This window comes from Leucoraja erinacea, unplaced genomic scaffold (assembly GCF_028641065.1).
Source record: "Leucoraja erinacea ecotype New England unplaced genomic scaffold, Leri_hhj_1 Leri_61S, whole genome shotgun sequence".
NCBI classification, from domain to species: domain Eukaryota; kingdom Metazoa; phylum Chordata; class Chondrichthyes; order Rajiformes; family Rajidae; genus Leucoraja; species Leucoraja erinaceus.
In genome coordinates, this window is record NW_026576531.1 from 396,912 (window position 1) to 501,911 (window position 105,000).

At 47.8% G+C, this 105,000-nt stretch overlaps 2 protein-coding genes across 2 annotated transcripts in view; both read left to right on the plus strand.

Annotated features, from left to right (window-relative positions):
- LOC129694317 (endonuclease 8-like 3) overlaps nucleotides 1–7,535 on the plus strand; it is a 36,640-nt gene extending 29,105 nt beyond the window's left edge. The window contains exon 7 of the mRNA XM_055631020.1: nucleotides 7,532–7,535. Coding sequence (XP_055486995.1) covers nucleotides 7,532–7,535 — 4 coding nt within the window. The remainder of the gene's footprint in view (nucleotides 1–7,531) is intronic.
- A 25,745-nt stretch (nucleotides 7,536–33,280) lies between these two features.
- Nucleotides 33,281–84,607, plus strand: vegfc (vascular endothelial growth factor c). The gene is made up of 6 exons (XM_055631021.1): nucleotides 33,281–33,527; nucleotides 45,846–46,036; nucleotides 55,979–56,130; nucleotides 76,240–76,352; nucleotides 80,856–81,189; nucleotides 84,108–84,607. The coding sequence occupies exons 1-6, from the start codon at nucleotides 33,281–33,283 to the stop codon at nucleotides 84,226–84,228; spliced, it is 1,158 nt and encodes a 385-aa protein (XP_055486996.1). The 3' UTR covers nucleotides 84,229–84,607.
- Nucleotides 84,608–105,000: the final 20,393 nt, after the last annotated feature.

The following is a 105,000-nucleotide window of genomic DNA, read 5'->3' on the forward strand; positions in this document are numbered from 1 at the left end:
TATCTGGTCCAGGTGGGACTAGTGTAGAGGTATCTGGTCCAGGAGCGACTAGTGTAGAGGATGTATCTGGTCCAGGTGGGACTAGAGTAGATGAGGTATCTGGTCCAGGTGGGACTAGTGTAGAGGTACATGGTCCAGGTGGGACTAGAGTAGAGATATCTGGTCCAGGTGGGACTAGAGTAGAGGTACCTGGTCCAGGTGGGACTAGTGTAGAGATATCTGGTCCAGGTGGGACTAGTGTAGAGATATCTGGTCCAGGTGGGACTAGTGTAGAGATATCTGGTCCAGGTGGGACTAGTGTAGAGATATCTGGTCCAGGTGGGACTAGTGTAGAGATATCTGGTCCAGGTGGGACTAGTGTAGAGATATCTGGTCCAGGTGGGACTAGTGTAGAGATATCTGGTCCAGGTGGGACTAGTGTAGAGATATCTGGTCCAGGTGCGACTAGTGTAGAGGAGGTATCCAGTCCATGTGGGACTAGTGTAGAGGAGATATCTGGACCACACGGGCAAGTAGGACCGAAGGGCCTGTCTCTGTACTGTACCAGTTCTAATGCTGGAGACTGCAGTCTGTGTGAACGACACAGATTGTCAGGTCAGGGAGTTTCCCTGCCACAATGCAGCCACTTACGCAGAAGCCAGGAAAGGAAACGCTTGCTTGCATTAGTTACGGTGTATGCTCTTGCCCCCCCCTTCCCAAGAGGGGGGGTGATGTTTCCTCAGCCATCAGTAACACCTCATGAACAGGTCCCAGCGGGCGGGCGGGCGGCTACAATGGCATGTCCAGGCCGTGCATGACTAACGTGGTGAATGTTTTAGTGTGGAGGGACGGGGCAATGAGAAGCACATGTGGCCTCGAAAGCTGCAAGCTGTGAAAACTCACATCCCTAATGATGGAAGGTCAGTGACTGGCCCTGTGGCCACACTCACACACACAGGCCACAGTGACAGCTAGCCACGCTGACCACGTGCCGCTGGAAGATCAAAGTCCAACCCCTGCAAACACTGCAGCTCAATAGAAGCACGACACACACACACACACTGGGAACTGCAGACTGTTGATGGCTTTCATTCCCATGGCCCAGGAGAACGACCCCTCACGCAACACACTTGTGTTAACTCGTGACAAAATAAACACACAGAGAAAATTACATTCATGTGTAGGAAGCAACTGCAGATGCTGGTCTACACTGAAGATAGACACAGAGTGCTGGATGAATGAGCGGGTCAGGCAGCATCTGTGGAGAACATGGATAGGTGACCTTATGGTGAACATTGAGAGGGGATCTTATAGAAACTTACAAAATTCTTAAGGGGTTGGACAGGCTAGATGCAGGAAGATTGTTCCCGATGTTGGGGAAGTCCAGGACAAGGGGTCACAGCTTAAGGATAAGGGGGAAATCCTTTAAAACCGAGATGAGAAGAATCTTTTTCACACAGAGAGTGGTGAATCTCTGGAACTCTCTGCCACAGAGGGTAGTTGAGGCCAGTTCATTGGCTATATTTAAGAGGGAGTTAGATGTGGCCCTTGTGGCTAAGGGGATCAGGGGGTATGGAGAGAAGGCAGGTACAGGATACTGAGTTGGATGACCAGCCATGATCATATTGAATGGCGGTGCAGGCTCGAAGGGCCGAATGGCCTACTCCTGCACCTAATTTCTATGTTTCTATTTCTATGTTTCTATGTGACGTATTGGGTCTGGACCCTTCTTCAGGCTGATAGTGGAGGGAGGGGGGAAAGAAAACTGGGAGAGAGGATGTACAGCCAAAGCCTGGGGGGTAATAGGCGAACACAGGTGAGGGGAGGGGGGGAGGGTTAGGCAGGTGGTTGTAACAAATGAGGAAGGATTAGTTAGCGACCTTGTTGTGCAGAGCCCCTTGGGCAACAGTGACCATAATATGGTGGAATTCCACTTTGGTGGCAAGAACAGGAAGACAGAATATGTTTTGAATGGTGTCAGATTAGGAAAAGGGGAGGTGCAACGAGACCTGGGTGTGCTTGTACATCAGTTACTGAAAGTAAGCATCCCCCTCCTTTGAGTAGTTGAACTGGTCACTGTAATAAACACTGACATCATCAGCTGGTCCAAGGCAGTAGAAACATAGAAACATAGACAATAGGTTCAGGTGGAGGCCATTCGGCCCTTCGAGCCAGCACCACCACTCATTGTGATCATGGCTGATCGTCCCCAATCAATAACCCATGCCAGCCTTCTCCCCATATCTCTTGACTCCACTAGCCCCATCTAACTCGCTCTTAAATCCATCCAGTGATTTGGCCTCCACCGCCCTCTGTGGCAGGGAATTCCATAAATTCACAGCTCTCTCAGTGAAAAAGTTTTTTCTCACCTCAGTCTTAAATGGCCTCTACTTCATTCTAAGACTGTGGCCCCTGGTTCTGGACTCGCCCAACATTGGGAACATTTTTCCTGCATCTAGCTTGTCGAGTCCATTTATAATTTTATAAGTTTCTATGAGATCCCCCTCATCCTTCTAAACTCCAGTAGCTGTGGAGAGAAACAGCTCACGTTTTAGGTCAAAGAAGCATAGACGCTGATCATTCCACAGTGCTTATACTGCCTCTAGCGTTTAGAATTTTAGACTTTAGAGATACAGCTCAGAAACAGATCCTTCAATCCACTGAGTCCGTGCCAAGCAGCGATCGCTCCGTACACTCGCATTATCCTATACACTCGGGCCAATTTACAATTTTACTGCATCCTACAAACCTGTACGTCTTTGGAGTGTGGGAGGAAACCGGTGCACCTGCAGAAAACCCACGTAGGTCACGGGGAGAAGGTACAAACTCCGTACAGAGAGCACCCGTGGTCAGGATTGAACCCGGGTCTCTGGCGCTGTGAGGCAGCAACTCTACCGCTGTGCCACCGTGACGCCATGAATGTCGGGACTTCCAGAAACAATTGAAACACTTCATTCCTAAAGAACGGCACTCGTGAAAATAGAACAATCACCTACAAACACAACGAGAATATCTATTGTCACTGGACGCCACTGATGCAGCATGAAACCATTGTCCCCATTATACACAGGATGTTTGCCATCACTCTTGTATACCTTTGTGGAGAAAAGTGTGGGTTAAATTTAGTGCTATCCATGGGAACTGGTTCGTTCACGGCCCGTCATATAAATCATCATCCTCTCAGCGGCGTGTAATCGGCAGGAAGTTGTAGACGCTGCCCGCTAATACTGGAAGAGGATTGAACACGGTGGGAACGTTGCAAACATCTGCCCCGATGAACAATTCCCACTCGTAAACCACGGAAGCCTCAGATCCCAGCACAAGATGGATGGTCCCGAGAATGGTCCTGGCTGTTCCACACGGCACTGTCGGTCACTCTCCACTCGATTGCCAACGTGGGACCCTCACTCCCTCACATGCCTCCAGACATTTCACAAATAATCTCATAAGCGATAGGAGCAGAAAAGGTGAAGGGGAAAAGATTTAATAGGAACATGAGGGGTAGCATTTTCACACAAACGGTGGTGGGTGTATGGAACAAGCTGCCAGAGGAGGTAGTTGAGGAAGGGTCTATCGTAATGTTTAAGAAACATTTAGACAGTTACATGGATAGGACAGGTTTAAAGGGATATGGACCAAACGCAGGCAGGTGGGACTAGTGTGGAATGGATATGTTGGTCGGCATGGACAGGTTGGGCTGAAGGGCCTGTTTCCACGCTGTATGACTGATACAGAGTTATACATTCTGTGAAGAATATCAATAGGCGACATTTGGGGCTGGGACCCTTCTTTGGAAATGTCTGAAGAAGGGTCCTGACCTGATACATCATCTATCCATGTTATTCAAGCACTTTGTGTCTTTATTTAATCAGTGGACAATAGACAATAGGTGCAGGAGTAGACCATTCGGCCCTTCAAGCCAGCACTGCCATTCACTGTGATCATGTCTGATCATCCCCAATCAGTACCCCGTTCCTGCCTTCTCCCCATATCCCCTGACTCCGCTATCTTTAAGAGCCTTATCTAACTCTTGCTTGAAAGCATCCAGAGAACCGGCCTCCACCGCGCTCTGAGGCAGAGAATTCCACAGACTCACAACTCTCTGTGTGAAAAAGTGTTTCCTCGTCTCTGTTGTAAATGGCTTACTCCTTATTCTTAAACTGTGGCCCCTGGTTCTGGACTCCCACAACATCGGGAACATGTTTCCTGCCTCTAGCGTGTCCAAACCCTTAACAATCTTATATGTTTCAATATGATTGCCTCTCATCCTTCTAAACTCCAGCGTGTACAAGCCTAGCCGCTCCACTCTCTCAGCATACGACAGTCCCGCCCTCCCGGGGATTAACCTTGTGAATATTGATTGGTTATGTTATTAGCTACAAGGAAACGTTGGACAAATGTTGGATTGGTTATTCTGGAATATTGGAGATTGTGGGAGACCTGTTTGAAGTGTATAAGACGCATCAATAAGGTAGACAGTCTGAACCTTTCTCCCTGGGTGGAGGTCAAATACCTGGAGGACATAGTTTAAGGTGAGAGGGGCAAAGTTGAAAGGAGATGTGTGGGACATTTTTTACAATGAAGCTGGTGGGTGCCTGGAACACGCTGCCAGGGGTGGTGGTGGAGGCAGATATGATAGTGGTGTTTAAGAGGCTTTTAGATAGGCATGTGGATATGTAGGGAATGGAGGGATATGGATCACATGCAGGCAGAGATCAGTTTAACTTGGCAACTTGTTCAGCACAGACAATGGTTCAATGGTTATTGTCAGTAGACAAAAGTGCTGGAGAAATTCAGCGGGTGCAGCAGCATCTCTGGGCCGAAATCGGCCCGAAACGTTGCCTATTTCCTTCGCTCCATAGATGCTGCTGCACCTGCTGAGTTTCTCCAGCACTTTTGTCTACCTTCTATTTTCCAGCATCTGCAGTTCCTTCGTAAACAATGGCTATTGTCACATGTACCAAGGTACAGAGAAACCTTTTGTTTTAAACGCAGCCCTGTAAAACCATACTCTCCATGATACAACCAGACCTGAGCACAAGAGTGCAAGGATTGGTGCAGCAGTAGAGACCTGGCTTCTATCCTGACTACAGGTGTTGTCTGTACAGTGTTAGTACGTTCTGCCCGTGACCTGCGTTGGTTTTCTCCAAGATCATCAGTTTTCTCCCACACTCAAAAGAGTGACCTGCGCTGGTTTGTAGGTTAATTGGCTTGGAATAAATGTTTTAGGGTCATTTTTAGGGTAAATTTAGTGTAAAAAATAGTAGATTTCGCTCAGGTAATAAACAAAGAATCGCCACAATCGCGGCATCTTGTAGCGAAGATGTGGCATATGGAGTTTAATCCGAGCTAGTATCATGTGTTGTGGGGTTTTTAATTATACAAATACTTGTTTTTAAAAATATTTTTATTAGAAGTAGACATATTATAAAGTATAGTTACATATTATAGTAAAAAGACTTTTCATATGCATCAATCATACATTGTTAAAATTTTCAATTATCAATTACTTCTGCTTCTAGTATTTTTATTTTTTATAGAAAGAGAGAGAAAGAGAGGGTAGAAAGTTACAAATTAAAAAAAAACAGAAACGGAAGAGGTGGAATGGGTTGCCTATAATACGTCAATGGAGATAGGTTCGTAGATTATAAAATATAGCTTTTCACCTAATCCTGAGTTCAAGTTTCAGTTGGGTCCTCATGCTGTGCCAATCTATCCCTTCAGATGGTTAATGAATGGAGCCCAGATTTTATCGAAAAGATCTTGTTTGTCCATTAAGACGAGTCTAATTCTTTCTAAGTATAGGGTCTCCGACATTTCCGTAATCCACATTTTAATTGTGGGGGTTGTAGGGCCTTTCCAAAATTTTAATATTAATTTTTATACAATTTTTATACAATTATACAAATACTTTTATTCAAAAAATAAAAATAAACGCACAGAGTATTAACACAAAGACTGCCTGTGTTGACAGTTTACAAACAAACGATCATCGGATTAATATAACTTTATCAACATACACTCGCCTTCCCGCGGCGACCAGCGTTCACGGACGGCCACCAGAGTCCCCGTGGACACCGCGTGCGTGTGCCCTCTCCAGGGACACGCGGCACGGACATAACCCCGGTAAAAGGGTCCGGCAGCCCACCCCGGTGCAGCCGGCGCCTACCCGCCGCCTGGACCCGCGTATGGCCATCTTGGCCAGGCCCAGGAGCAGACGGAAAGGGAGCCCGACCTCCCCTCCCGATCCCCCCCCCCCCCCGTTGAGTTTTGAGGGGTTGAATGGAAGGGGAGAGTGTACAGTATTCATTGTAACCGTATGAAGCAGAGAGAGTGTAGATGGGGTGCACTGTGCACTGTGACTTGTGCAGACAGACAGGTTGATGTGTAGCTCCGTGGTATCACCACTCCTAGTCTGTGATCACACCCCCAGATTCAGGGACAGTTTCTTCCCAGCTCTGCTCAGGCAACTGAATCATCCTATCAACAACTAGGGAGCGGTCCTGACCTGCCATCTACTCATTGGAGACCCTTAGACTATCTTCAATGAGACCTTACTGGAGTTTATCTTGCATTAAAAGATTTAGTAGGAATCCGAGGGGTAACTTTTTCACACAAAGTGTGGTGGGTGTATGGAACTAGCTGCCGGAGGAGATAGTTGAGGATGGGACTATCCCATCGTTTAAGAAACAGTTAAGACAGGTACATGGATAGGACAGGTTTGGAGGGATATGGACCAAGCGCAGGCAGGTGGGACTAGTGTAGCTGGAACATGTTGGCTGGTGTGCGCAGGATGGGCTGAAGGGCCTGCTTCCATGTTGCATGACTCTATGATTCGAAAAGAAAATTCCCATTATGGGCCGAAGGGCCTGTTTCCACACTGTATCACTCTATGACTCCAAACATTATTCCCATTATCCTGTATCTGTACACTGCGGACGGCTCGATTGTAATCACGTATTGTCTTTCCACTGACTGGTTAGCACGCAACAAAAGCTTTACACTGTACCTCGGCACACGTGACAATAAACTAGACTGAACTAAACTCAACTCGCCTCTCACCAACTCGAGAGCGGTCCTGACCTACCATCTACCTCATTGGAGACTATCTTTGATCGGACTTTACTGGATTTATCTTGCACTCAATGTTATTCACATTATTCCTTTTATCCTGTATCTGTAGAATGTTGACAGCATGATTATTATCTGTGGGATTCATTGCCACAGATGGCTGTGGAGGCCAAGTCAATGGGTATTTTTAAGGCTGAGGTTGACAGATTCTTGATTAGTGCGGGTGTCAGGGGTTATGGGGAGAAGGCAGGAGAATGGGGTTGAGAGGGAGAGATAGATCAGCCATGATTGAATGGCGGAGTGGACTTGATGGGCCAGATGGCCTAATTCTGCGCCTATCACATTGGAACTTATGAATAGTCTTTCCCCTGACTAGATAGCATGCAACAAATAAGCTTTTCACCGCACTAGGGTACACGTGACAATAAACTGAACCTAACTGAGTGCCTAATGCAATCATTTGCATGTGTTATTAACGCAGGTGAAGGTGCCACAGCTGACCTGACCCCAGCAAGGCTGGAGTTGCAGACGGCATGAGAGTGCTTTCAGTGAGTGCTCGATATCCCCATCTGGAAATAATGCAGCAATAGTCAAAACAATTGTACAGTTCTATTCTTAGCCCTGCTTACACATCTTGTATTGCACGTTGTAGACAGAAGCTGCAGCCACCAGGAACATATCAGTCTGCTGAAATGTCAAACTGTACATTGATGTAAGTCGTGCAAGCATTCTCCACCCAATAATTGTGTCCAGATGCAGGCTCATTATCCCGATGCCAAGCCACACGCATTATTATCATTAGGTGGTAGATTTGGACAATGCGTTTCCCAGGTAAACAGCTGTGATAAATAAATATATAGTAGATACAAGTACAATAGGTGGAGCAAAGGGGAAGATACAGAGTGCAGAATATAGTTCTCAGCATTGTAGCGCATCAGTTCCACAGACAAAGTCCAATGTCCGCAATGGGGTAGAGGTGAATCGGACAGTACCCTAACTTATGGAAGGGCCGTTCAGAAGCCTGATAACAGAGGGGAAGAAGCTGTTCCTGAGTCTGGTGGTGCGCGCTTTCAAGCTTCTGTACCTTCTGCCGGATGGGAGCGGGGAGAAGAAGGAATGGCCGGGGTGGGATGTGGGGAGTAATTCAGCAGCTAAATGTTCTCCACAGATGGTCATTGGAGACACTTGGTCTATCTTTAATCGGATTTTGTCTTCCACTAAACGTTATTCCCTTTATCCTGTATCTGTACACAGTGGACGGCTCAATTGTAATCATGTGTTGTCTTTCCGCTGACTGGTTAGCAGGCAACAAAAGCTTTTCACTGTACCTCAGTACACGTGACAATAAACTGAACTGAACTAAAGATGCTGCCTGATCCGCTGAGTTACTCAAGCACTTTATGCTTTTTTCGACTCATAGAGTCATGCAACGCGGAAGCAGGCCCTTCTGCCCATCCTGCGCACACCGACCAACATGTCCCAGCTGCACTAATCCCACCTGTCTGCATTTGGCCCATATACTTCTAAACTTTTCCTATCCATCGACAATAAACAATAGGTGCAGGAGTAGGCCATTCAGCCCTTCGAGACAGCACCACCATTCAATGTGATCATGGCTGATCATCCACACTCAGTACCCCGTTCCTGCCTTCTCCCCATATCCCCTGACTCCACTAACTTTAAGAGCACTATCTAACTCTCTTGAAAGTATCCAGAGAACCAGCAGAGAATTCCACAGACATCCAAATGTTTCTTGAACATTGCGACAGAACCTTCCTCCACGACCTCCTCCGGCAGCTCGTCCCACACACCCACCCCCTTCAACAGCACGCTTTTCACTGGATCTCGGCACACGTGACATGGTGAACTAAACTATGCTGAAGATGCTGCCTGTCCTGCTGAGTTCCTCCAGTACTTTGAGCCTCTCTTGTACAACCCAGCAACTGCAGTTCCCTGCATCTCCTCTAGCGTCTTGCATTTGAGTTCATTGTATGTTGTTGAAGGAGGAACTAGATTGCCGCCTGGATATTTGGCCCATTCTGGCCGATGCTCATTGTGACGGGAACTGCTGACAAACTGGGTCAATGAACTTCCAGACAAAGTCTCTACAATTTGCCAAAACTAGCAGAATAAAATTACCGGTTAAAATAGGGAATGAATGCACCGAGCAACAAAAGGCCGAGACATATCATTGTGGGTATTCAACCTCTCTCCAGCGTTTACAAATAGAAGTTGGCATTCACAACCTTGTCCCAGTAAATATACATTTGATCAGCGCAAATTAATAGACAATAGGTGCAGGAGTAGGCCATTCGGCCCTTTGAGCCAGCACCGCCATTCAATGTGATCATGGCTGATCATCCCCAATCAGTACCCCGTTCCTGCCTTCTCTCCATATCCCCTGACTCCGCTATCTTTAAGAGCCCTATCTGGCTCTCTCTTGAAAGTATCCAGAGAGTAATCCTTTCTGCACCTGAAGAGGTACGCCTGGCATCTGCATCTCCTTCATCGGCCCTCGCACCCTGGACCAGGGTGAGGGAGAGCGCCTCATCTCCACGCTGGCAGGCCAACAATGGTGTTCACATCGACCAGCCAAGCTCCACAAACTGCTGACGTTCCTGGGATGAGACTTTAGCAGCTGACCAGCAATGGGAAACTTGGGCAAAATGATGGCTCAGCACAAATTACACAAGGAAAGAGATCAAAGAGTGACCATTGATCGGTAGACAATAGACAATAGGTGCAGGAGTAGGCCATTCGGCCCTTCGAGCCAGCACCGCCATTCAATGTGATCATGGCTGATCATCCCCAATCAGTACCCCATTCCTGCCTTCTCCCCATATCCCCTGACTCAGCTTTCTTTAAGAGCCCTATCTAGCTCTCTCTTGAAAGCATCCAGATAACCAGCCTCCACCGCCCTCTGAGTCAGCGAATTCCACAGACTCACCACTCTCTGTGAGAAAAAGTGTTTCCTCATCACCGTTCTAAATGGCTTACCCTTTATTCTTAAACTGTGGCCCCTGGTTCTGGCCTCCCCCAACATCGGGAACATGTTTACTTCCTCTAGCGTGTCCAAACCCTTAACAATCTTATATGTTTCAATAAGATTCCCTCTCATCCTTCTAAACTCCAGTGTACAAACCCAGCCGCTCCATTCTCTCAGCATATGACACCATCCCGGGAATTAACCTTGTAAACCTACGCTGCACTCCCTCAATAGCAAGAATGTCCTTCCTAAAATTAGGGGACCAAAACTGCACACAATACTTCTGCTGCGGTCCCACTAGTCCCCTGTACAACTGCAGAAGGACCTCAGGTACACAAAATTGCTGGAGAAACTCAGCGGGTGCAGCAGCATCTATGGAGCGAAGGGAATAGACAACGTTTCGGGCCGAAACCCTTCTTCAGATGGACCTCTTTGCTCTTATACTCAACTCCTCTTGTTAAATGTGAGTAGAGTAAAGATACTGGATTCAGCAGATTAGTCAGCCTGAGTGTTGAGAATCAGAATCGCAGCACGAAACAGGCCCTTCGGCCCAACTTGTCCATGCTGACCAAGATGCCCCCATCTAAACTAGTCCCACCTGCCCAGGTTTGACCCATATTCCTCAACCTGTCCTATCCAACAAAAGATTTTCACTGTACCTCAGTACACGTGATAATAAATTAAACTAACCTATCCATGTACCTGTCTAAATGTCTTCCACCTATAGCTTCCTCTGGCAGCTCCTTCCAGATATAAACTACCATCTGATGGAAGGAGTTGTCTGTGAGGTCCCTCTTAAATCTCTATGCTCGCACTTGGAAACTGATGCCCTCTAGTTGTAGAATCCTCTACCCTGGGGAAGAGACGGTGAGCGTTCACTTTATCCATGCCAATTTATGCGCAGAGTTTGTGAGCCATGGTTCGTCGGCCTGTCTGGGCTTACAGTAATTTCCAAGCTGAGATTCCGTGGAAATTGATGAAGACATACGCAATGGTGAAAAAATGCTGGTGTTTATTCAGTATTCGCCATGATTACATCACGTTGCAAATGCTTTCCAGATATTTAAGTATTTTCAGGAGTGGCTACAGTGGATGTTTTTGGCTGTCAGGCCAGAGGTTCTCTCTCAGAAGCTCATAACTTGTGAAGTTTCTGGCAGAATTTCACGGTAGTTTTGTGCAGACAATTCCACAATTCCCACCTGCCGCAATAAGGAAATGGCCGTAAATACCCCAGGCAGGCTGGTGCGCTGTATTCACACGAACTCACAATTTGATACAGTCTCCTTAGCATTGATGTCATAGAGTGATACAGCACGGAAACAGGCCCTTCAGCCCAACCTGCCCTCCCCAACGTGGAGCGGCCTCCAACAGGAACGACCTGGGGCTCCAGTTGCGGAGCTGCGGTCCTACTCACCGTCGCGGGGCTGGCCGAGTCCAGAGCGGGTGGAGCGGTGGTGGAGCGCTGCTGCCACCCGACCCCCAGAGATTCGGAGGCTGCAACTGCAGGTCTGGCGGACGGCAACACCGGGAGCCCGCGGGTCCCTGGAGGGAGACCGCTTTTCGGGGCTTCCGCAACAGCGACTTCTCCCGCCCGAGTTGCGGGGTTGAAGAGCTCCTGGAGCGGGGCCTTACAGCACCGCCCGGCGCGGCTTGGAATGGCTGCGGGACTTTGCAAGCACCCGCCGGGGGCTCCAACATCAAGACCCGGTGTGCGACCTTGCATCACCCGGTGTGGCTTTAATGGCCGCGGGACAATCGCCATCGCCAGCCGGGGGCTTTGACATTTGACTCTGACATCGGGGGGAGTGCAGTGGAGAGATAATTTTTTTTGCCTTCCATCACAGCGATGCGATGGATGTTTGTGTAAATTGTGTTGTGTCTCGGGTCAATTTCGTTTTGTAATGTATGGCTGCAGAAACGACATTTCGTTTGGACCTCAACGGGGTCCAAGTGACAAATAAATTGTATTGTGTATTGTGTATGCCCCATCTACACTAGTCCCACTTGCCTGCGTTTAGCTTCTAAACCTTCTAAACCTATTAAATCTTTCTCCTCTCACCTTAAACCTATGTCCTCTGGTTTTTGATTCCCCTACTCGGGGAGAAATAATATGTATTCATCCCATCCTAAGACTTTAGAGATATAGTGTGGAAATAGTCCACGCCGACCAGCGATCACCCCGTGCACTAGCACTTTCCTTTACATTAGACAATATTCGGAAGCCAATTAATCTACAAACCTGCACGTCTCTGGAGTGTGGGAGGAAACCGGAGCACCCGGAGAAAACCCACGTGGTCACAGGGGGAACATACAAACTCCGTACAGACAGCTCCCGTAGTTCAGGATTGAACCTGGTTCTCTACCGCTGCACCACCGTGCTGCCCGAATTCTAGTTGCCTCGTGATTTTGTACATCTCTTTAAGATCACGCATCATCCTCCTGTGCTCCAAGGAATAAAGTCCCTTCCTACTCAACCTCTCCCTATAACTCAGGCCCTCGAGTCCTGGCAACATCCTCCTAAATCTTCATTCCAACCTTTCCAGCTGAATCACATTCTTCCCATGACAGGGCAACCAAAAGTGAACACAATATCCCAAGTGCGGCCTCACCAACATCTTCTATAACTGCAACATAGAAACATAGAAACTAGGTGCAGGAGTAGGCCATTCGGCCCTTCGAGCCTGCACCGCCATTCAATATGATCATGGCTGATCATCCAACTCAGTATCCCATACCTGCCTTCTCTCCATACCCTCTGATCCCCTTAGCCACAAGATTCAGATTCAGATTCAATTTTAATTGTCATTGTCGGTGTACAGTACAGAGACAACGAAATGCACAAGGGCCACATCTAACTCCCTCTTAAATATAGCCAATGAACTGGCCTCAACTACCCTCTGTGGCAGAGAGTTCCAGAGATTCACCACTCTCTGTGCGAAAAAAGTTCCTCTCATCTCAGTTTTAAAGGATTTCCCATTTATCCTCAAGCTGTGACCCCTTGTCCTGGACTTCCCCAACATCGGGAGCAATCTTCCTGCATCTAGCCTGTCCAACCCCCTAAGAATTTTGTAAGTTTCGATAAGATCCCCTCTCAATCTCCTAAATTCTAGAGAACATGACCTCCCAACCTCTATACTCAGGGCAGGGTGACCAAAAATGAACACAATATTCCATGTGCGGCCTCACCAACGTCTTGTACAGCTGTAGAATGCCTTGTCATGGTGCACAATGGCATAGCTGCTAAAGTAGATGCCTCAAAGCTGCAGGGTCCCCAGTTCAATCTGGGCTCTGGTGCTGTCTGTGCGGATTCTGCACGAACCCTTTACTCCGGATTCCTCCTCCATCCCAAACAAAAACAGGCGTGGGAATAACGTGGCTTCAGCCATGGCAGGGAGTGACAGAGGAACTGGCACAGGTTTTGAGGAGATTAACTTGGGATTAGTGTGGGATTTGTGTCAATTGGTGTTTGTGGTCTATCTTTCCCTCTCAACCATATTCTGGAATTCATTGCCACTGACAGCTGTGGAGGCCAAGTCAATGGGTGCTTTTAAAGCAGAGATTGACAGGTTCTTGATTAGTGCGGGTGTCAGGGGTTATGGGGAGAAGGCAGGAGAATGGGGTTAGGAGGGAGAGATAGATCAGCCAGGATTGAATGGCGGAGAAGACTTGATGGGCGGAATGGCCTAATTCTACTCGTGTGGTTTATGATCTTAGAGTTGTAAATGGGCGTAGTTTAAATGGGGCATCTTTACCAGCATGGGCAAGGGTCTATCTCTCTGTTGAATGACTCTAGGACTTTCAATAATACCTCTCTCTGTTAAAACCAGCTTTGCCTCTATCGGTTGTGCAGCATGTGCACAGAGCGGGCAATGTTACCGCAGGATTTTACCAGCGTTCTGTTGGTGCAGGGTGCTGAGAATGGAGCGTTTGTTCAGCTTTCTGGAACGTCTGGGTGGTTGGTGGTCCTGAAATGGCACTTTCTCCTCAGCCTCAATGAATGATACATCTTGCAGCGATTATTAACGGGCCAGGATTCATGACGCTTGCCTTCAGACCTTTGTTTAGCAGATAGAGAAAGTGCTGTGGCCAGAAGTATCATTATTATGTGGTTGGAATGGGTTTTGGTTTCACTCGATGGGTTATAAAGTGGGGAGCTGCATTCGCCTCAACACTCAATGTGCTTTTTCAAGTCGTTTCATGGAGTCAAACACTGTGCCTGCTTGTACATCATCATCTCTTCAGGGATGTAATGCTGAGGCTCTATAAGGTGCTGGTCAGGCTGCATTTGGAGTATTGTGAGCCATTTTAGGCACCATATCTGAGGAAGGATGTGCTGGCTCTGGAGAGGGTCCAGGGGAGGTTTACAAGAATGATCCCAGGAATGAGTGGGTTAACCTATGATGAGCGTTTGTCGGCACTGGGCCTGTACTCGCTGGAGTTTAGAAGAATGAGGGGGGGACCTCATTGAAACTTACAGAATAGTGAAAGGCTTGGATAGAGTGGATGTGGAGAGGATGTTTCCACTAGTGGGAGAGTCTAGGACTGGAGGTCACAGCCTCAGAATTAAAAGATGTTCCTTTAGGAAGGAGATGAGGGGGAATTTCTTTAGACAGGGGGTGGTGAATCTGTGGAATTCAGTGCCACAGACGGCACCGTAATAATGGATATTTATAAGGCAGAGACTATATTTACACTTAATTTAGATAGACCTTGGAAACAGGCCCTTCGACCCACCAAGTCCACACCGACCAGCGATCCCTGCACTCTAATATTATCCTACACACACGTTAGATCGCGTTTGCCGCATGCAGGCGCATGCTGGTGGGACCAGCCCTTTAGGTTGCACTTGCTGCATGGAGTCGCATGCTCGTGGGACATGCCCTTTACTCCAGCACTCTGTGAAACGTCACCTATCCATGTTCTCCACAGATGCTGCCTGACCCACTGAGTTACTCCAGCACTCTGTGAAACGTCACCCATCCATGTTCTCCACAGATGCTGCCTGACCCACTGAGTTACTCCAGCACTCTGAAACGTCACCTATCCATGTTCTCCACAGATGCTGCCTGACCTGTTGAGTCACTCCAGCTCTTTGTACCTTTCCTTAAGAGCATGGTTGTTGTTCTGGCATTTTTCAATCAGACTATTGCTATTCCTCCTACACTCTGATTCATCATTCTCAGTAATTCGTCCAACAACAGTGGGGTTGTCGGTAAACTTGATGATGGAGTTGGCATTTTGTCCAACTACACGGTCATGAGTATAGAGTGAGTACAGCAGGGGGCTGAACACACAGCCTTGAGGTGCCTCTGTGCTGATGATTATCGAGGAGGAAGTGCTGCTGCCAATTCGTACCGATCGAGGACGGCCGATTGTGAAATTCACTTTGCAAAAACAAATATTTATTTCTATTTTTAAACAAATGTTTATAATACGCCAAGATTCAAAGAAAATCAGTTGCCAAGTTTGACTGCAATCTCCTCTGACCCCAGTTACCACATTCCATCCTTAACTGTTGTGGACGCAGACACGACTTCACTCTCACAGACAGCCACCCTCCCCTGCAAGCCAATACTCAACATCATCTTGTAGAAAAAAGGACTGCAGATGCCGGTTAATGCACAAAAGGACACAGAGTGCAGGAGTAGCTCGGCAGTTTACACAGCAGTTTTGTGTTGAGGTGAAAACGTCACCAATCCATGTTCTCCACAAATGCTGCCTGACCCGCTGAGTTACTCCAGCACTCTGTGAAACGTCACCTATCCATGTTCTCCACAGATGCTGCCTGACCCGCTGAGTTACTCCCAGCACTCTGTGAAACGTCACCTATCCATGTTCTCCACAGATGCTGCCTGACCTGCTGAGTTACTCCTGCACTCTGTGAAACGTCACCTATCCATGTTCTCCACAGATGCTGCCTGACCCGCTGAGTTACTCCAGCACTCTGTGAAACGTCACCTATCCATGATCTCCAGATTTTACCATTATATATTTATCTGTATTATTGTACTTACGGACCTGTAAATCTACAGTAAGTAAGAATGTAGATACAAAATGCTGGAGCCAGTGGATGTAGTGTACCTGGACTTTCAGAAAGCATTTGATAAGGTCCCACATATTGAGATTAGTGGACAAAATTAGGGCACATGGTATTGGGGTAGAGTGCTGACATGGATAGAAAATTGGTTGGCAGACAGGAAACAAAGAGTAGGGATTAACGGGTCCCTTTCAGAATGGCAGGCAGTGACTAGTGGGGTACCGCAAGGCTCGGTGCTGGGACCGCAGCTACTTACAATGTACATCAATGATTTAGATGAAGGGATTCAAAGTAACGTTAGCAAATTTGCAGATGACACAAATCTGGGGATGCAGGGTGATTTCGACAGGGTGGGGGAGTGGGCAGATGCATGGCAGATGAAGTTTAATGTGGATAATGTGAGGTCATCCACTTTGGTGACAAAAACAGGAAGGCAGATTATTATCTGAATGGTGTCAAGTTGGGAAAAGGGGAAGTACAATAAGATCTGGGGGTCCTTGTTCATCAGTCACTGAAAATAAGCATGCATGTACAGCAGGCATTGAAGAAAGCGAATGGCCTTCATAACAAGAGGAGCTGAGTATAGGAGCAAACCGGTCCTACTGCAGTTGTACAGGGCCCTAGTGAGACCACACCTGGAGCATTGTGTACAGTTATGGTCTCCATATTTGAGGAAGGACATTCTTGCTATTGAAGCAGTGCAGCGTAGGTTTACCAGGTTAATTCCCGGGATGGCGGGACTGTCATATGTCGGTAGAATGGAGCAGCTAGGTTTGTACGCTCTGGAGTTTAGAAGGATGGGAGGGGATCTTATTGAAACGTATAAGATTAGTAACGGATAGCTGACGTTTCACAGAGGGGTCAGCGGGTCAGGCAGCATCTCTTTTTTGCACCAGTAGTTTTTTTTAATAAGGTCGTAAGGAATAGTAGAATGAGGCCATTCGGCCTATCAAGTCTAGTCCACCATTCAATCATGCCTGATTTATCTCTTCTTCCCATCCCCATTCTCCTGCCTTCTCTCCATAATCCCTGACACTGACCAAGAACCTGCCAATCTCTGCTTTAAAAATATCCACTGCCTTGGCCTCCACCACTGTCTGCAGCAATGAATCCCACAGATTCACCACCCTCTGACAAATGAAATTCCTCCTCATCTCCTTCCTAAAGGTGCATCCTTTAATTCTGAGGCTGTGCCCTCTAGTCCTAGACTCTCCCACTAGTGGAAACATCCTCTCCTCATTCCTATCCAAACCTTTCATTATTTGTCAGTTATTTGTCAACTGTCATTTTACAATTGTAAATACTGGACAATTTTCAACAGTAAGTTTATGAGACAATTAATGTGGAATTAGGCAACATCATAAACTGGAGGTTAATAGTGCGGGACTGTTTTTGTGAAGCTTAATGTAATTTGTGTGGAAATGCAATTCACAGTGCATTCAGAAAGCATTCAGACCCCTTCACTCTTTCCACATTTTGTTTGGACACGCTAGAGGCAGGAAAAATGTTCCCGATGTTGGGGGAGTCCAGAACTAGGGGCCACAGTTTAAGAATAAGGGGTAAGCCATTTAGAACGGAGAAGAGGAAACACTTTTTCACACAGAGAGTGGTGAGTCTGTGGAATTTTGTTATGTTACAGCCTTATTTTTAAATTGAGTAAATTCATTCAATCTATACACAATACCGCATAATAAAAAAGTGAAAACAAGTGTTTGGAAATGTTTGCAAAGTAATTAAAAAGAAAGAACCAATATCACATTTACATAAGTTTTCAGACCCTTCACTCAGTACGTTGTTTTGGTATCTTTGGCAGTGATTACAGCCTCAACTCTTCTTGGGTATGACGCTACAAGCTTGGCACACCTGTATTTGGGTAATTTATCCCATTCTTCTCTGCAGATCCTCTCAAGCTCTGTCAGGTTGGATGGGGAGCGTCGATGCACAGCTATTTTCAGGTCCCTCCAGAGATATTCGATTGGGTTCAAATCCAGGCTCTGGCTGGGCCACTTACGGACATTCACAGACTTGTCACAAAGCCACTCCTGCGTTGTCTAGGCTGTGTGTTTAGGGTCGTTGTCCTGTTGGAAGGTGAACCTCCGCCCCAGTCTGAGGTCCAGAACGCTCTGGAGCAGGTTTTCATCAAGGATCTCTCTGTACTTTGCTCCGTTCATCTATCCCTCGATCCTGACTAGTCCCCCAGTTCCTGCCGCTGAAAAACATCCCCACAGCATGATGCTGCCACCACCATGCTTCACCGTAGGTATGGTATAGGCCAGGTGATGAGTGGTGCCTGGTTTCCTCCAGACGTGACGCTTGGCATTTAAGCCAAAGAGTTCAATCTTGGTTTCATCAGACCAGAGAATCTTGTTTAGGTGCCTTTTGGCAAACACCAAGTGGGCTGTCATGTGCCTTTTCCTGAGGAGTGGCTTCCGTCTGGTCACTCTACCATAAAGGCCTGATTGGTGAAGTGCTGCATATAGAGTTGTCCTTCTGGAAGGATCTCCCATCTCCACAGAGGAACTCTGAAGCTCTGTCGGAGTGACCATCGGATTCATGGTTACCTCCCTGACCAAGGCCCTTCTCCCCCGATTGCTCAGTTTGGCCGGGTGGCCAGCTCTGAAGAGTCCTGGTGATTTCAAAGTTCTTCCATTTAAGAATGACGGAGGCCACTGTGCTCTTCGGGACCTGCAATGCTGCAGGAATTGTTTTCTACCCTTCCCCAGATCAGTGTCTCGACATAATCCTGTCTCGGAGGTCTACGGACAATTCCTTCATCTTCATGGCTTGGTTTTTGCTCTGACATGCACTGTCAACTGTGGGACCTTATATAGATATGTAAATGTGATATTTCAGTTATTTCTTTTTAATTACTTTGCAAACATTTCTAAACACCTATTTTCACTTTTTTATTCTGGCGTATTGTGTATAGATTGATGATTAAAAAAATGAATTTACTCCATTTTAAAATAAGGCTGTAACGCAATAAATGTGGAAAAAGTGAAGGGGTGTGAATACTTTGCGAATGGACAGTGTATGATCGTTCACTGCTTTGCCACGCCATTGGACAGATTTCACATCAGTAGGATTCATTTGACAGCGTGTATTTGACAAAACATACGGCATCAACACAGTACGTCTTAATAGAGTCATACAGCACGGTAGCAGGCCTTTCGGCCCATCTCGATCATGCCGACCAACATGCCCCATCTACACTTGTCCACCTGCCTGTGTTTGGCCAATTTCCCTCTAAACTTATCCTATCCATGCACAGGCCCGTACGAAGCTTTCCAAAAATGGGGGATGGCATAACAGGATTACAAAAAAATTAATGTGAAATAGTATGCGTGCAAAGCATGAAGTCCCTCGATGCCAGGATCCAGGGCCCACTTAAAGGCTCTGGAAGCTCTGAGGTTTTAGATGCTCTCTGATGAATTCTGAGCCTTATTTTAGAACATTTTTGCACCAAATTTATGACCAATATTTCAGAAATTAACAGGAATCTGAGAGGTAGCTTTTTCTCACAAAGGGTGCTGGGTGTATGGAACGAGCTGCCAGAGGAGGTAGTTATGGCTGACACTATCCTACTGTTTAAGAGACATTTGGACACGTGCATGGATAGGACAGATTTAGATGGATATGGGCCAAACGCGTGTGAGTGGGGCTAGTTTACATGTCGGTCGGTGTGGGCTAGTTGGGCCGAAGGGCCTGTTTCCACACTGCATCATTCTATGACTAAAAAGTGAAGAAGAAAAATGCATGTAGATAAGTAGAGCAGATTTGAAAGAGGAGTGAAATGTAAAGGCAGAGAGAGGTTTATGGGTGGAAAGGAACATAGGAAAGGAGGGGGGAGAGTGGGCTTGGGCAGATGGGTGAAGGGAAAATAGACACAAAGTGCTGGAGTAACTCAGTGGGCCAGGCAGCATCTGCGGAGAATATGAATAGGCGACGTTTCACAAAGTGCTGGAGTAACTCAGTGGGCCAGGCAGCATCTGTGGAGAACATGGATAGGTGACGTTTCACAGAGTGCTGGAGTAACTCAGTGAGTCAGGCAGCATCTGTGGAGAACATGGATAGGTGACATGTCACAGAGTGCTGGAGTAACTCAGTGAGTCAGGCAGCATCTCTGGAGATTATATTTCGGGTCAAGACCGTTCTTCAGTAATATTCATGATGTGCCATGCATAGACATTCCTGAATGTTACCCAAACCATCGTGAGCTACTTTGTTACGGTGCTTGCCCTCTCCTATAATGTCTCTGCTGCCTTGGGTGATGCAGGACAGGACACGAGCTTTGGGACACGGTGTGAAGCTGTTGCAGTCTGTCCCAGCCTGGTAAAAACCAGGATGGAGTGGATGTGGAGAGGATGTTTCCACTAATGGGAGAGTCTAGGACCAGTGGCCACAGCCTCGGAATTAAAATACATTCCTTTAGGAAGGAGATGAGCAGGAATTTCTTAAGTCAGAGGGTGGTGAACTGTGGAATTCATTGCCACAGACAGCTGTGGAGGTCAAGTCAATGGACATTTTTCAGGAGGAGATTGATAGATTCTTGATTGATACGGGTGTCAGAGGTAATGGGGAGAAGGCAGGAGAATGGGTTTGAGAGGGAAAGATAGATAGAGCCATAGAGTGATACAGTGTGGAAACAGGCCCTTCGGCCCTGCATGTCCCATCTGCACTAGTCCCACCTGCCCATGTTTGATCCATATCCCTCCGAACCTGTCCTATCCATGTACCTGTCTAACTGTTTCTTAAATGTTGCGATAGTCCCTGCCTCAACTACCTCCTCTGGCAGCTTGTTCCATACACCTACCACCCTTTGTGTGAAAAACATTCCCCACAGATTCCTATTAAATCTTTTGCCCTTCACCTTCAACCTATGTCCTCTGCTCCTCGATTCACTTATCTGGGCAAAAGACTCAACCATATCTATTCAAATCATGATTTTATACACCTCTATTAGATCATCCCTCATCCTCCTGTGCTCCATGAAATAGAGTCCCAGCCTACTCAACCTCTCCCTATAGCTCTGGCCCTCTAGTCCTGGCAACATCCTCGTAAATCTTCACTGTACCCTTTCCAGTTTGATGACATATTTCCTATAACATGGTGCCCAGAACTGAATACAATACTCTGAATGCGGCCTCACCAACTTCTTATGCAACTGCAACATGACCTCCCAACCTCTATACTCAGCCTGACCCGCTGAGTTACTCCAGCACTCTGTGAAACGTCACAGAACAGGGCAAGATTAGCAAGTTTGCTGATGATACAGAAGTGAATGGTTTTGCAGATAGTGAAGATGGTTGTGAAAGATTGCAGCAGGATCTGGATCAATTAGCCAGGTGGGCAGAGGAATGGTTGATGGTTGCATGGTTCCTTGAAGGTCGTGTCGCAGGTATATCAGGTGGTCTAAAAAGTATTTTGGCACTTTGGCCTTCATCAGTCATAGTATTGAGTATAGAAGTTGTGAGGTCATGTTGCAGTTGTATAAGACGTTGGTGAGACTGCATTTAGAAAATTGTGCTCAGTTCTGGGCACCATGTTATAGGAAAGATGTCAAATTGAAAAGAGTACAGAGATCCCCACCCTGGATCAGTCAAATCAGGGATGTGTCATCCGCAAACTTGAGAAGCTTGACAGGGATGTCTGTGGATGTGCAGTCATTGGTGTGGCGAGAGTAGAGGAGAGGGGAGAGTACGCATCTTGCGGTGCTCCTATGCTGAGCGTTTGCGGGTCCGAGATATACTTTCCCGTCTCACATGCTGCTTCCTGTCTGTCAGGAAGCTGATGATCCACCGACAGAGGGGATCAGGCACAGTCAACTCAGAAAGTTTGGAGCGTAGTAACTCTGGCATAATGGTGTTGAATGCAGAGCTAAAATCAACAAACAAAATCCTCGCATTGGTCCCCTGGCGGTCTAGGTGTTGGAGGATGAAGTGCCGGCCCAGATTGACTGCATCATCCACAGATCTATTGGCCCAATATGCAAAATGCAGAGGGTCCAGCAGAGGGATTGTGATATTTTTCAGCTTGGCCAGCACAAGCCTTTCAACGGTCTCCATGACTACAGAGGTCAGTGCGACAAGCCTGTAGTCATTAAGACCAGTAATCCTTACCTTTTTGGGTACAGGGACAATAGTGGAGACTTTGAAGCAGGCAGGGACAGTGCATCTTTGCAGGGACTGGTTAAAAATGAGTAATTGGGTGTGAGGTGTTGGTGGGGGTGGGAAAGGGTCCACTCTTTTCATCCTGGACTCTTGCCTTAAGTAGGTGTGAGGTGGTGAATGGGAAGGAGAGGGTGCAGGGTCCATTCTTTGCAGACTGGGGTCTGGCTGTGTTTGTTGGGGAGGGGGTACCAGGGTTACGTTTCTGATTTTCAAACCTGCAGTAAAACTCATTCAGGTTGTTCATCAGCTGACGATTGTCCAAAGAGCGGGGGGCTTTCCTCTTATAGCTGGTGATTTCTTGCATGCCCTTCCAAACTGAAGAAGAGTCTCCTCAACTTCTCAGAGTACCTTTCCTTGGCAGCTCTGATTCCCCTTCTCAGCTCTTTATCAATTACGCTATCTTTTAACTCTTTTACGATTAGGCTATCGGCTTGACGCATATTTGCCCCCAACCCCCCTGATCTCGAAATTGAAATGTTACATCTGTATATAATGATCCCATTAAAATGTGTATTTATGTCACAAACTATGGAATTCATATTTTTCAGTATTTTTATCATGGAAAAGAAAGCAGTTCCAATTGTTTGATATTATTTGATATTGTTTCATATTATTCATATGGAGGAGAAAATATAATAGCTCTAAAACCTACCTTAATTTTGTAATCTCACTAAAGATAATCCCCCTTTCACTCTTCCCTCCCCCATCTCTCTCTCTCCCCTCCCTTCCCCTCTCTCTCTCCCCCTCCCACATCCCCCCTCTTTCTGGCAGGGGGGATGAAGATGAAGGTGGTGTGGCCCAGTGGGGCCAGTGGGGTGGTGTGGGCCCAGTGGGGGTGGTGGTGTGGGCCCAGCGGGGGTGGTGTGGGCCCAGTGGTGGTCAGCAGGGGTGGTGTGGGCCCAGCAGTGGTGGTGTGGGCCCAGCGGGGGTGGTGTGGGCCCAGCGGGGGTGGTGTGGGCCCAGTGGGGGTGGTGTGGGCCAGCGGGGGTGGTGTGGGCCCAGTGGGGGTGGCCTGGGCCCAGTGGGGGGGCGTGGGCGGAGTAGGGGTCAGCGGGGGTGGTGTGGGCCCAGTGGGGGTGGGGCCCAGCGGGGGTGGGCCCAGCGGGGGTGGTGTGGGCCCAGCGGGGGGTGGTGTGGGCCCAGTGGGGGTCAGGGGGGTGGTGTGGGCCCAGTGGGGGTAGTGTGTGGGCCCAGCGGGGGGTGGGTGTGGGCCCAGCAGTGGTGGCCTGGGCCAGCGGGGGTGCCGTGGGCCCAGCGGGGTCCAACGGGGATGGAGTGGACCCAGCGGCGGTGGCGTGGTTCAACAGGGGTAGCGTGGGCCAGCAGGGGTCAGCGGGAGTGGCATGGGCCCAGTGTGGCTTGGGCCCCGGCGGCGGGGCGGGGCGAGGCGAGGAGTCTGGTGTTAGGGTTACAGTCGCTGGGTTCAGATTCAGCCACTCCCGCCCGGCGACGGGAGGACGGTCTCCAGATTTGTTTTCCGATTTATTTATTTTTTTATTTCCCTCGGGATTTTTTATTACTCTGGGGGGAAAAAGGGGGGTGCAGTCGCACCCAACGCACCCCCCCCCCCCCCCCCTTCAGACGGCCATGCATGCACCTGTCCAAACATCTTCAATGTTGTTATAGTCCCTGCCTCAAGTACTTCCCGTGGCAGCTCGTTCCATACACCCAGCACCCTCCGTGTGGAAAGATTGCTCCTCGATTTTCCATTCAAGTCAAGTGAGTTTATTGTCGTGTGTCCCTGTATAGGACAATGAAATTCTTGCTTTGCTTCAGCACACAGACCATTGTAGGCATTTACTACAAAACAGATAAATGTGTCCATATACCGTAATATAAATATATACACACATGGATAAATAAACTGATAAAGTGCAAATAACAGATAATGGGTTATTAATAATCAGAGTTTTGTCCGAGCCAGGTTTTGGCTGTGGGGAAGTAGCTATTCCTGAACCTGGTTGTTGCAGTCTTCAGGCTCCTGTACATTCTACCTGAAGGTAGCAGGGAGATGAGTGTGTGGCCAGGATGGTGTGGGTCTTTGATGATACTGCCAGCCTTTTTGAGGCAGCGACTGCGATAGATCCCCTCGATGGAAGGAAGGTCAGAGCCGATGATGGACTGGGTGGGCAGTGTTTACTACTTTTTGTAGTCTTTTCCTCTCCAGGGCACTCAAGTTGCCGAACCAAGCCACAATGCAACTGGTCAGCATGCTCTCTGCTGTGCACCTGTAGAAGTTAGAGAGAGTCCTCCTTGACAAACTGACTCTCCGTAATCTTCTCAGGAAGTAGAGGCGCTGATGTGCTTTCTTGATAATTGCATTAGTGTGCTCCCATTCCCTTTCCCATCCCTTCCCAATCATCTCTTGGCATTTGAAGATGCTTCACAAAGCATGTCGAAGACTTGCTGCTGCTGTTACAATATATTTTATGCTATATGTTTGGATATTATTTAACATTTTGGAATAAAAGAGGGATAAAGAGGTCATTGGGGCAGCACAGTGGCGTAAACAACGGGTGCTGTCTGTATGGAGTTTGCACGTACTCCCAGTGACCACGTGGGTTATCTCCGGGTTCTCCAGTTTCCTCCCACACTCCAAAGACGTACAAGTTTGTAGGTTAATTGACTTCTGTAAAATTGTAAATTGTCCCTAGTGTGTAGGATAGTGCTGGTGTTCCCGTGCAGGTCTATAGCACCTGCCCACTTATTCTTAAACAATAGCCCCTGGTTCAGGACTCCCCCAACATCGGGAACATGTTTCCTGCCTCTAGCGCGTCCAAACCCTTAATAATCTTATATGTTTCAATAAGATACCCGCTCATCCCTCTAAACTCCAGATTACACAAGCCCAGCCGCTCCATTCTATCAACACATCCGGAAATTAACCTTGTGAACCTACGCTGCACTCCCTCAATAGCAAGAATGTCCTTCCTCAAATTTGGAGACTTAACCTGCACACAATACTCCAGGTGTGGTCTCACGAGGGACCCGTACAACTGCAGAAGGACCTCTTTGCTCCTATGCTCAACTCTTCTTGTTATAAATGCCAACATGCCATTCGCTTTCTTCACTACTTGCTGGACCCGCATGCTTACTTTCATAGACTGATGATCAAGGACCCCCAGATCCCGTTGTACAACGTTGGATGTTGTGGGCTGAATGGCCTGTTCCTGTTCTATGGTTCCATATTGCATGAATGTACAATGGGATTAGTTCAGCCGGCCTTATGAGCTACCAGTGACAGGGAAGAAACTCCACAGCTCAGTGTTTCTTTGTGGCTCCTTGTGTTCGAGTCTTTAAGTAAGAATGTACAGATAAAACCTCGCCCCCAATTAGTGGTTGTGGGATTGCAGAGGGTAAGGTATGAAAGCATGTTCCCTCGTGCATTAGAATGCTGGGCATTGATCCGAACTCTCTGAATCACTGCGTGTGGGATGACTTCAAATGTACGTTTAAGAGGCTGGTGGTGAAATAAATATTATTCCATTCGGTTGTGAAATATTTTCTTAGATTTCTGGATGATTAAGGATAAACACAGGGATTAATTGAAAAAATAACTGGACTGAAGATATGATTTGTGTGTCAAGTGATTGACTGTGAGTGTGTCTCCCCCATGCCCAACAGCTGGCCATTGTAAACATTGACCGGGGTGGGCAAGTGGAAACGCTGGCCTGATAAAGTAGCGATCAACGTGCAACATGCTGGTTTAAACCAAATGTAGACACAGAGTGCTGGAGTAACTCAGCGGGTCAGGCAGCATCTGTGGAGAACATGGATAGGTGACGTTTCACAGGGTGCTGGAGTAACTCAGCGGGTCAGGCAACATCTGTGGAGAACATGGATAGGTGATGTTTCACTGAGTGCTGGAGTAACTCAAGAGAACATGGATAGGTGACGTTTCACAGAGTGCTGGAGTAACTCAGCGGGTCAGGCAGCATCTGTGGAGGTAACGTTTCACAGAGTGCTGGAGTAACTCAGCGGTCAGGCAGCATCTGTGGAGAACATGGATAGGTGACGTTTCACAGAGTGCTGGAGTAACTCAGCGGGTCAGGCAGCATCTGTGCAGAACATGGATAGGTGACGTTTCACAGAGTGCTGGAGTGACGTTTCACAGAGTGCTCAGGCAGCATCTGTGGGGAACATGGATAGGTGACGTTTCACAGAGTGCTGGAGTAACTCAGCGAGTCAGGCAGCATCTGTGGAGAACATGGATAGGTGACGTTTCACAGAGTGCTGGAGTAACTCAGCGGGTCAGGCAGCATCTGTGGAGAGAATGAATGGTCTCCATTCTTCCTCTCCTTGAGTTACTCCAGCTTCTTGCGCCTAAAGTAGGAAACAATCTCTGTTCATTAAAACAAATGACCGGCTGTGACATGTTTAGATTCAGCACTTATGGCCATGTCAGCACAACTCTGGGAACAAATTGCCTCATTACTTCATTATGAGCAAAGATAAATATTCATGTTTGACTTTTTTTCACAGGAGAGACCATGTTGAATGAAAGAGGACCTTGTTAGGTTTAGTGCGTGGGAAAGAACTGCAGATGCTGGCTAACACCGAAGAAAGACACAAAAAGCTGGAGTAACTCAGTGGGTCAGGCAGCGTCCTGACCAAAAACCTCACCCATTCCTTCTCTCCAGAGGTGCTGCCTGTCCTGCTGAGTTACTCAAGCTTTTTGTGTCTATTATTAGGTTTAAACTTCACTTTAGAAATAGAGACTTTAAAGAGATCCAGGGCAGAAACAGGCCCTTCAGCCCACTAAGACAGCCCACTCCGACCAGCGATCACCCCGTACACCAGCACTATCCGACACAGCAGGGACAACTTACACGTTTACCAAAGCCAACTAATCTACAAACCCGCAAGTGTTTGGAGTGTGGAAGGTAACCAGAGCACCCGGTGAAAACCCACGCGTACAATATTGTACAAACTCGGTACAGACAGCACCCGTAGTCGGGATCTGGCGCTGTGAGGCCGCAACTCTACCGCTGCACCACCGTGCCGCCCTGAAGAGTTTACAGGCATAGAGTGATACAGCACGGAAACAGGCCCTTCGGCCCATCTTGTTTATGCCGATCAAGATGCCCAGTCTACATTAGTTCCACATGCCTGCACGGCCGATATCCTCCTAAAGTTTTCCTATCTATGTACCTGTCCAAATGTCTCTTCAATGTTGTTCTTGTATCTGCTCGACCACCTCCTCTGGTCATTTATTCCATACACCCACCACCCACTGTGTGAATAAGTTGCCCCTCAGATCCCTAATACATCTTTCCCCTCTCAGCTTAAACCTAGTTCTGGTTCTTGATTCCCCGACTCTGGATAAAAGACTGTGTACATTCACTCTGTCTATCCCCCTCATTGTCGTATACATCTCTATAAGATCACCCCTCATCCACCTGTGCTCCACGGAATCAAGTCCTCGGTTCGAGTTTATTATTGTCACATGTACAGACATACAGTGAAAACCTTTGTTTTGTGTGCCATGTAAACATATTAGATAATATTACACATTAATACAATCAAGTCAAACTCAACAACAGGTAGAGGAAAGGGGAAGATACAGAGTGCAGAATATAGTTCTCAACATTGTAGCGCATCAGTTCCAGAGACAAGGTCCACTGTCCGCAATGGGGTAGAGGTGAATCGGACAGTACCCTAGCTTATGGAAGGGCCGTTCAGAAACCTGATTATAGAGGGGAAGAAGCTGTTTTTCATGCATCTTAACGTATCATCCTTAATCTATGTGACGGTGGGGTTATTGAGGGCTAGGCTGGGAAATATTCCATTGTACAGTTTATCCTGAATAGACAGACAGTTGAGGAATACACAACTCCGTCGATCCTCTCTGAAGGCAGTAATAATGAACTAACATTGGGAAACATTTGTTGTAGAGTCATTGACCTTTGCAGCGTGAAAACAGGCCCTTCAGCCCAACTTGTCAATGCTGACCAAGTTGGCATTCTGGGCTAGTCCCATTTGCCTGCATTTGGCCCACATCCCTCTGAAGCAGGGGAGGGCAACCTTGTTCTGCATAGGGGCCGGGACGCATGTCTGTGAGCGGACGGCTGGCCACATCTATCACGTGTACACGTGGATCCCGCCCCCATCCTGCCTCGGATAGCAGGCATCAAATCTCGTGTTGACAGAAGGTAGACAAAAATGCTGGAGAAACTCAGCGGGTGAGGCAGCCTCGTGCAGTCCTTGCATGTCTCACCCGCTGAGTTTCCCCAGCATTTTTGTCTACCTTTGATTTTTCCAGCATCTGCAGTTCTTTCTTAAACGTGTTCACAGAAGGTGCGCGGCCGTGCACAGGTTGCGGTACAGCCAGCGCTCGGCGGGCCGAATGATTACGGAATACGGGCCGCATTCGGCCCAGGGGCCGTAGGTTGCCGACCCCTGTTCTCACCAGGTATCTGTCCAAACCTTTTTTTAAAAGTTGTAATAGCACCCGCTTCCACAGCTTCCTCTGGCAGCTCGGTCCAGATACGGACGATGCTCAAAGTGAACAAGTTGTCCCTGAGGTCCCTCGTAAATCTCTCCCCTCTCACCTTTATCCTGTGCCCTCTAGTTTTGGAATCCTCTATGCTGGGACAAAGACAGCGAGCGTTCACTTTATCCGTGCCCCTCATGATCGTGTACACCTCAATAAGGTCAACCACTGGCCTCCTACGCTCCAAAGAACAAAGTCGCAGCCTAGCCAACCTCAAAACTCAAGCTCACAAAATATCAAAGTTACACACAAAATGCTGGAGTAACTCAGCAGGTCAGGTAGCATCAACTGTTGCCTGTGCCGCTGAGTTACTCCGGCATTTTGTGACTATCTCCAGTGTAAACCAGCATCTGCAGTTCCTTCCTACACATCTCATGAATCATCAGTCTGAAGAAGGGTCTTGACCTGAAACGTCAACCATTCCTTCTCTCCGGAGATGTTGCCTGCCCACGCTGAGTTTTTGTGTCTATCCCATGAACCATTTCCTTCCTTCCACCCCACCACCTAGGAGTGAGATTTATTTCAGGGTGAAGTTATTCATTGTTGTGGGCAAGTTGCCAGAATAGCAGGGATGAAGTTAAAGGAAGCGATGATATGGGAGTATGGCTGGGAGTTTTACGAGAACAAAGTGATTTGGGAGTTTCTGGTGGGGGGACCTTGTAGGTAACTGCTCAGATCAGTACAGAGATTGTTACTGGTCCGTCAGGAAAATCATTACAGGTGCGATTATAATCATGTATTGTCTTTCTGCTGACTGGAGAGCACGCCACAAAGCTTTCCACTGTACCTCGATACACGTGACACATAAACTAAACTGTGTAACTGTGAGAGAATCGAGAGGATCAGAGAATCAAAGCATCCCTTTGATCACAGACGTGTGCCCTGCAGTTACAACAGTTTGTTGTTTCAAGTTGGCTTAGGTCCCCTGGCACTCATTTTCATTTTACACTCGATTCCCTCTGCAACAACATCAGGCCACTTTCAGGGAATTTGTTACGCTGATAACTCAAAGGAATTTTGTTCTTTAGTTTAGTTTAGAGACACAGCGTGGAAACAGGGCTTTTGGCCCACCGAGTCCGCGCCGACTAGTGATCCCCGCACATTAACACTACCCTACACACACTAAGGACAATTTGTACCGTCAATTAACCTACAAACCTGCACGTCTTTGGAGTGTGGGAGCAAACCAGAGATCTCGGAGAAAAGACACGCAGGTCACGGGGAGAACAGGCAAACTTCGTACAGACAGCATGTAGTGATATATTGTGAAAGACAGGCATTGTAAATTGCTGCCCATTGCAGGTGCGGTAATGGTGTTTACCTGGTACAGGTGTTTACCTGTCCAGCTTTGCGTGAATATTCGACCTGATCACAGGCCTTTCCCTTCGTCTCCTCCACTGACTTCTTTGTCAACTTTGACCTCTTTTAAATGTTCCTCTCTTGCCTTTCCCATTTCCAACAAAACCTCATCAAAGTCATAAACATTCAAAAGACACCTGGACAGGTACATGGATAGGACAGGTTTGGAGGGATAATAATAATAATAATAATAATAATAATAATAATAATAATAATAATAATAATAATAATAATAATAATAATAATAATATATTTTATTGTCATTGCACATTAGACACACAGGGATTTGGTATGCAGCTTCCATCCGATGTCAAAAAAATAAATATATAAGCTGTGTGTCGTGACCATCTGAGGGAGACAGTCCAGGGAGGGTGGGGGGCACTCAGCAGGGCCGGTTCAGAGCCGCTATAGCTCTGGGAATGAAGCTGTCTGGAGGTTCGGGCGTAGAAGGCCTTGTAACGTCTGCCGGAGGGAAGTAGTTCGAACAGTCCATTACAAGGGTGTGAGGAGTCTTTATGGATGCTGACGGCCTTCCTGAGGCACCGTGTGCGGTAGATGCCCTCCAAGGCTGGTAGCTGTGTCCCAATGATCCTCTGTGCTCTGTGCACGATGCGCTGAAGAGCTCTCCTCTCCGCCTCCGTGCAGCTGAGATACCACACAGAGATGCCATACGTTAATATGCTCTCTGTGGTGCAGCGGTAGAATGTTGTCAGCAGCTGTTGGGGCAGACCAGTCTCTTTTAATGTCCTCAGGAAGAACAGTCGTTGCTGTGCCTTCTTGACCAGCGCAGCGGTGTTGGTGGACTATGTGAGGTCCTCTGAAATGTGAGTGCCCAGAAACTTAAAGCTGGACACTCTCTCCACACTTTCCCCGTAAATGGAGATTGGGGCGTATTCTCCATTATGTGACCTCCTGAAGTCAATAATCAGCTCCTTGGTCTTGGAGGTGTTTAGTGACAAGTTGTAACGTGTGCACCAGTCCGCCAGGTTCTGCACCTCCGCTCTGTATTTTGTTTCATCACCGTTGGTGATCAGCCCAATCACTGTTGTGTCGTCTGCAAACTTGACAATGGTGTTGGTGTCGAATGCAGCAACACAGTCGTGAGTGAAGAGGGAGTAGAGCATGGGGCTTAGTACATAGCCCTGTGGTGTGCCGGTGCTCAGGGTGATAGTGGAGGACAGGTGCGGGCCCAGTCTCACTGCCTGCGGTCGCTCCGTCAGAAAATCTATGGGCCAAACTCAGACAGGTGGGACTAGTGTAGCTGGGACATGTCGGTCAGTGTGGGCAAGTTGGGCCGAAGGGCCTGTTTCCATTCTGTATCATTCTATGAGTCCACATTGGACCCCAGCTGTGGGAAGAGGTAGGGTTATGGATGCTACACTACAGGAGAGATGTGATGATGTACGAGGGATTATTACATGTGAAGTTCAAGGAGGTGCAATTAGAGCCATTTAGAACGGTGACGAGGAAACACTTTTTCTCACAGAGTGGTGAGTCTGTGGAGTTCTCTGCCTCAGAGGGCGGTGGAGGCAGGTTCTCTGGATACTTTCAAGAGCTAGATAGGGCTCTTAAAGTTAGTGGAGTCAGGGGTTATGGGGAGAAGGCAGGAACGGGGTACTGATTGGGGATGATCAGCCATGGCGGTGCTGGCTCGAAGGGCCGAATGGCCTACTCCTGCACCTATTGTCTATTGTCTATTGTCTATTGCCCAGATTGGAGAATTATGAGGAGAAACATTGCAGGTCAGGATTGTTTTTCTTTCTAATAAGCAAGTTGGATGGAAGATGTGACCCCTGGGTATAGAAGTGAGGCCCAGACATGGTGAACGGCAAGAACACATTCCCCTCATTAGAGAAGGCACTGATCTGAATATTTAGCCAGAGGGGGGTAAATCTGTAGTATTCATTACCACAGATCCTCCAGGTTCCTATCTATGTCCCTGCCTAAATGTGGAGGCCAAGTCATTGGTATTTTTAAAGTGGGATTGTCAGATTCTTGATCATTATGGGTGCCAGGGGCTATGGGGAGAAGGCCGGAGAATGGGATTGAGTGAAAAAGGGAGAAAACTCCATGTCCTCCTGCACTCCAAGGATTAAGGTCCTAATTCCTCCACCCATGACCCTCTGCCTCCTTGGTTTTGGATCCAATTAGCGAACTCACCTCACATCTCATTGAGTCATAGTGCCACACAGCATGGAAACAGGCCCTTCGGCCCACCTTGCCCATGCTGATCAACATGCCCCATCTACACTAGTCCCACTTGACCCATATCCCTCTAAACCTGTCCGAACGTCACCTATCCATGTTCTCCACAGATGCTGCCTGACCCGCTGAGTTACTCCAGCACTCTTGTGAAACGTCACCTATCCATGTTCTCCACGGATGCTGCCTGACCCGCTGAGTTACTCCAGCACTCTGTGAAACATCACCTATCCATGTTCTCCACAGATGCTGCCTGACCCGCTGAGTTACTCCAGCACTCTGTGAAACGTCACCTATCCATGTTCTCCACAGATGCTGCCTGACCCGCCGAGTTACTCCAGCACCTTAAGTATAGTTTAGTGATATACCTTTAACCCAAGGAGTCCCTGCCAACCAACAATCTCCCGTACACTAGCAGCATCCTACAATTTAGAGAAGCCAATCTGCACATCTTTGGAGTGTTGAAGGACAATGGAGCACTCAGGGAAAACCCACATGGATATCTTTGATCGGGCTTTACTGACTTTATCTTGCACTAAATGTTATTCCTTTATCCCGTATCTGTACACTGGACCTCGATTGTAATCATGTATTGTCTTTCCGCTGACTGGTTAGCACACAACAAAAGCTTTTCACAGTACCTCAGCACGGGCCCACTGAGTCGACACTGACTAGCGATCCCCGCACACTAACGCTATCCTACACACTTTGGCCAATTTATGATTTTTACCGAAGTCAATTAACCAACAAACCCGCCTGTCTTTGGAGTGTGGGAGGAAACCAGAGCACCCGGAGAAAACCCACGTGGTCACGGGGAGACGGTACAAACTCCGTACAGACAGCACCCGTAGTCAGGATGGGGCCTGGGTCTGTGGTGCTGTGAGGCAGCAGCTCTACCCGCTGCGTCACCACAGTGGTTTCCCGCCGTGTGCGGCTCTAGGTGGGTGTATGTGGGCAGTTGCCCGCCTAACCACAGCTCTCTCATGTTGCCCCACCCCCCCCCCCCCCCCCCTGTCCTCCAGGGCCGTAGGAACAGAGAGCTGGAGCAGCAGCTACGTTCAGTGTCCAGCGTTGACGAGCTGATGGCCATCTTTTACCCGGAGCAGTGGAAGATGCTACGATGCCAGTCGCAGGGTGGACATCCCCAGTACCGGGGTGCTGGGCTCAGCACCGCCTCAGAGGAGCCCGTCGCCTACGCCGCCTCCTTCTACAACCCCGAGATCCTGAAAAGTAAGTCCCGCTCTCTAACTAACCCGTCTGCGACGGCCTGCTGGGCCTCACCATGAAATACAGGTCCACCACCGATTACCCCGCACCCTTGCTTCCAGAACCTGATTGGGGATTGATCGTTGTGTCGGAACAACAGGGGTCAGGGCCTCTGAGGGTGTCCAACAGTACCGGAACGTTCCGTCTAGGCCGCCGAGGGCCCGAAACACGGGCCCGCGTAGTTGTCCGTGGGAGCCGGCTACGGGAACGGATTTGCCGGCCACAAACGGGCCGGAATTCCAGAGTCCCGGCCGTAGGGGGGGAGGGGGGGGGGGGGGAAAATCCCACCCGCGCCGACTGGCCGCGGAAACTCCCGGTGAGGTCGGGGTCAGCCGCCCAGTGAGGTCGGGGTCAGCCGCGGAACTCCCAGTGAGGTCGAGATCGACCACCTCTCCCGGCCTGGCGGACACGTTGTCGGGGGGGGGGGGGGGGGGAGGGGATTTCAAGCATCATTTTGTCCGGGTCAAAGGAGGAGCCTGATCACCAGTTGCCGGAAACTCAGTGGTGGACCTGTACTTGAAATTGTAAAGTGTCTCTCTGTAATTTAGTCAGCCCCATCTACGGAATGTTCCAGTCACTGATAAACTATCTTCAGCTGAACAAGCAAACTTGCCAGCCTCTACCCCCCCCCCCCCCCCCCCCCCCGACCCGCTAACACCTACATTCCTTCCTCCAGCTTCACATTTCACTCCCACCCTCTCCTCGTCTCACACCTTGTGTCGTCACCTCTGGCCTTTGTCCAAACATCGTCCAATCTAATCCCTCCTGACCTTTAAGAGTAAGGAATAAACCATTTAGAACGGAGACGAGGAAACACTTTTTCACGCAGAGAGTTGTGAGTCTGTGGAATTCTCTGCCTCAGAGGGTGGTGGAGGCAGGTTCTCTGGATGCTTCCAAGAGAGAGCTAGATAGGGCTCTTAAAGATAGCGGAGTCAGGGGATATGGGGAGAAGGCAGGAACGGAGTACTGATTGTGGATGATCAGCCATTGTTACACATTGAATGGCGGTGCTGGCTCAAAGGGCCGAATGGCCTACTCCTGCACCCATTGTCTATTGACCTCATACACCTGTCAATCTCCAGGCTTTGGTTCGCACCCCCTCTCACTTCTCCTCCAGCTTTATTCCCCATCTAAAGTCAGTCTGACTGAAGAAGGGTTCAGAACTGGACGTCACCTATTCACGTTCTCCACAGATGCTGCCTGACCCGCTGAGTTACTCCAGCACTCTATGAAACGTCACCTATCCATGTTCTCCACAGATGCTGCAGGACCCGCTGAGTTACTCCAGCACTCTGTGTCTTTTTTTGTGAATCAGCATCTGTGGTTTCGTGTCATAGAGTGGTGCAGCGTAGAGAAGTCCTTGGGTGTAAAGTTTTCACGTGATTAAGGAAATAGAAACATAGGATGCATGACCATCAAGTTATGATTTTTAGTTTGATAGTTTCCATGTTGTATAACTCAATGACATCATTGCCCATTGTACAAATCCAGCCCAATGTACCTGCATGTGCTCACTACACTGATTCCGTTTAACCTATGGACATTTTCTGCTTATTTTAGACCAATTCCTCCTCACATCTCCCCTTCTATATCTCTCGTATTAAATGACCATCTGCTCCTGTATCAATGCTCCTGTGTTGCAGCCCGACTGAAATGTTTATAGTGTGGTGGCCATCACCTGTGCATATGCCCTATAGCCCAACTTGCCCACACCGACCAACATGCCCCATCTACACGTCCCACCTGCCTGCATTCGGCCCGTTTCCCTCTAAACCTGTCCTCTCCATGTACCTGTCTCAATGTTTGATAGTCCTTGCCTCTAGCAGCTCATTCCATTCACCCACCACCCTGTTTGTGAAAATGTTACTCCCCAGGCTCCATATTAAATCTTACCCCTCTCACCTTACATCTGGTCTTTGATTCCTCTACTCTGGGCAAGAGACTGTGTGTGTCTACCCGATCTATTCCTCTCAAGATTTTGTGCACCTCGAAAAGATCAGCCCGCATGCTCCTGCATTCCACAACCAAGTCTGTTCAACCTCAGCCTGTGGCTAAATCTTTGTAATCCCGGCATCGTTCTGGTAAACCCCCTCTACACCCTCTCCAAAGCCTCCCCATCCTTCCTGTAATAGGTAGCAATGTTACGAGATTTAAAAAATCAAGTCTGCAACCATGCATAACAATAAGCAATTCACTTTCATATCTCAAGTATTAAAAAAGTTATGACCATTTTCATACTCGGAAATTAGCATCTTGTTCCCTATTGCTTTTCAATGGACATTACAAAAAAGCTGACTGGATAGTCAAACGCCCATTTCTTAAGGACTTTTTTAAATAGCCTAAGTGTCCAAAGATTATTCCAATAATGATTTGGCATTAATTTATAGCCAAATGGAATTGTGTTCAATTGTTGGCCCATTTAAATCGCGTGAGGTTGTGGAACGCGCTGGTTTAGACTCCAAATTAGTCCTAGGAGAAAAATGCGGGATATTCCGTTCTCATATATAGGGTTTATCTATGATTTAATGTCAAAATAAGACATCTTATTGTTTGCTTTATAAAACCCTGCAGAGGTTTGCTCAGGAAATTTTAAAACTATTAGAACTAATTATCGAGGCTAAATAAAATACCTTTTGCGATCTTGCAATTTTTCTTAAAACTAGGCTGAACATCTGCGATTAGTACAGCCTAGTAAAAATCGCGTTTTAAACCCGCCCCCTCCAAACAGCGCCAAAATCGCGGACCTGGCTGTGGGCAGTTCCCAATGACGATTTTTTTGTAATTGAAAAAAACTGGCAATTCCGTTCAGAAAAGACAGGAATTTCCCTTCAATACCCAGACCCAATTGGTGTGGATTAGAATTTGGTACAGACTCCAAACTCCTAGGGAACTGGTTCCGTTCTCAATTAATCTATGAATTCAGATCTTATGTGGCAGCTCAGGAAATTAAATCCAAGCAGCTAAATAAACATGCAACTTAAAAATAAAACAAAGTTTCTATAACTAATGGTCCCTGTGGAGTTCCTGAATTTTAATTGAAAAAAAGGCATCCGGAAGAGAAGGAATTTCCCTTCACAGACCCAAGGCTGTGAATTCTCCAAGTTTAGGTGACTGACTACAACCCACCCCTTCCTTCCCCCCTCTCTCCCCCGTGACCCGCCCATATTGTCATGGGAACACGAGGGGCAACTTCATCCACACCGAGGGTGGTGGGCACATGGAGAGCACAGATTTACAGGGATATGGGCCAAATGCGGATGGATGGGACTAGTGTAGATGGGACATGTTGATTACCCCTCATCCTGGCCAAATTGGGGTGTGGCAACTGACTCTGTGCATCTACCCGATCTATTCCTCTCATGATTTTATACACCTCCATACGATCATTCCTCATCCTCCTGCGCTCCAAAGAATAGAGTCCCAGCCTGCTCAACCTCTCCCTGTAGCTCACACCCTCTAGTCCTGGCAACATCATCGTAAATCTTCTCTGAACCCTTTCAAACTTGACAATATCTTTCCTATAACATGATGCCCAGAACTGAACACAATATTCTAAATGCAACCTCACCAACGTCTTATACAACTGCAACATGACCTCCCAACTCCTAGACTCAACACTCTGACTGATGAGGCCCAATGTGCCAAAAGCCTTTTTGACCACCTTATCTACCTGCGACTCCACCTTCAAGTAACTAATTTCTAGATCCCACTGCTATACAACACTACCCAGAGGCCGACCATTCACTATGTAGGTCCTGTCCTTGTTTGGCTTCCCAAAATGCAACACCTCACACTTCTCTGTATTAAATTCCATCAACCATTCCTCCGCCCACCTGGCCAATCGATCCAGATCCTGCTGCAATGTTTAGCATTTGTCTCATTAACCTCTGTGCCTGACCTCTGTAACCCTGCGGATCATACTGTGATGCACTCCACATCCCTTGAGTTAACGTTCAGTGAACAGAAATAGAAACTAAGGGAAGCCATTTCAGACATTTAGAAAGCAGACTGACGGCTTGCATCACAGCTTGGTAACAGCTCTGCCCAAGATCACAAGATACTGCAGAGAGTTGTGGATGTAGCCCAGTCCATCACACAGACCACACTCCCCACCATTGTAGATGTAGCCCAGTCCATCACACAGACCACACTCCCCACCATTGTAGATGTAGCCCAGTCCATCACACAGACCACACTCCCCACCATTGTAGATGTAACCCAGTCCATCACACACACCACACTCCCCACCATTGTAGATGTAGCCCAGTCCATTACACAGACCACACTCCCCACCATTGACTCCATCTACACTTCCCGCTGCCTTGGGAAAGCAGCCGACATCATCAAAGACTTGTCCCTGTCCCACCCCAGTCATTCCCACTTCTCCCCGCTCCCATCCAGCCGAAAGCACAGAAGCTTGAAAGCGCGCACCACCAGACTAAGGAACAGCTTCTTCCCCTCTGTTATTAGGCTTCTGAACGGTCCTTCCATAAGTTAGGGTACTGTCCGATTAGGGTTGCCAACTGTCCCGTATTAGCCGGGACATCCTGTATACACCATCCTGCATTAGTGATAATTTTTCAAAACTTTAGATTCTGGAGTAGTTCCTGAGGACTGGAGGGTAGCTAATATAACCCCACTTTTTAAAAAGGGAGGGAGAGAGAAAACTGGGAATTACAGACCAGTTAGTCTAACATCGGTGGTGGGGAAAATTCTGGAGTCAGTTATTAAAGATGGGATAGCAGCACATTTGGAAAGTGGTGAATTCATTGGACAAAGTCAGCATGGATTTATGAAAGGTAAATCATGTCTGACGAATCTTATAGAATTTTGCGAGGATGTAACTAGTAGAGTGGATAAGGGAGAACCAGTGGATGTGTTATATCTGGACTTTCAGAAGGCTTTCGACAAGGTCCCACATAAGAGATCAGTATACAAACTTAAAGCACATGGCATTGGGGGTTCAGTATTGATGTGGATAGAGAACTGGCTGGCAGACAGGAAGCAAAGAGTAGGAGCAAACGGGTCCTTTTCAGAATGGCAGGCAGTGACTAGTGGGGTACCGCTAGGCTCAGTGCTGGGACCCCAGCTATTTAGAATATATATTAATGCTCTGGATGAGGGAATTGAATGCAATATCTCCAAGTTTGTGGATAACATGAAGCTGGGGGGCAGCGTTAGCTGTGAGGAGGATGCTAGGAGGCTGCAAGGTGATTTGGATAGTTTGGGTGGACAAATGCATGGCAGATGCAGTATAATGTGGATAAATGTGAGGTTGTCCACTTTGGTGGCAAAAACAGGAAAGTAGACTATTATCTGAATGGTGGCCGATTAGGAAAAGGGGAGATGCAACGAGACCTGGGTGTCATGGTACACCTGTCATTGAAAGTAGGAATGCAGGTGCAGCAGGCAGTGAAGAAAGCAAATGGTATGTTAGCATTCATAGCAAAAGGATTTGAGTATAAGAGCAGGGAGGTTCTACTGCAGTTTTACAGGGTCTTGGTGAGACCACACCTGGAGTATTGTGTACAGTTTTGGTCTCCCAATCTGAGGAAAGACATTCTTGCCATAGAGGGAGTACAGAGAAGGTTCACCAGACTGATTCCTGGGATGGCAGGACTTTCATATGAAGAAAGACTGGATAGACTTGGCTTGTACACGCTAGAATTCAGAATATTGAGGGGGGATCTTATAGAAACTTACAAAATTCTTAAGGGGTTGGACAGGCTAGATGCAGGAAGATTATTCCCGATGTTGGGGAAGTCCAGAACTGGGGGCCACAGTTTAAGGATAAGAGGGAAGTCTTTTAGGACCGAGATGAGAAGATCATTTTTTACACAGAGAGTGGTGAGTCTGTGGAATTCTCTGCCACAGAAGGTGGTTGAGGCCAGTTCATTGGCTATATTGAAGAGGGATTAGATGTGGCCCTTGAGGCTAAAGGGATCAGGGGGTATGGAGAGAAGGCAGGGATGGGATACTGAGTTGGATGATCAGCCATGATCATATTGAACGGCGGTGCAGGCTCGAAGGGCCGAATGGCCTACTCCTGCACCTATTTTCTATGTTTCTATGTATATTGGGCTAAATTGGTTTGTCCCGTACGAGACCGCCCTTGTCCCGTATTTGACCGCTGCTACTCGGGTCGAGGGGACTGTCGGGTCGGAGCGCCGCGTCCGGCCCCGCCTCACCCGTCCCGACGTAGTGCAGCCCATGGAGTGCAGCAGCAGCAGCAGCGCCTCCCCGTGACCCCGTCGGTCGGTGGGCAGACCGGCCAGCTGTCCGACCTATGGACCTTCGCTTACCGCCGACACCACCACTGTCCCTCCTTCTCATGGCCGATCATCGGTTCATGAGTTGGACGGGGTGCTGGACTTTGCGCATGACGTTGCGCGGCCCGGACCAAAACTCCTCAGCTGGCCCGCCGGCTGGGCTTTGTGTACAGTCCAGCACCCGGGCCAACTCATCATTCACTGAGTCAGTCAACGAATTGCCGTCAGGAATTTGTCCCGCATTTTGCCCTTTTGTACCTTATTTGGGAGTGAGAATGTTGGCAGCTCTAGATCCGATTCACCTCTACCCCATTGCGGACATTGGACTTGATACTGGAACTGATGCTGAGAACTATACAATGCTGAGAACTATATTCTGCACTCTGTATCTTCCCCTTTGCTCTACCTGTTGCACTGGAGTTTGAAGTGATTGTATTTATGTATGATATTATCTGATCTGATTGGATAGGAGGCCAAACAAAGCTATTTACTGAACATAGACACAGAGTGCTGGAGTAACTCAGCGGGTCAGGCAGCATCTGTGGAGAACATGGATAGATGACGTTTCACAGAGTGCTGGAGTAACTCAGCGGGTCAGGCAGCATCTGTGGAGACAAAGGTGACTTTCACAGAGTGCTGGAGTAACTCAGCGGGTCAGGCTGTGGAAACATGGATAGGTGACGTTTCACAGAGTGCTGGAGTAACTCAGCGGGTCAGGCAGCATCTGTGGAGAACATGGATAGGTGACGTTTCACAGAATGCTGGAGTAACTCAGTGGGTCAGGCAGCATCTGTGGAGAACATGGATAGGTGACGTTTCACAGAGTGCTGGAGTAACTCAGTGGGTCAGGCAGCATCTGTGGGGAACATGGATAGGTGACGTTTCACAGAGTGCTGGAGTAACTCAGCGGGTCAGGCAGCATCTGTGGGGAACATGGATAGGTGACGTTTTGGGTCTAGATGACTGATGGAGGGTTTGTACCCGAAACGTCACCCATTCCTTCTCTCCAGAGATGCTACCTGTTACTCTGGCATTTAGTGACCACCCTCTAAGTGAAGGCAGGAGAGGTAGTAAACTTCAGTCCTGGTACAATGGTGGTTCCGGAGCAGAGTTAGTCAGTTTATTTTAGCTCTCCATCACTACACCGTGCCTGGTTTTGCAGAATTGATGTTGGCAATGCTTCACTGAATCTGACTGCGTTTCACCTTCTACACCAACAACCACGTTGCCAGGACAAACATGACGTTGGACTGTAGACAGGGCTTTGACGACCATGGTTCACAAGGGCAGAAGTGCAAGGGGGAAGTTTATTTTCAGTGAGTTCTCCACTCTGACTCATACACTGGGCCCTCTGGGGATTGGATAATGACTTTTCCATTTGGAGTCCGGGAGAATATTTTTGGCCGGGATGTACGTACCCAGTCATGTTCTGGCATCAATCCTCCCCAAACCAGCCAGAACAGCCCACTTACTGAATGCTGAATCAGTCCATCTCACAACACCTTGAATCTTTGACAATCTACTGACCTGTTTCTCATTATAGTGGTTCTGTTTTCAAAAGTTCATACGTTTGTGGAGTAGGCTTAGGCCATTCGGCCCATCAAGTCTCCTCTGCCATTCAATCATGGCTGATCTATCTCTCCCTCTCCATCTCCGTGTGAAAGTTAGTTCCCATGATGATCCAATGAGAGAGAGCTGAATGGATAGCAAATTGGCTCCATGGAAGAAAGCAGTGGGTGATGGTGGAAGGTTGCTTCTTGGACTGGAGGCCTGTGACTAGTGGTATGCCTCAGGGTTTGGTGCTGGGCCCGTTACTGTTTCTCATCTACATCAATGATTTGGATGAGAACATACAGGGCAAGATTAGCAAGTTTGCAGATGATACAAAAGTGAGTGGTTTTGCAGATAGTGAAGATGGTTGTGAACGATTGCAGCAGGATCTGGATCGATTGGCCAGGTGGGCGGAGGAATGGTTGATGGAATTTAATACGGAGAAGTGTGAGGTGCTGCATTTTAGGAAGTTGAACATGGGCAAGATCTCTATTCTAGTCTACATTGAGTAGGCTGGGACTATTCCATGGAGCGCAGGAGGATGAGGGGGTGATCTTGTAGCGCTGTATAATATCATGAGAGGAATAGATCGGGTAGAGGCACAGAGTCTCTTGCCCAGAGTAGGGGAATCAAGGACCAGAGGACATAGGTTTAAGGTGCAAGAGAAAACATTTAATAGGAATCTGAGGGGTAGCTTTTTCACACAAAGGGTGGTGGGTGTGTGGAACAAGCTGCCAGAGGAATTGAGGCTGGGACTATCGCAAGGTTTATGAAACAGTCAGACAGGCACATGGATAGGACAGGTTTGGAGGGAATGTACATAAGCTTGAAAGCGCACACCACCAGACTCAGGAACAGCTTCTTCCTCTCTGTTATCAGGCTTCTGAACGGCCCTTCCATAAGCTAGGGTACTGTCCGATTCACCTCTACCCCATTGCGGACATTGGACTTTGTCTGTGGAACTGATGCGTTACAATGCTGAGATTCTGCACTCTATATTCTGCACTCTGTATCTTCCCCTTTGCTCCACCTATTGGACTGGAGTTTGAAGTGATTGTAATTAGGTATGGTGTTATCTGATCTGATTCTTATAGCATTTAAAACAAAGCTTTTTATTGTAACTTGGTACATGTAACAATAACACAGAACCTAAACCTCTCCCCATGGCCCCGCCAAGATAGATCTCACCGCAGAGACACAAAAAAGGTTGGACAACTCAGCCGCTCAGGAAGCAACTGGAGAAAAGGAATAGGTGACGTTTTAGGTCGAAACCCTTCTAGCAGTCTGAAGAAGGGTCTCGACCCGAAACATCACCCATTCCTTCTCTCCAGAGGTGCTGCCTGCCCCGCTGAGTTACTCCAGCATGTTGTGTCTATCTTTGGTTTAAGTCAGCATCTGCAGTTCCTTCCTACTCACTAAAACTAAATGAATCTAACTCTGAAAGCAGTTGTTCAATTCAACATAAAAACTGAACACAGGTCAACTTTAGTGACCTCTGCTACATTAATTTGAGGATTAAGATTCTTTTGAATTGGAAAGTAAAGAATACTTTGAAAGATGGAGACAATAGACAATACACAATAGACAATAGGTGCAGGAGTAGGCCATTCAGCCCTTCAAGCCAGCACCGCCATTCAATGTGATCATGGCTGATCATCCCCAATCAGTACCCTGTTCCTGCCTTCTCCCCATATCCCCTGACTCTGCTATTTTTAAGAGCCCTATCTAGCTCTCTCTTGAAAGCACCCAGAGAACCTGCCTCCACTGCCCTCTGAGGCAGCGAATTCCACAGACTCCAGAGACCCTCTCTGGTGTCTATTTAAATGCACGAGACAAGATGCATCTTCTGTTTGAACCAGCATCTGCTGTTCCTTCCTGCACTACATGGTAACACCATCCGAGACTCCCGCTCACTGCCAGAGTCTCCTGTCCATCCACCTAGCGATTGACTTCCCTGCCACCGTCACCGTCACCCTTCCCCGCAGTGCCTCAGCCCACGCCGTGAGTGTGGAACAATGAGCGGTGTTGGGATAGAGTGGACGGCTGGGCTGTTGGGGTTCATCAGTGAACCACCTCCTCCAGCCTCATGGCTTGTTGTGGTGTGGTCATGATTCACTGATGCCAGGCACTGCCTGTGTCTACACCATCCCACCCCTGATGCCAGGCACTGCCTGTGTGTACACCATCCCACACCTGATGCTATGCACTGCCTGTGTACACCATCCCACCCCTGATGCCAGGCACTGCCTGTGTGTACACCATCCCACACCTGATGCCAAGCACTGCCTGTATACACCATCCCACCCCTGATGCCAGGCACTGCCTGTGTGTACACCATCCCACCCCTGATGCCAGGCACTGCCTGTGTGTACACCATCCCACCCCTGATGCCAGGCACTGCCTGTGTACACCATACACCATCCCACCCCATCCCACACCTGATGCCAGGCACTGCCTGTGTGTACACCATCCCACACCTGATGCCAAGCACTGCCTGTGTGTACACCATCCCACACCTGATGCCAAGCACTGCCTGTGTGTACACCATCCCACCCCTGATGCCAAGCACTGCCTGTGTGTACACCATCCCACCCCTGATGCCAGGCACTGCCTGTGTACACCATCCCACCCCTGATGCCAGGCACTGCCTGTGTGTACACCATACAAAATGTTGGGGGAGTCCAGAACCAGGGGCCACAGTTTAAGAATAAGGAGTAAGCCATTTAGAACGGAGACGAGGAAGCACTTCCTCACACAGAGAGTTGTGAGCCTGTGGAATTCTGCCTGTATACACCATCCCACACACTTTACCAAAGCCAATGAACCTACAAAATGTTGGGGGAGTCCAGAACCAGGGGCCACAGTTTAAGAATAAGGAGTAAGCCATTTAGAACGGAGACGAGGAAGCACTTCCTCACACAGAGAGTTGTGAGCCTGTGGAATTGTCTGTTGCCTCAGAGGGAGGTGGAGGCTTTGTTCTCTGGTACTTTCAAGAGGCCTCTAGTAGGACTCTTAAAGATAGCGGAGTCAGCGTGTAGGGGGAGCTAGGCAGGAACGGGGGATGCCTGATCGGGATGATCACCAGTGATCACAAAGTGGCTGGTGCTGGCTCGAAGGGCTGAATGGCCTACTCCTGCACCTATAGTCTATTGTCTATGGTCAAAAAAATTTTGTCTGTACTTGTAGGTTAATTGGCCTCTGTAAACTTGTAAATTGTTCCCAGCGTGTAGGCTGGTGCTAGAATATGGCGATGCCTGGTCGGTGCAGACTCAGTGGGCCAAAGTGCCTGTTTCCACGATGTATCTCTAGACATAACTACACCATAGGGCATGGCTTTAAGCTGAGGGGCAAAGTTTACAGGTAATGTGTGGGGAAAGTTTTTTACACAGAGGGTGGTGGAGGTCTGGAACACACTGCCGGGGTGGGGTAGAAGCGGGCATGATAGTGGCCTTGTTTGGATAGGCACATGGATATACAAGAAATGGTGGGATATGGATTACATGCAGGCAGATAAGAGATGATCTTGGCATCATGTTCGGCACAGACATTGTGGGATGAAGGGTCTGATCCTGTACTCTACTATTCTATGTATAGGAGGCATCTACAGATTAGTCATAGAGTCGTAAAGTAAGCATGCAGGTACAGCAGGCAGTGAAGAAAGCCAATGGCATGTTGGCCTTCATAACAAGAGGAGTTGAGTATAGGAGCAAAGAGGTCCTTCTGCAGTTGTACAGGGCCCTAGTGAGACCACACCTGGAGTATTGTGTGCAGTTTTGGTCTCCAAATTTGAGGAAGGACATTCTTGCTATTGAGGGAGTGCAGCGTAGGTTCACCAGGTTAATTCCTGGGATGGCGGGACTGTCATATGTTGATAGAATGAAGCGGCTGGGCTTGTACACTCTGGAATTTAGAAGGGGAACCTTATTGAAACATATGATTATTAAGGTTTTGGATATACTAGAGGCAGGAAACACTGAAACTGACCATTCCACCCAACTTGTCCATGCTGACCAAGATGACCCAACGAAGCTAATCCCACTCGCTCACAGTAGGCCCATATCCCTCTAAATCTGTCCCATCCATGTACCTGTCCAAGTGCCTTTCAAGCATTGTTCTGGTACCTGCCACAACGACCTCCTCTGGAACCCACCATCCTATATGTGAAAAAGCTGCCCTTTCAGGTCCCTATTCAATCTCTCCCCCCTCCCCTCCCACCTTAAACCTACCTATGTCCTGTGGTTATTTTCCGCTACTCTGGGTAACAGACCGTGTGCATTTAGTGTAACTATTCCCTCCATGCTTGTATTCCCGCGTGCGTGTCTGCCTCGTGATTGTACATGATCTTTAGTTGCTGTGGTGATGTATGTGTTTCGTTAAGGAGCTTCTTGTGTTGGATTGTTGTTGCCTTTAACTCTAGTAGGTGTTGATTATTGTTCTGTGATATTTGAATCTGCCCAATCAGGTATTGATTATGAGTGGAGAAAGACTCAGTGCATGCCCAGGGAGGTGTCCTTGGACGTAGGGAGAGAGTTTGGGTCAGCAACAAGCATCATCTTTAAACCATCCTGCGTGTCTGTCTACAGATGTGGCGGCTGCTGCAACAGCGAAGGCATCTCATGTATGAACACCAGCACCACGTATGTCAGCAAGACCGTGAGTACCGCCCCGCGCCCATGCACACGCACATGCACACACACACATGCATGCACACACACGCACACACACACGCATGCACACACACGCACACACACACATGCATGCACACACGCACACACACACACACGTACACACACACACGCACACACACACACACACACACACACCCGGACGCACACACACACACACGCACACACACACACACTCACACACTCACACACACACACATACATGCACGCACACACACACACACACACACACACGCACACACACACACACACACACACACACACACACACACACACATGCACACACACACACACACACACACGCACACACACACACACGCACATACATGCACACACACACACACACACACACACACACACACACACACACACACACACACACACACACACACACACACACACACACACACACACACACACACACACACACACACATGGGGCTTCTCAACGTCACCTCCCCGTGCCGCTCGATATCACACAGGGTGGGAGTGGGGGCTGTGAGGGTGTGGAGGTGGGTTACCGGAACGCTGCCTGGATCACAGACTGGCAGCTGCAGAGAGAGAGACTGGAAAAACCGGGAATGCTTTCTCTGGAATGTCGAAGGTTGAACCTTTTTCCCAGGGTGTCAAATACTGGAGACACAACTTTAAGTTGAGAGGTGAAATGTTTAAAAGAGATGAGTCATTTTACACAGAGGGTTGTGGGTGCCAGGGGTGGGGGTGGAGGCAGATACGATAGTGGTGTTTAAGAGGCTTTTGGATATGCACATGGATATGTAGGGAATGGAGGGATACGGATCATGTGCAGGCAGATAGGTGACGGTAGACACAAAATGCTGGAGTAACTCTTCAGACCTACAAACCTGCACGTCTGTGGGGCAGGGGAGGAAACCAAAGCACCTGGAGAAAACAACTCACAGAAAGTAAGTCACAGAATGCACCCGTCCAAAGAAAGGTCACAACCCGAAACGTCACCCATTCCTTCTCTCTAGAGATGCTGCCTGTTCTATGTTCCTTGTTTTATGTTCCATGTTACATGTTCCATGTTCCGTGTTCTATGTTCCGTGTTCTATGTTCCGTGTTCTACGATCTATGTTCCATGTTCTGTGTTCTATGTTCTGTGTTTCATGTTCTGTGTTCCGTGTTCTGTGTTCCATGTTACGTTCTGTGTTCTGTGTTCCGTGTTCTATGTTCCATGTTCTATGTTCCTTGTTCTATGTTCTTTGTTATTCAAGCCTGTTCTTCCACATGGTCACCAGGACTTAGATCATATTTCCCTAGATAGACACTGGAGTAACTAGATAGAGTGCTGGAGTAACTCAGCGGGTCAGGCAGCATCTGTGGAGAACATGGATAGGTGACGTTTCACAGAGTGCTGGAGTAACTCAGCGGGTCAGGCAGCATCTGTGGAGAGCATGGATAGGTGACGTTGGATAGGTGACATTTCACAGAGTGCTGGAGTAACTCAGCGGGTCAGGCAGCAGCTGTGGAGAACATGGATAGGTGACGTTTCACAGAGTGCTGGAGTAACTCAGCGGGTCAGGCAGCATCTATGGAGCGAAGGAAGAGGTGACGTTTCGGGTTGAGACCCTTCTTCAAACAGGCCATTGGTGTTGAGGTGACAACGTTATACAGACAATGAAGCTCACCAGGATGACAGTTGGATGATGGGCGGGTGGGGGGGGGAGGGATGGAGGGGGATGGTCAATGTTGATACTGCTGGGGTGTGGACAGGTCGGGCTGACTGACACAGTGACAGTTTTCACTGCACGTTCTCTGCATTCACACGGGAAGCAGAGTGCACAGGAAATGGTTGACATTCACACTCGTTGTTGCAATCAGTCGGTAATTAACCAATCTGACGCTCAGTGACGTTACCAGAACTGGGCTGTGAAATGAGCAGAACAGAACCTGAGCCCAAACACTCCAACTCCCCCTCCCGTTCCCACACTGACCTTTCTGTCCTGGGCCTCCTCCACTATCAGAATGAGGCCCAGCGCAAATTGGAGGAACAGCACCTCATAGTTTAGTTTAGTTTAGAGATATAATGCGGAAACAGGCCCTTTGGCCGATCGAATCCGCACTGACCAGTGATCCCTGCACACTAAGATTAGGGACAATTTACAATTATACAAAACCAATTATCCTATAAATCTGTACGTCTTTGGAGTGTGGGAGGAAACTGGAGCACCCAGAGAAAACCCACGCAGTCACGGGGAGAACGTGCACACTCCGTACAGACAGCACCCGTAGTCAGGATGGAACCCGGGTCACTGGTGCTGTGAGGCAGAAGCTCTACCCGCTGCACTAGTTTCACTGTCGTCCTGTTGAGTTGCACAGCCTGTATAACGTTATCATCTAGCCCACAGCCAACAATACACCATTGTGGGCTCCACCTTTCCATGATCAGAGAGTTGTGAGTGTGGAATTCTCTGCCTCAGAATTCTCGGATGGTGGAGGCTGGTTCTCTGGATACTTTCAAGAGAGAGCTAGATAGGGCTCTTAGAGATAGGTGATATGGGTAGAAGGCAGGAACGGAGTACTGATTGGGGATGATCTGCCATGATCACATTGAATGGCGGTGCTGGCTCGAGGGGCCGAATGGCCTACTCCTGCACCTGTTGTCTATTGTCTATCATTGTTACATTTAACATATTTCTCATTCATTTATTCAATATCTCTCTACACCATCGTCTCCAGAACAAGGGGTCACACTTTAAGGATAAGTGGGAAATCTTTTAGGACCGAGATGAGAAATTTATTTTTTACACAGAGAGTGGTGAATCTGTGGAATTCTCTGCCACAGGTAGTTGAGAGAAGGCAGGTACGGGATACTGAGTTGGATGATCAGCCATGATCATATTGAATGACGGTGCAGGCTCGAAGGGCCGAATGGCCTACTCCTGCACCTATTTTCTATGTTTCTATCTCTCGTTTCCCTTTCCGCTGACTCTCAGTCTGAAGAAGGGTCTCGACCCGAAACGTCACCTATCCATGTTCTCCTGACATGCTGCCTGACCTGCTGAGTTACTCCAGCACTCTGTGAAACGTCACCTATCCATGTTCTCCTGACATACTGCCTGACCCGCTGAGTTACTCCAGCACTCTGTGAAACGTCAACTATCCATTTTCTCCACAGATGCTGCCTGTCCCGCTGAGTTACTCCAGCACTCTGTGAAACGTCACCTATCCATGTTCTCCACAGATGCTGCCTGACCCGCTGAGTTCCTCCAGCATTTATGTCTACTTCAATTTTTCCAGCATCTGCAGTTCTTCCTTAAACATGGCCTGTTATCTTTATCATTGTTACTTTTTTGCATATCTTTCATTCATTTGTTCTATATCTCCCAACATCACCATCTATATCTCCCGTTTCCCACACATGGTGGGGATTACTGAGACGTGGCTGCAGGAGGATCAGGCCTGGGAACTTACATCTTAGGTCTTCTTGAAATCCTAGGGCCAGGGTTATACATCCTATACAAAGGACAGGCAGGTGGGCAGAGGAGGGGGGGGGGGGTAGCTCAGCTGGTGAGGGATGGAATTCAGTCTCTTGCGAGGGAAGACATAGGGACTGACGAGGTCGTGTCACTGGATTGAGTTGAGGAATTGCAAAGACAAGAAGTCACTAATTGGTGTTATTTACAGACCCCCAAATAGTAGCCCAGATGTAGGGTGTAAGTTGCAGTAGGAGTTAAAACTGGCATGTAACACAGGTAATGCCACTGTGGTGATGGGGGATTTCAATATGCAGGTAGACTGGGAAAATCAGGTTGGTTCAGGACCCCAAGAAAGAGAGTTTGTAGAATGCCTCCGAGATGGATTCTTAGAGCAGCTTGTAATGGAGCCGGCCAGAGAAAAGGCAATTCTGGATTTAGTGTTGTCCAATGAACCAGATTTGATAAGAGAACTCAAGGTAAAGGAACCGCTTGGAGGTAGTGATCATAATATGATTAGTTTTAATCTGCAATTTGAGAAGGAGAAGGTTAAATCGGAAGTGGCAGTGATGCAGTTGAACAAAGGGGACTATGAAGGCATGAGAGGGGAGCTGGCCAAGGTAGACTGGAAAGGGATACTAGCAGGAATGACAGTGGAACAGCAATGGCAGGAATTTCTGGGCATAAACCGGAAGACGCAGGATCATTTCATTCCAAAAAGGAAGAAAGATTCCAAGGGGAGTAGGAGGCAACCGTGGCTGACAAGAGAAGTTAGGGATAGAATAAAACTAAAAGAAAAGATGTATAACACAGCAAAGAGTAGCCGGAAGCCAGAGGATTAGGAACTTTCATAGGACAACAGAAGGAAACAAAACGGGCAATACGGGCTGAAAAGATGAAGTACGAGGGGAAGTTGGCCAGGAATATAAAGAAGGATAGTAAAAGCTTCTTTAGATAAGTTAAGGGAAAAAGAGTAGCATAGTGAAATGTGGGTCCCTTGAAGGCAGCTGCGGGTGAAATTATTATGGGGAACAAGGAAATAGCAGAGGAGTTGAACAGGATCTGTCTTCAATAAGGAAGACACAAAAAATCTCCCAGATGTACTGGAGGATGTACTGGAGGACAGAGGATCTAAGGGGGTAGAGGAACTGAAAGAAAATTTCATTAGGCGAGAAATAGTATTGGGTAGGCTAATGGGACTGAAGGATGATAAATCCCCTGGACCTGATGGTCTGAATCCCAGGGTCCTCAGGGAGGTGGCTCTAGAAATAGTGGACACATTGGTGATCATTTTCCAATGTTCAATAGATTCAGGATCAGTTCCTGGGGATTGGAGGATAGCTAATGTTATCCCACTTTTCAAGAAAGGAGCGAGAGAGAAAATGGGGAATTACAGACCAGTTAGCCTGACTTTGGTGGTGGGAAAGATGCTGGAGTCAATTATTAAAGTGGTAATAATGGGGCATTTCGATAGCAGTTAAAGGGTTAGTCCAAGTCAGCATGGATAAATGTGAGGTTATCCACTATGGTGGCAAAAACAGGAAAGCAGACCATTATCTAAATGGTGGCCGATTAGGAAAAGGGGAGATGCAACGAGACCTGGGTGTCATGGTACACCAGTCATTGAAAGTAGGCATGCAGGTGCAGCAGGTAGTGAAGAAAGCGAATGGTGTGTTAGCATTCATAGCAAAAGGATTTGAGTATAGGAGCAGGGAGGTTCTACTGCAGTTGTACAGGGTCTTGGTGAGACCGCACCTGGAGTATTGCGTACAGTTTTGGTCTCCAAATCTGAGGAAGGACATTATTTCCATAGAGGGAGTGCAGAGAAGGTTCACCAGACTGATTCCTGGGATGTCAGGACTTTCATATGAAGAAAGACTGGATAGACTCGGCTTGTACTCGCTAGAATTTAGGAGATTGAGAGGGGATCTTATAGAAACTTACAAAATTCTTAAGGGGTTGGACAGGCTAGATGCAGGAAGATTGTTGCCGATGTTGGCGAAGTCCAGGACAAGGGGTCACAGCTTAAGGATAGAGGGGAAATCCTTTAGGACCGAGATGAGAAAAACATTTTTCGCACAGAGAGTGGTGAATCTCTGGAACTCTCTGCCACAGAAGGTAGTTGAGGCCAGTTCATTGGCTATATTTAAGAGGGAGTTAGATGTGGCCCTTGTGGCTAAAGGGATCAAGGGGTATGGAGAGAAGGCAGGTACGGGATACTGAGTTGGATGATCAGCCATGATCATAATGAATGGCGGTGCAGGCTCGAAGGGCCGAATGGCCTACTCCTGCACCTATTTTCTATGTTTCTATGTTTCTATGATTAAGAAAGGAAAATCATGCTTGACTAATCTTCTGGAATTTTTTGAAGATGTGACAAGTAAAATGGATGAAGGGGAGCCTGTGGATGTAGTGTATCTAGACTTTCAGAAAGCCTTTGATAAGGTCCTGCACGGGAGACTGGTGACTAAAATTAGAGCACATGGTATTGGGGGTAGGGTATTGACATGGACAGAAAATTGGTTGGCAGACAGGAAGCAAAGACTAGGAGTGAACGGGTCCTTTTCAGAATGGCAGCCAGCAGCCGATACGCCTACTGCACTTGTGATTGAGGCAGTGCAGCGTAGGTTCACGAGATTGATCCCTGGGATGGCGGGACTGTCATATGAAGAAAGATTGATAAGACTAGGCTTGTATTCACTGGAGTTTAGAAGGATGAGGGGAGATCTTATAGAAACATATAAAATTATAAAAGGACTGGACAAGCTAGATGCAGGAAAAATGTTCCCAATGTTGGGCGAGTCCAGAACCAGGGGCCACAGTCTTAGAATAAAGGGGAGGCCATTTAAGACTGAGGTGAGAAAAAACGTTTTCATCCAAAGAGTTGTGGATTTGTGGAATTCCCTGCCACAGAGGGCAGTGGGGGCCAAATCACTGGATGGATTTAAGAGAGAGTTAGATAGAGCTCTAGGGGCTGGTGGAATCAAGGGATACGGGGAGAAGGCAGGCACGGGTTATTGATTGGGGACAATCGGCCATGATCACAATGAATGGCGGTGCTGGCTCGAAGGGCCGAATGGCGTACTCCTGAACCTATTTTCTATGTTTCCCCTGATTCTCAGTCTGAAGAAGGGTCTCGATCCGAAAAGTCACCTACTCCTCTCCATTTATGCTGTCTGAACCGCTGAGTTACTCCAGCCTTTTGTGTCTATCTTCAACACGTACACACTGTCTGGAAGGAAGGTAGTGTCTCCAATGGGGTCTGTTTAATAACACGGGCATGTCCCTGTTGTTAACATATTCTGACTGAGGGAACAGCACCTCATATGTCACTTGGGCAGCTTACACCCCAGTGGTATGAATAAAGATTTCTCCAACCCTCCCCCATCATACTTCATCGGCCATTCTCCAACCCTCCCCCGTCATAGTTCACCAGCCAGTGACTGTCCCACTGATTACATCTTATCTCTGTCTGCCTAGTTGTCACCTTCCTCGAGCTAACTATGATCCATTCCGCATTTTCCTTGGCCTTTTCCCCTTTTGATCTGTCTTTTTCACACCTTACCCTTCCATACCTCTGTGTCTCCCTCTCCCATGATTCGCAGTCTGAAGAAGGGTCTTGACCCAAAATGCCATCCATTCCTTTTCACCACAGATGCTACCTGACCCACTGAGTTACTCCAGCACTCTATGAAACATCACCTATCCATGTTCTCCATAGATGCTACCTGACCCACTGATCCGCTGAGTTCCTCCAGGACTTTGTGTTTATTTGTTCAAGGTTGCAGCATCTGCAGTTCCTTGCATCTCAGGTTCTTGATGTTGCTGCCTTCAATATATATTTTGAAGTTTGTGGAGGAAGGAACTGCAGGTGCTGGTTTACACTGAAGATAGACACAAATGCTGGAATAACTTAGCGGGACAGGCAGCATCTCTGGAGAGAAGGAATAGGTGACGTTTCGGGTCGAGACCCTTCTTCAGATTCAAAACGTCACCTATCCATGTTCTCCACAGATGCTGCCTGACCCGCTGAGTTACTCCAGCACTCTGTGTCATCTATCCATGTTCGCCACAGATGCTGCCTGACCCAGCTCTCATTGGCAGAGATTATCACCAGCTCTCATTGGCAGAGAGAGTCCTCTGCAAGGTCCTCTGCATCCCCTCCGTCTGAAGAAGGGTCTCGACCCCTAACGTCACCCATGTCTTCTCACCACAGATGCTGCCTGACCCGCTGAGTTAAGGGCCTGTCCCACTTGGGCGTAATTTGCGCGTCATTAAGGCAACATAATTTACGTGTCACGATGCACGATGCGCGCGTGGTGACGTACGCAGTGACGCCCGGTCTCGCGCGGCGCCCCAGGATTTTAGGATTCACAACATCTTCACGCGCCATCTGCGTGACATGCAAATGAGGCCCAAGTGGGGCAGGCCCTTTAATCCCGCACTCTGTGTCTATCTTTGGTACAAACCAACATTTGCAGTTCTTTGTTTTTACATAGAACCGTACAGCACAGGAACAGGCCCTTCGTACAAAGTTGTGGGGTTGATGGGCAGATGGGACCCTTCTTCAGACACGGCTGAAATGTCCAGTAGTTTTTATAATGAGTGAGTGCTGAGATAAGGGGACAGAACGGCGGACATAAATAGCATCGTGGTACAGAACAGAACACTTCAAGTGACAAGCTGACGTGGCTCCAATGTTGACCTCAGGGCAGTAGACAGTTTTATCTGGAGCAGATTGTGTTATCTTCTTCTTGGAGACTCTCCATTCAGTAAAACCACCAGGGAACATGAGCTTTGAAATGCAAAGTTGGCTGTGCAGTGCTTTGTTTCACACTGTCACACCAAACCTTGTTAGAGTGTGAGGATGTTTAAGTAGGAACTGCAGATGCTGGAAAAATCAAAGGTAGATACAAATGCTGGAGAAACTCAGTGGGTGAGGCAGCATCTATGGAGCGAAGGAATTGGAGACGTTTCGGGTCGAGACTCTTCGTCTGAAGTAGGGTCTGAAGAAGGGTCTCGACCCAACACGTCAACTATTCCTTCGCTCCACAGATGCTGCCTCACCCGCTGAGTTTCTTCAGCATTTTTATTTACCTTAGAGTTGGAGGATGGGAGGTTTTCATTTATATGTAGACACAATGAAGATGTTTCATTCAGTTTTTAAGATACGGCATGGAAACAGGCCCTTCGGCCCAGCAAGTCCGCACCAACCAGTCGATTTTCACACACTAACACTATCCTACACACACACACACACCGGGGACAATTTCCAAATTTAAAGGAGCCAATTAGCCTACAAACCTGTACAACTTCGGAGTGTGGGAAGAACCCGGAGGGAACCCACGCCACCCTACGCCCTTGTATGTTATCCTCCTCTCTACAACACCCTCTCTCGCTGCCCCCCTCTGATCCTTTGTACCTTTTCATATCCCTAGTTTTCCTCTCCCCTCACTGAAGAAGAGTCTTGACCCATAACATCACCCATTCCTTCTCTCCAGAGATGCTGCCTGTCTTACTGAGTTACTCCAGCATTTTGTGTCAATCTTGGGTGTAAACCAGCGCCTGTAGTCCCTTCCTGCACAGTGGTTGTGATAGTGTGGATCATTAGTAATCGGTGGCGGGTGTGCACCAGGGTGATTGAGGGGGAGATGCTGCATGTGGAGTCCCCTTTACCCACCCTAGTGTCTCCTCTTCACCTCCCCCATCACCCATATCCACCTAGCACTTGGCAGGCTGTGTCCTACCCCCACCTCTCTCCCAGCTTGCTCTCCCCTGCTACAATCAGCCTGAAGAAGGCCCCGATCCAAAACGTCCATTCCCCCCACGGATGCTGCCTGACCCGCCGGGTTCCTCCAGCACTTTGTGTTCCGTGCAAGATTCCAGCACCTGCAGTTCCCGGTGTTTATGTTAATTCTGATCATTTACTGAGTTTGCTCTGGAGTATAGAAGGATGAGAGGGAATCTTATTGAAAGATATAAGATTATTAAGGGTTTGGACACGCTAGAGGCAGGAAACATGTTCCCGACGTTGGGGGAGTCCAGAACCAGGGGCCACAGTTTAAGAATAATTGGTCGGCCATTTAGAACAGAGACGAGGAAACACTTTTTCTCACAGAGAGTTGTGAGTCTGTGGAATTCTCTGCCTCAGAGACTGGTGGAGGCAGGTTTTCTGGATACTTTCAAGTGAGAGCTAGATAGAGCTCTCAAAGATAACAAAGTCAGGGGATATGGGGAGAAGGCAGGAACGGGGTACTGATTGTGGATGATCAGCCATGATCACATTGAATGGCGGTGCTGGCTCGAAGGGCCGAATGGCCTACTCCTGCACCTATTGTCTATTTTCTATTGAGTTGAGCAGTGGAACATGTGGAGGTTGGGAGGGTGAATGGATTTGACCATCGGCTGGCGTTATTCTCTTGTACGTTATTCTCTGCTGTCTCTAACGTGTGATTATTCTGCTTTGTCCACCAGTTGTTTGAGATCTCCATCCCCATCTCGCAAGTTCCGAAGCCGGTGACCATCAGTGTGGCCAACCACACGGGCTGCCGCTGTATGTCCAAGATGGATTTCTACAGACAAGCTCACTCCATTATCCGACGCTCCATATCCACATCCCCTTCAGAGTAAGTACCGTCATAGATCTCCAACACGCCACTGACACGCTAACGGCCTGTCGTGTGTCGGCTCACAGCGTGTCCTTGTTGTAACGTCACGGGTCCCGTGTTTCCAATCTGCCTCTTCTTCTTCTTCTTTCGTGTGGCGTGCACAGCCTATAGTTGTTGGACAACTTGTTCTATTTGATCTTCCGTTTGTGCACGTGTAGTTGATTGCATTAGTCGAAACAGGGCGGACCACGTGGTGGTTGCAATCTTCCACCCTCCAATCTGCTGCCGCTCTTGATCAAGAGTCAAGCATCAAGGGTGTTTAATTTCTATAAAGTGCTGGAGTAACTCAGCTTGTCAGGCTACAAATAAACGCACCACGTGTGTGGGAAGCAGCTGCAGATGCCGGTTTGAACTGAAGACAGACACAAAATGCTGGAGTCACTCAGTGGGCCAGCCAGCATCCCTGGAGAGAAGGAATAGGTGACGTTTCGGGTCGAGATCCTTCTTCAGACACAAGGTTCTGGCCCCACAGCCCGTGACTAGTGAGGCTGTCAAAGGTTATGGGGTTGAGAGGGAAAGATAGATCAGCCTTGATTGAATAGTGTAGACTTGCATAGTCTTTAGACTTTAGAGATACGGCACAGAAACAGGCCCCTTTACCCACTGAGGCTGCAGTGACCAGCGACCCCCGCACACTAACACTATCCAGGGGCCACAGTTTAAGAATAAGGAGTAAGCCATTTAGAACGGAGACGAGGAAACACTTTTTCTCACAGAGAGTGGTGAGTCTGTGGAATTCTCTGCCTCAGAGGGCAGTGGAGGCAGGTTCTCTGGATGCTTTCATGAAAGAACATGATGGGGCTCTTAAAGATAGTGGAATCAGAGGATATGGGGAGAAGGCAGGAACGGGGTACTGATTGTGGATGATCAGCCATGATCACGTTGAATGGCGGTGCTGGCTCGAAGGGCCGAATGGCCTCCTCCTGCACCTATTGTCTATTGTCTATTGTCCTGTACACACTAACACTATCCGACACACACTAACATTATCCTACACACACTAACACTATCCAACACACACTAGCAACAATTTACAATTTTTTTTCCAAAGCCAATTAACCTGCAAACCTGTACGTCTTTGGAGTGTGGGAGGAAACCGGAGCACCCGGAGAAAACCTGCATAGTCACAGGGAGAACGTACAGACTCCATAAAGACAGCACCCGTAGTCAGGATTGAACCTGAGACTGTGGCGTTGTGAGGCAGCAGCTCTACCCGCTGCGCCAACGCGACGCCCATCTGGCAATTCTGATTTTTTTTTAAGGTCTTCTGGTCTAACCCATCGTCAGCAAGGATGATGTACTATGTATGATGTTTCTGTGCTGCTGGTGAGGCCACACTTGTGTTCAGTTTTAATCACCCAGCTTTGGTAGGAAGAAGGTCACTTACGGTGGATAAGGTGCAGAGAACGTTTACGTTGCCAGGGTGCCTGAGCTACAGGGAGTGGTTGAGCAGGCTGGGTCACTATTCCTTGCAGCGCAGGAGGATGAGGACCGATCATATAGAGGTGTATAAAATCATGAGAGGAATAGATCGAGTAGATGCAATAGACAATAGACAATAGGTGCAGGAGTCGGCCATTTGGCCCTTCGAGCCAGCACCACCATTCAATGTGTTCATGGCTGATCATCCCTAATCAGTACCCCGTTCCTGCCTTCTCCCCACATCCCCTGACCCCGCTATCTTTAAGAGCCCTATCTAGCTCTCTCTTGAAAGCATCCAGTGTTTCCTCATCTCTGTTCTAAATGGCTTACTCCTTATTTTTAAACTGTGGCCCCGGTTCTGGACTCCCCCAACATCGGGAAAGACCATTATGGTCTTTATACTATGAGTATTACTAATTATTAATTCATTGTATCATTGATTTTTATATATTTATTAGCATGACATTGCAGTCAGGTGTGTGTGAGGCTGCATTGTGGGAATCTCTTTGTTCTGTTGCTGGTACACGCAACGTTTAAACACTCTCGACTCTCGTGAAGGTTTTGAAGAAAATGCTGATTGGTGAAGAGACATCGGTGACTGTCAATGTGATCTTTGGTAGAAGCAAGCTACTGCAGTTCCTCTTTACACACAAGTGCTGGAGTAACGCAGCGGGTCAGGCAGCATCTCCGGAGAGAAGGAATGGGTGGCGTTTCGGGTCGAGGCCCTTCTTCAGACTGAGAGTCAGGGGAAAGGGAAGCGAGAGATATAGACGATGATGTGGAGAGATACAGAACAAATGAATGAAAGAAAAAAGTAACAATGAGAATTAAAGTGTCCAGCAACCAGGAGATCAGGTTGGTCCAGGCTGGCTGAGCAAAGGTGTTCAGTGAAACGATCGCCCAGTCTGCGTTTGTTCTCGCTGATGTATAAGAGTCCACATCTTGAACAACGGATACAGTAGACGAGGTTGGAGGAGGTGCAAGTGAACCTCTGCCTAACCTGAATGGTCTGTCGGGGTCCCTGGACAGTCGAGGGAGGGGATATAGGGACAGGTGTTGCATCTTCTGCGGTTGCAGGGGAAGGTACCTGGGGAGGGGAATGGTTTGGGTGGGAAGGGATGAGTTCACCAGGAAGTTGTGGAGGGAACGGTCTCTGCGGAAAGCGCAAAGGGGTGGAGATGGGAAGATGTGGCTAGTGGTGGGCTCCCGTTGGAGGTGTCAAAAATGTCGATGGATTATGTGTTGTATGCGACGGCTGATGGGATGGAAGGTGAGGACAAGGGGTCTCTGTCTCTGTTGCTAATAGGGGGAGGGGGGGGGGCAAGGGTGGAGCAGCGGGGTACTGAGGAGACACGAGTGAGGGCCTCATCTATGATGGGAGAGGTGAACCATTCCCTAAAGAATGAGGACATCTCAGATGTTCTAGTATGGAACACCTCATCTTGGGCGCAGAGGCGGCGTAGACGGAGGAATGGGGAATCACCCTGTATCCACCTATCACTTGCCAGACTCTGTTCTGCCGCCAACTCCTCCAGTTATCTCTCCTCTACCGCAATCTGTCTGAAGAAGGGTCCCGATATAAATCATCACCTATGGTTCTCGACATTGATTTGTTTGACCTGGATCGAAACCTCCAAAACTGTGTGTGATGTATCTGTGTATCATGCCGGCCTGACAGAGAGCAACTCTCTGTGGAATATCGTGCAATCTCCTGCCTGCCCGAACATTCATTGTTTAGTGTAGAGATACAGCATGGAAACAGGCCCTTCGGCCCACCAAGTCCATGCCGACAGCTATCACCTGTTCACACTAGTTCTATCCCACTTTCACATCCACTCTCTACACAATAGGGATGATTTACAGAGGGACAATTAAACAGCAAAGCAGCACGTCCTTGGGGTGTCTTTATCATATACAGATGTTGCAAGTAGCGGAAGGAAAGTGTGAGTTGGTTTCATTTGTGGTTATGACACGTCTGTATTCATTCAATCCGGCACATTGATTGGAAGTTTATCCACTCAGACGTCACCATCATCATAACTTGCGTGCCACTGGGAGCACGGTCCCTTACACTTTCATTGACATTCATGAGCATTACATTATCATCTATTCTTCCTGTACATGAGTCAGAGTCCATGACCTCTGAAGCTCGTAGATAGACACAAAATTCTGCAGTAACTCAGCAGAATTGGCAGCATCTCTGGAGAGAAGGAATAGATCACGTTTCAAGTCGACACCCTTCTTCAGACTGAGAGTCAGGGGAGAGTGGAGAGCTTACAACCCAGTGGTATGAATATTGACTTCTGCAACTTTCCCACTCTCTCCTCCATCTTAGTTCTCGGACTAGTTTGACCGTCCTCCTGATTAAATTTTACCTTGTATGCGTTGTTGGCTCGTTCCCCCAGCTAACAATGATTTATTCTACATTTCCCTTCACCTCATCTCCTTGATGTCTCGTTTTCACACCTTACACTTCCATCTTTATGGCTCCCGCTCCTTGACTCTCAGTCTGAAGAAGGATCTCGACCTACAGCATCACCCATTCCTTCTCTCCAGAAATGTTGCCTGACCCGCTGAGTTACTCCAGCACTCTGTGAAACGTCACCTATCCATGTTCTCCACAGATGCTGCCTGACCCGCTGAGTTACTCCAGCACTCTGTGTCTGAGAGGGGAACTAATGGTATGAAAAGGTACACAACATATCAGAACCAGCACCGAAGACCTAGGAATGTTGGAGCCCACAATAGTCCATTGTTGGTTGTAGAGGAGGTGATAACATAGACCTGGTGTGAAGGGGTGATCGATGGTTGGTGTGGATGGGTGGATGTGCCTATTTCCATGCTGTATCTCTAAACTAAATTCAACAGGCAGAATAGCAACAACAACCTTCTCTCTGCCCCAACCTCACCCACCCACTGACTCTCTCTGATTGCCAGTGGGGAAGGATGTGGTGGGGGTGTGTAAGCATGTAGTGTCGTGTGGAGATGGTTGGTGAGTGGTGCAGTTGTGGTCAGTTGTGCAACGCCTGGCATTATCCCTGTCCTTGCTGCGATGTGTCATCCCCAGATGGACTCACTGACATTGACCACAGGCATCTGCTTCTGCCCGAGGTACTCCAGCCAGGCCTCTGTGGATGTTGTCACATTCACCACTCTTCCCTCAAGATCTCCCTCACACATTGCACAACTCTCCAAACTCACGCCATTCTACACTGTAAGTAAACAACACCCCAAACCTACAGACCTATCCATGTTCTCCACAGATGCTGCCTGACCCGCTGAGTTACTCCAGCACTCTGTGAAACGTCACCTATCCATGTTCTCCACAGATGCTGCCTGACCCGCTGAGTTACTCCAGCACTCTGTGAAACGTCACCTATCCATGTTCTCCACAGATGCTGCCTGACCCGCTGAGTTACTCCAGCACTCTGTGAAACGTCACCTATCCATGTTCTCCACAGATGCTGCCTGACCCGCTGAGTTACTCCAGCACTCTGTCAAACGTCACCTATCCGTGTTCTCCACAGATGCTGCCTGACCCGCTGAGTTACTCCAGCACTCTGTGAAACGTCACCTATCCATGTTCTCCACAGATGCTGCCTGACCCGCTGAGTTACTCCAGCACTCTGTGACACATCACCTATCCATGTTCTCCACAGATGCTGCCTGACCCGCTGAGTTACTCCAGCACTCTGTGAAACATCACCTATCCATGTTCTCCACAGATGCTGCCTGACCCTCTGAGTTACTCCAGCACTCTGCGAAACGTCACCTATCCATGTTCTCCACAGATGCTGCCTGAATGCTGAGTTACTCCAGCATTCTGTGTATTTTTTGTAAACCAGCACCTGCAGTTCCATGTATCAACACACCTACTCACTTAATTGGTTCAGCACAAAGCCAAGATCATCAGTGGCCAGCACTAGTTAAGGCTGTGTTTAGTCATAGAGTCATCCATGGAGGCATAATTCATTTCACTGCACTTTATTGTGCATGTGATGAATAGAAACATAGAAACATAGAAATTAGGTGCAGGAGTAGGCCATTCGGCCCTTCGAGCCTGCACCGCCATTCAATATGATCATCCAACTCAGTATCCCGTACCTGCCTTCTCTCCATACCCCCTGATCCCCTTAGCCACAAGGGCCACATCTAACTCCCTCTTAAATATAGACAATGAACTGGCCTCGACTACCCTCTGTGGCAGAGTTCCAGAGATTCACCACTCTCTGGGTGAAAAATGTTCTTCTCATCTCGGTTTTAAAGGATTTCCCCCTTATCCTTAAGCTGTGACCCCTTGTCCTGGACTTCCCCAACATCGGGAACAATCTTCCTGCATCTAGCCTGTCCAACCCCTTAAGAAAGTTTCTATAAGATCCCCTCTCAATCTCCTAAATTCTAGAGAGTATAAACCAAGTCTATCCAATCTTTCTTCATAAGACAGTCCTGACATCCCAGGAATCAGTCTGGTGAACCTTCTCTGCACTACCTCTATGGCAATAATGTCCTTCCTTAGATTTGGAGACCAAAACTGTACGCAATACTCCAGGTGTGGTCTCACCAAGACCCTGTACAACTGCAGTAGAACCTCCCTGCTCCTATACTCAAATCCTTTTGCTATGAAAGCTAACATACCATTTGCTTTCTTCACTGCCTGCTGCACCTGCATGCCTACTTTCAATGACTGGTGTACCATGACACCCAGGTCTCGCTGCATCTCCCCTTTTCCTAGTCGGCCACCATTTAGATAATAGTCTGCTTTCCTGTTTTTGCCACCAAAATGGATAACCTCACATTTATCCACATTATACTGCATCTGCCAAACATTTGCCCACTCACCCAGCCTATCCAAGTCACCTTGCAGTCTCCTAGCATCCTCCTCACAGCTAACACTGCCCCCCAGCTTTGTGTCATCCGCAAACTTGAAGATATTGCCTTCAATTCCCTCATCCAGATCATTAATATATATTGTAAATAGCTGAGGTCCCAGCACTGAGCCTTGCGGTACCCCACTAGTCACTGCCTGCCATTGTGAAAAGGACCCGTTTACTCCTACTCTTTGCTTCCTGTTTGTCAGCCAGTTCTCTATCAATACTGAACCCCCAGAGCCGTGTGCTTTAAGTTTGTATACTAATCTCTTATGTGGGACCTTGTCGAAAGCCTTCTGGAAGTCCAGATACACCACATCCACTGGTTCTCCCCTATCCACGCTACTAGTTACATCCTCGAAAAATTCTATAAGATTCGTCAGACATGATTTACCTTTTGTAAATCCATGCTGACTTTGTCCAATGATTTCACCACTTTCCAAATGTGCTGCTATCCCATCTTTAATAACTGACTCTAGCAGTTTCCCCACCGCCGATGTTAGACTAACTGGTCTGTAATTCCCCGTTTTCTCTCTCCCTCCCTTCTTAAAAAGTGGGGTTATGTTTGCTACCTGCCAATCCTCAGGAACTACTCCAGAATCTAAAGAGTTTTGAAAGATTATTACTAATGCATCCACTATTTCTGGAGCTACTTCCTTAAGTACTCTGGGATGCAGCCTATCTGGCCCTGGGGATTTATCGGCCTTTAATCCATTCAATTTACCCAACAACACTTCCCGGCTAACCGGCAAATTATTTATGTCTTCCTTAGTGAAGACGGAACCAAAGTAGTTATTCAATTGGTCCGCCATATCCTTGTTCCCCATGATCAACTCACCTGTTTCTGACTGCAAGGGACCTACATTTGTTTTAACTAATCTCTTTCTTTTCACATATCTATAAAAACTTTTGCAGTCAGTTTTTATGTTCCCTGCCAGTTTTCTTTCATAATCTATTTTTCCTTTCCTAATTAAGCCCTTTGTCCTCCTCTGCTGGTCTCTGAATTTTTCCCAGTCCTCCGGTATGCTGCTTTTTCTGGCTAATGTGTACGCATCATCCTTCGCTTTGATACTATCCCTGATTTCCCTTGTTATCCATGGATGTACTACCTCCCCTGATTTATTCTTTTGCCAAACTGGGATGAACAATTTTTGTAGTTCATCCATGCAGTCTTTAAATGTCTTCCATTGCATATCCACCGTCAACCCTTTTAGAATTAATTGCCAGTCAATCTTGGCCAATTCACGTCTCATACCCTCAAAGTTACCTTTCTTTAAGTTCAGAACGATTGTTTCTGAATTAACAATGTCACTCTCCATCCTAATGAAGAACTCAACCATATTATGGTCACTCTTGCCCAAGGGGGCACGTACAACAAGATTGCTAACTAAACCCTTCCTCATTACTCAATACCCAGTCTAAAATAGCCTGCTCTCTCGTTGGTTCCTCTACATGTTGATTTAGATAACTATCCCGCATACATTCCAAGAAATCCTCTTCCTCAGCACCCCTGCCAATTTGATTCACCCATTCTATATGTAGATTGAAGTCACCCATTATAACTGTTTTGCCTTTGTCGCACGCATTTCTAATTTCCTGTTTGATACCATCTCCAACTTCACTACTACTGTTAGGTGGCCTGTACACAACACCCACCAGCGTTTTCTGCCCCTTAGTGTTTCGCAGCTCTACCCATACTGATTCCACATCCTCCAAACTAATGTCCTTCCTTTCCATTGCATTCATCTCCTCTCTAATCAGCAACGCTACCCCACCTCCTTTTCCTTTCTCTCTATCCCTCCTGAATATTAAATATCCCTGGATATTCAGCTCCCAGCCTTGGTCACCCTGGAGCCATGTCTCCGTGATCCCAACTATATCATAGTCATTAATAGCTATCTGCACTTTCAACTCATCCACCTTATTGCGAATGCTCTTTGCATTGAGACACAAAGCCTTCAGGCTTGTTTTTACAACACTTTTACCCCTTATACAATTATGTTGAAAAGTGGCCCTTTTTGATTTTTACCCTGGTTTTGTCTGCCTGCCACTTTTACTTTTCACCTTGCTACCTATTGCTTCTATCCTCATTTTACACCCCTCTGTCTCTACGCTCACACATTTAAGAAACCCTTTCCTTTAACTCCATCCTCCACTATCCCATTCGACACCCCACCCCCCTTATTCAATTTAAAACCACCCGTGTAGCAGTGGCAAATGTGCCTGCCAGAATGCTGGTCCCACACCTGTTAAGATGCAATCCGCCCCTTTTGTGCAGTTCCCCCTTACACCAAAACAGATCCCAGTGATCTAAGAATCTAAATCTCTGCTCCGTGTACCAGTTCCTCAGCCACACGTTCAGGTCCCGTATCTCCCTGTTCCTGCTCTCGCCAGCATGGGGAACTGGAAGCAAACCGGAGATAACAACCCTGTAGGTCCTGCTTTTCAGTATTTTTCCGAGCTCTCTAAAGTCACGCTGCAGAATATTCATCCCCTTCTTTCCGACATCGTTTGTGCCGACATGCACTACCACGTCCGGATGTTCACCTTCGCCCTTGAGGATTTTCTGCACTCTGTCCGTGACATCCTGGATCCTGGCTCCGGGAAGGCAGCACACCATCCTCGCATCCCGTCTGTTGCCGCAGAAACCCCTGTCCGTACCTCTCACAATGGAGTCTCCCACAACAATGGCATTGCCTGCCTTAGGCCTTTTTGGTTTTGGCTCAACAGCCCTATTCGCATCGCAAGCCAATCCGCCGCTCAGTGTAAACACGTCTTCTGTCCCAACAGCTTCTAAGCGGGTGAACCTGTTTACAAGAGGTACACCACCCGGGGACGTTGGCATTCCATGCTTCACTCCCTTTCTCACTGTCTCCCACCTTCTCTCTTCCAGTACCTTAGGTGTAACAATCGTACTGTAGGACTTGTCGAGGAACGACTCCGTTTCTCGTACGAACCGGAGGTCATCCACTTGCTTCTCCAGTTCCCCAACACGGCCCTTCAGGAGCTCTACCTGGATGCACTTCTCGCATTTGTAGCAGCCAGAGGCACCAGCGGTGTCCTTGACCTCCCACATACTGCAAGCATCGCACTGAATCAGCTTGCCTGACATCTCCTTCTTCGTCTCTACCTCTCAAGCGTATTGCGTGGTCTCCTCTCCTCAGCCTCCTCGCCGAAGACTCTCGAGCCAAAGACTCACACTTTACTCACAGACACTTTTCTCACAGGGCACTTCCCTCACAAGGCCGCTCACTCACTGCCGCTCGCTAAGAGCCGTCTTGCTTAAATTGACTGATAAATTGCCTGATTTACCAATTTACAAACCAAATTCCTCAGTTTTCAACTGTTTTCCCGGCACCGACTCACTTCTCTCCTCCCACTTGGGCTAGAGCCAATCAGTCGTATCTCTTGCTAATCTCCTGCTGCTGTTGCTTCCAAATCTACAGCAGTTCTGAGTAAAGACTGCCTGTCCTAGGCCTTTACTTGAACTGTTTTCACCCCTCTGACTCACTTCTCTCCTCCCACTTGGGCTAGAGCCAATCAGTCGTATCTCTTGCTAATCTCCTGCTGCTGTTGCTCCCAAATCTACAGCAGTTCTGATTGAATAAATCTGATTGATTGATTGATTGATTGATTGATTGATTGATTGATTGATTACCTGATTGATCAATCGACTGATTGATTGATTGATCTATCGATCGATCGATCGATCGATTGATTGATTGATTGATTGATTGGGTGATTGATTGATTTATTGATTGATTGATTGATTGATTGATTGATTGATTGATTGATCGATTGGTCGATCGATTGATTGATTGATTGATTAATTGATTGATTGATTTATCTATTGATTGGTGATTGGGTGATTGAATGATTGGTCGATTGATTGATTGATTGATTGATTGATTGATTGATTGATTGATTGATTGATTGATTGTGATTGATTGATTGATTGATTGGTCAATCGATTGATTGATTGATTGGCTGATTGGCTGATTGATTGATCGATTGATTGATTGATTGGTTGATTGATTTATTGATTGTTTGATTGATTGATTGATTGATTGATCCAGCATGGGAACAGGCCATTCGGCCCAACTAATCAATGTCGATCAAGATCTAAGCTCGGCCCTTGCCTGCCTTTGCCCCATGTCCCACTAAAATGTTCAGATCTAAATACGTGCACAAGTGTCTTTTAAACGTTGTGACAGTGCGTGGCCGGTTGCTGTATAAACCCACGACCGTTTGTGTGAAGACGTTGCCGCCCAGATTGCTGGTATAGGTTTAGATTTGTTACTGTCACAGGCACAGTGTAATGTCTTATTTTGTACACTATTCAATCAGATCAGATATACTGTACATAGATACAATGAACTCAAGTACAATAGATGCTTCTTTCCCCTCTCACCTTAAACCACTTAGACAATAGACAATAGACAGGAGTAAACCATTCGGCCCTTCGAGCCAGCACCGCCATTCAATGTGATCATAGCTGATCATCCCCAATCAGTACCCCGATTGGTTCTTGGTTCCCCAGTGATTCTATTCAGATTCAGGGACAGTTTGTTCCCGGCTGTTATCAGGCAACTGAAACTCTGAGCAACTCGAGTGGTCCTGACCTCCCATCTATCATTGGAGACCTTTGAGCTATCTTTAATCGGGCTTTATCTTGCACGGAATATTGTCCACTGTAGCTGAGCACTGTGGACAGCTTGATTGTGATCATGTATATCCCTTTCTTTGACTGGACAGCATGCAAACAAAAGGGGCTGTCCCACTTGGGAGACCTAATTGGCGAGTTTAGGGGAGTTTGAAAAAATGTCATGTTGAAGACTAGCTTCGACTAGCTACGCCTATCTTCGGGAAAATTGGACACCGAATAGTGGAGAGTGAAGCCGACCTCCCTTCGATCTCCATCGACTATGATGAAGACTATCTATGACTATCTTCGACTACCCTTGATTACCTACGACTAACATGCCGACCTACTACGACGTACTATGACTAAACCTAGGTGCTCCAGTTGCCTCCAACATCCTAAAGACGTGCTGGTTTCTAGGTGAATCGGCCCACTGTAAATTGCCCTTAGTGTGTAGGGCGTGGATATGTGTCAATGGTTGATCAATGGTCAGCGTGGACTCGGTGGGGTCAAGGAAAGGGCATTCACGTCGATCGCGGCCCCTGTTTCCACCAATCTTTCCACTACCATGGACAAGAAGCACAAGTAGCGACAAGACAACACCGTTGTGCAGATGCTGAGATGTGTGTTCAGCTCTGGCTGAACAACTTCTAATCTTGTGTGTGGACTCAGTAAGAAGTAGAGTAGACTCGGTGGGATGAAGGGCCTGTCTCCATGCTGTACCTTTAAACTAAACAAAGGTGAACTAAACCATACTCCGTTTCTCGTGTGGAGTTCTCAATAGACAATAGGTGCAGGAGTAGGCCATTCGGCCCTTCGAGACAGCACCGCCATTCAATGTGAGCATAGCTGATGATCCACAATCAGTAACCCGTTCCTGCCTTCTCCCCATATCCTTCTCTGTAACTTAATCTGCAGCTTCCTCCCTGTTCCAGTAAAGTTGTGATTTGAGGTATGCAATCCTTATAAAACATTCCACCTTGTAGGTATGTTACAAAACCTACCTGAATCGTGGCTGAGCATCTGCCCCACCCCTTGTGTGTGATTTTGGCGCTGTTTAGAGGGGGCGGGTTTAAAACGCTATTTTTACTAGGCTGTTGCAATCGAAAATGTTCAGCCTAGTAAATCATTAACGGAAAATCGCTGAAAGACCCCGTCGCAAAAGGTATTATTAGTTTTTATGGCCTTGTAAAATAGTTAGAGTAATTTAAAAATCACTCTCTAAACTCGCAACCTCTCGCAGCCCCAGGGTTTTATAAAGCAAACAATTAAAGGTATGTACCTTATTTTTACATTAAATGGGGCATGTATATAACCCTGTTATTAAAGTTTTCTATAGCGAGTAGCTCATTTTGGGCTCTTTATATCCCGCAGTATTTTTCTGGGCATTTGAGGGCATAAATCTAGCGCAATGTGAACGTTCTAAACCAGCGCGTTCCACATGAACCCACTAGAAAGCCGATTTAAATTGACTTTAATAGTAAGATTAAACGAGTACTTACCAGTACGAAGTTTGATCTGTATTTTATGAGGAGTTACGGTGAGGGATTAAGTGAAGACCCCAGCTCCAGTGCGCATGCGGCATACTTCGAAGCAGCGGTGTGAAATCACAGAATAGACACAATATTTGAAGTAAGATAGTAAAGATCACGAGACATCAGTTTATTAGCTTGATCTGTATAACGAGGGTGGGAGCGGCGGGCACTTAATCCCTCACCGTAACTCCTCATAAAATACAGATCAAACTTCGTACTGGTAAGTACTCGTTTAATCTTACTATTTTACTTCGGAGTCACGTGAGTGATTCCGTGAAGACTTCAAAGGTCTGTGATTTCAAACCGTGTAACAGTTTTTATTTCACTCACTGCCGAAGTTTATGAGGGAGGAAGTGTTATCGTAATCAACCAGTTGATCTGCTTTCAAAAGAAACAGAAAGGTATTTGTTAACAATAACAACATAACAGAGCTCCTCTGAGCTTAAATTAATATTGCAGTTTGTAATATTCTCCTGCAATTAAATCAGGTTTATCAACGGTTTATAATAAAAAATGTTCTGAACGCGGTTCCCTTGACCATTCTGCTGTATTGAAAATGTGGTCAACCGGGATGTCCATTCGTTCAGCCGCTGATACCAATGCTGCCCTAGTGGAATGGGATTAAATGTATTATTATCTATTCCGGCAGCTTTCAGTACCTGTTTGAGCCACCTTGGAGTGGTTTGGCTCGTACCCCGTTTTGGGTTACTGTGGTTGACCCATAGGCTTTCCTCTCCCTCTAAGATAGTGAGTTGTGTCTATATATAGTAGTAGATGGGTCACCACACTCAACCTGGACTCTGGTGGGTAGGCCCGGAATCCCACCAGTGAATCGGGCGTTCCTGGTCCATATAGCCATATAACGACTACAGCACGGAAAACACAGGCGATCTCGACCCTGCTAGTTCGTGCCGAATCCATATACCTGCGAGTTAGATTTTACCAGACCTAAATATGAACTTGATGCGTCTGGGGTAATCACCATGTATCCAGTCTAGTTTATGGAGTGACCGGACTCTTTGAGCGTGTACGAGAGCCATAAGCATGAGCCTTTTTTAAAACATAGATTAAGCAAGCTGAGGGATCTGGCTGGTGCCATTCTCTGAGGTATGTCAATATCACACCAATATCCCATACATGGGTATATACCTGGGTGTTTGGGGCTTATATTATAGTTGCCCTTCATAAGTTTACCTTCAGTGGATGGGATCCCATGCTCTGCTGACATGCGGTTTTAGATAAGCAGATAAGGCGCTCCATGCTGTATTTACGGCACTGTAACTCACCTTTTAGTCATGGTGTAGATGTTCCAGGAACTCCAATACGTCAGTGGTTGAATAGTTCGTTGTCCCTGCGTCGTGGCAGTATTTTACCCATGTTAGCTTTTAGTGACTGTTCGCAGGGATGCCGACATGGTGGTAATGGTTCCTTTGGATAATCCCAGTCCCTGGTAAGGTCTATTCAAAACCTGCACCCAGGAGTTTGAAGTTTCCCTGGCATGGGTGGCTTATGCCTGATACTGGGTTGAGTCAGCAACCATGGTCCACTAGGGAAATCCATAGGTGACTCGCCCACCGTGTCGTGATGAACTGGGAACCATGGCTGTAGGCCGGTCAGGCACGTTCAATATCTCGGAGACAGATCCCATCTGTATTGCGAAGTGCCCGACTGATGAGGCAGAAGGGAGGAAGGCAAAGCAGAAATTCCCCCTTCCAGCGTATAGGCATCTATCGCTGCTGCCTCTAATCTGGTTCCTAAGGCACATACATGGGTTACTGGTGATTCCGTCTTGTGCAACCAAATTGATATCTGGCTTTCAAACTGCTTAATAAATTTAGCAGATATTTTGGGTTATGACATCTATTCAATGTAATCATAAATTGTACCCCGTGACATGGTGTCTCCCACTGTGTTCTAGCTTCCTAGGACATAGGCAGCTGATAGTTAAAATGTCTTTTGACACACCATTGCCAGATTTGTTTGACCAATTTGTTGCACAATAATGATTATTATGCTCCCCATATGGTTGATATAAGCCACCTCCATAGTATTATCAATCCGTAACCACATATGTACGTGCTGCATTTGAAATGCATATGCTTTTTAGCCCAATAGGCGATCACCAATCCCAAGAAGTTGATGCCCGGTATGTGTAGTAACGATGTTTGTGACTTGGTCCATCTGTTACCTGTGCTGGATATGGAGTTTAGTTGCTCCCCAGCCTAAAGTACTGGCATTGGTTTTTAAAATAACCAAGTTGGGATTGGTGATGATAATAGGGCTGAAAACTATGCCAAATATATGTCTGCCCACCACCTTAATTGTGATATAGCTTCAGTGGGTACATTCATGATTTGATTATAGTGACCCAAGTGTCTTGGCAAAGTAACAGTCATATGGACGGAATTGTTATTGAAGCCCAGATAATCCTTGGTAGTAACGCTTCAATTCTGGTTTATCTGGGCGTGGGATGAACCTCAGCTTTAGGGAGCTGTTTCGTAGCTAGAACTGCTCCACAGCTAATTCCTTTGTTTCCCCTAATATGAGGATATCATCCAATATGTGCCATGATTATGCTTGTTTTCTTAATATTTTCATGGCCATTTTTAATAGTTTAGGGCGGAGGTTTAGACCATATGAAATGCTATATGCTCCCATGGTTGCCCTAACCGGGATATCCATGATCCAGGTAAATATATTTAGGTATCTATAATGATCCTAGTGTATGGTATAAGATAGTTAGCATCTCCCATATCAATGCTCCCCATAGGTATCCTAGGGAGATCAGATGTCTGGCAGTGACAAAACTCCACCTCCATCTTAAAGTGGATATACTCAACAGATTTATTTAGTGATATTAGATCAATGATGATGCTACATTCATCATCTTTTATAGTTTTGGTGAATATATTCGATACAAATTCCAATCCGTTTAGTAATGTGCCTGTTTAGTTCAGCTTGCCTTCTCACTTCTCTTTTCTTAGAGGGAGAAACAGCCCTTTGGGCGCATTGCTGAACTGGCAGTAAAATGCCCAATTTGAATTCGTTTTTATCCTCTAATGCTGTTGAGTACATTTTGGTTATTTGTGACAGCATCCCATGCTTAGCCCACTCCCCATGCAGTTTAGTAGAACACCCTTGTTTTAGTGTAAATTGGGAGGAACCAGACTACCTACCTCCATGCTTGTTGTTTTTCATGAAGGCGTAGTTTGCTGGTATGCTGGTGCTGTCGGTGGGGCGGCGCATCTTCCCACGGCTCCGCTCTGGGCCCCGTCTAAAAAGAACTATGGGGGATCTGCAGCGGTCACCAGGCTTTCACCAGTCCTTGTTTGATATTGGTGGTGGATGCCGAGGGGTGCTGCCAGCTGGGTGTTGGATGTGATGTCCTGCTCGTCCCATAGCCTGCTCCCTCTTCCCCGCAGCAGCGGTTTGCATAGCCCCATATATTCGGGGTTGCGGGCAGGTCTATATGCACCATCGTTCAGTCGAGTATCCCAAATATGGGAACATCTTAGGCGTCAGCACCAAAGGCGAGCAAAGGTGGTAACATCTTGACCTTCTGTAGAATTCGCTGCTTGTCTGTGAGTCTACGAGACCCAGCTGCCTGCGGATTTGCCTCTGGAAAGGCCTGTTCCTGCAGGGCTTTTGTTGGGAAGATGGTCGCGTGGAGGAGCCATGTAGTGGCCCACGACACCCAGTGGCTCTTCTTGATCCTGCTCCCCTGGCATACTGCTGTTCTCGTCCGCCTGCCCAGCGCTTAAGCCAGCCCAGCCCTGGCCTCCTTAGCCCTTAAAAAAGGAGCATAAAGGATGCGCTAAATGGGAGGAGGCAAAGCACTCCACTCCGCTGTTGCATCAATCCCTCGACAAGGGAGATGGCTAGTGCAATAGCACTGGGGTAGGAGTCAGCTCCCTTGGCATTCAGCCAGTGCCCCTTTACACCGGCGGCACAGGGAGCGGCTCGGTGTCGAGTGAGCGGGAGCATGGAAATAGCTCCACCGCTACCGGTGGCTGCCTCCCAGACAAGGACCCTCGTGTGGAGTTGGGCAGGCAGTCCTTCTCCTGGAGGTGAACTTCATGACCTCCTCTGGCTTGGGGAGACAGACATACTCATTTTTGCTGTCTCCAACCTGTTCCAGCTTGGAGGAAGATGGCTCCTGTAGAACCTGTAAATTGGTAAGATTTCCCCTTACCTGTATGTAGAGGCTGCCTGCCGTTTTCCAGGCGGCGTTGTGGCGGTTCCCGGGCGGTGATTCTCCTGGTCAGGAGTCTGCAGGGCTGCCGGTCGGGTTTTTTAAAATTTCCCGCCGGTCCGCGGCTGTACGGAACAGCTGTTCAGCGGACCGGCATTAGCGCAGCTCCTAGCAGCGGTCCGCAGCGTTAGCGGTCCGGGTGGCACCTTTGGTCCGCAGCGTTAGCGGTCCGGGTGGCACCTTTTCCCCGTCACTGTCGGCCCCACGCTGGAGTCGAAACGGGGCCCGCTCACCATGCCTCACTTTGCTCCCGCTGGAGCAAAAACCACAAGGCCCGATTAAGGTAAGTACTTACCTCTCGTCCTTGGATGCAGGAGCGCCCGACTCCCGCTGGCTGCCGCGTTCTGCACGCTGTGCGATAATGCCGCATGCGCACTGGAGCTGGGGTCTTCACGGAATCACTCACGTGACTCCGAAGTAAAATTTACAGCAATTGAACACTAAATTCCTTCCATTTGGCCTATAAATGGATGTAAATGAGATTTAAAAATCATGTTTTATTGTGAATTATTTGTGAATATTATTTGGGCACTTGGGCTATTTAAAAATGTTAATCATTTATTAAGAAATGGATAGATGTTTAGATCTAGTAAATTGAAGTTTGAAATTAGCTACAATTGGGTAACTAACTAATTATATGCTTTAATTTCAGGTCATCCAAGTTAGATTATTTTATATTTGTTTCAGAATGGTTCAATCTATGATAACTGAAAATTTCATTCAGTTCTCTTAATTTTTAAGAAGGTTATGGGCTTTTGACTGTCCACGATCACAGCTTTTTTGTTATGTCCATAGAAAATCAATAGGGAACAAGATGCTAATTTCCGAGTATGAAAATGGTCATAACCTTTTTATTACTTGAGATATGAAAGTGAATTAGGTGTCAAATTAAACTTATTGTTATGCTTTATCTGATGGGATAAATTGCAGACTTGATTTTTTAAATCTCAAAATTTTGTAACATTGTTACACCTTGTGCATCACACACTAACTACGCCTCACGGCCATCCACCCATTGAAACCTGTTGACAGAAATAATTGAAAAACATAGGACTGACTTTAAAATAAACTACAATTAACTTTCCAGGGGACTTGGGCTGCCCAGGATCTGTTTTTAGAAACGTCTATTGTTATTAAATCTCAGAGCTCCCCAGCTCTGTGACGTGGGAATGGGTACAGTTTTTGAATGCTGCTGCGTGGAGTGAGAAAACGCACACCTCCAGGAACAGCTTCTTCCCTACAGCCATCGGGCTATTAAACACAATAAAAAATAAGGGCCTGTCATACGGAAGCGAAGTTCGCGCTAAGTACGCGCGTGACATCATTTGCGTCATACTTACCAATCAGCTGGGCAGGAGGCGGGCCGACTGAATTTGGGCGTCGCATGGCGTCGGGCAGTGACGTCATCATGCAACGCCACGCGCTAGGCGTACAACGGCAAGAAGCTGCATACGACGTCGACGCTGCATACGACCGCAATGCGCCCGCACGCAAAGATTTCGGACACTGTCAGATTTTTGGAGCCCCTCGCGATGTCGGGACCAGCCCCGCACAACTCCGCGCTTCTAAGTGGGACCGGCCCCGCGGTGCCCGTACACCTCAAGTGACCACGAGGTCGTGTAATTTGCGAGCCGAGGTCGCCTAAGTGGGACAGGCCCTTTAAGCTCTGAACTGCAACAGATTATCATTATTATTGCACTATTTTTGTAATGTATTGAGTATGTGTGCATGTGTATACACACACTGAACTGTTCTACTCCCGTTATGTACCATGTTTACATATTCTGCTGTGCTGCAGCTAGCGAGAATCTCATTGTCCTATCTGGGACGATTGACAATAAAACTCTCTTGACGCTTCAGGGACAGTTTCTTCCCGGCTGTTCCCAGCAAGTGAACCATCCAGCCAAGATTCAAGATTCAAGAGAGTTTATTATCATGTCTCCCAGATAGGACAATGAAATTCTTGCTTTGCTTCAGCACAACAGAATATATTAGGCATGGATACAGAACAGATCAGTGTGTCCATATACCATTATATAAATATAAACACACATGAATAAATAAAACAGATAAAGTGCAAATAAACAGATAATGGGCTAATAATGTTCAGAGTTTTGTTTGAGTTGAGTTTAATAGCAATAACCACAACCAGAGAGCAGTGCTGAACTACTATCTACCTCGTTGGTAACCCTCAGACTATCTTTAATCGGACTTTACTGCCTTTACCTTGCACTAAACGTTATTCCCTTATCATGTGTCTGTACACTGTGGACGGCTGGATTGTAATCATGTGTTGTCTTTCCGCTGACTGGTTAGCACGCAACAAATATGTGACAATAAACTAAACTGAACTAAACTAACAATGCTGCCTGATCTGCTGAGTTCTTCAGGTACTTTGTTGGTTACTTGTATAAAGCAGCAACTGCAGTTCCTTCCACCTCCTTTAAGCTAAAGTAGTAAACTAAATGTTCATGGCAGAAACTTGCTCTCTCTATCACAGAGACAGGGAGCCAGGGGCCTGGTGATCTTACACCAGGCTGTATGCTCACTGGTTTACAGGATAGTGTGGTCTGCTGGAGTCTGTATTCAGAGAGGGACAATGGAGATGCCAGCTCACACTCACAGCCCATACCCTGGTCTAGAGACACAAGTGTGATCAGGGTAGACACAAAATGCTGGAGTAACTCAGCAGGTCAGGCAGCATCTCTGGAGGGAAGGAATGGGTGACGTTTCGGGTCTGTCCCGCTGAGTTACTCCAGTATTTTGTGTCTACCTTTGATTTAAACCAGCATCTGCAGTTCCTTCCTACACAAGTGTGATGAGGGTCAGGGTCAGATTGACTCTAGGGCAGGAGATGACACTGGCTGGGGTCATGGGTGGGGATAGGTGATGTGAGCTGCTATAACCATATAACCATATAATAATTACAGCACGGAAACAGTCCATCTCGACCCTTCTAGTCCGTGCCGAACACGTATTCTCCCCTAGTCCCATATACCTGCGCTCAGACCATAACCCTCCATTCCTTTCCCGTCCATATAACTATCCAATTTATTTTTAAATGATAAAAACGAGCCTGCCTCCACCACTATGTTGGGGGAGTTGACACACTTACCTCAACATGACAGTGGGGTGTCCATTGCCACTAAAAATACCTGCACCTCACATAGTGAGAGAGCATTGACACTTCCCCCTGCCCTTCACCTGTACATGCCCTTCACCTGTACATACCCTCACCTGTCCAGTTTCTGTTTCTCCATGATACAATGAGCAGGTGAATGCTGGGACCATTGAACTGTCTGTAATCGCTGCCTCATTTCAACAAAACCATTTTTGTTTCCTCCACAGCTGTTTGATGGCAAACAAAACATGCCCCAGGAATCACATCTGGAATAGTTTTTTGTGCAGATGTGTACTGCAGTACGATCTCAGTGGGCTTCTACCGTCAGAAGGTGGAGCAGGTGAGTGAGATTATTTACTGAATGACTGCACACTCCACACTCCACCACTCAGTGTGACACGGGTCACCTGAACAACCGGACTGAGCGCGACCTCCGGACTCAGCCACGGCTTGTAGACTCACACTTCAGCCACTCACGGCTTCTAGACTCACAATTCAGTTACTAACGGCTGGTGGACTCACAGTTCTGCTCAACTCTCACTCACGGCTTCTGGGCTGACTGACTCACGCCAGGCCTCCGGGGCTTTATTCTCCTCGCTCCCGGAAGGGGCGTTACCTTCATGATGACTGACAGCGGAGAAGACCAATCTGCTGATCTCACGATTTTTTAAACCTTCGTAACATTTCTAATATTTCTCTGATCGGAACAAAACTTGGTGGCTTGGAGAAAATCCTAGCGATATAGGGTAGCGCTTTTGCGCAGATTTAATTATAATTCAGTGGTCAAGATGAGAGTTTTAGTAATAGTATAGGTGGGCCAAACGCGGGCAGGTGGGACTAGTGTAGCTGGGACATTGTTGGACAGTGTGGGAAAGTTGGGCCGAATGGCCTGTTTCCACGCTGAAGCATTCTATGATTCGGCTATATTACAATCCTGTTTCAGGACACATCGCTAGGCTGCGGTGCCCAGCGTTCCTGGGAAATCACTGCCTGACCACCATTTGGCAAGTGATTCCGTTTCACCCGTATGGTCACAGAGTGATATAGCATGGAAACATAGAAACATAGAAATTAGGTGCAGGAGTAGGCCATTCGGCCCTTCGAGCCTGCACCGCCATTCAATATGATCAGGGCTGATCATCCAACTCAGTTTCCCGTACCTGCCTTCTCTCCATACCCCCTGATCCCCTTAGCCACAAGGGCCACATCTAACTCCCTCTTAATATAGCCAATGAACTGGCCTCAACTACCCTCTGTGGCAGAGAGTTCCAGAGATTCACCACTCTCTGTGTGAAAAAAGTTCTTCTCATCTCGGTTTTAAAGGATTTCCCCCTTATCCTTAAGCTGTGACCCCTTGTCCTGGACTTCCCTAACATCGGGAACAATCTTCCTGCATCTAGCCTGTCCAACCCCCTAAAAATTTTGTAAGTTTCTATAAGATCCCCTCTCAATCTCCTAAATTCTAGAGAGTATAAACCAAGTCTATCCAGTCTTTCTTCATAAGACAGTCCTGACATCCCAGCAATCAGTCTGGTGAACCGTCTCTGCACTCCCTCTATGGCAATAATGTCCTTCCTCAGATTTGGAGACCAAAACTGTACGCAATACTCCAGGTGTGGACTCACCAAGACCCTGTACAACTGCAGTAGAACATCCCTGCTCCTATACTCAAATCCTTTTGCAATGAAAGCTAACATACCATTCGCTTTCTTTACTGCCTGCTGCACCTGCATGCCTACCTTCAACGACTGGTGTGCCATGACACCCAGGTCTCGCTGCATCTCCCCCTTTCCCAATCGGCCACCATTTAGATAATAGTCTGCTTTCCCGTTTTTGCCACCAAAATGGATAACCTCACATTTATCCACATTATACTGCATTGGCCAAACATTTGCCCACTCACCCAGCCTATCCAAGTCACCTTGCAGTCTCCTAGCATCCTCCTCACAGCTAACACTGCCCCCCAGCTTTGTGGCATCCGCAAACTTGGAGATATTGCCTGCAATTCCCTCATCCAGATCATTAATATATATTGTAAATAGCTGGGGTCCCAGCACTGAGCCTTGCGGTACCCCACTAGTCACTGCCTGCCATTGTGAAAAGGACCCGTTTACTCCTACTCTTTGCTTCCTGTTTGCCAGCCAGTTCTCTATCCACATCAATACTGAACCCCCAATGCCTTGTGCTTTAAGTTTGTATACTAATCTCTTATGTGGGACCTTGTCAAAAGCCTTCTGGAAGTCCAGATACACCACATCCACTGGTTCTCCCCTATCCACGCTACTAGTTACATCCTCGAAAGATTCTATAAGATTCGTCAGACATGATTTACCTTTCGTAAATCCATGCTGACTTTGTCCAATGATTTCACCACTTTCCAAATGTGCTGCTATCCCATCTTTAATAACTGACTCTAGCAGTTTCCCCACTACCGATGTTAGACTAACTGGTCTGTAATTTCCCATTTTCTCTCTCCCTCCCTTCTTAAAAAGTGGGGTTACGTATGCTACCCGTCAATCTTCAGGAACTACTCCAGAATCTAAAGTGTTTTGAAAGATTATTACTAATGCATCCACTATTTCTGGAGCTACTTCCTTAAGTACTCTGGGATGCAGCCTATCTGGCCCTGGGGATTTATCGGCCTTTAATCCATTCAATTTACCCAACACCACTTCCCGGCTAAACTGGATTTCACTCAATTCCTCCAACTCCTTTGACCCGCGGTCCCCTGCTATTTCCGGCAAATTATTTATGTCTTCCTTAGTGAAGATGGAACCAAAGTAGTTATTCAATTGGTCCACCATATCCTTGTTCCCCATGATCAACTCACCTGTTTCTGACTGCAAGGGACCTACATTTGTTTTAACTAATCTCTTTCTTTTCACATATCTATAAAAACTTTTGCAGTCAGTTTTTATGTTCCCTCCCAGTTTTCTTTCATAATCTATTTTCCCTTTCCTAATTAAGCCCTTTGTCCTCCTCTGCTGGTCTTTGAATTTCTCCCAGTCCTCCGGTATGCGGCTTTTTCTGGCAAATTTGTATGCATCATCCTTCGCTTTGATACTATCCCTGATTTCCCTTGTTATCCATGGATGTACTACCTTCCCTGATTTATTCTTTTGCCAAACTGGTATGAACAATTTTTGTAGTTCATCTATGCAGCCTTTAAATGCCTTCCATTGCATATCCACTGTCAACCCTTTTAGAATTAATTGCCAGTCAATCTTGGCCAATTCACGTCTCATACCCTCAAAGTTACCTTTCTTTAAGTTCAGAACCATTGTTTCTGAATTAACAATGTCACTCTCCATCCTAATGAAGAAACAGGTCCTTCAGCCCAACTAGCCCATGCCAACCACGATGCCCTGATGTGGCCCTTCGCCCTGACAACCTTTCCTGTTCATGTACCTGACCAAATGTCCGTTAAATGCTCAAAGGTTAATTCATAGGAGCAGAATTAGGCCACTGGGCCCATCAAGTCTAACTGCCATTCAATCATGGCTGATCTATCTTTCCCTCTCAACCCCATTCTCCTGCCTTCTCCCCGTAACCTTCGACAGTCTTACTAATCAAGAATCTGTCAATATCCACTTTAAATATATCCACCGCCGTCTGTGGCAATGAACACAGATTCACCACCCTCTGACTAAAAATATTCCTTTCATCTCCTTCCTAAAGGAATGTCCTTTTATTCTGAAGCTGTGACCTCTGGTCCTAGACTCTCCCACTGGTGGATACATCCTCTCCACATCCATTCTATTCAGTATGTTTCAATGAGGTCCCCCCTCATTCTTCTAAACTCCAGCGAGTACAGGCCCAGTGCCGACAAATACTCATAATAGGTTAACCCACTCATTCCTGGGATCATTCTTGTAATCCTCCTCTGGACCCTCTCCAGAGCCAGCACATCCTTCCTCAGATACGGTGCCCAAAATTGCTCACAATATTCCAAATGCGGCCTGACCAGCGCCTTATAGAGCCTCAGCATTACATCCCTGTTTTTGTATACAAGCCCTCTTGAAATAAATGCTAGCATTGAGTTTGCTTTCTTTACTACCGATTCGACTTGCAGATTAACTTTTTGGGAATCCTGCACCAGCTCCCAAGTCCCTTTGCATCTCCGATTTTTGGAATACCCATTTAGAAAATAGTCTATGCCTTTATTCCTACGACCAAAATGCACGACTCCACACTTGGCTACACTATATTCCATCTGCCACTTCTCTGCCCACTCTCCCAACCTGTCTAAGACCTGCTGCGCCTGCCACCGCGCCTCACCGTGCCTCACCACCGCGCTGCGCCACCGTGCCTCACCACCGCGCCTCACCACCGCGCTGCGCCACCGTGCCTCACCACCGTGCTGCACCACCGTGCCTCCCCACCGTGCCTCACCACCGTGCCTCCCCACCGTGCCTCGGCGCCGCCCTGCGCCACCGTCCTGCGCCACCTTGCCTCACCACCGCGCTGCGCCACCGTGCCTCACCACCGTGCCTCCCCACCGTGCCTCGGCGCCGCCCTGCGCCACCGTCCTGCGCCACCGTGCCTCACCACCGTGCTGCACCACCGTGCCTCACCACCGTGCCTCCCCACCGTGCCTCGGCGCCGCCCTGCACCACCGTGCTGCACCACCGTGCCTCACCACCGTGCCTCCCCACCGTGCCTCGGCGCCGCCCTGCCTCACCACCGTGCTGCGCCACCGTGCCTCACCACCGTGCTGCGCCACCGTGCCTCACCACCGTGCTGCACCACCGCGCTGCCCGCCCTGCGCCACCGTGCTGCGCCACCTTGCCTCACCACCGTGCCGGCCCCAGGTGTAAGTGACGGCTGTATGTGTGTTTTGCAGAGGCTGAGCCGGGCTTGCAGGGTGTGTGTGGATCCCACAAGGAGCTGGATGTGGACAGCTGTCAGTGCGTGTGTAAAGGGGGCGCTGACGGGACGGGGTGCGGCCCGCACCGGGAGCTGGACACGGACACGTGTCAGTGCGTGTGCCGGAACGGCCAGCACGCCGCCAGCTGCGGGCCCCACCGCCAGTTCGACGCAGACACGTGTCAGTGCGTGTGCAAGAGGAGCTGCCCCCGGCAACAGCCGCTGAACACAGCAACATGCGTGTGCGAGTGCACGCAGTCACCCAACAAGTGCTTCCTCAGGGGACAGAGGTTCTACCCACACACCTGCAGGTCAGTCCGTGTTACACCCTCTCACACGCATGTTAGTCCCGTGTTCAGCCTCACATGCGCAGGTCAATCCGTGTTACCCCCTCACATGCATGTTAGTCCCATGTTCAGCCCCACACGCGCAGGTCAGTCCGTGTTACACCCTCACATGCATGTTAGTCCCATGTCAGAATCTCTCATGCATGTCAGTTCCGTGCTAAACCATCTCACACGCATCAGTCCTGTGTTAAACCCCCAAGTGTTCCAGTCAGCGTTTTAAACCATCTCACATATGTTATTCCCATGATATACCCTTCACATGCATGTCAGCTCCACATCTCGTCCACATGGCTGTCCTGTGATCAACCCCTGACATGCATGTTATTCCCGTGCCTGACACTCCACATGCATGCAGGTCAGTCCCATGTTAAACCTTTCACATGCATGTCAGTCCCGTGTCAAAGCCCCTCACACAACATGCCAGTGTCATGTGAGGATCTAGCAGTTGATAAAATCCCTGCAATCTACATATAACTACACGCCCCACACTATTCCCCGCTGGTCCACCCGCTGTACGTGACTTTGACATGATTATATGTACTATAGTATTATCTGACGTGACTGGGTCGCAGGGAGAACAACGATGTTCCCTGGACTTCGGTACATGTGACAATAATAAACCTCAGCATAAAGTTGTCGACACATCTTGACCACGCAGCCAAGAACTCTGCTAGTAACATTCATAGAATATAATAATAATAATAATAATAATAATAAATTTTATTTGCGGGCGCCTTTCAAAAGTCTCAAAGACACCTTACAGAATTTAACAAGAGTAAAAAACATATAATCGGAGTAAAATAAATAATAAAGACATCACCAATACACAAATTAAAGACAGAATTCGATCCAAAGACAAAAAAATCAAAAACACAATGTGAAGAGAGAGCAGCGGCAGCTAAACCGCGCCAGCGTCCACTCTCCCTTCACGGCAGCCATCTTGGACACAAACTAAAATAATCACTTACACACAAAAATCATCCCCCCACAATGGTTACCACTGTGGGGGAAGGCACAATGTCCAGTCCCCATCCCGGGTTCTCCTAAAGTCAGGCCTATTGAGTACAGTACAGCACCAGAACAGGCCCTTCGGCCCACAATGTCCTCTGCCTGCACGTGATCCATGACCCTCCTATCGAAAACCATCGTGAATGTCACTCTCGCATCGTTCTCCACCCCCATCCCTGGCCTCAGTTATTTGCCCGAATGTGTAGGGAGTGGATGATAGAGTGGGTAATTACACCTAGTGTAAACGGGTGATCGATGGTCGCTGGAGTTTGCACGTTCTCCCCGTGACCTGTGTGGGTTTTCTCCGGGTGCTTCGGTTTCCTCCCACACTCCAAACACGTGCAGGTTTGCAGGTTAATTGGCTTTGGTAAAATAATTGTAAATTGTCCCTAATGTGTAGGATAGCGCTAGTACGGGGTGACCACTGGGGAGCTCACTAGCCCAAAGGGCCTGTCTCCATTCTGTCAAGAGTGTTTTATTTATGCAGCAGCACAACACAATATGTAAACAATAAACAATAGACAGTAGGTGCAGGAGTAGGCCATTCGGCCCTTCGAGCCAGCACCGCCATTCAATGTGATCATGGCTGATCATCCCCAATCAGTACCCCGTTCCTGCCTTCTCCCCATATCCCCTGACTCCGCTATCTTTAAGAGCCCTATCTAGCTCTCTCTTGAAAGCATCCAGAGAACCTGCCTCCACCGCACTCTGAGGCAGAGAATTCCACAGGCTCACAACTCTCTGTGAGAAAAAGTGTTTCCTCGTCTCTGTTCTAAATGGCTTACTCCTTATTCTTAAACTGTGGCTCTTGTTTCTGGACTCCCCCAACATCGGGAACATGTTTCCTGCCTCTAGTGTGTCCAAACCCTTAATAATCTTATATGTTTCAATAAGATTTCCTCTCATCCTTCTAAACACCAGAGTATACAAGCCCAGCTGCTCCATTCTCTCAGCATATGACAGTCCCGCCATCCCGGGAATTAACCTTGTAAACTCCCTCAATAGCAAGTACACTGTAAACAATATCATAAACGAGAACAATAGTTCAGTGTGCGTATATATCCACATAAACATATAGATGGATACTTATACATATGTATAACATGTACACATAAAAACAAACAACAATAATAAAAATAATAGTCTATGTTGTCCAGAGCTTATTGGGAGGTTGTTGTGTTCAAGAGCCTAATGGCTGTAGGGAAGAAGCTGTTCCTGAACCTGGAGGTCACGGTTTTCAGGCTCCTGTACCTTCTTCCCGATGGTACCGGAGAAATGAGAGCATGGCCAGGGTGTTGTGGGTCTCTGATGATGCCGGCTGCCTTTTTGAGGCAGCGCCTCCTGTAGATCCCTTCGATGGTGGGGAGATGAGTTCCCGTGATAGACAATAGACAATAGGTGCAGGAGTAGGCCATTCGGCCCTTCGAGCCAGCCCCGCCATTCAATGTGATCATGGCTGATCATCCCCTATCAGTACCCCGTTCCTGCCTTCTCCCCATATCCCCTGACTCCACTATCTTTAAGAGCCCTATCTAGCTCTCTCTTGAAACCAAGATGGGTACCAGTCTCTGTAGATGCCTTTGATGGCGGGGATGTGAGTATCCGTGAAGGATCTTCAGTGCTGGGAATGCGAGTACCCGTGATGGACGGTATCCACCAGTCTCTGAAGATGCATTCAGTGCTGTGGATGTGAGTACTCGTGATGGGTACCAGTCTCTGTAGATGCCTTTGATGGTGGGGATGTGAGTCCCCGTGATGGATATTCAGTGCTGGGGATGTGAGTCCCCGTGATGGACGGTGTCCACCAGTCTGTGTGCTGTTGATTTGGCTGGCACACGTGTAACACTACATGTTGTGTGCTTTACTTGATGCAGCTGCTACAGGCCGCCGTGCAGGGTGCGGAGGAAGGGGTGTAAACAAGGACTATACTTCAGCGAGGAGGTGTGTAACTGTGTCCCCACGTACTGGCGGAGACCGTACCACGGCCACTACTGACCGCCACCGTTCTCCCGCCTGTCGGCCGCGGAGATGGCCGCTGGACTTTCACACGGACACCACCACCCAGAGGGAGGACACATACGTGACGAGCGGTGTGTGTCAGAGACACGGGAGGCCATGTCTCAGCGCACACGGTAACGACACGCTGGACCAACAGCAAGAACACATGACCAGCTACACGGGACACGTCAATGGCCAGCGGGTCGAGGGCCTTGCAAGCTCCATTTTTTTTAAGATAACGAATCTATATCTAATTTATTGCCACAGAATTCTTGTGCAACATTCCTGTCGTTAGCAGTTAACAACTGTAAGAGCTCACTGTGATCACTATTTTTATATCATGTACAATATCTTTAAAATAAAAGCCAAAAGTGTATTGTATGTGTTGTATCCATGGCAACACATTCACAGATATCTCTGCGTTACCAACTCATATAAATGAGAGGAGCAGAACTAGACCATTTGGCCCATCAAGTCTAAACCGCCATCCAATCATGGCTGATCCATCTCTCCCTCCTAACCCCATTCTCCTGTCTTCTCCCCATAACCCCTGACACCCGCACTGATCAACAATCTACTCGTTAGAATTTAGAAGATTGAGGGGGGATCTTATAGAAACTTACAAAATTCTTAAGGGGTTGGACAGGCGGAGTCAGGGGATATGGGGAGAAGGCAGGAATGGGGTACTGATTGGATGCAGGAAGATTGTTCCCGATGTTGGGGAAGTCCAGAACAAGGGGGTCACAGTTAAAGGATAAGGGGGAAGTCTTTTAGGACTGAGATGAGAAAATCATTTTTCACACTGAGAGTGGTGAATCTGTGGAATTCTCTGCCACAGAAGGTAGTTGAGGCCAGTTCATTGGCTATATTTAAGAGGGAGTTAGATGTGGCCCTTGTGGCTAAAGGGATCAGGGGGTATGGAGAGAAGGCAGGGATGGGATACTGAGTTTGATGATCAGCCATAATCATATTGAATGGCGGTGCAGGCTCGAAGGGCCGAATGGCCTACTCCTGCACCTATTTTCTATGTTTCTATCTTTCTATCTATCACTGTATGAAAAATATCCATTGACTTGGCCTCCACAGCTGACTGTGGCAAAGAATTCCACAGATTCATCACTCTCTGATTTAAGAAATTCCTCCCCCTCTCCTTCCTCAAAAATTTGGGGGGGAAACTAACAACAGTGAAGAAATATCATGTTTCACATAATAATGCCACAATCCAACAGATTATTTACAAAATGGTCAACGCTTGAATAGAAATGATGTGGGGACTAGATAGGGTAGATAGTCAGAACCTTTCTGCCAGGATGGAAAATCAAATAATAGAAGGCACAGGGTTAAGGAGAGAGGGGCAAAGTTGTGCGGGGCAGAGATTTGTGGGGTGAGTGTTTTTACACAGAGGGTGGTGGGTGCCTGGAACGCGCTGCCAGGGATGGTGGTGGAGGCAGGTACGATAGTGGTGTTTTAAGAGGCTGTTGTAGAGGCTCATGGATGTACAGAGACTGGAGGAATATGGATCATGTACAAGCAGGTAAGAGTTGGTCTTGGCATCATGTTCAGCACAGACATTGCGGGCCGAAGGGCCTGTTCCTGTGCTGTACTGTTCTGTGGAGTTACCAGCAGCAGCAAAGGGCATCACGGTGGCGCGGCGGTAGAGTTGCTGCCTTACAACACCAGAGACCCAGGTTCAATCCTGACCATTGGTGCTGTCTGTACGGAGTTTGCATGTTCTCCCCGTGACCGTGTGGGTTTCCTCCAGGTGCTCCGGTTTTATCCCGCATTCCAATAGACGTGCAGGTTTGTAGGTTAATTGGCTTCTGCAAATTGTCCCTAGTGCATGTAAGATAGAACTAGTGTACGGGGTGATCGATAGTCGGCGCGGACTAGCTGGGCTGAAGGGCTTGTTTCCACGCTGTATTTCTAAACCAAACTAAATCATCTTGACAACTTTCACTTGGCAGTGGGTCTCGCTAAATACTGCGCTCATGAAACATAACCCCAGAAATGCCCAGCAGATCAGGCAGCTGCTGTGGACAGGGAGACAAATAAGGATCAGGTCAATGAGCTTCTCACAAGTAATATCACCACATTGCTGCTGCAACCATCAACGCCTCCACTTCCTTGGAAGGCGTAGGAAGTTTGGCATGTTCCCTACAACTCTCACCAACTTCTACTGATGTGCCGGAGAAAGCATTACAGCTTGGCTGGGGAACAACTCCATCCAAGACCACAAGAAACTGCAGAGAGATGTAGATGTCGCCCAGACCATCACACAAACCAGACCCACCATTGACTCCATCGACACTTCATGCTGCCTACATGGTCAAGGATCACTCACACCCCGGTCATTCCTTCTTCTCTCCCCTCCCTTCATGTAGAGAGGCTTGATAGTGCGTACTGTCAGATTCTTCCCTTTGTCATTGGACACTTGAATGGGTCCCTCGTATACAAGGAGTGAATCCTCAATCTTCCAACCTACCTCTTTGCGCCCTTGTGCTTTTTCCAACCTGGATGATCTCTGAAGAAAAAACACAAGTCTCACAAGTCTGAATGTTTTTTTAACATGTGACCAAAGCGGTCGATGAGGCCAGTTGTAGGCTATAAATATCGATTTCGGTAAGGCATTCGACAGGGTTCCTCATGGTAGGCTGCTCTGAAAGGTTAGATCACATGGGATCCAAGGAGAGAGAGCTGAATGGATGGAAAATTGGCTTCATGGAAGGAAGCAGTGGGTGATGGTGGAAGGTTGCTTCTCAGACTGGAGGCCTGTGACCAGTGGAGTGCCACAGGGTTCGGTGCTGGGCCCGTTACTGTTTGTCATCTACATTAATGATTTGGATGAGAACATACAGGGCAAGATTAGCAAGTTTGCTGCTGATACAAAAGTGAGTGGTTTTGCAGATAGTGAAGATGGTTGTGAACGATTGCAGCAGGATCTGGATCGATTGGCCAGGTGGATGGAGGAATGGTTGATGGAATTTAATACACAGAAGTGTGAGGTGTTGCATTTTGGGACGTCTAACATGGGCAGGACCTACACAGTGAATGGTCGGCCTCTGGGGAGTGTTGTAGAGCAGAGGGATGGTTACAGGTGTATGGTTCCTTGAAGGTGCCGTCACAGCTAGATAAGGTGGTCAAAAAGACTTCTGACATATTGGCCTTTATCAGTCAGAGTTTTGAGGAATTAACGGGTCCTTTTCAGAATGGCAGGCAGTGACTAGTGGGGTACCGCAAGGCTTCGTGCTGTTACCCCAGTTATTTACAATATATATTAACGATTTAGACGAGGGAATTAAATGTGACGTCTCCAAGTTTGCGGATGACAAGTTTGCTGGGTGGCAGTGTGAGCTGTGAGGAGGATGCTATTAGGCTGCAGGGTGACTTGGACAGGTTGGGTGAGTGGGCAGATGCATGGCAGATGCAGTATAATGTGGATAAATGTGAGGTTATCCACTTTGGTGGCAAAAACAGGAAGGCAGATTATTATCTGAATGATGTCAGATTAGGAAAAGGGGAGGTGCAACGAGACCTGGTTGTGTTTGTACATCTGTCACTGAAAGTAAGCATGCAGGTACAGCAGGCAATGAAGAATGCGAATGGTATGTTGGCCTACAGTGCGAGAGGATTTGAGTTTAGGAACAAGGAGGTCCTACTGCAGTTATACAGGGCCATGGTGAGATCACACCTGGAGTATTGTGTGTAATTTTGGTCTCCTAATTTGAGGAAGGACATTATTGCTATTGAGGGAGTGCAGCGTAGGTTTACCAGGTTAATTCCCGGGATTGCTGGACTGGCACATAATGAAAGAATGGATCGACTGGGCTCATATTCACTGGAATTTAGAAGAATGAGAGGGGATCTTATAGAAACATGTAAAATTCTTAAAGGATTGGACAGCTAGATGCAGGAAAAATGTGTTCCCGATGTTGATCCAGATTAATCGAGACGTCCACAGTGTACAGATGCAGGATAAAGGCAATAACATGATTAACTTTTAGTGCAAGATAAAGTGAAGTCTGATTAAAGATATCTATCTATCTATCTAAAACTCTCGCCCCCATCCGCCCGCCTGCGTAGTGGAATCCCTTTTTTCAGATTCGGGAGTCCAGAAAAGGGGTCACAGTTTAAGAATAAGGGGTCGGCCATTTAGGACTGAGATGAGGAAACACTTTTTCACCCAGAGAGCTGTGAATCTGTAGAATTCTCTGCCACAGAAGGCAGTGGAGGCCGATTCACTGGATGTTTTCAAGAGAGAGTTAGATTTAGCTCTTAGGGCTAACAGAATCAAGGGATATGGGGAAAAAGCAGGAACGGGGTACTGATTGTGGATGATCAGCCATGATCATGTTGAATGGCGGTGCTAGCACGAAGGGCCAAATGGCCTTCTCCTGCAGCTGTTTCTCTATGTTTCTATTCTCACTCTGACTCACTTATGACTGGTTCTGATGAACGACCTTGTCTCATGAATGGTATAATTCACCGGCCAACACACAAGACTAAGTCGATCTTGTATCTCGCTTCACGTTCCAGTGACCAATTGTGATGCAACTTGCATAGGTGGCCAAATTTTTAATGTTTTATTTACATATAATCAACAATGTATTATTATTTATTATTAATATTATTTAATTCAATTGTTCATGTGATAGGAGCAGAATTAGGCCATTCGGCCCAGCAAGTCTACTCCGCCGTTCAATCATAGCTGATCGTGTACCGAGAAACAGTGAAAAGCTTTTGTTGCGTGCTATCCAGCCAGCGGAAAGACAATACATGATTACAATCGAGCCGTCCACAGTGTACAGATACAGGATAAAAGCAATAACGTGATTAACTTTTAGTGCAAGATAAGGTGAAGTCTGATTAAAGATATCTATCTATCTATCTATTATTATATAAAAGTCTGTGGCTGCCGCCTGCCGTCCCTCCGTCCGGCTGCCTTTCTGCCTTTTGATTTGTTGACAGCTGCTCCTTCCTATCAGCTTCCAACACACTTCAAAACAAAGTTGCAAGACAGGAACACTCTGAACGTTTCACTGCTGCAGCAGGCAGGGGAGGTGCAATTGGAATTTTTTTTTAATCCACTGCTGAGGGAGGCAGGAGAGTGCTGGAATCTTACATTTGGGAACGGCTTCAGTTCCGTTGGAGGAGACAGGTGCATGGTGGAATATTGGGTTGGGGGATCACACCATTGGGGGGGCAGACCCAATGGGTCTGCACTTGGTCTAGTCAAATATAAAAGGCTGATGCAGCATGTTTTTAATTCATTGTAACTTTAGAAGCTAGTGTCCCCCGGTTTAGTTTACTTTAGAGATACAGCGTGGAAACACGCCCTTTGTCCCACCGAGCCCGCACCGACCAGCGATCACCAACGCTAGCACTATCCTAAACAGGAAGGGACAATTTACAATTTACAAAATCAATTAACCTACAAACTGCATATCTTCGAAATGGTGCATGCATGGTTGCCAGAGCAGCATAACAGCCCACCGTGACTCTTGTGCCAAAGATACTGCCCGCTGAAAGATTCCGTCGGCTTCAGTCTGTTTGGAGGATTAAGGCAATATTAATTGGTGGTGTTGCATTTGATTCCTGCACAAACAAACCCTTGCCAAAGTACACATCTGCAGAGAGATCGAATCTTCCCCGGCCCTGCAGGATACTTCAACAATTACTGAGGAAGTTTGCTTTTGTAACCTGCTGACTTCATCCTGACTGTAATCACCACCTTTTCCACACCGGCACAACATCCACATCTAACATATTCTTTCCCTGCCATTATAGAAGATCCGTTTCAATTCACAGCAAGGTAACAACACAATGAATTTCCAGAAAACTTCAAACTCAAGCTGTGTGCTATCCTTGGTTTTGTGATAACACTTGCTCTTCTGGATAGGTCGACGCAAGGAACTGTAGATGGACTGCTCTCTAGTTGGTGAGAGGACGGTTCAGTTGCCTGATACCAGCTGTGGTGAAACTGTCCCTGAATCTGGAGGTGTGTGTGCGTTTTCACACTTCTGTACCTCTTGCCTGATGGGAGAGGGGAGAAGAGGGAGTGACCGGGGTGCGACTGGTCCTTGATGATGCTGCTGGCCTTGCCGAGGCAGCGTGAGGTGTAGATGGAGTAGATGGAAGGGAGGTTGGTTTGTGTGATGGTCTGGGCTGCGTCCACAACTCTCTGCAGTTTCTTGCTTTGTTCAACATATAGTGTGTTGTGGATCGGCAGCGTGTTGGTAGATGTGGGGCAAACACTGCTGCATATTTGTGGTGGCTCTGTGTACTTCTGTGGGACAGCATTGGGTATAGAAGTTGGGAGGTCACGTTGCACTTGTATAAGACTTGGTGAGGCCTCATTTAGAGTATTGTGTTCAGTTCTGGGCACCGTGTTATATGGAAAGATGTTGTCAAGCTGGTAGGTGTGCAGAGAAGATTCACAAGGATGTTGCAGGACTCGAGGGCCTGAGCTACAGGGAGAGGTTGAGTAGGCTGGGACTCTATTCCTTGGAGCACGGGAGGATGAGTGGTGATCTTATAGACGTGTATAAAGTCTTGAGAGGAATAGATCGGGTAGATGCACAGTTTTTGGGCCCAGAGTGGGGGAATTGAGGACCAGAGGACATGGGTTCAAGAGTCACGAGTTATGTGTCCCAGATAGAACTACGACATTCTTACTTGCTGCAGCACACCAGAATATGTAAACAAGGTGCACTGTAAACAATATGATAAACGAGAGAGAAAATAAAAGTTCAGTGTGTGTGAACACAGTATGAAAGGGGAAAGATTTCTGAGGGGCAACTTTTGTACACAAAGAGAGGTGGGTGTTTAGAACGAGCTGCTGGAGGAGGTAGTTGAAGGGCCCGTTTCCACACTATATGAGTCTCTAGATTCAGGCATTGTGAATGTCTGCTTTGGCCCATGATAAGTTCACTTGCTGTATGAGGCATGTGGGCCATTAATGGTTCCGTTCTATGTGTGGTCACTATCTTATCTCTGTCCACCCTAGATACGGAGAGGACAGGATTAGTCAGGGGATTCCACTCCTGGGGGTCTGGGATACCTCAACAGATAAAGTCATTCACCAGCCCACGGGAGGCCTGGCCACTCCCTCTGCTCCAATCTCCCTTCCACTGACTCCATCTACACCTCACGCTGCCTCTGCAAGGCCAGCAACCCAGACATCACACAAACCAATCTCCCTTCCACTGCTGCCTCGGCAAGGCCAGCAGCATCATCAAGGACCAGTCGCACCCTGGCCACTCCCTCTTCTCCCCTCTCCCATCGGGCAAGAGGTACAGAAGTGTGAAAACGAACGCACACCTCCAGATTCAGGGACAGTTTCTTCCCAGCTGTTATGAGGTAAGTGAACCATCCTACCACAACTAGAGTGGTCCTGACCTCCCTTCCCCCCTTGGTCTATCTTTTATCTATCTTTACTGCATCTCCTGCATCTATCCCTTTATCATGTATCTGTACACTGTGGACAGTTTGATTGCCTTACATAGAAACTTAGAAAATAGATGCAGGAGGAGGCCATTCAGCCCTTCGAGCCAGTACCGCCATTCAATATGATTGTGGCTGATCATCCAACATCAGTAATCCATTCCTGCTTCTTCCCCATATCCCTTGATTCCCTTAGTCCAAAGAGCTATATCTAACTCTCTCTTGAAAACATCCAGTGAATTGGCCTCCACTGCCTTGTGTGGCAGAGAATTCCACAGATTCACAACTCTGGGTGAAAAAGTTTTTCCTCATTTCAATCAAAAATGGCCAACCCTTATTCTTAAAGTGTGAACCCTGGTTCTGGACTCCCCCAAACATTGGGAACAATTTTCCTGCATCTAACCTGTCCAATCCCTTAAGAATTGTATATGTTTCTATAAGATCCCCCCTCACCCTTCTAAATTCCAGAGAATACAAGCCCAGTCGACCCATTCTTTCATTATATGACAGAGGGGGTGGGAGATTGCAACCTTCACGTGGTCCGCCCTGTTTCAACGAATGCAATCAACCTGGCGTGCACAATCAAATAAGATCAAATAGAACAAGTTGACCTACAACTTTAGGCTGTGCACGCCATACACAAGAAGAAGAAGATCATATGACGTCCCGCCATCCCGAGAATTAAACTGGTGAACCTAAGCTGCACTCCCTCAATAGCAAGAATGTCCTTCCTCTAATTAGGAGACCATAATTGCACACAAGACTCCAGGTGCGGTTTCACCAGAGCCCTGTACAACTGCAATAGGACCTCCTTGCTCCTAAACTCAAATCCTCTTGCAATGAAGGCCAACATGCCATTAGCTTTCTTCACTGCCTGCTGTACCTGCATGTTTACTTTCAGTGACTGATGTACAAGGACACCCAGGACTCGTTGCACCTCCCCTTTTCCTAATCTGACACCATTCAACTCTTCTGACAACTCGTCCCTTCCCACCCAAACCACCCCCTCCCCGGGCACTTTCCCATGCAACCGCAGGAGATGCAACACCTGTCCCTTTACCTCCCCCCTCGACTCCATCCAAGGACCCCAACAGTCTTTCCAGGTGAGGCAGAGGTTCACTGCACCTCCTCCAACCTCATCTACTGTATCCGCTGTCCCAGATGTGGACTCCTGTACATCAACGAGACCAAGCGCAGGCTCGGCGATCGTTTCGCTGAACACCTCCGCTCAGTCCGCTTGAACCTACCTCATCTCCCAGTTGCTCAACGCTTCAACTCTCTCTCCCATTCTCAATCTGACGGCTCTGTCCTGGGCCTCCTCCACTGTCAGAATGAGGCCCAACGCAAATTGGAGGTACAACACCTCATCTTTCGCTTGGCCAGTTTACACCCCAGCAGGATGATCATTGACTTCTCTAACTTCAAATAGATTTTGCTTTCCCTCTCTCTCCATCCCCTTCCCCCTTCCCAGTTCTCCCACCAGTCTTACTGTCTCCGACTACATCCTATCTCTGTCCCACCCGCTCCCTTGACATCAGTCTGAAGAAGGGTCTAGACCCAAAACATCACCCATTGCTTCTCTCCAGAGATGCTGCTTGTCCCGCTGATTTCACTCCAGCATTTTGTCTCTACCATTCAGATAATAATCAGCCTTCCTGTTCTTGCCACCAAAGTGGATAACCTCACATTCATCACATTATACTGCATCTGCCATGCATCTGCCCACTCACCCAACCTGTCCAAGCCACCCAGCAGCCTCATTGCATCCTCCTCACAGTTCACACTGCCACCCAGCTTTGTGTCATCCGCTAACTTGGAGATGTCACCTTTAATTCCCTCGTCTAAATCGTTAATATATATAACTGGGGTCCCAGCACAGAGTCTTGCGGCACCCCACTAGTCACTGACTGCCATTCTGAAACAAACCCGTTAATTCCTACTCTTTGCTCCCTGTCTGCCAACCAATTCTCTATCCATGTCAATACCCTACCCCCAATACCGTGTGCTCTAATTTTGCACACTAATCTCCTGTCTATTGTCTTTCCGCTGACTGGTTAGCACGTAACACAAAGCTGTTCACTGTACCTCCGTACACGTGACAATAAATGAAACTGAACTAAGCTAAGAATGGGAAGACTGGGACTTGCTTGCACAGTCAGAGGAGCTGATGTTTGGCTGTGGAAAGGCTGTCAACGTTGTGAGGATGTGCAGGGGGAGAAAGTCAGGCAGAAAGCTTATCTGCGTTCAGACTCCTTGAACCCGTCAGATGAAGGCTGATGTAGCTGGCAGAAGTTTCATGTCCTTGGCTCAAAACACGATGCTTGGATCCAAAATAAAATCTGACATTTAATTCCCTGAAAGACATTGGACATGTGTTGAGTAATGTCACGGTCTAAGTGCTGGAGGTTATAATAAATGGTCATGGGCGATACCAGAACCTGTCCAAGAACATGGTGAAGCAGCGGATTAAAACATGCAGTAAAACACCGGCATCAACGGAGCGAAGGAATAGGCGACGTGTCTGGTCGAGACCCTTCCCGTCAGTCTGAAGATGCTGCCTCACCCGTTGAGTTCCTCCAGCATTTTTGTCTACCTTCGATTTTTCCAGCATCTGCAGTTCCTTCTTAAACATCACTGGAATCAAATCTCACTTTCAGAATGATTTCCAACTAAATTTTAGTGAGGAATAATCCGAAACTGATGAAGAATATATTTTGGATTCATTTGGAGTTTATATTACAAAATATTGGAGTTAGTTTATTATTGGTACATAGACTGAGATTCAGTGACAAACTGTGTTTGTGTGTTAGCCACTTAAATCATACTATACATCAAACCATGCACAAGGTGAGACAAATAGCAGAATATGGAAGATACAACAGTACAGCACAGGAACAGGCCATTCGGCCCACAATGTACATGCTGAACATGATGCCGTTAAACTGATCTCATCTGCCTGCACGTGGTCCACATCCCTCCATTCCCTGCATATCTTTTAGGACCCCTTCGATCGTGGCTGACCATGGGTGTCTCCAGGGTGCTATTCCCTATATGGAGGACGCCTGTGCGTGACTTTGTTTAACATGGGGAGACTGGTGCACAGACAGCCACCCCACGGTCCTTGACAGATCTGGGTCAGGATCCAGTGGCGTGGAGTCCAAGACGACCGGAGACCCTTTTCTGCCGCAGCCTTCATCCGCCTTCCCAGCCGTTGTGACGCTCCACTAAGGTCAGCCATCGTCCTCCGCCTGTTCCACCATTGAGGTCTTGGTTGGATTGCTCTTTGTCAGAGTTACTCTATGAAACGTCACTCTGTGAAACCCGTCCACCTCTGTGAAACGTCACCTATCCATGTTCTCCACAGATGCTGCCTGACCCGCTGAGTTACTCCAGCATGAGTCTATCTCCTTTAATCCAGCACTTCCTACTCAATTCCCCGGGAGACTGAAACGTCACTCCCACTATCCATGTTTGGAGATAAGGATGTCAGATGCTGCCTGGACAATGCTGAGAGGAAGTCCACCCTGACACTGCCATTGTCCCACAGACACTCTGTGAAATGGACATCACCTATCAATCATGTTCCTCCAACGAGAAGAGTGCCTGACAGAGATGTCCACTGCTTCCTGACTGCGTTACCCAGCAAGATTCAAGATTCAATTTAATGTGTGGACATTGGACTTCCTCACTAACTTAGCTTAACCTAACCTCCACTATAACATGAACACTGCACAGGGCTGTGTGCCTTCCTACTCAATTCCCCGGTACGGATCCAACGCCATTATTAAGTTTGCTGACGATACCACGGTAGTAGGAGACTGCTACATCCCAGCATTGCTCCCACTAATGTCTCTGTGGTTGGAGATAAGGATGTCATGTTAGGCTTGGCCAAGACCTGGACAATGCTGAGAGGAAGTCCACCCTGACACACCTGCCATTGTCCCACAGACAGAGTTATCCATCTCACTCCCACAGGACATCAACAATGTACATCTTGAAGAGCAATCAGGTTAATGACCTGCCCTGGAACGAACTGCAACAGAGTGCTTTTATACAGAGATGTCAGTCACTGGCTTCCTGACTGCATGCAATACCCAACCAATCACAGATGACTTTCCCGACGAGATTCAAGATTCCTCCGTCCCCCTTTGTTTAAGATTTCCAAGATTCAATTTAACAACTTACGGACTGTCATTTGGACCCCTTGAGGTCGATGACAAAAGTTGAATTGAATTGAATTGAATTTGGACCCCTTGAGGTCCAAACAAAATGCCGTTTCTCCAGCCATACATTACAAACAAATAGACCCAAGACACAACATAATTTACATAAACATCCATCACATTGCTGTGATGGAAGGCCAAAAAAACTTATCTCTCCACTGCACTCCCCCCGATGTCAGAGTCAAAGTCAAAGCCCGCGGCTGGCGATGGCGATTGTCCCGCGGCCATTAAAGCCACGCCGGGTGGTGCAAGGTCGCACACCGGGTCTTGGTGTTAGAGCCCCCGGCGTGCGCTCGCAGAGTCCCGCAGCCATTCCAAGCCGCGCGATGCGGTGATGTAAGGCCCCGCTCCAGGAGCTCTTCGACCCCGCAACTCGGGCGGGAGAAGTCGCCGTTGCGAGAGCCCTGAAAAGCGGTCTCCCTCCAGGGACCCGCGAGCTCCCAGTGCCGCCGTCCGCCAGACTCCCGGTGGACTCCCGTTAGACTTTAGATACAGCAAGGAGACAGGCACATCAGCCCACCGGGTCCGTGCCGAACAGCAACACTATCACTATCTTACGCACTAGGGATCATTTATGATTTTACCAAAGCCAATTAACCTACAAACCTGCACGTCTTTGGAGAGTGGGAGGAAACCGGAGCACCTGGAGAAAACCCACGCAGGTCACGGGGAGAAGGTACAAACTCCGTCCAGACAGCACCCGTGGTCAGGATTGAAACCGGGACTCTGGCGCTGTGAGGCAGCAGCTCTACCCACTGCGCCACCGTGCCGCCCATTATACTGCGTGCACCCCACCCTGTAATCTGCAGAATAACTACAAGTGAATGTGCAGGAAATCAGTGGCACAGCGGTAGAGTTGCTGCCTTCATGCCAGAGGGGTATGTGCCAAACACAGGTAAATGAAACTAGGTTCCATGGGGCAAGAACAGGTTAGGATGATGTTTCCGTGCTGCTGGTGAGGCCACACTTGTGTTCAGTGTTGGTCACCCTACTGTGGGAGGCAGGTCATTTAAGATGGATCAAGTCCAGAGAAGATTTACGTTGCCAGGACTCGAGGCCCTGAGCTCTAGGGAGAGGTTGAGCTGGCTGGGATTCTATTCCTTGAAGCACAGGAGGATGAGGGGTGATCTTATAGAGGTGTATAAAATCAAGACAGGAATAGATCGGGTAGATACATTAGACAATAGACAATAGACAATCTATATTACTAAAAATCTGATCTTGACCGCCTTTGGCACTGTGCTGTGATTTTCGAGAGAACGCCGCCACCTACGGCCGTCATTTTTGGCCATCTCGCTCAGAGCCCCCCTCCGCCTTCCTGGACCAGAGGATTTTTCCCATTGATGAAAAATCAGAGAGATAATAATGTTTTTTTTTAATTTGCCATTCTCTCTGCTGCCCCTGCTGGTGGGAGGGGGGAGGAACTATAAAACACGGAAGTGGTGTGCCTCACTCAGTCTCTGCAAGATGGAGGAAGCCAGAGGGTCATGTGTCTCTGAGCTCTGAATTACACTGAACACATGTCTACTCAACTTTAATGTGGTTTGAAAATGAAAATATGGTTGGTTTGAAGTAAACAGGCACTGCATGCAAATGGTTGTTTGGGGGTTTGGGTTGAAGTGAAAAGGCACTGCATGCAAATGGTTGTTTGTCTAAACTTGACAACTTCCTGTTTGCACTATATTGATTTTGGATAAAACGCTACCACTTACGGCTGTGATTTTTGGCCATCTTACTCAGTCCCCCTCTGCTCATCAGGTGCAGAGGATTCTTCCTATTAATGAAAAACGAAAGTGTTATTAGTGTTTAAAAAATGTTGGGAATCTGTCTCCTGTCAATCATGCCATGAAGGCCACACCTTTTCCGGTGGGAGGGGGAGGGATTATAAAACCCGGAAGAGTGGGTGTGGCTCAGTCCGCATGATGGGCGAGGGAGAGGTCATGACTCTGTCTGAGCTGTGAATAAACTGAACACACTGAATGTCTACTGAACTGTGAGTGTGGTGTTTTGTGTGGTTTTATGGTGGTTTTTATGGTGGTTTCACCTTGCTTGAAATAGTATGAAACTGCATTTGAATGTGGTGCACGACATGGTATGAAACTGCATTTGAATGTGGTGGCCTTGCGCCCTCCTTGAAATGGTATGAAACTGCACTTGAATTTGGTGGCCTTGCACCCTGCTTGAAATGGAATTTCAAGAAATAGCCGTGAGTCAACTGCCAGCCCACCAGTCGTGAGTGAGCTGCCAGCACATCAGGCTTGAGGGACTGAGCTGCCACCCCAAGAATCCATTTGGCCCACAATTTCTATACTAGCCCTCTGGAGACCAATAGTCCCTGCAGCCAACAACACCCATACCTGCGCTCCAGAAAGACCCCCCCACCCCCCCCCACACACGGGAGGGCTGGTCCCCCGAAGTAATATTCCACCTCTCCACCAATTCCAATATTGGTGGTCAGTGTGAACATGGGACCCAACGGGTCCCACTTAATCTAGTAGACAATAGTAGGCCATTCGGCCCTTCGAGCCAGCACCGCCATTCAATGTGATCATGGCTGATCATCCCCAATCAGTACCCCGTTCCTGCCTTCTCCATAAAGGCCCGTTGCATCCGTCGCCTCCACCCGGATCGACCCGCCAACCACCCTCCCTCTACAAGCAAGCGCAACTCCAGTACAATCGATAGATCAAAGGGGAAGATAGTCTAAAGAAGGGTCCCAACCCAAAACGTCACCTATCCATGTTCTCCACAGATGCTGCCTGACCCGCTGAGTTACTCCAGCACTGTGTGAAACGTCACCTATCCATGTTCTCCACAGATGCTGCCTGACCCGCTGAGTTACTCCAGCACTCTGTGAAACGTCACCTATCAATATTATCCACAGATGCTATCAATATTATCCACAGATGCTGCCTGACCCGCTGAGTTACTCCAGCACTTTGATTAGTTTAGTAATTCAGCACGGAAACAGGCTCTTCGGTCCATCGGGTCCATGCCAGCCAGCGATCACTGCACCCTAATACTATCCTACACACTAGGAACAATTTATAATTTTACCAAAGCTAATTTTTTATTTTTTTTATAATATTTTTATTAGAAGTAGACATATTATAAAGTATAGTTACATATTATAGTAAAAAACCTTTTGCCAAAGCTAATTAACCTACAAACCTGCACGTCTTCGGAGTGTGGGAGGAAACCGGAGCACCCAGAGAAAACCCACGCAGGTCACGGGGAGAACGTACAAACTCTGTACAGACAGCACCCGTGGTCAGGATGGAACCCGGATCTCTGGTGCTGTGAGGCAGCAACTCTACCGCTGCACCACAGTCTATTTTTTGGGGGGTCCAACACACGCAAGTGTCATCAATTTTCAGAATTGTGAATTTGCTCTGTGTTGCAAGGAGTTAGCACTCGATGAAGATCAGATTTTGCATGCCTGGTATTGTAACTTTATCCTTCTAGAGATCACCGTGATGAGATATGTGTTTCAGAGCTCCGTTGCCAACACACATAACAATTAAATCGTCTCAGCTCTTGAATTTGTGACTCGGTGCAAGTTTGATGGTCAGCTTCATATATCTTCCTGGCACGAGCGAAGGGCATTTTACTTTGATTTATTGTATTTTTACTCAACAATGATTAAACAGGAGGACACTCCCATCCACACATTGGCCGGGTGTTTAGTTACCATGAGGACCGGCCAATGTGCCAAAGTTGTTGCCATCACTAACTTGACTTTCCCCAACTGTGGAGCAGATGCAGTCCACACTCTGAACCCGAGCTCCGTCTCTCAACAGAGGGACACTTACAAACTGGCCCATGGCAACACCGCGGAGATGAACACATCACCAAACATGTCCACCCTCCCTTAGAGTAGAGAGACACCATGGAAACAGCCCCACCGAGTCCGCTCCGCGCCGACCAGCGATCCCCACACACTAACACTACCCTACACACTAGACACACTTTACAATTCACCAAAGCCAATTTTACTTCGGAGTCACGTGAGTGACTACGTGAAGAACCCACCCAGCGCGCAGGCGCGGCATTACGTCAGCAGTGCAACAGCGGCAGCAGCTGGAGCCAGGCTCTCCAGCTGCAGCATAAAGACGAGACCTCAGGTAAGTGCCTTTTTTGTTACAGAGTCGCGCTAGAGAGAATAATGGCCTCTCGCAAGCGACCAGCCAGGAGGACTGCCTGCCCTACTTCACCCGAGGACGGGTCCATAGCGGGACGGCAGCCTCTCGCAGCGGAGGAGCTTTTTCAACGCTCCCGCTCACCCGACACCGAGCCGCCCCCAGTGCTGCAGATTTCAACGCCCCGCACAGGGAGGAAGGCGACACATAAAACCGACCGGCCGGTGTCCTCCGATGAATCGGAGGAACGGGAACACTCTCCCCCACCGAAAAGGGGAGACGCTCGGATAAGCTGCATGAGGCAGCTCCTCGAGCGTATGATAAATGAGGAGATGCGGCATCTCCCAGGAGGACGGGCTTTGGCCTCCTCCTCTCCACACCCTTCTGTACCCTCTATGTTCGAGGGCAGTAAGGGAGGCCAGGACTGGGCTGGCCTATCCCAAGGGCAGGCGGAGGATATCGTCAGCATGCCGGGCGTGCCGGAAGAAGAGCTACTGGGTGTAGTGGGCCGATATGCGGCACCACCAACAACTGGGATGGTGTTGCCACCCAGAATGGCGGCAACTATAAACAGGCTGTCCAACAACCCGCTGCAGGACAAGGCTGTCCAGCAGGCCCTTGACAACTACATCGCGCCAGAAAATTGCGAGGCGCTGAGGGTCAAGACGGTCAATGGGCAGATCTGGAACCAGCTGGGGCAGCAAATAAGGGCTCAGGAGGTCAAAATGCAGCGAGTCCTGAAGCTCCACTCAGCAGCCGTCACCGCCTTTGCTTGGTCCGTTGGGGATGAAGACCTGACCATACCCCAGCAGGATGCCCTCGCACTGATGTGCAGCACCACGTATGAGCTAAACAACCTACGGCAGGACAACATCAGGCCTGCCCTCAACCCAACATATGCCGGCCTCTGTAAAGCTCCAGCGCCCGAACGACAGGCGCTGCTATTTGGTGCGGATCTGGCCAAAAGGCTCAAGGAGTTGGAAGAGGCGGCAAAACCAGTAGGCCTCATGAGGGCAGGGCCAGGACCGAGCAGGGTGAAGACACCCAGTTGGCCGCACGCCTCGGCAGCCACCAGCAGATACCGAGCTGGTGGAAGCCTGGTGACCGCCTCCCACTACCCCCAGTGCTCTTTTTTAGAGCGGGGCCCAGGGCGGAGCCGTGGGAAGATGCGCCGCCCCACCGCAGCACCAACACGGACAACCTTGGGCCAGACCCACCGGAAACGACCCCACAAGTGAACATGGAGGTAGGTGGGTCTGGTTCCTGTCAACATACACAGACAAAGGGTGTAGTATTAACAGGGGGACGTTTGAGGTTCTTCAAGCATGTTTGGTGCTCCCTTACTAACAATCAGTTTATACTCAACAGTATTAGTGGATACAAAATTGAGTTCAAACCAGGCGTAGAACCGCCAGTTCAGCACATGCCCCAAAGGGTGTTCCTTCCCTCGGCAGTTGAGAAGGTAGAAGGACAAGCTGAACTTGATCGGCTCGTGGCTAAAGGCATCATAGAAATGACCACACACGAGCCGCAAGAATTTGTATCAAATATTTTTCTCAAAACCAAAAAAGATGGTGGATGTCGCATTATCATTGATCTGACATCACTCAATCAGTCTGTTGAGTATCAACATTTCAAAATGGAGACATTTGTCACTGCCAGACAACTGATCTCCAAGGGATACTACATGGCAAGCATAGATATCAAAGATGCTTACTATTTGGTACCCATTCATAAAGATTACTTTAAATATCTGAAATTTATCTGGAGGGGCCAGCTATGGCAGTACCGAGCTTTGCCCAATGGTTTAACGACAGCTCCCAGACTATTCACGAAAATTCTTAAAGTGGCCATGAAGAAATTGAGAGAACTAAAACATTTAGTAGTGGCCTATCTGGACGATGTTCTCATATTAGGAAGAACACGGGAACAAGCTGTCGCAGGAGTGTTAGCCACTAAACAACTCCTTGAAACTTTGGGTTTTATCCTTCACCCAGATAAATCAATATTGGAGCCTACTACTAACATGGATTACTTAGGCTTCACTATTGACACGATTCACATGACTGTCACTCTGCCCAGAAACAAAACAGTTTCACTCATTGAAGCTTGTAGCCATTTAATTGCTACACCGCAACCTAGAATACGGCATGTAGCCAGAGTTATTGGCTCTATAGTAGCAGCATTTCCGGCTGCCCAACATGGGCCCTTGCATTATCAAAATCTACAAAGAGCAAGGACTCATGCATTACGCCTTCATAGGGGGCATTATGATCGCAAAATGGATTTACCCGCTGAAGCCAAATTAGAACTTCAGTGGTGGGTTGACAATATTTGGCACAGTCACAGTCCTATCGCCGTAACCAATCCTAACATAACCATTGCAATGGATGCCAGTGCTTTAGGCTGGGGAGCTACTAACTCCATAGACAGCACAGGTGGCAGATGGACTAACTCAGAGGCATCGCTACTACAATCACTGGGCATTAACTTTTTGGAAATGCTCGCCGCCTTTTATGGGCTAAAAGCATATGCATCTGGTATGCGGCACGTGCATGTTAGAATTATGATCGACAACACTACGGCAGTATCTTATATCCAGCACATGGGTGGCATTAAATCAGTATCATGCGACAAATTAACTGCTATAATCTGGCAATGGTGTGTCGAGAGACATATTTGGCTATCAGCTGCCTATTTACCAGGCAAGCTAAATTTAGTGGCGGACACCAGGTCACGAAAATTCAACGACAACATCGAATGGATGTTGGACCCAAAATTATTTGCTAAAATTGTCAAGCAATATGGTACGCCAGATATAGATTTGTTTGCGTCTAGGTTAAATCACCAACTACCCATGTATGTGGCTTGGGAACCAGACCCCAGAGGCAGCAGCGGTAGATGCCTTCACGCTGGATTGGGGAAATTTCTTTTTCTATGCTTTCCCTCCCTTCTGCCTCATCAGTCGGGTACTCCAGAAAATTCAGGCAGACTCAGCCTCTGGCATTCTGGTCGTGCCCGACTGGCCTACCCAACCATGGTTCCCAATGTTCCACGACATGGTGGTAGAGACACCTATGGTCCTTCAACACCACCCCCAATTATTGACTCACCCGGTAACTGGCATTAGCCATCCATGCCACCAAAAATTGAAACTCCTGGTTTCCAGATTTTGAACAGGCCTTACCGGGGATTGGGGTTATCAGACAGAACAATCACCACCATGTCGGCATCCCTGCGAGTTTCCACCAAGAAACAGTACCTGACCTTCATCAGGAAATGGGAACAGTACTGTCTGGACGCAGGGACATCCTACAAGACGGCTTCGATCTCGGATGTGCTGGAGTTCCTGGCCCACCTGCACCATGATCTCAAGATGAGCTACAGTGCCATCAATACGGCTCGGAGCGCACTGTCCGCATACCTCATGCCGATAGGACAGCATAGTGTGGGTTCCCACCCTCTAGTCATCAGACTCCTTAAGGGGATCTTTAATACCAAACCCCCTACACCTAGATACACTCACATGTGGGATGTGAGTGTAGTTCTGACACACCTTCGAGGTTGGCCTCCGGTGGGATCCCTGAGCCTGGAACAGGCCACTTATAAAACCCTCATGCTCATGGCGCTTGTCTCAGCTCAAAGGGTTCAGTCGCTCCATCAGCTCAATCTGAACTACATGGTGACCACCCCAGATACCATTACTTTCACCATGCCGGGGTTGGTAAAACAAAGTAGACCAGGTACATCAAACTCCCCGTTGATCTTCCGGGCTTACCCTCCAGAACCTAGGCTGTGTGTGGTGACCCACCTTCATCATTATCTAGACACAACCCAAACGCTTAGAGGGAGAGAGAAAGCCTTATGGGTTAGCCACAGAAAGCCTTTTGGACGGGTAACCAGCCAAACATTATCCAGATGGTTGAAACAGGTCCTCAGCATGGCAGGGATTAACACAAATGTTTTTAAATCCCATTCAACCAGGGCAGCGTCCACCTCAGCGGCGGATAGGATGCAGGTTCCCCTAGACCACATCCTCAGAGCAGCGGGATGTTCAAGGGAATCGACATTCCAACGATTTTACAAGAAACCGCTGATGGAACAGGACGTCTTTGCGGATACCATTTTAAAAACCGCAAAGTTATGATTTAAAGCCCATGGGAGCTATTTTGTTTTTTGTTATAGTTAGTAAACATTTCTTTTATAACTAAACAAACTTGTTGGTCTCTAGCTACCACTTCCTCCCTCGATGATCTTTCGGCAGTGAGTGATATAACTGTTACACGGTTTGAAATCACAGACCTTTGAAGTCTTCACGTAGTCACTCACGTGACTCCGAAGTAAAATAGTAAGATTAAACGAGTACTTACCAGTACGAAGTTTGATCTGTATTTTATGAGGAGTTACGATGAGGGATTACGTGCCCTCCGCTCCCACCCTCATTATATAGATCAAATTCGGACTAATGTCTCGTTGGTCTTCACTATCTTTACTTCAACTAGTGTCTATCTGTGATTCCACACCGCTGCTTGGAAGTATGCCGCGCCTGCGCGCTGGGTGGGTTCTTCACGTAATCCCTCATCGTAACTCCTCATAAAATACAGATCAAACTTCGTACTGGTAAGTACTCGTTTAATCTTACTATTAAACTACAAACCTGCACGTCTTTGGACTGTGGGAGGAAACCAGAGCACCCGGAGAAAACCCACGTGGTCACGGGGAGAACGGCACTCGAGGTTTGACACAAACCCGGGTCTCTGGCGCTGTGAGGCAGCAGCACTACCCGCTGCACACTCCTGTTCATTAAAAATACAGAGCTAAGACATGGACAGAGGCAGACATAATCTTGGTGAACATTAGTGCAACATGATAGTTGAGGATAAGTTTAACGAGATTTGCTGGGAATGAAAATTGAATTATTCTTTGAACATCTGATCTACGTGATGTACTCTTGTTTCTGCATCTAT

Excerpts from the sequence above, each read along its gene's own strand:
- vegfc (XM_055631021.1), top strand. The coding sequence starts at position 33,281 with ATGTTGCCCCACCCCCCCCCCCCCCCCCCTGTCCTCCAGGGCCGTAGG. Across the intron at positions 33,528-45,845 it reads CAACCCCGAGATCCTGAAAA|GTATTGATTATGAGTGGAGA; the intron begins GTAAGTCCCGCT and ends CTGCCCAATCAG. Across the intron at positions 56,131-76,239 it reads ATATCCACATCCCCTTCAGA|CTGTTTGATGGCAAACAAAA; the intron begins GTAAGTACCGTC and ends TTTCCTCCACAG.